The sequence below is a fragment of the Vulpes lagopus genome, chromosome 21 (genome assembly GCF_018345385.1).
Source record: "Vulpes lagopus strain Blue_001 chromosome 21, ASM1834538v1, whole genome shotgun sequence".
NCBI lineage: Eukaryota > Metazoa > Chordata > Mammalia > Carnivora > Canidae > Vulpes > Vulpes lagopus.
Genome location: NC_054844.1, coordinates 41,270,318 through 41,410,918, shown reverse-complemented (window position 1 = coordinate 41,410,918; position 140,601 = coordinate 41,270,318). Strand labels below are relative to the sequence as shown.

General features: G+C 38.2%; 2 protein-coding genes across 5 annotated transcripts; one reads left to right on the top strand and one right to left on the bottom strand.

Moving 5' to 3' along the window:
* Window positions 1–3,964: 3,964 nt before the first annotated feature.
* On the bottom strand, window positions 3,965–28,227 carry LOC121479631 (la-related protein 4-like). 4 transcript variants are annotated; one of them, XM_041735312.1, is made up of 3 exons: window positions 28,072–28,227; window positions 4,858–5,002; window positions 3,965–4,215 (listed from the first exon to the last, which is right to left on the bottom strand). In XM_041735312.1, exons 1-3 carry the CDS (start codon window positions 28,087–28,089, stop codon window positions 3,980–3,982), a joined length of 399 nt encoding a protein of 132 aa, XP_041591246.1. In that variant the 5' UTR covers window positions 28,090–28,227; the 3' UTR covers window positions 3,965–3,979. The 4 variants fall into 4 exon arrangements, 2 of the variants coding, with proteins under 2 accessions (XP_041591246.1, XP_041591245.1); XM_041735311.1 differs by having other exon boundaries at window positions 4,858–5,005; window positions 28,072–28,223; XR_005984785.1 differs by lacking the exon at window positions 28,072–28,227 and adding an exon at window positions 27,822–28,033 and having other exon boundaries at window positions 4,034–4,215.
* A 3,640-nt stretch (window positions 28,228–31,867) lies between these two features.
* On the top strand, window positions 31,868–140,363 carry FAM186A (family with sequence similarity 186 member A; the record flags this gene model as incomplete). Its single annotated transcript, XM_041735606.1, has 15 exons — window positions 31,868–32,044; window positions 91,097–91,313; window positions 92,247–92,417; window positions 103,173–105,907; window positions 106,304–106,453; window positions 106,634–107,275; window positions 107,852–108,571; window positions 108,644–108,730; window positions 109,184–109,416; window positions 109,630–109,965; window positions 110,065–110,844; window positions 127,416–127,608; window positions 130,711–130,865; window positions 132,079–132,258; window positions 140,342–140,363. Coding segments are annotated over 15 exons (6,798 nt in total), but the record flags the coding sequence as incomplete, so codon positions are not given.
* Window positions 140,364–140,601: the final 238 nt, after the last annotated feature.

The window sequence follows — 140,601 nt, the reverse complement described above, 5'->3', positions numbered from 1 at the left end:
ATTACTCAAGATCTTAAAAAAACAAAACAACAAAACAGCAATCTTTTTTTTTTTTTTTTAATTAAAGATTTCATTCATTCATTCATAGAGATGCAGAGAAAGAGAGAGGCAGAGACACAGGCAGAGGGAGAAGCAGGCTCCATGCGGAGAGCCCGACATGGGACTCAATCCAGGGTCTCCAGATCACGTCCTGGGCTGCAGGCGGCGCTAAACCGCTGCGCCACGGGGGCTGCCCCAAAACAGCAATCTTGATGCCATTGTTTTACTTGAGTTTTCAGTTTCCGCTACTGTGCAGTTAGCTGGACCAACATGACTTATATGTATGATGAATCAATGAAACATTGTTTCCTTGTTACAGCTTGTAATATATTTTTTGATTGCTTCCTTTTATCAACTGAATCACAATTTTGGAAAAAGGAGAAAGTTGAGATACAATGTCCTTTTCCATGTTAAGGTTTATTCACCTCTTGGGAACAAGAGCTGGGCCTTAAAATGGTGGTGGCAGTGGGCAGTATTTTATCGTTGACACTGTTCAGAACTGTCAGTTATAGGATAATAACAAGTATAGCCCTTTTAGTTAATTTCATTATTGTTATAAAATTCTCTACAGATGGGATCCCTGGGTGGCGCAGCGGTTTGGCGCCTGCCTTTGGCCCAGGGCGCGATCCTGGAGACCCGGGATCGAATCCCATATCAGGCTCCCGGTGCATGGAGCCTGCTTCTCCCTCCGCCTGTGTCTCTGCCTCTCTCTCTCTCTCTGTGACTATCATAAATAAATAAAAATTTAAAAAAAAAATTCTCTACAGATAATATAGCCCCCCTTTTGCCTTTACTAGGGCAATACCCTCCCAGAACCTTACCTAATAGTAATCTAAATTTGAAGAAACTAGCTAAACAAATTAGAATATATATCTATGTATGTCTACACATCTGTATTGGTACTAAATCTGATTCTTAGTCATATTTTTTAAACATTTATCTCTTAATATTTTTTTTAATTCATGAGAGAGACAGAGAGAGAGGGGCAGAGACACAGGCAGAGGGAGAAGCAAGCTCTATATAGGGAGACCGATGTGGGACTTGATCCCGGGTCTCCAGGATCACGCCCTGAGCCAAAGGCAGCGCTAAACCTCTGAGCCACCCAGGCCGCCCTATTCTTTTCATTTCTTTCTTTTTTTTTTTTCTTTTCATTTCTTGATTGTAGAGCACTATATCTTCCTAGGACTATTTATTATTTTAAGATTGTATTTATTTATTCATGAAAGACACAAAAAGAGAGGCAGAGATATAAGCAGAGGGAGAAGCAGGTTCCCTGTAGGGAACCCGATGCAGGACTTGATCCCGGACTGGGATCCCATCCTGAACCAAAGGCAGATGCTCAACCACTGAGCTATCCAAACGTCCCTTCCCAGGAATATTTATTTTTTTTAAATTTATTTTTATGATAGTCACACAGAGAGAGAGAGAGAGAGAGAGACAGAGACACAGGCAGAGGGAGAAGCAGGCTCCATGCACCGGGAGCCTGACGTGGGATTCGATCCCAGGTCTCCAGGATCACGCCCTGGGCCAAAGGCAGGCGCCAAACCGCTGCGCCACCCAGGGATCCCCCCAGGAATATTTAAAACAAACATCCAAAGGATCAAATCAACTCTCACAGCCCTTTATGCTTTCAGTTATTTAAACTCAGGTTATGAGACTTTTTCTTTCAGAACTCAAGCCTGAAGAACTTTTTTATTACAATCTTACACAAAACATTATAGACTCAAAGCATGTAATTTGTCATCTTCTTAAAAAGCATTAGGGACTAAGCACTAATTTCCTTTAAATACAGACAAAAGAATGCATATAAAAATATATACATTTTGCACCTGATTTTGCTACTACTTTGTCTTACTAATCAAGATTCAAAGCAGTATTAGGTATTAGATTAACTTCATTAAACATGAATATAAGAAAGGGCACCTGGGTGGCTGAGATGGTTAAGTGTCTGCCTTCAGCTCAGGTCATGATCTCAGGGTCCTGGGATTGGCCCTGCCTCAGGCTCCCTTCTCCCTCTATCTCTCCCTCTCCTTCTGCCTCTGCCCCTCCCCTCTGCTTTGGGTGCTCTCTCTCTGAAATGAATAATGAATAAATAAAATCTTTCTTTTAAAGATTTTATTTTTTTAAATTTATTTATTCATGAGAGGCACAGAGAAAGAAAGAGAGGCAGAGACACAGGCAGAGGGAGAAGCAGGCTCCGTGCAGGGAGCCCGACGTGGGACTCAATCCCAGGTCTCCAGGATCACACCCTGGGCCAAAGGCAGGCGCTAAACCGCTGGGCCACCGGGGCTGCCCTGAATAAATAAGATCTTAAAAAAAACAAACAAACAAAAAAAAAACACGTAAGAAGCATACTATTTCTATGTATATGCAATCCTTCTAACCGGGCTGCCCTTATTATTTTTTTTTTTTAAGATTTTATTCACTTATTCATGACAGAGAGAGAGAGACAGGCAGAGGGAGAAGCAGGCTCCATACAGGGAGCCCGACGTGGGACTCGATCCTGGGTCTCCAGGGTCAGGCCCTGGGCTGAAGGCGGTGCTAAACTGCTGAGCCATCCAATCCTTCTAATACAAAATCCAACCACCTCAATGTGCTAGCTAAATATGAATAATAATTTCACTTTTCAATGTCATTACAGGATACTTTTCAATGTCATTACAGGAAACTTATTAAAATATCAACTAGTTGCCGCATTACTAAAACCAACTCTATGTTTAATATACCCAGTGATCAGGTATATTATGACCACAAGTAGGGAGGAGAATGTACCACCTTAAATTATTATATGGAATATCACCTATGCCATTTCAGAAATCAATTTAGAAGCTGACAAAACTTAGAAATCCAGTCCAAATATTTATAATAAGTAAGGAAATTGGAGACAAAGGTTAATGTATCTTGACTGAAGTCACAGAACTAAGCAGCAATAGAAAGACTACTCGCTATTACATTTTTAAAAATTTATTATTTTTTTACATTTATTTTCCAAAGTGATCCCTTATTATTATTTTTTAAAGATGTTATTTATTTATTTATTCATCAGAGACAGAGACAGAGTGAGAGAGAGAGAGAGGCAGAGACACAGGCAGAGGGAGAAGCAGGCTCCATGCAAGGAGCCCGATGTGGGACTCGATCCCGGGTCTCTAGGATCACACCCTGGGCTGAAGGCGGCGCTAAACCACTGAGCCACCAGGGCTGCCCCAAAGAGATCCTTTAAATCAGAAAAATTAAGATAGGTAGTTGGGGTCTATGGTCCATTTTTAGTTTCTTTATATCTTATCCATTTTAAGTCCAAGCCAAGTACTTACCCTTGTTAATTAAATAAATGTGAAAAAAATTTCACAAGTTGAATTGTAGTAGAACAATGTTTTTATTTTTTTTTATTTTTTATTTTTTATTTATGATAGGCACACAGTGAGAGAGAGAGAGAGAGAGAGAGAGGCAGAGACACAGGCAGAGGGAGAAGCAGGATCCATGCACCGGGAGCCTGACGTGGGATTCGATCCCGGATCTCCAGGATCGCGCCCTGGGCCAAAGGCAGGCGCTAAACCGCTGCGCCACCCAGGGATCCCCAGAACAATGTTTTTAATACAGCCATTTTCTCAAAATTAATCCCTGCAATTTCACATTTATAAATGCATTTCATACTAACAAAAGTAACGGGAAAATTGACAACTTGCATCTATCCCAATTAATCAATGCCAAGAAACTTGGGCTCTCTGAAAAATTGTAACATAGGTCTCTTAACTATATTGACTATTTTTTCCTTTTATCTTTAATTTCATATTATCTTTTAATAGGATCTTTAAATATTCTTTTCAAATCACAATTTTCACATTTGTCCACTTGAAAGCAGATTTATAAAAATAACCTAGCATTTCAGTAACACACAGTTCTCTTCAAATAAGAAAACAGAGTGATCAATGCCAAAGGTTTATTAGAACAATAAATGATAAACTGTAAGGGGAAAAACACTAGTGTACTGTATGTTCATTTTACCAATAAAAGTATAAAGTTTACCAGAAACGTCATATATTTGGTAACTCAGATCTTCTGGCCCTAAAATCATCCCATCAGTTGATTCTTCAATGCCTATAGTATTTCTGGTGGTTTCGCAAGATGAATACATTACTTCATATTCTTTACACATATCATCTGAAAGCTCTGTATTACCTGTATTAAAGAAAACATACTGAAAGTAAATAGGAATTCTTTAAATCCTATCTTTAGGAACCCTGGGCACTAGATCTTCTATAATAATAATATTTTAAGGAATCTGATCAGTTGGGAAAATGTCCACATGGTTGTAGTAAGAGTTTTCTTCTTGAGGGAGATAAGTTTACCATTATGGTCAAGCTAAAATGATTAACAATAGTTTAAACTCATATAGCGCTATGGACTAACTCTGTGCAGCTTCATGTACTTTTGTTCACTCGATTCTCAGAAAATCCTATGCCAAAAGTAATTATTAATGTTTTTATAGAAGGAAAGGAAACAGGCACAGAGAAGTTAAGTTATACCCATAGTTAAACAGTGAGTAAATAGCATTGCCAATGATGGTATATCAAAACTAATTTATAACTACCATATCATGAATGGGTTAAATGCTAGACCGAAAGATAGAGCTACTATTTGAAATTAGTGATAATCCATTCATACTAAAAATAAGTAAGAACTGTGTACAAAATACATGTTAAGCATGTATAAATATATTTAATCAAATAATCAAAAGATATACCCCGAAGTTCTATAAACTGGTTTGGTTATATGTTAAACCAAATTATGATTTGTACTGATGAAATATTTAGGACTTACCCTCAGGATGAGACCCTGATGTGGCTGCTGTTTCATGCCAAGAGCTTTCAGTTCCATGAGTTACTTGAGTGGCATCGGTATTTCCAGGAGGAATTTCTTGCCATACTTTGGCATTAGGATTTAAACCAGTTCCTTTAGATGTTACCTGCTAAATAATCAAAGGATCTATTTTTAAATTTTAAAAGCACATTAAAATTATAAATTTAAATAATGACTTTTATTTTAAACGTGAAAAAAAACCCCAATAATACTAAGTAACTTAATAATAAGTATTAAATTATATTTTAAAATTTTGGGCTCATCTTGAAAATCAATTTTTTTAAAGGTTTTATTTATTTATTCACGAAAGACACACAGAGAGAAGCAGAGACACAGGTAGAGGGAGATGGGGAGCCTGATGTGGGACTTGATCCTAGGACCCTGGAATAACAACCTGAGCCAAAGGCAGATGCCCAACCACTGAGCCACCCAGGTGCCCCGAAAATAAATCTTTTTAAGGAGACAGACTTGAAATGTACATATATAAAACTTAGCTACCTATACAACAAAAAATATTATCCCTGTTAACAATTAACATAAAATGCTGCTTTATCCCAATCTACTTACAAAGGTCATAAAATTTATTCAGACTATTCAACTATCTTTGGCATTATTGTGTATTTACAGCAAATTGAGTTACCTAGAAATATTTTCCAGAGAACGTAATTTTTATTGCCATCTATGCTGTGACGAGAGACCTTTGAGTCTGAGTGATTCTATCACTGGAAATTTTTCCCAAGTCAAAAACAGTAATCTGGTTGACTCAGTAGAGTATACAACTCTTGGATATTGGGGTCACAAGTTCGAGTCTCGTGTTAGGTGTATAGATTACTCAAGATCTTAAAAAAACAAAACAACAAAACAGCAATCTTTTTTTTTTTTTTTTAATTAAAGATTTCATTCATTCATTCATAGAGATGCAGAGAAAGAGAGAGGCAGAGACACAGGCAGAGGGAGAAGCAGGCTCCATACGGAGAAGAGCCCGACATGGGACTCAATCCAGGGTCTCCAGATCACGTCCTGGGCTGCAGGCGGCGCTAAACCGCTGCGCCACGGGGGCTGCCCCAAAACAGCAATCTTGATGCCATTGTTTTACTTGAGTTTTCAGTTTCCGCTACTGTGCAGTTAGCTGGACCAACATGACTTATATGTATGATGAATCAATGAAACATTGTTTCCTTGTTACAGCTTGTAATATATTTTTTGATTGCTTCCTTTTATCAACTGAATCACAATTTTGGAAAAAGGAGAAAGTTGAGATACAATGTCCTTTTCCATGTTAAGGTTTATTCACCTCTTGGGAACAAGAGCTGGGCCTTAAAATGGTGGTGGCAGTGGGCAGTATTTTATCGTTGACACTGTTCAGAACTGTCAGTTATAGGATAATAACAAGTATAGCCCTTTTAGTTAATTTCATTATTGTTATAAAATTCTCTACAGATGGGATCCCTGGGTGGCGCAGCGGTTTGGCGCCTGCCTTTGGCCCAGGGCGCGATCCTGGAGACCCGGGATCGAATCCCATATCAGGCTCCCGGTGCATGGAGCCTGCTTCTCCCTCCGCCTGTGTCTCTGCCTCTCTCTCTCTCTCTGTGACTATCATAAATAAATAAAAATTAAAAAAAAAAATTCTCTACAGATAATATAGCCCCCCTTTTGCCTTTACTAGGGCAATACCCTCCCAGAACCTTACCTTTGCAGCTAAGCTGATTTTGATTTAATAATTTACGTATAGCTTAATTTCTGACTGATAGGAGAGAACTGTCAAGAGCTTGTGATAACCTAGATGTCCTGAGTGAACTGCGTTTAATTTTTTAAAAAATTTTTTAAAGATTTATTTGACACAGAGTGTGCACTAGCAAGGGGAGCAGGAGAGGAAGACGCAGACTCCCCACTGAGCAGGGAACCCCATGAAGGGCTCAATCCCAGAACCTTGGGATCCTGACTGAGCCAAAGGCAGATGCTTAATTGACTGAGCCAACCCAGTATTTAATTCTATAATAAGCACTTTAATAGAATAAAACCTATATATTTACAAACTTACCCCTTCATCACTTTCCTCAATTCTGAAAATACTACTTATGTCTCTACCCAAGGGAATGGCAATTAACAAAGACTACAATTCTCAGAAAGAGAAATCAATTTGAGTCTTGATAAATTCAATGAAAGAGTAAAAAGATTCATTTAATGAATAAGATTTGTAAGTGAAAAAGATACAGCAAACGGGCCACACAGCTACTAGAAATACCTTTAATTTATATAATTGTTATGCAGAGTAGTATGTGGCTTTAATAAAGCAAAACAGAATTATTCCAAGGTAGTTAATAATTATTATCTAAACATACAATGGTTGAAGCTCTAGATCATACCTGAATTCAAAACCCAGCTCTGATATTTTTTATTTTTTTTTTTAATTTTTTATTTATTTATGATAGTCAGAGAGAGAGAGAGAGGCAGAGACACAGGCAGAGGGAGAAGCAGGCTCCATGCACCGGGAGCCTGATGTGGGATTCGATCCCGGGTCTCCAGGATCGCGCCCTGGGCCAAAGGCAGGCGCTAAACCGCTGTGCCACCCAGGGATCCCCCCAGCTCTGATATTAACAAATGTATGGTCATGGGAAAACTTAACTCCTCTCTCTCGATTTTTCTCAACTATAAATTGTGGTAAGAAGTCTGTATTTTAAGAACCAAAAAAAATTTTTTTTAAAGATATTATTTATGAGAGAGAGGGCAAGAGCAAGAGAGCATGAGCAGAGCAAGAGGGAGAATTAGGCTCCCCGCTGAGCAGAAAACCCGATGCCAATGCTGCTGATGCCAGGGCTCGATTCCAGGACCCTGAGATCATGATCTGAGCCAAAGGCAGACACTTAACCGACTGACCCACCCAAGTACCCCCAAAAAATTCTATCAATAATGGAAAAGCAATTAACACTCAGTATAAAACTCCATGTCCTTTTTTATAAGGCACATTAGTTTTGAACAGAAGATGATAAACTCTCAAGGGTATACTACCAATCACTAATGCATATCAAAAAAATTGCAAGGTGAGGTTAAAAGTTAAATATAAACTATTATGTCACAGAAAACTCACTTTGAAGAAACAGGTACTAATCACAAAAGATAAACTGAGAACTACAGAATAACATACATAGAACTCCAACAAAAAAACCATCTAAAATAAATTAATACTAGGAAAATAAAATTCTAGAAAAAATACACATATATGCACACAATAGGAAAATAAAGTACCACTTAGCACTTATTAGATTAGTAAAGCACTTTAAAAATTCCCATATCAGCATAAAATTTACAAACTCATTCTTTAATGGAGACTGTATAAAATGGTGCACCTCATTCTTACATAATAGCATTATTTATAAGAGCCAACAAATGGAAATAACCCAGACGAGGACTAAAGGAAATTATGACACACTCACTAGGTAAAGCATTACACAACCATTCAAAATTATAAAAATACATCACCATATTTTATAAAATCTAAAGAGGTACTACTATATCAAAGAAAAAACTGTTATTTATTAAACTGTGACATCGAATATCATTAAGATGTATCCCAATTTCCAGAGAAATTATAATGTGCAACAATGTGCACATTAATCAGAGGATTAATGAAATATGAAGCCATCAAAAATGGAAAATGCTTTCACAAAATGAAGTGAAAAAAACCATAATCACCACAATAACAATAGCAAATATGTGAAGCAATTCTGTGGGCTAGGAATTAGTACTTTTGAAAAAATTTTATTTACTCATTCAACAGAGAGAGAGAGGGAGAGAGTATAAGCAGGGGGAGCTGCAGCAAGGGAAGGAGAAGCAGGTTCACCATTGAGCAGGGAGCCCCATGTGGTGGGGCTCAATCCCAGAACCTAACCTCAGCCGAAGGCAGCCACTTAATCAACTGAGCCACTCAAGCGCCCTGAAATTAGTACTCATATTAGTATCTCCCTTTTCCAGATTATCCCATATGAGAAATAATATATCCAATTAAATACACACAGAGATTAAGTGGAAGTATTAACCACAAATGATTATAGTTCACAGATTATTACAACTGCAAAAAAGTACATAAACATGGTTATGGGCTAGAGGGGGACATGATCTGCTTCAATAATCAGGGATTTTTTTTCCTTTTATAAAGCATTCCGTTAAAATGTTACCTTAAATCTGAGTCATAAAAAAATATAAAACTGAAAATAACCTTTTTTTCAAACAGCATAAATGTTACACTGTGTAGTACATTAACATCAAAAATTATTTTATGCATTTTGTGCCTGTATATATGTAATATATACATTTTAGTTTTAACCAGTCAATATTTATTAAGTTTACATAAATGCTGATGACTTTCTTTGGACATCATTCTTTCTCACATTTCACACCTTTCTTATGGAATCATGTTCCTTCTCCCTCAAGGACATAATTCACTTTTTTTTTTTTTTAAGATTTTATTTATTTATTCCAGAGAGAGAGAGAGAGAGAGAGAGAAAGAGAGAGAGAGAGAGAGAGAGGCAGAGACAACATAGGCAGAGGGAGAAGCAGGCTCCATGCAGGGAGCCTGAGGCGGGCGGGACTCGATCCTGGTCTCCAGGATCACGCCCTGGGCCAAAGGTGGCACTAAACCACTGAGCCACCCAGGGATCCCTCCTTTTTCCTCAAGTCAACTCTTAAAAGTTGTGGTACCTTGAAAATGCCTTTATTTTTACCATCTACCTCTGCTGTATAAAGAATTTTTTTTTTTTTTGTATAAAGAATTCTTACTTGGCAAATATTCCCTTTCAGCAATTTTTTTTTTTTATTTATTTATTCATGATAGAGAGAGAGAGAGAGGCAGAGACACAGGCAGAGGGAGAAGCAGGCTCCATGCCAGGAGCCCGACATGGGACTCGATCCCGGGACTCCAGGATTGAGCCCTGGGCCAAAGGCAGGCGCTAAACCGCTGAGCCACCCAGGGATCCCCCTCAGCAAATTTTTTTAAAAAATATTTTATTTATTTATTCATGAGAGAGAGAGAGAGAGAGACAGGCAGAGGGAGAAGCAGGTTCCATGCAGGAAGCCTGACGTGGGACTCGATCCCAGGTCTCCAGGATCATGTATGTCCTGGGCAGAAGGCGGCGCTAAACAGCTGAACCACCCAGCTGCCCTCTTCATCTGTTTCTAAGATGAAATTAACTTGTCCACTAAATTTCTAAGTAGTTGTTGTTGTTGTTGTTCTTCTTCTTTTTTTTTTTTAAGATTTTTATTTATTCATGAGAGACATAGAGAGGCAGAGACATCGGCAGAAGGAGAAGCCTGCAGGGAACTTGATGTGGGACTCCATCCCAGTACTCTGGTATCACAACCTGAGCTGAAGGCAGACATTCAACCACTCAGCCACCTAGGCGCCCTTCTAAGTTCTTTTCTTAAAATAATTTTCATTTCCAAAATGAAATCTATCTAATGCTTTTTGTCTTCTTTCCTTCCTTTTCTCTTCCTCCGTCCGTCCGTCCCTCCCTCTCTCTTTCTTTCATGGAGAGAGAGAATCTTAAGCAGGCTCTATGCCCAGTATGAAGACTGATGCGGGGCTGTATCTTATAATCCTGAGATCATGACCTGAGCTGAAATCAAAAGTTGAATGCATAACCTATTAAGCCCCCAAGCACTTCATTTCAGTATTTTCCTTCAAGCATATAAAATATTCTAATTTTATAGTCCATATTTGATAATTACAATTAATTATTGTAATTGTAATCCTTGAGGGGTTGCTTTTGTAGTATTATTTCTGCTAAACCATGCTCATTATGACTCTCACATGCTTTATGATTTTATATTGTAAGCCCATTTTCCTTGGAATTTTATTTATGGGAATATTTTATTTTATTATTTTATTTATTTTATTTTATTTATTCATGAGAGACCCAGAGAGCGGCAGAGACATAGGCAGAGGGAGAAGCAGGCTCCCTACAGGGAGCCCAATGCAGGACACAATCCCAGGACCCGGGGGTCACGCCCCAAGCCAAAGGCAGACGCTCAACTGCTGAGCCATCCAGGTATCCCTATTTGTGGTTAATTCTTAAGATTATGTTTAAAATGTGCTTTCTAGGAGAGGACTGTCTTCCCTCTGCTAGATGACTGCATACTAAAATTACAAATCTGGTATTAATTTTCAATGTGGGTTTTTGTGTTTTTTTGTAACAACACATAATGTGAATTTTTGCTCTACGTTGGGAAAAAAAGCATCTGTGGTTAAAATTATTAGGGAAGACCTCTGCCTTACCCATCCAGAGCCAAAGCTAAAGCTGACAAGTTTCCTTTTCCCTGGGAAAGTTTGCCTTTTCCCCCCCTAGTTTACCTTGTGTCCTATCTCTAAGCACTGCCAATTAAAACCAAAGCTCTGGGCCACTAAGAACCAACAGATGACCTGCTTACCTCTTTGGATGAGTATTACTTGATTAATTTTGGTCTGATGATTTCATTTGCTTTCTTGACAAGCTTAAAGTTCTGCTTAAAAAAAAAAAACTTTAAAAAAAGATATTTTAGGGCAGCCTTGGTGGCACAGCAGTTTAGCGCTGCCTGCGGCCTGGGGTGTGATCCTGAAGACCCGGGATCGAGTCCCACACCAGGCTCCCTGCATGGAGCCTGCTTCTCCCTCTGCCTGTGTCTCTGCCTGCCTCTCTCTCTCTCTCAATAAATAAATAAATAATTAAATCTTTTTAAAAAAAAGATATTTTAACCAATATTTTCAGTTGTTATCCAGAACATCTAATTTATAATACTCCTTAAAAAAATCAATATTGTCTCAAAGAAGCTAAATTTATAGTTAATTTCAACAACTGAGAGACAAGTACTATATAACAACAACAACTTTATTCTGCTACCCAGTAATCACACAATTACTGGCCCCAATTTCTTCATTTTTAAAAACATACTACCTACTCTACCAAAATACCTTATAGTTTTTACATACCTTGGGCACCTGATTTTATTTTGTCCATTACGTCCACTCTCCCTTCTATTATTTGTACATTCCACTATTTTGCTAACCACTATAATAGGTTATTTAAATGTGTTCTAAAGCTAGGTAGTGGCCTCAAGGAAGGCAGAAACTAGGTCTTCCTGTTCTATATCAGCTACCAACACAAACCAGGCTGAGTAGATCTTCAACTCTCTACTTGAATGAAACAGTAGAGGCATAAGGGCAAAAAGAATTTTTAGCAAGTTTCCTTACTCTTCAGAGGTGCTACAAGATCTGAGTTGATACAATCTCTCTTTTTTTCATGTGGACTGAGTTTAAAATGGAAGTCTAATGTTGAAGTGCCTTTCTTTTTTTTAAAAGATTTTATTTCGGGACACCTTGGGTGGCTCAGCGGTTGAGCATCTGCCTTTGGCCCAGGGTGTGATCCCAGAGTTTCAGGATCAAGTCCCACTTTGTGCTCCCTGTGAGGAGCCTGCTTCTCCCTCTATCTACATCTGCCTGTCTGTCTGTGTCTCTCATGAATAAATAAAATCTTAAAAAAAAAAAAGATTTTATTTATTCATGAGAGACACAGAGAGAGTGAGAGGCAGAGACACAGGCTGAGGGAGAAGCAGGCTCCATGCAGGGAGCCCGACGCGGGACTTGATCCCAGGTCTCCAGGACCAGGCCCCGGGCCGAAGGCGGCACTAAACCGCTGAGCCATCTGGGTTGCCCTCTTCTTGTTTTTTTGTTTCAGGGCTGCTAAAAGCTTTTATAGTAACATCAAAGTAAGTAACAAAATGCCAAACCATGCAGCAGAGCAAACACATCTCTCAAAGTAGTGCCATTTAAATAATCACAGCAACATCTTAGTTTAAAGATATTAATTCACAATACTACATCAACCATAATTAGCTCAGGGAGGAAACCAATTAGTTTTTTTACAGCACCAGGTGTAACCACCCTCTCACCCAGGTACCAAGATACTATTTAAAGGTAGCCACTTAACTGACCCCATGAATTTGCAATTTTAGAATGCGTATCATCTTTACATTTGCCACTAAGTAGACACCTGAACAATGTCTGCTATACCAAAAATATCTTACCAAGGATTTTTATTAGTCAATATTTAGGATCCACCTAGGTAAATTAACAGAAAGGTAATTTATTCAAGGACAGTGTCACTGCCATTATGTCACTGAAAAGGCTGAAAATAGGTACAAAGATAACATCACCCAAAATAATGCTGACGTGGCTTGATGAGGAAATCCCTATCCCTGCCACAGACCAGTGCTAAATGCCAAAATTCAAATCCATTACCATGCCAGGACCAAAGTCACTTTTTCATTAGGAACTTAACCTTGACACCTCCACTTAAAGGTGACCATCTCTACTTCCGCTCCTTCCTGCAAAATCGAAAGTTATGAATAGAACCCTCATTTCCTTACATTGTGTATTTTCAAGCAAAAGTGATCTATGGGTGTGTCTGACTAGTGGCTCTTAATGTTATTTAAGATGCATCCATCTAGATACAAGAGCATCTGGGAATTTGAATTCTGACTAGTACATACACTGCAGAGGCCTGACTCAATATGGGCATTTCTGCAAATATAGAAAGCTACTCAAAAATTGGGGGCTCCAAATATGACAAATACTCACTATTAAAGAGACTGAGGTTGATATTTAAGATACAAAATTATGTCACAGGGACTCCTGGGTGGCTCAGTGGTTGAGCGTCTGCCTTTGGCTCAGGGCATGATCCTGGGTCCAGGGATGGAGTCCCACACCGGGCTCCCTGTGGGGAGCCTGGTTCTCCCTCTGCCTATGTCTCTGCCTCTCTGTCTCTCTCATGAATAAATAAAATCTTAAAAAATATATGCCACATACACTTAATTTATAAATAAATACCCAAATATTGTGGGATTACAATGAAAAATTTACCTTTTACTGATGAGATGTACTATGCACGTGCAAGCAAAGAGTTGGAGGGGGGAAGAGAGAAGGACAGAGAATCTTAAGCACAACCCATGCTGAGTATGAGGCCAACACAGGGCTCAATCTCTTGACCCTGAGACTGTGACCTGAGCTGAAACCAAGAGTCAGACACTTAACCAACTGACCCACCCAGGCACCCTGAATTTTTTTAATTCCTGTATAGTTAACACAGTGTTTTATTAGTCAGGCATACAATATAGTGATTCAATAATCCTACATATTCTGAGTGCTCATCATAAGTATACTCTGTATTCCTCATCATCTATTTCACCCAACCTCCTCTACCCTCCACCTTTGGTAACTATCAATTTGTTCTCTATATTTAGATTAATGAGAACAGAATTTTTTACCACAAAGTTTTTCAATGTTTCATCATGATATTTTTATAAACAAGTGTTTAAAAGTATTCAAACTTGTCATTCCTAGATAATAGCAGAAATTGACAAAATCAAGGAACCAAAAATGACAGACAAGTGATTTTACAAGTGATTTTTACAAGTGATTTTAGATGTCGCTATATTTTATGTCAGAAGTCAATTACTTATTTAGAGATTACACAGATTTACTCAAAGCTCCACTTCTAGAAGGCTTCCCAATTTAGTCAAATAAGTTATTAAATTTGTCTTTAGCTATATGGAGATTATAAAGAGTGATGTCCTGCATATTTAATATAATTCAAAAAAATATGCCCCAAAGCAATCAGATTAGATTTTAAACAGAGTAGAGAAAATAAAAACCAAATGCATTTCAGTGCAGGTAGTGATGGGAAAGAGCCCACCTCACTTCAGAGACAAGAAGAGACTACAAAGATCAAGGGCCAAAGTCAGGAGCTGTTGCTCAGTGGCCCCCCCCCCAAAAAAAAATTCCTGGTAAGCTCCCACTCAGGTGGTATCCTACCACGCAGCAATTAACTTTTGATATTGAGAAAGAAAGCTTGTCCTTTTGTTACTGAGAACTCAGTGCCTGGCAGCATCATGTTGGTACAATGACTGTTATTCTGCTTTCTATCCACCTCCTGGAATGACTGAGCTTCCTACTTTCTGAGATATTAATGGTCTGCCCATGCAAAGTCCATACCCTAAGCATGTGAGGATAGAAAAAAATCTACTCAATAACTAAAGGACCAGAGCCCATTTCTGCAAACTTGGGGAATTAGCCAAGAGTCAGACAAGAGCCCTCAAATCACCACTACCTCTGCCACTGAAGAGATAAAAAATTAGTGATAGCCTGATGCCTTCTTATTCTGTCTCAAGTCAGGATGCAGGGGTTTGGCACACTGCGCTCCCAAGTATTGCTAATGGATGTTCCCTTTTGACCCAGCCCACTGATAATTCTTATTCCAAAAGGCACTAAGCTTGCCCAAGGAAAAGGGGATGAACTATTTCATTAAACATTTAATTAATCGGGCAGCCCCGGTGGCGCAGCGGTTTGGCGCCGCCTGCAGCCTGGGGTGTGATCCTGGAGACCCGGGATCGAGTCCCACATTGGGCTCCCTGCGTGGAGCCTGCTTCTCCCTCTGTCTGTGTCTCTGCCCCTCTCTCTCTGTGTCTATGAATAAATAAAATCTTAAAAAAGCATTTAATTAATCAAAATCATTAATTAGATGCCTTTCGGTAGCATGCTATCCATAAATCCTTGCTAATAGTATCACGATTAATCCAAGTGTGAAGTCGATGGCATACAGACAAGCAGTACTCCTGGGAATATTTTTATTTTTCACCAAACTAGTTAGTATATTAGCCATTAATGTACACAAAAACACACTTATAAGGATATATATTACAGCACTGATTAGTTAAGTGAAAGGCTAAAAACAAATATAAATCTCTAAGTAAATGGTTAAATGAAACGTAATATACTTGTAACAGGAATACTATGAAAGTTAAAAAAAAAAAAAAAAGGATAGGCCTGTATATACTAACAGGGAAAAAAATCAAGTTGCAAAACAAGTATTTTGTTTTCTCATTTATGTCAACAAACATAAAAAATCACAGTACAGATAAATACAAATGTAAAAACAAAAAAGGTCTAGGAGGTTACAATACCAATCTTATTAACAACAGAGTATAAATTAATAAGATTATCTGTCAAAGAGGGAAAATGTACAAAGAACAAGCAGAATAGTTATTTACAGAATATCATTTTTACCTACTGAACTACTTAATGTCATTTTCATAACTATAAAAGGAAACTATCAGTTTGCTGCTGTAATTCATACGATTTTCCTAAGAGTTAGTAATGCTTATCAAAAGCCTTAAAAATATGCATTCTTTGAAAAATAGAATTACCGGGGTGCCTGGGTGGCTCAGTCAGTGAAGCATCTACCTTCAGTTCAGGTCGTGATCCCAGGGTCCTGGGATACCTGGCAGTGGGTTCCCTGTTCAGTGGGGAGTCTGCTTCTCCCTCTGCCCTTCCCCACACAAGTGTGGGCATGTGTGAGTGCATGTACACTCTCTAATAAATAAATAAAATATTTAAAAATAAATAATAAAAAAAGAATCACCATATGCTTTTAGTAATTCCACTACTGGGTATCCACCCAAAGAAAAAGAAATCTAGTTTGAAAGATGTACTCCTATGTTTGTTGCAGCATTACTTGCAATAACCAAGATACGGAAGCAACCCAGGTGTCCATCCATAAACAAATATATGAAGAAGATATGATATATATAACTATGAAATATTACTTGGCCATAAAAGATTAAGATCTTGCCATGTGCGACAATATGGATAGACCGAGAAAACGTAACAGTAAGTGAAATAAGCCAGAGGAAGATGAATATCGTATCATTTCACTTATATGTGGAATTTAAGAAACAAACCAAAGAGACAAAAACTAGACTCCTAAATACAGGGAACAAACTAGTGGTCGCCAGAGGGGAGGTAGGTGGGAGGATAAGTGAAGCGGATAAAGGAGACTAAGAGTACATTTAATGTGATGAGCACTGAGTAATGTTAGAATTACTGAATCATACTGTACACCTGAAACTAACAGAACACTGTATATTAATAATACTTCAATTAAAAAACATTGAAAAAAAATAAACATTCTTCGATCTAAAAATCTACTTGTCATTCCTATTCAAAAGAAAGAGATATGCAAAACTACATAAGTACAAGGATGTTCACCATACTAATTTTATAATAGTGAAAAATTAGAAACATCCAACTGCTATGGTCTAAATGTTTGTGTACTCCTCAAATTCATGTGTTGAAATCCTAATGCCCAATTTGATGGGATTGGAAGGTGGGGCTTTTGGGAAGTGCAAAGTCAGAAGACTGGAGCCCTCATGAATGGATTAGCACTCTTCTAAAAGAGAGCACAGTCCCTAGCGCCTTCCAACATGTGAAGACATAGTGAAAAGGCACTACGAACCAGAAAGTTCTCACCAAGTACCAAATCTGCTGGCTCCATGATCTTGGACTTCCCAGAATTAAATTTCTGAGTTTATAAGCTACCCAGTTTGTGATGTTGTTATGGTAGTCTGAGTGGACTAAGACATCAGCCAGAGAGGATTTGTTCTATAACTGTGACTACCCATACATATAAAGAGAATATCCCAGAGCGTTAAAATCAGATTTAATATAAAATTGGTGATGACTGTACCAGTATCAATCTGTTGGTCTATTACATCATACTATAGTTATGGCAAGGTGTTACTGGAGGAAACTACACATAAAAGTACATGACACCACTCTGTACACTTTTTTGGCAATTTGTGAAATGTGTAATTATTTCAAAATAAAATTTCTCATAAGTGGAGGGAAATACTATAGAAAGCATTGAAAGTGTTCATGGAAACTTGGGGGAAAGCAAGTTGCTACCTTATAGAAATTCTGAATTTTATGAAAAGACTGGAAGACTGGAGAGACTAAAACTCAGTGTTATGGCTGGTTATCTGTGAGCAGTAGCATTTTTATTTCCATTTTTGTACTTTTCTGTATTTTCCTACAATTAACATCTACTGCTTTTACATTCAGGAAATATATAATGAAACATTTAAGATCCAAATTAAAAGACACATGAACTGGGAAAATCATTTGAAGCAACTGACATAAAAGGCTATTGTTTTCAAAGAAGGTAAGAAAAGCACAAAGCAAAAAGATAATTCAGTTAATAAACATGGAAAAATATTCAATCACATTAGTCACTGGAATGCAAACTAAATCAATTATTTCATTTTAACCTCTATGGTAAATTTTCATAAATTAGAATGCCAGATGCTGACAAAGATGCAATAAACTGGACAACAATAAAAACTGTCCTAACACTTCTGGAAAGCAATTTGCCAATATTGATATGAAATAACTTTTAAATGTTCACTCTTTAACCTACTGCAGTAAGTTTAAACCTAAAAGCTTTATACAAGAATGTCCTATACTGAATTACTACATAAAGAAAAACTGGAAACTGAAAATGTCCAACAAAAGTGTTTTTCTATGACAATCTTTAAAATGATACAATAACGAATCTAACAAGACAGTTTAACTACAATAAAGGCTTATTTTTCTCATTTAAATGTTCAAGAACCATGTTTGATTCATTTTGTCTAGGGTTTAATAAAAAAATTCCATCAAAATCCTTATCTCTTCCACAGAACTGGAAGTAAGCCCCTGAGGCTACAGTTACATAAAACATCTATTAAAGGATGTAAACTGTCCAAGTGCACTCTGAAACGATCTGCCAAGATCACCACAGAAATATCCAAATTGTCAGTCTATAAAAATGAGAGATCAATCATCACCTCTATACCTAAACAATATGTATCATCACCAGATATGCCAAAAGCAGTCTTCATTATTGGTCCATTTTATGCCAGTTCCTATGTGAGGAGTTATATAAATGAAAGGAAAAAAGAAAGACATCAAATTCTTGGCAAAACCCTCCAATCATAAAAGACAGCAGTTTTAAGGTAACAGAACCAAGTCAGGAAAAAGTCATCATGAATATGGTGAAACTCTCTTTGGTCGTGTATAACCATCTGTTTTACTTACCTATTTACTATCAGAAACAGAAAACCCATGCCACTTAAGCCTATAAATGCTGAAAAACAAAGTGTGTAAGTTGATTAAAGTCATATGCTTCATGGCAAATCAATCGTCCAGGTTTAATTTTTACATCTCCAATATTGAAAAGACCACCAAATTACAAGTACTTAAAAAAAAAAAAAGGACATAAAATAAACATCTGTCATTTCATCTAGCATAAAGCATCAGAGTCCTTCCTACTAGAATATGCTTAGGGGTAGTTCACAGGAAACAAAAATAAAAACTAAACTGAGGATTTTCCATCCATTCTGACAGAGAAGAATAACAACTAACATTTATGGAACGCTTGATTCATCTTCATAACAACTTCAGTTAAATGCCACTATCACTCACATTTTGTAGATAAGAAAAATGTTACTTTAGAGGAACTTGGCTGGCTCAGTTGGTGGAGTTTGTGACTCTTGATCTTGGGATTGTGAGTTCGAGCCCCACAATGGGTGTAAAGATTACTTAAAAATAAAATCTTAAAAAAAAAAAAAAGTTATTTTACCTGAAGGTAATGTGCCCAATGTTGCAAAGCTAGTAAGGCAGAGGCAGGATTTGAACCTAGGCAGTTGGGAGAGTCTGCCAATACATTTTTACAGTGGTTATTAACTATACTACAATTACCTTAGAGAAAACTTTTTTAAGGCAACCAGTTATTTAAAAAAAAAAAAAAAAAAGACACCAGTTACATACCACTTAAGGAATATTATAAATCTCCTCAACAAGCCAATGGTCTCTGGCTCAGGTCTGCCTACAATGGCTAATAATCCAGAAAAAATGGATATGCCACCGGATAACTAGGGTCCTCAGAGCAGAAGTCAATGCAGCTCTGGCCTGATTTCTATCTCGGGGCCAAGGTAATTTTCTATCCTAGGGTCATTTAATTTTCAGTTAAAAAAAAAGATAATATTCATGGCAGTTTATGCAATAAAACTTACCCTCTATCACAAAGCACTTATCTTTATCTGAATTATTTTGTCAGCAAGCTCCACAATGGCAGTGACCTTATGTACAATTTACTGTTCTCTAGTACCTTGAACAGTGACTAGCACACAGGAAGCTAACATTTGTTAAATGAATCAGTGGATAAATAAATGCTACATGAGTGTTTCTCAAATTTTAATGTGTATAAGAATCATCTAGGGCAGCCTCAGCGTTTTAGCGCTACCTTTGGCCTGGGGCGTGATCCTGGAGACCAGGGATCGAGTCCCACATCAGGCTTCCTGCATGGAGCCTGCTTCTCCCTCTGCCTGTGTGTCTCTCATGAATAAATAAATAAAATCTTAAAAAAAAAAAAAAAAGAATCTAGGGATCTTGCTAAGATGCACATTCTGATTCAGCAGTTCAGTAGCAGAGGCTGAGAGTTAGTATTCTGAGAATCCATCCCCTGGGTAACTAAGTCTGCTGCTAGTCTATGACTCACTTTGAATAGCAAAGTAACTAGACCACCTGAGCTCTGCAAGTAGTCAAAAATCAGAATTCACTTATTCTCCACTGTGGAAGAAAACCTGAGGTTTATTCCTCAGTAAAGCTATTACTATACTGTCAATCCTCTGGTATCAGAAGGAAAGACTTATATCCCCAAATTCCCACTACACCTCAGTCAGATGGCATCTGTTGCTGCTTCAAAACAAAACAAAACAAAACAAAACAAAACAAAACAAAACAAAACAGGCTTCCATGGATCAGTGGCTTAGCTTTTGGTGGAGGGGGAGGCCCAAAGATTAGTCTGAAAATATAAAACTACAGACTTCTCCCTAGAAAGTTCTATAGAAGATTCATGAACTAACCCCCTTATTAAGATTAAGAACCCTATTGCTATTTAGCATTTAAGTAATTTAAATAGTCCTCAATGGGGCACATGGGTGGCTTAGTTGGTTAAGTGTTTGCCTTTGGCTCAGGTCATGATCCCTATGTCCTGGGATCAAGCCCCAGTCAGGCTCCCTGCTTTCCATGTATATAAATGTATCTTAGCATTATTACTCAATCACTGCCCCACTTTTTCCTTCACCTAACTCAAAAAGCTAGAATAATCCTTTATTTCTCTTACCTTGCTTAATTGCAAGTATTTGTAAATCCTACAAATTTAATTCCTCATAGCTAATTCAACAACAAATATATTAGTACCAATTATGTGCACTATGTTAGTAATATAGGGAAAAACACTGCCAATAAGCAGACAGTGAATCCTTGGTCTCTTCTGAAAAATAAAAGGTATCATACAAATCAGGACATTTTTGAGAATTAAACAGGGTGGGATATCTATTCCAGAAAAACAGGTGTACACTATAACCATCTGGGACAAAATGAGGGGTAGGATCAGACTAACCTATTTTGTAGTTTGCAGTATCTAACGGTATGAAGTACTGGCCAACTAAGTACAACACAAACCCTGGATTATTCGTGACTTTTTGCTCTGACACAGAAAATGCTTTTTTCTCTTCCCTCAATAATATAGAAACCAAACAAAACTTAACTTCTCATCCTTGGAGTCTGGCTTTAAGTCTACTGTTCAAAGGCTACCCCTAGTAAGATTCATCTAAAGTACTTCTCTGGAAGTAAACAAAATACTTCTCTGTCTTTGGCTTAGAGCCAGTCATTTATAAATATAGAGATTAAAAAAAAAAGATTTATTTATTTATGAGAAACACACAGAGAGAGAGGCAGAGACACACAGGCAGAGAGAGAAGCAGGCTCCATGCAGGGAGCCTGATGTGGGACTTGATCCCGGGTCTCCAGGATCACACCCTGGGCTGCAGGCGGCGCTAAACCGCTGCGCCACCGGGGCTGCCCTAGAGATATTTTTCTAAACCCAAGTTTGGCTCTATCACAAGATAACAGACAAAAGAAGACACAGGAGTACATGATATTCAAAAGTTTCTTTTTCTTACGTTTACCTACACTTAACCATTAGAAAATTGTTTTCTAGGGATCCCTGGGTGGCTCAGCAGTTGAGCGCCTGCCTTCAGCCCAGCGCGTGATCCCCGAGCCCCGGGATTGAGTTCCACATCAAGTCCCACATCAGGCTTCCTGCATGGAGCCTGCTTCTCCCTCTGCCTCTCTCTCTGTATCTCTCATGAATAAATAAATAAAATCTTTAAAAAAAAATTTTTCTAAAAAAGGAAATATAAACCATCTATTTCCTTTTCATTATTTGTATTCCTTTAAATCTTACATGTAAATGAATCTATATTTTAACATACTGCAATCTTCATTCTTGTTTTAAAAGTTTTATTTGCCCAATTAAAAGTATACTCTTAAAAACTATAAAAAAGTTAAAGGTAATTACTCTGTTGGCTTACCCAGAATAAGGGTAAATTAGTAACAAGGCTCAGATTAGAACTCAAAAAGTATCTCTCTCTCACTTTTATTTTTTTAAAGATTTATTTATTCATGGTGGTGGTGGTGGTGGTAAAGACACAGGCAGAGAGAGAAGCAGGCTCCATGCAGGGAGCCAGATGCGGAACTTGATCCAAGGACTCCAGGATCGCGGCAGGCACTAAACTGCTGAGCCACCCAGGGATCCCTCCCTCTCTCTTTTAAAAAGGTATGTAGCTCTTAAATCAGTGCTACCTCACAGTGGTTTTTACAGTTACCAGTGCCACTATCATGTAGTTTTAATACATTTTCCAAAAATGTTCAACACATCAAACACAAATTTCAGTCATTTTGGAAGTGATTATTTATATACTGGACAATTTACATCACAACCGAGTTGCTTTGCCGATCAAACGATAATTGTTAGTTAAGCTCTTCTCTAGACTGTGTTACAAGGCTTATTAATACATAAACACCATAAAAATCATAAATATCATGAACACTAACTTTGTCAGAAGAAATCATTACTTCCAAATAACAGATAAGAACTTGAGGTTCCAAAAAGTTGTCACTTGTCTAAGGTCACAAACTAACATTTGAACCCAGGATTCCAAAATCCTTACACAAAAATCACAATGCATAATGAAAAAGTTTTTAATATTTTCAAGACTAGAAACCTTCCTCAAGAACTAAACTTTAAGGAAAATAAAAATTTAAGCAAAATACAAGGACAATAAAATAAGATGCAATAAACACCATTAGAGCTAAAGAGCCATTTTCCATTTTCATTTAAGGATCTTCAAAGAGGTTAAAAAATCTTAATGACTTCACAATTAGTTGGATTAGTTTCTCAACTTCCTCTACTCTCAGCTCCTCTGCAATAGAGCCTCAGACTCCATTTCAACTACAAGGTCAAAATCTTTTCTTAAGCTTCTAGGTAGAAAATCAAAATTACAGATTTGAAATGTTCACATCTACTATCAAAGATAATTTCCATTCGCTGGAAGTAATTTGGAAGCAATACGGAACTGATAGCCCAAACAAACCCAAATTGATATAAAATATGTGAATATGAATATTCCTAGCTTCTGGTTTTTCAAAAACTGTAAACCAGTTCACTGTAATTTGAAGCACATAAGATACTTTTACATCTTTATGTTCATTTCTGAGCATTTTATTCTACTTTTCACATTTCAAAAATAATTCCTACTGCATTTTCAGTCCATTGTATCTGAAAATATTTCTACGTGAAAATGTTTTTGTTCATTTTAAAATCTGCATCTACCTCCAACAAATATTCCAAAATCAAATTGTTCAAAAATCACTATTCACTTATTTATAATTTTTCTTGGCAGTCATTTCACGATTTGTTCAGGTACTTCTTTCTTCTAAGCCATTTTTTAAAAAAATCTTTTTCAGTCAGTGACTTTTAATAACTTTTTATAACTAAATTATTTAAATAAATGGGAAAAATAGTACTGCTTGGATTGAAAGGCACAACATTATGATTACTCTAATACAAAATAAATGAAATATTAGGTAAATTATCCCACTTATTTCAGATTCTAAGGTTAATCAAAAATTTAAAAATGTTATAACCTAGGGGATCCCTGGGTGGCGCAGTGGTTTGGCGCCTGCCTTTGGCCCAGGGCGCGATCCTGGAGACCCGGGATCGAGTCCCATGTCGGGCTCCCGGTGCATGGAGCCTGCTTGTGTCTCTGCCTCTCTCTCTCTGTGTGACTATCATAAATTTAAAAAAAAAAAATTAAAAATGTTATAACCTAAAAAAGCATTAAGCTTTAGAAGTTAGATAAATCATTTTAAAAATTGTGGAAGAGCTGGTGGAAGAATGGAATGGGCAGTTATTGTTTAATGCATACAATTTCAGTTTTGCAAGATGAAGAGTTCTGAATGTGGAGAGTGGCAAAGTTGCTTAACAATGTAAAAGTACTTAATAACCCTGAACTATACACTTAAAAATGTATGAAATTAAAATTATGAAATTAAAAATCATGAAATTCTATGTTATCTGTATTCTAAATAAGAATATTTAAAAACTTATCTAATAGTTATTAAAGTATCCTAAAGTGCATCAAAGTCACTGCTACTTAAGTAAGTGGTTATTGGTATTCATTCTCAGGGAAAAACTCAAATTGAGACAGAAACCCAATTAAAACATGGCCAAACAACTAAAGCAGATATAACTGCTAGAAATACTAGTAGAGGAAAATGATCTGAAGAACAAAAATGTCAGCAGTCATAAAAATCATTTAGAAAAAAAGTGCAAGCTGTCATTTACATAATTTGATAGAGGGGACCATGATGCTGTTTTGAACTTAACAGAATGCTTTTTTTTTTTTTTTTAACAGAATGCGTTTTAACCGAACTTATATTGGTACATGTCTGACAATTTTGTGAATTATTCAAACATTTTTGCCTCTTCTCAGGGAGCCAGACTCCTTCAAAACAGAGTAAGGAAAAAAACCAATCAACTATTGAAGTCAATACAGCCCTCTGTCTGCAAGACTAAGTTAAAAAAAGTTACATATAAGTATTACTCAAAAGAGGAATCCCAGTCAGCCTGTAGATTTCTATTGCAGTATAGTTAGGTAGCAGAGTTCTAATTCCAGATTTAATATTCGCTAGCTGTATAATCTTGGGCAAATTTCTCTGTGCCATAGTTTATCTCTAAAATAATTATTCTACCTACCTCAGAGGTAGGCTTGAGTACACGTGTATACACATATATATGCAAAAATACGTAACAGGCCTGATACACAGTAGGTACAATATATGTGTATATCACTATTATTATAGTGTTATCATCATTACTACTATTTATCCCACAGATTCCAGTTATAAAATAGTTAAGCTGGAGTCTTTACAGAGCAATGCACGCAAGTAAAAGATCTTGAACACAAGTGCGAAAAACTTAGGTTCCAGGTTAGAGAAGCCCTACCAAAGATGATCCACAAGCAACTTGGTTTACAGTAAAGTGGTTCCTAACCTGTCTTCTGCAGTGGACCTCTTCGGTAGCCCAATTAATCTGTGTATCTCTTCTCAAAATTATTTTTTAAGTCTTGAAATGCACAGGATCACAAAATAAACCAATTATATTATCGTTATCAAAATATTTTTATTTTTTTATTTTTTTTCTTTTTCTTTTTTTTTAAATTTTTATTTATTTATGATAGTCAAACACACAGATAGAGAGGCAGAGACACAGGCAGAGGGAGAAGCAGGTCCCATGCACCGGGAGCCTGACGTGGGATTCGATCCCGGGTCTCCAGGATCGCGCCCTGGACCAAAGGCAGGCGCCAAACCGCTGCGCCACCCAGGGATCCCTATCAAAATATTTTTAAACTCCTACTTTAGTAATAAATGTGCTTTACTAACGCATTAAATAATAAGACTTTTAAACATATAACAAGGAGAAATTAACATTAACAGTACTTCGAGATACCTGCAAATACTGTAATATGTGAAAATATTTCTCTTGTTGCATCCATTAAAATTTCAAGAATTTTCAATTCTCATCAATTCTAGAATTAGAAGCTAGTCAAAATAAACAGGCAAATTTTTTCCCTCAACGAAGTTCACAGACTTCCTCAATTCTAACCAGAGACCCAGATTAAGAATCCTTGGCTTAGGAGAAAGTGCAAAAATAAGTCCTGGAGCCAGAGACTTGTGTTCTAGACACCAGACTTCAGACTTTAGTCCCCACATTATTTGCACCCGAATGACCTCAGACATCAGACTGAGCTTTGGTTCACTCATTTAGAACCTAAATTCTAAAAGTTACTCCTATAGTTGTAAGGATCAAACATTAGCTAACAAAATGCCACATGACCAGTGTTATTTTTTTTTACTGATTTTAATACCATATATTCAGCCCCAAATGTTTAGTGTCCTTGTTAACTTTCAATAACTCATTATAGGAGAAAAGTTAAAAACCACATACCAATTCACAAATAATTAATGGAAATATTAATTTAACAGTTTAGTAAGAACCATGATTTGGCACCAGAATGACACGTATCTAAATCCCAATTACAGGACTTCACTTCTAAGTTACTTAACCTCTCCACTTCAGTTTTCTCATCTGTAAAACACTGCAATGTTGTTTTAGAAACAAGAGAGGATCTAGCTTAAACACTCAATAAATGGAGCGATTATTAAAGTTCACATTTTCACAAAGCCAAAGGAATCAATTTGGAACTCAAAAGTTTATTTTGGAATTCAGTTAATATAAATAAAACTTCACATTCTCTTGCCCAGCAAAACACATACACACTTAAAACCTGAAGCATTTGCATGGCATAACGTTTCTAATACAAATTTGCACGGTTTAAAATCTTATCTGATTTCTTATCCTGCCAAAAAAAAAAAAAGAAAAAAAGAAAAAAATACACAAAAAAAAACCCCTACGATGAGAATAAAAAAACGGTAAACAGAATGGGTTCAGCAATCTCAAATCTTCTCATGATTTACTTCGGAGTGTTCCAGGGAATGTTTATTATCAAGGTCGGACATATACTAAGGTAGTTGTGTCTCTTTAAAACGCAATTTAAAGATCTCAAATTTACTAGCTACACACTGTCGGTTAGATTAAAAAAAAATTAAAGCATGTTATTTACTTTATGCCGGAATATTAAGGAGTAAGATCCATGCCACCCTCGGGGGTGGGGGGAAGGAGGGGGTGGGGGAAGGGTGGACGGGGGGAACCTGCCACAGACTGGTCTCCAGCTTCCTGATCCATTATACAACCTGTAAATTCCTTCCCTCATTGAAAAGATTCTTTTTATGGGCATAGTTAACAAGTGCCAAGTTGCGAAGTTGCAGCTTTGCTGGTTTGACGTTTTCACAATGCAAGAACAATATGATCTGGAATCTACTCAAAAGCATTAGCCAGGCAGTCAGCTGATGCTCACCGCACACAAGAGAAAAGACAGAAATCAGAGAAATTAAACCTCGTATTTGTGTAGAGCAAGTAGCCACTACCTTTAAAACTAAAATAGGCCAGCAGCAGACGTCCCAGTTAAAAAAAAAAAAAAAGTATTTCTATTGTTGGAAAGATTAAAAAACAACAACAAACACAAAAAACAACAACAACAAAAAAACTCGGCCTTCCTCGGACTTGGTTTCTCTCATTCTTGGAATTTTCCTCGTACGAGGGCTTTTTATCCGTTCATAAAACCGAACCCTCATCACGCAGCCACGGCCCCGAATAACTTTTACGAAAGGTCAAAGCGGTGCCTTTCAAGGCTCCCAAAGCCTAGTGGCGTCTCCTCCGTTCGCAGTAATTCGCTTTCCACCCACAGAACGTTCCAGAGACTTAGGGACCGGGACCAAACAAAATTTGGTGGGGGTTGCTAAAGAGACGCTTTCAACTTTCTCCTCAACACTCGGAGACCGAATTTCACCTTCCTCCCTCCGCGGCCCCACATGTTGCTGCTTCCCTCCCAGAGGGCCCCGCGAGACCTCGCTCCCCCCACCCCCCCAGCCCAACGCGCCCACCTGATTACCCTTTTCTCCGTAGACTCCGCCCCTGCCCTCCCCCCACCCCCCCACCCCGCTGCCTCCCCTCGGAGGTCCATATGGGACACTTTCCCCTTCCTCTGATTCTCACCTCACACCAGACAAGCCTGGATTCGCCACCTCCAATCCTCCCCCGCCACGGCCCTCACTTCCCACAGCCTCCTGAAGAGCCGTGGGAGCGCGGCGTGGAGCCGCAGGCCTGCACGGCCCAGGTGCTGTGTCAGCCTATCTGCCGGTTCCGCGGCGTGTACGGCCTGGAAAGTCACATGGCGGTAGGACCGGCCGGCGCCTCCACACTCCGCCTCTCCTCACGGCAGGACGACGTTACCAAGTCCACTCACCTCCACGAAGAGCAACATGTCTTCCTCCGCTCGGCCCAATCGTTCTCGCCGCCGCGACTCCAACGGGCTTACAGGCCCGAGCCCCAATCGCTAGGATAAGGACACTCGCCTGGCCCCTCCACCCGGCAGTGGACCCGGCTCCTCCCCCGCCGTCAGCCGCTGCGGCCTGACCCGCCCAGTCCCACCTCCCTTGAAAGAGCAACTGTTTCCGGTTCTGCAGAACAATCGCTTCCGGGACAAGAGAAACCCCTCGGCGCGCTCAACTTTTGCGCTACCTTTTCCAGCGGCAGCCCGGGAGGTACTATCGTCAGTCCGCGGGGGGGGAGGGGGGCGGGGAAGGGAAGCGATCAGAGGAAAGCACCATTCTGTGCCAAGGGGGGGGGGAGTGAAAAAATCCTACGGACGCGTTTTATGTCTCGCCCAACGGACGGCTGCCGCTGCCGTTGCAATTACGCAGCTTTCCATCGTGCAAAATATAGATCTTGTAAAGATCTAGACCTCCAGTCCTTCGGAAAAGGTGGTGGCTCTCAGGAAAAAAAGTGGAGAAGGAAAAGAAACAAGCAGCGGCAACAGTAAATATATTAATATGGGCTGCTGTCTATTCAATGCTTACTGTGTGCCTGGCGTTAGTCTAAATATTTTATGTGGATTCATCGGTAAGAAACCTGATGCAATAGATTTTTATCCCCATTTTGCAATTCAAGGAGCCCTTTAGGAGAGCGAATTTCCTCCAGGCACGCCTTTAAAGAACTTTGCCCCCTGTTAACTTAAACCAGGTACCCACCTCTGTGCTACTCAGTACTTAGTATGGACACCCTCCTGGTTGATGTTCTGTCGCTGTCACTTCCAAAGAAGTACAATAAAAAAACAAAAATCTTAAAAAATGGTCTTTATGCTTTTCTGTTACCGTGATCCCAATTCCTCATTTTCTTCGGCAGTACCTAGTAAGCGGTCCCACTTCTACATCCTGTGTCAGACACTTACCCTTTGCAATAATGGTTTTGACCTTTTGCACTGATTTTTCCCATTCCATTATTTCGAAGATCTTTCCGAATTAAAGGGTTCATTTTCACCAGTTGCTGTTACTTGCTTTCAAGACCTTACGGTTCTGATCCCGTGTAATCTCCCTTTAGCTCGAATGAATCTACTCACTTTTTCACTTGAATACCAAAGTAATTGCTCCGTCAGATTCCTGATGTTTTGTGTGCCATCACTCCCCCCCCCCCCAATCTAGTCCACAGTAAACTCAACATTACTTCATCTCAGTTGAACCAATCTCATCACCTTTCCCCTGAAAGACAAACTCAACACTCACCTCTAAAGCCATGGCTCAAGGTGTCTTCACTATCTGGAATGCTTTCATTTGTCAATCAGCCTTCTCTCTCCATAAGGTTTTCCCAAAGACACTGCTCCCCACGAATTTCTTCTTCATGTCCCTCATTAGCCATTGAATATTCTATTTTAAATTCTTTTCTTTTTCTTTTTTTCGTGTTTTAGTTTCTTCACAGGTACCCTATCATATATTCTTCGCAGTCTAGGATAATGGTGGTCACATACTAGTATCTCTCATCAAATGCTTGCCAAGTTGAAAAGGAAGGAGGGAGCTTTAAAATTTTGCTTTAAAAAGCCTTCATTTCCAGTTGCTGACAAATTCCATGCTGCAATAAAAAATATGAGAGAGGGAGAGAGCACAATAATGCTAAATTAGTTTAGTTGACAAGCATGTAGGCTGCTTTGCGAATGCCTACTGGGGTAAGCAATGTAAAAAAAAAAAGAGAAAGTTATTTAAGTTATTTATTAGATCTCACAATCTAATATCAACAAAGTATTTAAACAGATTGATAAGTTAGAGAAATGCTGGATAATGTTGGATATTTTAATCAAACTTTTATCAAAATAATACTTAATTGCGGTCCTTTCAGAAAACATTTTTAACTTCCTTGACTGGACTTAATTGTGATTTATAGGAAAAGAGGGAGTAACTTTTATGACTGGGTTGGGTGGAGGCAATCTAACAATAACAAAGTGTTCTGTGGCTTAGGAAATTTCTGTAGGAATTGAGTCTGAAATAATAATGAATATCCAAATTTTAGAAAGTTTCTGTGGAGGAACTGAGGAAGAATATGTCAAATGTCTAAAACAAACAAAACCCCTAAAACATAAGCCTCTGTTTTTGAGAAGTTCACCAACTAATGGACAGAGACAGATAATAGTTACATTTCAATGAGATAAGTACTGTAATAGAAAGTTTACAGTGTTTTGGGAACAAAGCAGGGAGGTAACTTAGACAATGGCATATTAGAAGGGAGAATATTTAATTTGCTGTTTCTCTATTGAGTGATTTCTTAAAAGACAACTACTTTATTTTCCCCTATCTCCCATTCTCTGAAGGACTGAAATACATAAATTGTTTAACTTTACAAGTTTACAGCAAGGACTCAACATAAGACTAAGTTTACAGTAAGAACTCAACATAGGAAGTTCTTGTAGAGAAATTAAGTTATACATCCATAATTTATAAAATCTAAAACCTACAAAATATTTAGTTTATGAATACATACACCTACAGTAAAACTATATAAACAGAGACTAGACATAAATATATCAATACATTCATGACTGCCATTGTCTCTGAAAAGGGACAGAGGAGAAGGAAGGAGTCTAGGGAGAACACCAAAAGGGACTCCAGCTTCATCTCTAATGCTTTATTTTATTTAAAAATTTCTGAAGCAAATATGACAAAATCTTAATATTTGTTCATTCTATGTGATAGGCACATGGCTATTTGTTATATATATTACTTTCTGTAATGTTTCATATTTTTTTAGTTAAAAATTTTTTTAAAAGCTACATAAGCCAACAAAACCATCCTGTCTTTTCATTGCTCCAGTGTCCTAAATCCTTTCACGTCCTCTGCAATCAAAGGAGCTGCCCAGACTACTCCTCTGTCAGTTACAAAGCAGCGACCAGTGTTCCCTTCAATTTCTCCAGCCAACTATGGAATTTCAAAACTTTCTTCAGTCAGGTTCCTTGGAAAAATGAGTAACTAGGCTGTGCAAAGAGTGTGATCTTCATCCAAATAATAGCTTCCAGGGCAGCCCAGGTGGCTCAGCGGTTTAACGCTGCCTTCAGCCCAGGGCCTGATCCTGGAGGCCCAGGATCGAGTCCCATGTTGGGCTCCCTGCAGGGAACCTGCTTCTCCCTCTGCCTGTGTCTCTGCCTCTCTCTCTCTCTGTGTCTCAAATAAATAAATAAATAAATAAATAAATTCTTTAATATCACCTTTAAAAAAATAGCTTCCAAATTATTGCATATCTAGAACAAGTTGAGGGGCAGCTGAGGACATTGTAACATAACTAATCCATTACAGGCTTAAAAATTCTTAAGCAAAACCTCAGGAAGAGAGAAGAATCAGGAGTTACATTTGATATACTGGCCTTGAATTCTAACACCTAGATTTTAAGCTTATTTAAGCAGGGATCTATCTTCTATTTCTTTTAGCGTTCCTGTTGTCTATTCTTTCCTACCCACCCTCCCCCCTTCACCCTTCTACCATCACAGCATATAGAATGCCTAGTTCACTGCATTATAGTAAGCACTCTTGAAATGTTTAGGTCACTGATGTCACAATGGATCTATTATGACATCACCAGGACTGGAATACCATGGTTATTAACAGGGTAAACCACAACCTCTGGGAGCAGGAAAGACCTCTTCTAGCTTCCTTGTGGACATATTTGCCTATATTCTGTGAAAAAAGAAATAAAAGAAAATCATTCAACTTTTCAAAATATTTATCAAAATGCAACGTCAGATAGACAGCGAACCTGAATCAGAAAAAGAAGTTGCGGATTCCACCATCATGTACAGAAAAGCCTTTTATAAATCAGAAGTCCCTGAGCTGGAGATCCCATTTGCAGTACAGGATATCATCTCTAGGATTGAACAAGCACAGCTTCATCGAGCCAGAGAGGTAGGTCATAAATGAGAAGTTTACAGATTATAGCTGTTTTTTACCTTTCAATGAAGAGTTACATTTTTTGGAACTCATTTTATTTTCATGATCTTTGTGTTTGAGATAATTTTGATTTCAAATGACAATTTCACCCGACTGTGGGAACAAGCTCCAATTTTATGTTAGTCTCTTTTACTTTCCTATCAGAATTAATCAAGACTTTTAAGAAATAAATCACATGTGCTATTGAGTGATTGGGATGGAAAGAAAAGTTAAAATCTATAGCTATTAGTGATATCTAATTTCAGTCAATAGTTTTCATTTGTTCTTTTTTTCTTCTTTTTTTCTTTTTTCTTTTCATTTGTTCTTAACTAAACTTTTGTCAAATAGTTGTTAACGAGAAGAAACATAATTAGATTTGAATTCCAGCTCCCTTTATTTCCCTTGATCACCTCATGGAAGGGAGATTTATTGGACAACAGAAACCCAATAAACAAAAACCTTGACTAATACAACAATCCAATAAATCCCAAACAATTAAGGTATCTATTTTCCCAAACAGAATACAACAAAATCAGTCAGAATAAAAGAAATTAATTCAGGTAAGTTTTTTCGTTTAAGGAATGCTAAATATTTGTACTTTCCCATTCTCCTCGTAAACTTACTCCTGCTCCAACTCCTCACAGCTAACAACAATGACCTGGTGTTTGTTTTTAACATCTTTATTGAGGTATAATTGACACATAGTAAGCTGTATATATTTTTAAGTATACAAGTTTTGATATACATAAACACCTATGAAAACTTCATCACAATTGGGGTGCCTGGGTGGCTCAGTGGTTGAGCTTTTGCCTTTGGCTCAGGGTGTGATCCTGGCATCCTAGGATCGGGCCCCACATCAGGCTCCCCATGGGGAGCCTACCTCTTCCTCTGTCTATGTCTCTGCCTCTCTCTCTGTGTCTCTCATGAATAAATAAATACTTAAAAAAAACTGTATCACATTCATCAACATAATGAACTTACCCATCACCCCAAAAAGTTTCCTCACACTTAGTTCAATTTCTCCTAAACTCCCCACCCCAATCTCTAGGCAGCTGCTAATATGCCTTCTGTCACTATAGATTATTTTGCATTTTTAAAAGAATTTTTTATGTAAGTGGAATCATAGCATCTACTTTAAAAAAAATAGAGGATTATTCCTCTATTGGAATAATCATGTAGGGTTTTTTTTTTTGTCTGAGGCAGAGACACAGGCAGAGGAAAAAGCAGGCTCCATGCAGAGAGCTCGACGTGGGACTCAATCCCAGGACTCCAGGATCATGCCCTGGGCCAAAGGCGGGTGCTAAACCGCTGAGCCACCCAGGGATTCCCCTCTTTTCTGCTTTCCGAAGATAAATTGACAGTCTAGTTGTGGGTTCATTTCTGGGTTTTCTATTCTGTTCCACTAAACTATGTGTCTAGTTTTGTGCCAGTACCACCATCAGGGAAATACAGATCAAAACTACATGAGATTCACCTCACACCTGTCAGAACAGCTAGAATTAACAACTCAAGAAACAATAGACGTTGGCAAGGATGTGGATAAAGGGGAACCCTCTTGCACTGTTGGTGGGAATGCAAACTGTTACAGCCACTCTGGAAAACACTATGCAGACTACTCTAAAAGTTAAAAATTGAACTATCCTATGACCCAGCAATGGCACTACTAGGTATTTACCCAAAGGATACAAAAATACTGATTTGAAGGGATACATGTGCCCCTATACTCAAAGCAGCATTATCCACAATAGACACATTATGGAAAAAACCCAAATGTCCATCAGGTGGTAAATGAATAAATAAAATGTGATATACATATATAATGGAATATTACTCAGGTATAAAAAAGAGTGAAAATTTGAATTTGCAACCATGTACATGGAGCTAGAGACTAGTATGCTAAGTAAAATAAGTCAGAGAAAGATAAATACCATATTATTTTACTCATATGTGGAATTTAAGAAACAAAATGAACATGGTTGTGGGGGAGGGAAAGAGGCAAAGTAAGTGACAGATGCTTAACTATAGAGAACAAACTGATGGTTACCAGAAGGGAGGTGGGTGGGAGGATGGGTTAAATAGAGGATAGGGATTAAGGTGTGTACTTGTAAGGAGCACCAGGTATTTTGTGGAAGTGTGGAATGACAGTATTGTACACCTGAAAATAATATTACACTGCATGTTAACTAATTTAAATTAAAACTTTTAAAAAAGTGGTTATACTATTTTATATTACCACAAGCAGTATATGAGATTTGCAGTTGCTCTACATATTTAACAACACTTGATGTCAATCGTTTTAATTTTAACCATTCCAAAGGTATATAATAGTATCCCATTGTGGTTTTAATTTTCACTTTAATAATGACTAATGATTTTGAACAACTTTCCATAAGTTTATTTGCACTTGGTAGGTCTTCTTTGGTAGTTCAAATATTTTGACCATATTTTAAATGTTTATTGGTCTATGGGCTTATTACTGAGCTTTAGGTATTTTTATGTATTCTGATTACAACTTTTATCAGAGAACCAATTTGCAAATATTTTTTTCCCGTTCTGTGGCTTGTCTTTTTCTTCTACTAATTGTGTCTTTCAAAGAACAAAACTTGTCAAAAACAAACAAAAAGAACAAAACTCCTTAGTCCAATTTATCAGCGTTTCTTTCTTTCCAAGCAAACTTTGACTAACCCAACGTCACAAACATTTTCTCTTACGTATTCTAGGAGTCTTATAATTATACATTTTACATTTATTTTTTTATTTTTTTTTTACATTTTACATTTAGATCTATGGTTCATTTTGTCTAAATCTTTGTATATGATGTCAGATATTGATTGAGATATTGTTTTTTCTTAAACAATTATTCTAGATCCATTTATTGAAAATACTATCCCTTCTCATTGCATTGCATTGCACCTTTACTGAAAAATCAATTGACCATATATGTATGAGTTTATGGACTCTCTAGTCTGTCCTCTTGATCTATTTATCTATGTTTATGCTAACACTACACTGTCTTGACTACTGAGGTTTTATAATAATCCTTGACATCATGTACTTTTAGTTCTCCAACTTTGTTCTTTTTCAGTTATGCCCAACTTCTCTCACATCTTCTTTTATCCCCATTTCATCTACTTGGGCTTCTTTCTCTGGAGTGACACACTCAAACACTCATAACCTAAAAACTATATATACACTGCTTTCTCCCTTTGCATTTCCATGTAAAATTTAGAATAAGCCTGTCAAATTCTACTGGGGGAAAAAGCCTGCTGGTATAGATCAATTTGGGGAGAATTCAGAATTAACAATATTGAGTCTTCTGACCTATGAACATAGCATATCTCTCTTTTTATTTAGGTAGGTCTAATAAGCACTTCTTAGAAGTGCTAGATCTTGAATATCTTTTGTTAGATTTGCCCCCTAAGTATTTCATATTTTTTTACTATTGTGAATAGTATTGCTTTTTAATTTCCATTCTCAATTTTTCACACTAATATATAGAAATACAACAGGTTTTTGTATGTTCCTCTTGTATAATAGATTTTCTTCACACTTACCTTCAGATTTTCTGCAGAGACAACCCTGTTATATGCTAATAGAAGCAGTCTGATTCCCTCTTTCATTTCTGTGTGCTTTTCAACTTTGTTTTTTTGGGGAGGGAGGAAAATAAACAAACCTCCTTTTTAACTTACTGAGTAGGCAGGCAAGGAACTTCAGTATAAAGTTGAATAGTAGTGGTGAGACATCCTTGCTTTCTTCTTGGTGCTAGGGAAAAACATTCAGTCTTCCCCCATTCAGTATGATAGTAGCAGTATATTTTTTAATGATGTTCTTTATCAAGTTGGGGAAATTCTCATCTTTACCCAGCTTGCTGATATTTTTAATCAGGAATAGATACCTGGTTTTATCAAAAAGTTTTACTACCTCTATTGGAATAATCATGTGGGATTTTTTTTTTTTTTATCTTTTCAAATCTGTTAAAATAGTGAATTACATTGATTTATGACTGATTAAACAACCTTGCATTTTTTGGGTAAATTCCATTTACTCATAATGTAGCATTCTTTTTATTATCTTGTATTCAATTTGCTAAAATTTTGTTAATTTTTGTGTCTGTGTTTAAAAAACATATTGGTCTGTAGTTTTCTTTTAATACCTTGGTTTTGGCATCAGACTAATGCTAGCTTTATAAACTCAGGTAGAATATTCTTTTCAATTTTCTGTAAGACTTTTGAGAATTGTCATTTCTTTTTATGTTTGGTAGAAACCACTAAGTATTTGGGTTGGGTAGGGAGAAATAGCCAGTGGAACCATCTAGACTTGTGGCTTAATTCATGGGAAAGTTTTAAACTACAAATTAAATTAAAAAAAAACTCTATAGCTATTCAGGTTATCCAGCATCTTTTTTAAAAAAGATTTTATTTATTATTTATTTATTTGAGAGAGAGAGCACAAGCAGGGGATGGGGGCAGAGAGGGAGGGACAAGCAGACTCCTCACTGAGTGGGGAGCCTGTTGCAGGACTTGATCCTGGGACTCCAAGATTGGGACCTGAGCTGAAGTCCAACACTTCACCTTTTGAGCCACCCAGCCACCCCTCATATTATCTATCTTCTTCTTTTTTTTTTTTAATATTTTATTTATTTATTCATGAGAGATACAGAGAGAGAGAAAGAGACAGAGAGACAAGCAGAGGGAGAAGCAGGCTCCATGCAGGGAGCCCGATGTGGGACTTGATCCCGGGTCCCCAGGATCACACCCTGGGCTGAAGGCGGCACTAAACTGTTAAGCCACCGGGGCTGCCCCTATCTATCTTCTTGACTGAGCTTTCACAGTTTGTGTCTTGTAAGTAATTTGTCCATTTTATCTTAGATAATTTTATTGGCCCAAAATTGTTCATGCTAATACCTTATTATCCCTTTATTATCTGTAGAATCTATAATAATCATCACTTTTCATTTCTGATATTAGCAATTTGTCTTCTTTCTCTCTCCCCTTACAATCTGGCTAGAGGTTTAGCAATTTTCTTGCTATTTTCAAAGAACCAACTTTTTAAAAAAGTTTTTAAAAATATTTATTTACTTATTTTAGAGAGAAAGTGAAGAGGGGGAGGGGCAGATGGAGAGGAGAAAGAATCCTCAAGCAGACTCCCAGCTGAGCATGAAGTCTGATGCAGGGTTTGATCCCAGGACCCTGAGATCATGACCTGAGCCAAAATGAAGAGTCAGCTGCTCAACTGACTGAGGCACCCAGGTATCCCAAAAGATTTTATTTTATTTTATTTTTATTTTATTTTTTAAAGATTTTATTTTTAAGTAATCTCAACACCCAAGATGGGGCTCAACCTCACAACCCCAAAATCAAGAGTCACATGCTCGGGATGCCTGGATTGCTCAGTGGTTGAGCGTCTGCCTACAGCTCAGGGTTCAGGTTGTGATCCCAGAGTCCGGGGATGGAGTCCTGCATTGGGTTCCCTACAGGGAGCCTGTTTCTCTCTCTGCCTCTTTCTCTGTGTCTGTCATGAATAAATAAATAAAATAAAATAAAATAAAATACTCTACCAACTGAGCCAGCCAGGTGCCCCAAAGAACCAACTTTTGATTTCACATATTTCCCTTAACTCTGTTTTCTATTTTACTGATTTCCACACTGATCTTTATTATTTCATTTTCACTATTTACTTTGGATATACTTTGCTCTTTTTCTCAGTTTCTAAGGTGGAAACTGAGATCATTGATTTGAGAACTTTTCTCTTGTAAGAAGTGGGTTTTTTTCAATATATATCTCCCTTTGCAGATGAAAATTCTGTGTTTTCATTTTTATTCATTTTTATATACTTTCTAGTTTCCCTTTTGATTTTTTTCTTAGATCTATAGGTTATTTAGAGGAGTATTTATTTTCCAAATATTTGGATTTTTTTCTCTTATGTATCTCAAATATAATTTCATTGGCATGAGAGAATTTATTCCATATGATCTGAATCCTTGTAAATTTCTTGAAATTTGTTTTAAGGCTCAGAATATGGTCTGTGTTGATAAATGTCATATATGTGTTGAATATAATTTGTATTCTGTTGTTGAGCGATGTACTCGATAAATAATGATTATATCTGGGATCCCTGGGTGGCGCAGCGGTTTAGAGCCTGCCTTTGGCCCAGGGCACGATCCTGGAGACCTGGGATTGAATCCCAGGTCGGGCTCCCTGCATGGAGCCTGCTTCGCCCTCTACCTGTGTCTCTGCCTCTCTCTCTCTCTCTCTCTCTCTCTCTGTGACTATCATGAATAAATAAATAAAATCTTAAAAAAAAATAATGATTATGTCAAGTTGGTTGATAATATTGTGCAAGTCTTCCATCATTTTTCTCAACTTTATCAATTATCAGAAGAGGCGTATAGCAATATTTAACTATAATTTTGAATTTTTCTAGTTCTTCTGATAGTTTTCTCAAAGGTTTTCCTTTTTTAAAATGTTATTTATTTAGGGGCACCTGAGTGGCTCAGTGGTTGAGCATCTGCCTTCGGTTGAGGTCATGATCCCAGGGTCCTGGGATTGAGTCCTGCATTAGGCTCCCCACAGGGAGCCTGCTTCTCCTTCTGCCTGTGTCTCTGCCTCTCTGTGTCTCTCATAAATAAATAAATTTTATTTGACAGAGAGAGAGCAATAGAGCACAAGCAGGGAGCCTGGTAGAGGGAGAGGGAGCCCAACTCAGGGCTCAACCCTAGGTTTCTGGATCATAACCTGAGCCAAAGGCAGATGCTTAACTGACTGAGCCACCCAGGTGCCCCTCAGAGTTTTTCCATGTACTTTGTGGCTGTGTTTTAGATGCCACAACATATGCAATTGCTATGTCCTCTCGATGAATTGGCCATGTTACCATTATGAGATGATCTTATTTATCTCTAGTAATATACTTTTCCCTGTAATCTACTTTTGTTTGTTATTAATATAGCCACTCTAGCTTTCTTTTTATGAGTGTTACCATCTTTGTACTTTCTCCATTCTTTTACTTTAAATATATTGAGGTAATTATATTTAAAGTGGATTTCTTATAGGAAAGCATTTAATTGGGTTTCTTTTTTAATCCAAGCTGAATCTCTGCCTTTTATAGGATGGTTAGACCATTTATACTTAATGTAATTATTGATATGGTTAAGTTTAAGTTTACCACCTTGCTATTTGTTTTGTTTGTCCCATGTATATTTTGTTGCCTTTTTCTTTTTTTCTTTTTTTCTTTTTTTAGATTTAATATATTATTCTATTTTATTGGCTATAACACTGTTTCACCTTTTTAGTGAATGCTTTTGGGTTGTAACATATTTATCACCCAAGTGGTATCCTACCACTTTTTTTTTAATATTTTATTTATTTATGATAGACATAGAGAAAGAGAGAGAGGCAGAGACACAGGCAGAGGGAGAAGCAGGCTTCATGCCGGGAGCCCGACGTGGGACTCAATCCCGGGTCTCCAGGATCATGTCCTGGGCCTAAGGCAGGCGCCAAACCACTGAGCCACCCAGGGATCCCCTATCCTACCAGTTTTGAATAGTGTAGGAACCTTATGGCAATATTCTACCTTTTTCTCTATCCTGGCCTTTGTGATATTCATATCATACTTCTACATATGTTATAAATATTTGTTACATTTCAATTATTGTTTTATTTTTTTATTTTTTTTATTTTATTTTATTTTTTTAAATTTTATTTATTTATGATAGTCATACAGAGAGAGAGAGAGAGGCAGAGACACAGGCAGAGGGAGAAGCAGGCTCCATGCACCGGGAGCCTGATGTGGGACTCGATCCCGGGTCTCCAGGATCGCGCCCTGGGCCAAAGGCAGGCGCCAAACCGCTGCGCCACCCAGGGATCCCCTCAATTATTGTTTTAAACAGGCAATCACCTATTTTCAATTTTTATTGTGGTAAAATATACATAATATTTATTATTTTAACTATTTTGAATTGTACAATTCAGTAGCATTAAGTATATTTATAATACCTTGTAACCATCAACACTATATTTTCAGAAATTTTCATCCCAAACAGAAACTCTGACTCATTAAAAATAACCACTCATTTCCCACACACCTTGGAAACCACCATCCTAATTTCTGTCTCTTTGAATTTGCATACTCTACTTTAAGTGGAATCATAAAGTGTTTGTTTTTTTGTGCCTGTCGTATTTCACTTAACATGTCTTCAAAGTTCATTTATGTTGTAGTGTATATCAGAATTTCCTTTGTTTTGAAGGCTAAATAATATTACATTATATGTATATATCATATCTTATTTATCCATTCATTCATCAGTGGACATCTTGGCTACTTTCACCTCTGCTATTGTGAGTAATGCTGCTATAAACATAGGAGTACAATATATCTGTTCAAGTCCCTGCTTTAAATTCTTTGTATACTTAGGAGAAGAATTTCTGGCTCATTTGGTAATTCTATTTTTAGTTTTTTGAGAAACTGCCATACTTTTTTTTGTAGTGGTTGCAGTATATTACATTCCCATCAGCAGTGCACAAGGGTTCCAATTTCTCCACATCCTCACCAATACTTGTTATTTTCTTTCTTTTCTAATAATAGACATCTTAATGGGTGTGATGTATCTCTTTGTGGCTTTGATTTGCATTTCTGTAATGATTAGTGATGTTGAGCATCTTTTTCATGTGCTTATTGACCACATATATATACTCTTTGGAGAAATGTCTATTCAAATCCTTTGCCCATCTTGGAACTCGGTTTGTTGTTCTTGAGTTCTAGGAAGTCTTTATATATTCTAGATATTAAACTTATCAGATATATGATTTGCAAATATTTTACTCCATTCTGTGTACTGGCTTTTTACTGTGTTGATAGTTGTACTAAGTAATTTTGTCAACTTGACTGGGCTACAGTGTGCCCAGACATTTAGTCAAAATTCTGAGTAAGTCTATGAAGATTTCTCTGGATGACATTAACACTTAAATCAGACTGAGTAAAGCCGAATGTTTTCTCTAATGTGGATGGGTATCATCCAATCAATTTAAAACCTGAATAGAACAAAAAGGAAGCTCTACCTCCCTGCCTTCCTTGAGCTAGGACATCAGTCTTTTCCTGCCTTCAGATTTGAACTGAAATGTCAGCACTTTTTGAGTCTTGAGCCTGCTGGTTTTTGGACTAGACCTACATCATAGGCTCGCCTGGGTCTCGAACTTGGCAACTGAAAATTGTGAGACTTCTTAGCTCTATAATCATGTGCATCAATTCTTTATCTCTCTCTAAAATATATACACATATATTTGTATACATATATAAATTTATATTTATAGGGATCCCTGGGTGGCGCAGCGGTTTGGCGCCTGCCTTTGGCCCAGGGCGCGATCCTGGAGACCCAGGATCGAGTCCCACGTCGGGCTCCCGGTGCATGGAGCCTGCTTCTCCCTCTGCCTGTGTCTCTGCCTCTCTCTCTCTCTGTGACTATCATAAATAAATAAAAATTTAAAAAAAAAATAAATTTATATTTATAAATTTAAATTTATATTTAAAGATATATATGTATATGTTTAAAGATATATGTGGGGATCCCTGGGTGGCTCAGCGGTTAACTGCTTGCCTTCGGCCCAGGGCATGATTCTGGAGTCCTGGGATCAAATTCCTTTTTTTTTTTTTTTAATGATGGTCACACACAGAGAGAGAGAGGCAGAGACATAGGCAGAGGGAGAAGCAGGCTCCATGCACCGGGAGCCCGACGTGGGATTCGATCCCGGGTCTCCAGGATCAGGCCCTGGGCCAAAGGCAGGCGCTAAACCGCTGCGCCACCCAGGGATCCCCCTGGGATCAAATTCCACATCAGGCTCTCTGCGTGGAGTCTGCTTCTCCCTCTGCCTGTGTCTCTGCCTCTCTCTCTGTGTCTCTCACGAATAAATAAATAAAATCTTAAAAAAAAGATATATGTACACAAATATAAAGATATTTATTAATCTACTTGTGTCTATATATGTATATATTAATCTACCTGTTTTATATACATATATATATGTAAAATATCACTATTGGGCACTCCTAATCAACTGCTTGTAAGAAACAAGAATCTAGGTGACTTTGTGATACTTTCAAATACATTTGGCAAACTAACAAACATAATAAGACTGATTGGTTGCTCCTAATGTCACTGGATAAAGTAGGGAAAGAAAAGGATGAGTTCAAGGATTTGAATTTCTAGCTCAAGCACCACATGAATGACCTGAAAGCTTGTGAGTGTGTTTTTAAGGAGATCCTGATCTCCAATAGCTGCAATACTGAGATTGCTGAAAATTAAGCCAAGAATCTCATTCTCTGACTGGACGAATTACAATGTAAATGGAATTTCAAGCCTTGCAGAATGTCTACTGTTAAAGTGAGGGCACTGAGTTGGAAGGAACAGGACTCTGACAAAATTGGAATGAGGATGTATGGGAAGGCCCTGGTAAAGCCTGAGATATAGAGCCTCTAAATTCTGATGAGTATGCTTCATGAGGGGAGCCACCTCTTCACCACCCACTTCAGAATAGCCTCTTCATTCTGATGGGAGTGGCCACTTTATCCATAGTTGGAGTAGATAATCCATTCCTGTCTGAAGGGATTAACCTGCATTGTCTGAGAAAACTGTAATGACCTCTGTTGAGGCAGCTGCCATGCACCATAGTGTTGAGTTTCTCCAGGAATCACTCCTAAACACTTGTTTCTAGACTTATAACTACATTCAAATCCAGCAGGCACTAAAGGTGAGGTCCAAAATGTGATCCATGAAGATATGTACTACATTGCAAAAGAATGACTTGAGTTTTCTAACTTTTACAGACAGAAATCCAGGGAATGGATATTATTAAGAGTGTGGGATAATAATGGTGGAAGGAACATAAAGTTGAGTGAGGCTGAATTAATTGATATGATTCATTAAACAGAGATTTTGTATTTAACATTGCAGGTGGGGGAATTAGACAAGGTTCTAACAGTTTGGTTGGTTGGTTGAAACGTGGACCTAGGTTGCCCACAGTGAAAAGAAATGCCCTAGTTTAAGGTAGAGAAAAGAATTCAAAGGCTCAGGGAAACGGGAATGTTAGAGTGGATTTGTCACTTATTACGTACTCACTAACCCTGGGAAAGTCTAAAAGATATACCTTTCACCATGACTGTAAGAAATGAATTTATGAGAGAGGCCTGAGTATCCTTGGAGAGTTCTGTGATTGCCCTTCAGGCCAGACTTCACAGTGGGAAACACAGTCACTGAATTGGGAAACCTAAATGCAATGGGAGTAATTGAATCCTGAGGTGGCAAGGGCCAAGTCATGGCACTGAACCAACAAAGGCCAGGTGTGTGTGTATTTAATGTGATGGACAGCAGAGCCAAAGCATCGATCAAAATGGCCTGACTTATAAAGAACTATGGCATTAGCTAGTTGATTATGGTGTTCCTACAAGGGAAATAGATAGGAAGCTTATTAAATTCTTTTTTAAAGATTTTATTTATTAAAAAAAAAAGATTTTATTTATTTATTCGTGAGAGACACAGGGAGAGAGGCAGAGACACAGGCAGAGGGAGAAGCAGGCTCCCCGCAGGGAGCCTGACATGGGACTCAATCCCCGGATACCAGGATCATGCCCCAAGCCAAAGGCAGACGCTCAACCCCTGAGCCACCCAGGAGCCCCTAAGTTATTTTTTTAAAGATTTATTTATTTATTTATTTATTTATTTATTTATTTATTTATTTATGTGAGAGAGAGAGAGCATGAGCAGGAGGGAGGGGCAGAAGGAGAGGGAAAAGCAGACTCCCAACTGAGCAGGGGGCCCAATGTGGGACTCAGTCCCAGGACACTGGGATCATGACCTGAGCCAAAGGCAGATTCTTAATAGACTGAGCCACCCAGGTGTCTGCCTACCAAATTCTAATTTTATTTATATAAATAAGAGATTTCTAGGCCAAGTGAACAAAAGTCTAACCTAAATAATAAAAACAGAGTCATAGCCTTTCAATCAGTTCCCAGACTTGAGACAGTTTGCAGACCCAGAAGCCAAGACTGGGTCCCTTTGAGGAAGGACCATAGTTCATTGCCAAAAATTTATGCTGAACCCATCCTATGGTTGTCTCACCAGATCTGAAATGCACAAGTGGAACAGACATACTCAGCAGCTGACGGAATCCACACATTGTTTCCCTGACCTGTGGAGCAAAGGTTGTGATGGTGGGAAATGCCAAGTGGAAGCCACGAGAACTTCCTTTACTTAAGAAAATAGTAAACCGGAAATAATACTGCATCTTTAGAGGGATTGCAGAAATGAGTCCCAACATCAAGGAAGATGCAAGAGTGTAGATTCCCAGCACCTCTTCATTCAACTTGCCTATTTGGCCTGTGCAGAAGACACACGGATTTTGGAGACTAAAAGTGGATTATTGTAATTAATTAACCAGGGAGTGACTCCACTTGCAGCTGTGTGTGTGTCAGATTGGTTTCATTGCTTGAGTAAATGAATAGGTCCTCTGGTATCCGGTATGCAGCCACTGATTTGGCAAATGGGTTTTCTTCATACCTGTCAATAAAGACCACCAGAAGCAGTTTGCTTTTAGGTGGAAGGGCCAGCAATATACAATTTCACTGGCCTACCTCAGGGACATACCAACTCTCCGGTTTGGTGGAAGCCACCACTGAAGCCACCTGGCATAGGGTTTTTCTTTGTTGGGAGGTTTTTTTGTTACTGATTTGTTTTCCTTTATAGTTATAAGTCTTTTCAGATTGTATATTTCTTTGTAATTTAGTCTTCATATGTTTTGTGTTTCTAGGACTCTTTCCATTTCATCTACGCTGTCCAATTGGGTGACATACAACTGTTCATATCACCCTCTAATAATCCTGTTTATTTCTGTAGAATCAGTAGTAATGTGCTCATGTTGAATTCTAATTTTAGTAACTTAAGTCTTCTCTGGTGTTTGTGTTTTAGTCAATCTAAAGGTTTGTCAAAGTTGTTGATTTTTTTTTTAGAAGAAGCAACTTTTGTTTCATTGTTTTTCTCTCCTCTCATTATGTATGCTCTAATGATTATTAATTCCTTCCATCTGCTAGCTTTGGGTTTATTTTATTATTTTTTTCTAGTTTCTTAATGTGTAAAGTTAGGTTATTGACTTGAGATCTTTTTTTCCTGTAAACTTCCTATAAATTTTTTACCACAAATTTTCCTTTTAGCACTGATTTTGCTGCATCCCATAAGTTTTGGTATGTTGTGTTTTCATTTTCATCCATACATATTTTCTTTTTTTTTTAAGATTTTATTTATTTATTCATGAGAGACACAGAGAGAGAGAGCAAGACAGAGACACAGGCAGAGGGAGAAGCAGGCTCCATGCAAGGAGCCTGACGTGGGACTCGATCTCGGGTCTCCAGGATCGCGCCCTGGGCCAAAGACAGGCGCCAAACCGCTGCGCCACCCAGGGATCCCCTAATCATCACTTTTCATTTCTGATATTAGCAATTTGTCTTCTTTCTCTCTCCCCTTACAATCTGGCTAGAGGTTAGCAATTTTCTTGCTATTTTCAAAGAACCAACTTTTTAAAAAAGTTTTTGAAAATATTTATTTACTTATTTTAGAGAGAAAGTGAAGAGGGGGAGGGGCAGATGGAGAGGAGAAAGAATCCTCAAGCAGACTCCCAGCTGAGCATGAAGCCTGATGCAGGGTTTGATCCCAGGACCCTGAGATCATGACCTGAGCCAAAATGAAGAGTCAGCTGCTTAACTGACTGAGGCACCCAGGTATCCCAAAAGATTTTATTTTATTTTATTTTTATTTTATTTTTTAAAGATTTTATTTTTAAGTAATCTCAACACCCAAGATGGGGCTCAACCTCACAACCCCAAAATCAAGAGTCACATGCTCGGGATGCCTGGATTGCTCAGTGGTTGAGCGTCTGCCTACAGCTCAGGGTTCAGGTTGTGATCCCAGAGTCCGGGGATGGAGTCCTGCATTGGGTTCCCTACAGGGAGCCTGTTTCTCTCTCTGCCTCTTTCTCTGTGTCTGTCATGAATAAATAAATAAAATAAAATAAAATAAAATACTCTACCAACTGAGCCAGCCAGGTGCCCCAAAGAACCAACTTTTGATTTCACATATTTCCCTTAACTCTGTTTTCTATTTTACTGATTTCCACACTGATCTTTATTATTTCATTTTCACTATTTACTTTGGATATACTTTGCTCTTTTTCTCAGTTTCTAAGGTGGAAACTGAGATCATTGATTTGAGAACTTTTCTCTTGTAAGAAGTGGGTTTTTTTCAATATATATCTCCCTTTGCAGATGAAAATTCTGTGTTTTCATTTTTATTCAGTTTTATATACTTTCTAGTTTCCCTTTTGATTTTTTTCTTAGATCTATAGGTTATTTAGAGGAGTATTTATTTTCCAAATATTTGGATTTTTTTCTCTTATGTATCTCAAATATAATTTCATTGGCATGAGAGAATTTATTCCATATGATCTGAATCCTTGTAAATTTCTTGAAATTTGTTTTAAGGCTCAGAATATGGTCTGTGTTGATAAATGTCATATATGTGTTGAATATAATTTGTATTCTGTTGTTGAGTGATGTACTCGATAAATAATGATTATGTCTGGGATCCCTGGGTGGTGCAGCGGTTTAGCGCCTGCCTTTGGCCCAGGGCATGATCCTGGAGACCTGGGATTGAATCCCAGGTCGGGCTCCCTGCATGGAGCCTGCTTCTCCCTCTACCTGTGTCTCTGCCTCTCTCTCTCTCTCTCTCTCTCTCTCTCTCTGTCTCTCTGTGACTATCATGAATAAATAAATAAAATCTTAAAAAAAAATAATGATTATGTCAAGTTGGTTGATAATATTGTGCAAGTCTTCCATCATTTTTCTCAACTTTATCAATTATCAGAAGAGGCGTATAGCAATATTTAACTATAATTTTGAATTTTTCTAGTTCTTCTGATAGTTTTCTCAAAGGTTTTCCTTTTTTAAAATGTTATTTATTTAGGGGCACCTGAGTGGCTCAGTGGTTGAGCATCTGCCTTCGGTTGAGGTCATGATCCCAGGGTCCTGGGATTGAGTCCTGCATTAGGCTCCCCACAGGGAGCCTGCTTCTCCTTCTGCCTGTGTCTCTGCCTCTCTGTGTCTCTCATAAATAAATAAATTTTATTTGACAGAGAGAGAGCAATAGAGCACAAGCAGGGAGCCTGGTAGAGGGAGAGGGAGCCCAACTCAGGGCTCAACCCTAGGTTTCTGGATCATAACCTGAGCCAAAGGCAGATGCTTAACTGACTGAGCCACCCAGGTGCCCCTCAGAGTTTTTCCATGTACTTTGTGGCTGTGTTTTAGATGCCACAACATATGCAATTGCTATGTCCTCTCGATGAATTGGCCATGTTACCATTATGAGATGATCTTATTTATCTCTAGTAATATACTTTTCCCTGTAATCTACTTTTGTTTGTTATTAATATAGCCACTCTAGCTTTCTTTTTATGAGTGTTACCATCTTTGTACTTTCTCCATTCTTTTACTTTAAATATATTGAGGTAATTATATTTAAAGTGGATTTCTTATAGGAAAGCATTTAATTGGGTTTCTTTTTTAATCCAAGCTGAATCTCTGCCTTTTATAGGATGGTTAGACCATTTATACTTAATGTAATTATTGATATGGTTAAGTTTAAGTTTACCACCTTGCTATTTGTTTTGTTTGTCCCATGTATATTTTGTTGCCTTTTTCTTTTTTTCTTTTTTTCTTTTTTTAGATTTAATATATTATTCTATTTTATTGGCTATAACACTGTTTCACCTTTTTAGTGAATGCTTTTGGGTTGTAACATATTTATCACCCAAGTGGTATCCTACCACTTTTTTTTTTTAATATTTTATTTATTTATGATAGACATAGAGAAAGAGAGAGAGGCAGAGACACAGGCAGAGGGAGAAGCAGGCTTCATGCCGGGAGCCTGACGTGGGACTCAATCCCGGGTCTCCAGGATCATGTCCTGGGCCTAAGGCAGGCGCCAAACTGCTGAGCCACCCAGGGATCCCCTATCCTACCACTTTTGAATAGTGTAGGAACCTTAGGGCAATATTCTACCTTTTTCTCTATCTTGGCCTTTGTGATATTCATATCATACTTCTACATATGTTATAAATATTTGTTACATTTCAATTATTGTTTTAAACAGGCAATCACCTATTTTCAATTTTTATTGTGGTAAAATATACATAACATAACATTTATTATTTTAACTATTTTGAATTGTACAATTCAGTAGCATTAAGTATATTTATAATACCTTGTAACCATCAACAATATATTTTCAGAAATTTTCATCCCAAACAGAAACTCTGACTCATTAAAAATAACCACTCATTTCCCACACACCTTGGAAACCACCATCATAATTTCTGTCTCTTTGAATTTACATACTCTAGATACTTTAAGTGGAATCATAAAGTGTTTGTTTTTTTGTGCCTGTCGTATTTCACTTAACATGTCTTCAAAGTTCATTTATGTTGTAGTGTATATCAGAATTTCCTTTGTTTTGAAGGCTAAATAATATTACATTATATGTATATATCATATCTTATTTATCCATTCATTCATCAGTGGACATCTTGGCTACTTTCACCTCTGCTATTGTGAGTAATACTGCTATAAACATAGGAGTACAATATATCTGTTCAAGTCCCTGCTTTAAATTCTTTGTATATTTAGGAGAAGAATTTCTGGCTCATTTGGTAATTCTATTTTTAGTTTTTTGAGAAACTGCCATACTTTTTTTTGTAGTAGTTGCAGTATATTACATTCCCATCAGCAGTGCACAAGGGTTCCAATTTCTCCACATCCTCACCAATACTTGTTATTTTCTTTCCTTTCTAATAATAGACATCTTAGTGGGTGTGATGTATCTCTTTGTGGCTTTGATTTGCATTTCTGTAATGATTAGTGATGTTGAGCATCTTTTTCATGTGCTTATTGACCACATATATATACTCTTTGGAGAAATGTCTATTCAAATCCTTTGCCCATCTTGGAACTCGGTTTGTTGTTCTTGAGTTCTAGGAAGTCTTTATACATTCTAGATATTAAACTTATCAGATATATGATTTGCAAATATTTTACTCCATTCTGTGTACTGGCTTTTAACTGTGTTGATAGTTGTACTAAGTAATTTTGTCAACTTGACTGGGCTACAGTGTGCCCAGACATTTAGTCAAAATTCTGAGTAAGTCTATGAAGATTTCTCTGGATGACATTAACACTTGAATCAGACTGAGTAAAGCCGAATGTTTTCTCTAATGTGGATGAGTATCATCCAATCAATTTAAAACCTGAATAGAACAAAAAGGAAGCTCTACCTCCCTGCCTTCCTTGAGCTAGGACATCAGTCTTTTCCTGCCTTCAGATTTGAACTGAAACGTCAGCACTTTTTGAGTCTTGAGCCTGCTGGTTTTTGGACTAGACCTACATCATAGGCTCGCCTGGGTCTCCAACTTGGCAACTGAAAATTGTGAGACTTCTTAGCCTCTATAATCATGTGCATCAATTCTTTATCTCTCTCTAAAATATATACACATATATTTGTATACATATATAAATTTATATTTATAAATTTAAATTTATATTTAAAGATATATATGTATATGTTTAAAGATATATGTGGGGATCCCTGGGTGGCTCAGCGGTTAAGTGCTTGCCTTCGGCCCAGGGCATGATTCTGGAGTCCTGGGATCAAATTCCTTTTTTTTTTTTTTTTTTTTTTTAATGATAGTCACACAGAGAGAGAGAGAGGCAGAGACATAGGCAGAGGGAGAAGCAGGCTCCATGCACCGGGAGCCCGACGTGGGATTCGATCCCGGGTCTCCAGGATCAGGCCCTGGGCCAAAGGCAGGCGCTAAACCGCTGCGCCACCCAGGGATCCCCCTGGGATCAAATTCCACATTAGGCTCTCTGCGTGGAGCCTGCTTCTCCCTCTGCCTGTGTCTCTGCCTCTCTCTTCTGTGTCTCTCACGAATAAATAAATAAAATCTTAAAAAAAAGATATATGTACACAAATATAAAGATATATATTAATCTACTTGTGTCTATATATGTATATATTAATCTACCTGTTTTATATACATATATATATGTAAAATATCACTATTGGGCACTCCTAATCAACTGCTTGTAAGAAACAAGAATCTAGGTGACTTTGTGATACTTTCAAACACATTTGGCAAACTAACAAACATAATAAGACTGATTAATTGCTCCTAATGTCACTGGATAAAGTAGGGAAAGAAAAGGATGAGTTCAAGGATTTGAATTTCTAGCTCAAGCACCACATGAATGACCTGAAAGCTTGTGAGTGTGTTTTGAAGGAGATCCTGATCTCCAATAGCTGCAATACTGAGATTGCTGAAAATTAAGCCAAGAATCTCATTCTCTGACTGGACGAATTACAATGTAAATGGAATTTCAAGCCTTGCAGAATGTTTACTGTTAAAGTGAGGGCACTGAGTTGGAAGGAACAGGACTCTGACAAAATTGGAATGAGGATGTATGGGAAGGCCCTGGTAAAGCCTGAGATATAGAGCTTCTAAATTCTGATGAGTATGCTTCATGAGGGGAGCCACCTCTTCACCACCCACTTCAGAATAGCCTCTTCATTCTGATGGGAGTGGCCACTTTATCCATAGTTGGAGTAGATAATCCATTCCTGTCTGAAGGGATTAACCCGCATTGTCTGAGAAAACTGTAATGACCTCTGGTGAGGCAGCTGACATGCAAGATAGTGTTGAATTTCTCCAGGAATCACTCCTAAACACTTGTTTCTAGACTTATAACTACATTCAAATCCAGCAGGCACTAAAGGTGAGGTCCAAAATGTGATCCATGAAGATATGTACTACATTGCAAAAGGATGACTTGAGTTTTCTAACTTTTACAGACAGAAATCCAGGAAATGGATATTATTAAGAGTGTGGGATAATAATGGTGGAAGGAACATAAAGTTGAGTGAGGCTGAATTAATTGATATGATTCATTAAACAGAGATTTTGTATTTAACATTGCAGGTGGGGGAATTAGACAAGGTTCTAACAGTTTGGTTGGTTGAAACGTGGACCTAGGTTGCCCACAGTGAAAAGAAATGCCCTAGTTTAAGGTAGAGAAAAGAATTCAAAGGCTCAGGGAAACGGGAATGTTAGAGTGGATTTGTCACTTATTACGTACTCACTAACCCTGGGAAAGTCTAAAAGATATACCTTTCACCGTGACTGTAAGAAATGAATTTATGAGAGAGGCCTGAGTATCCTTGGAGAGCTCTGTGATTGCCCTTCAGGCCAGACTTCACAGTGGGAAACACAGTCACTGAATTGGGAAACCTAAATGCAATGGGAGTAATTGAATCCTGAGGTGGCAAGGGCCAAGTCATGGCACTGAACCAACAAAGGCCAGGTGTGTGTGTATTTAATGTGATGGACAGCAGAGCCAAAGCATCGATCCAAATGGCCTGACTTATAAAGAACTATGGCATTAGCTAGTTGATTATGGTGTTCCTACAAGGGAAATAGATAGGAAGCTTATTAAATTCTTTTTTTTAAGATTTTATTTATTAAAAAAAAAAGATTTTATTTATTTATTCGTGAGAGACACAGGGAGAGAGGCAGAGACACAGGCAGAGGGAGAAGCAGGCTCCCCGCAGGGAGCCTGACACGGGACTCAATCCCTAGATACCAAGATCATGCCCCAAGCCAAAGGCAGACGCTCAACCCCTGAGCCACCCAGGAGCCCCTAAGTTCTTTTTTTTAAAGATTTATTTATTTATTTATGTGAGAGAGAGAGAGCATGAGCAGGAGGGAGGGGCAGAAGGAGAGGGAAAAGCAGACTTCCAACTGAGCAGGGGGCCCAATGTGGGACTCAGTCCCAGGACACTGGGATCATGACCTGAGCCAAAGGCAGATTCTTAATAGACTGAGCCACCCAGGTGTCTGCCTACCAAATTCTAATTTTATTTATTTAATATTTTATTTATTTATGATAGACATAGAGAAAGAGAGAGAGGCAGAGACATAGGCAGAGGGAGAAGCAGGCTCCATGCACCGGGAGCCCGACGTGGGATTCGATCCCGGGTCTCCAGGATCAGGCCCTGGGCCAAAGGCAGGCGCTAAACCGCTGCGCCACCCAGGGATCCCCTATCCTACCACTTTTGAATAGTGTAGGAACCTTAGGGCAATATTCTACCTTTTTCTCTATCTTGGCCTTTGTGATATTCATATCATACTTCTACATATGTTATAAATATTTGTTACATTTCAATTATTGTTTTAAACAGGCAATCACCTATTTTCAATTTTTATTGTGGTAAAATATACATAACATAACATTATTTTTTATTTTTTTTTTTTTTTCCATACATATTTTCTTTTTTTTTTTAAGATTTTATTTATTAAAAAAAAAAGATTTTATTTATTATTTATTTATTTATTTATTTATGATAGACATAGAGAAAGAGAGAGTATGCAGCCACTGATTTGGCAAATGGGTTTTCTTCATACCTGTCAATAAAGACCACCAGAAGCAGTTTGCTTTTAGGTGGAAGGGCCAGCAATATACAATTTCACTGGCCTACCTCAGGGACATACCAACTCTCCGGTTTGGTGGAAGCCACCACTGAAGCCACCTGGCATAGGGTTTTTCTTTGTTGGGAGGTTTTTTTGTTACTGATTTGTTTTCCTTTATAGTTATAAGTCTTTTCAGATTGTATATTTCTTTGTAATTTAGTCTTCATATGTTTTGTGTTTCTAGGACTCTTTCCATTTCATCTACGCTGTCCAATTGGGTGACATACAACTGTTCATATCACCCTCTAATAATCCTGTTTATTTCTGTAGAATCAGTAGTAATGTGCTCATGTTGAATTCTAATTTTAGTAACTTAAGTCTTCTCTGGTGTTTGTGTTTTAGTCAATCTAAAGGTTTGTCAAAGTTGTTGATTTTTTTTTTAGAAGAAGCAACTTTTGTTTCATTGTTTTTCTCTCCTCTCATTATGTCTGCTGCTCTAATGATTATTAATTCCTTCCATCTGCTAGCTTTGGGTTTATTTTATTATTTTTTTCTAGTTTCTTAATGTGTAAAGTTAGGTTATTGACTTGAGATCTTTTTTTCCTGTAAACTTCCTATAAATTTTTTACCACAAATTTTCCTTTTAGCACTGATTTTGCTGCATCCCATAAGTTTTGGTATGTTGTGTTTTCATTTTCATCCATACATATTTTCTTTTTTTTTTAAGATTTTATTTATTTATTCATGAGAGACACAGAGAGAGAGAGCAAGACAGAGACACAGGCAGAGGGAGAAGCAGGCTCCATGCAAGGAGCCTGACGTGGGACTCGATTCTGGGTCTCCAGGATCACACCCTGGGCTGCAGGCGGCACTAAACCGCTGTACCACCGGGGCTGCTCCATACATATTTTCTTTTTTCTTTTTTTTTTTTTTTTCCATACATATTTTCTAATGTCCCTTGTGACTTCATTTCTGACCCACTTACTGTTTAAGAATGTGTCAGTTTCCATACATGTGAATTTTCTAGTTTTTTTTCCCCCGATTGGATTCTAATTTTAATCTCATTGTGGTTGGAAAAAAGTGCTTTGTATGACACATTTTTTAATATGTTGAGATTTGTTTTGTGGGCTAATTGTCTCTCCTGGAGAATATCCCACATACACTTGAGAAAATTGTGTATTCTGTGATTTAATGAAGTGTTCTGCATACATCTGTTATATCTAGATGGTTTACTGAGTTGTTTTAGTCCTTTATTTCCTAACTTATCTTCTGTCTACTTGTTCTGTTATTGAAAGTGAAGCACCGAAGTCCCCCACTATTGTAGAACTGCTTTTCCCTTCAATTCTGTCAGTTTTCACTTCTTAAATTTTGTTAGTCTGTTATTTAGATGCATAAATGTTTTTAACTGTTTCTTCTTCTTGTATTGAACCTTTTATTATTATCTCTTGTAATATGTTTTTAGAGGAAGGAGGGGCAGAGGGAGAGAGAATCTTTAACAGGCTCCATTTCCAACATGGAGCTCGATTTTATGACCCTGAGATCATGACCTTAGCCGAAGTCAAAAGTCTGACACTTAACTAACTGAGCCACCCAGATGCCCCTCTTGTGATCTCTTTTTATTTAAAGTCTATTTGGTCTGACATGCTTACTATAGCCACTCAGATCTCTCTTGGTTATATATTTTATTTTTTTTTTAATTTTTTTTATTTTTATTTATTTATGATAGTCACAGAGAGAGGGAGAGAGAGAGGCAGAGACATAGGCAGAGGGAGAAGCAGGCTCCATGCACTGGGAGCCCGACGTGGGATTCGATCCCGGGTCTCCAGGATCGCGCCCTGGGCCAAAGGCAGGCGCTAAACCACTGCGCCACCCAGGGATCCCCTTGGTTATATATTTTAGAATATCTTTTTCCATTCTTTTATTTTCAACCACTTTGGATCTTTGGTTTTAAAATGAGTCTCTTATAAACAGCATACAGTTAAATAGTAGTTTTAATTTTTTAAATTTTTTATTTATTTTATTTTTTAAAAGGTTTTATTTATTTATTTGAGACATACAGAGAGAGAGAAAGCACAACTGAGGGGAGGGGCAGAAGAAAAGGGAGAAGCAGACTCCCCACTGGGCAGGGGCCCAATGCAGGACTCGATCCCAGGACCCGGAGATCATGACCTGAAATGAAGGCAGATGTTTAATTGAGTGAGCCAGCCAGACACCCATGAATCATAGTTTAAAAATCTTTTCTGCCAATTGTTATATTTTGATAAGATAGCTTAATCCATAAAATTTAAAGTAATTACTAATAAGGAGGGATTGGATTTTTGCCAATTTATTTATTTTCTCTTTGCATTATAGCTTCCCCCCTCATTTTTTACATTATTGTCATCTTTTGTGCTTAGTTGATTTCTTTGAGTGAAATGTTTTATTTATTTATTTATTTATTTATTTATTTATTTATTTATTTATTTATTTATTTTAAGCAATCTATACACCCAACATGGGGCTTGAATTCACAACCCTGAGATCAAGAGTCATATACTCTTCCAACTGAGCCAGACAAATGTCCCTTTAGTAAGATGTTTTGATTCCTTTCTCATCTTTTTTTGTGTATATTCTATACTTATTTTCTTTGTGGTTACCAAGGGGATTACAAACAATATTGTGAATTTATACACTCTTAGTTTGAATTCATACCAGTTTAACTTTAATCTCATGTAACTACTTTGCCCCTATGCTGTTCTGTCCCCACTCTTTTCAGTTACTGATATCACAAATTACATCTGTACATTGTGTGCCCCCAAACAGACTAATAGTTGTTTTGTGCAGTTGTATTTTAAATAATGTAGAAAATAAAATATGGGGTTATAAACCAAAATTACAATACTACTAGCTTTTGTAATTGCCTATGTATTTACCTTTATCAGAGATCTTCATTTCTCCATAGAATTTTGAGTGCTTTTGTTTCAGCCTGAAGGACTCTTTTTAGCATACCTTATAGGATAGGCCTAGTGGTGACATACTTTCTCAGCTTTTGTTTGTCTTCTAATGTCTTAATTCCTTATTTTTGAAGGAATTAAGATATAGAATTCTTGATTGATATTTTTTTTTCTCTCAGCATTTTGAATACATCAAGCCACTGACTTCTGACCTTGAAGGTTTCTGATGAAAATTCTACTAATATTCTTAATAGAGATCCTTTGTATGTGATGAGTTGTGTCTCTATTGCTACTTTCAACATTCTCTCTTTGGCTTTAACAGTTTGATTATTTGTCTCAGCATGTCTCTTTGAGCCTAGCCTACTTAAATTCATTGACCGTCTTAGATTTGTAGATTCACATATTTCCTTAAGTTTGGGGAGTTTTCAGCCATTCATTCTTTAAAAAATCTGTCACCTTCTCTTGTCTCTTTTGTGGACTCCCACAATGTATGTATTGATATTTTTATGGTGTCCGCCAGATCCTTCAGGTTCCATTCACTTTTTTCTTTCTATTCCTCTGACTTGCTCATTTCAATTGTTTTATCTTCAAGTTTGCTAATTCTTTCTTCTGCATGCTTAAATCTGCTTTTGAATCCTTCTAGGGGGTCTTTCTTTCTAAGTTTCAGATATACTTTTCAGCTCCAGAATTTCCTTTTGTATCTTTTTTATGTTTTTTATCTCTTTAGTGATATTTCTGTTGTGTCCATATATAATTTTCCTGATCTTGTCAGATACTCTTTAAGTATCTTTAAGACAGTTGTTTTATTTTATTTAAAAATGTATTTAAAAATTTTATTTATTTTATATTATTTTATTAGAGTTTGTGTCTAGGAAAACTGCAATCTGGTCTTCCTTAGTGATGGTTTCTGTAATTGTTTTCCCTTTGAATAGAACATACTTTCCTTTTTCTCTGTATCTCTTGTGATTTTTTATTGTTGCTAGAAATTGAACATTTGATCTTATAATATGGTAAGTCTGAAAATCAGATTCTCCTCCTCCTCCACCCAAGGATTGTTTTTGTTTGGTTGGTTTCTGGCTTTTCCTTTACCCCCTTTCTTTTTTTATCTCTATGTGCCAGGAATCAGCCTGCATCTTTTTCTGGGCATGCATAATGACTTTCTAAATTCCTCTGAATATACAATTGCTTTTGCATGTCCTAATCTTTAAATGTCTGGCTCCCAAAGGGGAGAAAAAGGAAAACTATCTCCTTAAATCCCCTGAAAAGCTGCTTTACCCAGTGGAGATTGCATTAATGATAACCTGCACCTCTGTAATCTGAAACAGTAATTCACAATCAGGACACAGATCTCTTACTTGGAAGACAAGATTCTTTTTATTTTAAGATTTTATTTATTTATTCATGAGAGACAGAGAGAGGCAGAGACATAAGCAGAGGGAGAAGCAGGGTCCTCATGGGGAGCTGGATGTGGGACTTGATCCCAGAACCCTGGGATCACACCCTGAGCCAAAGACAGACAATCACTGAGCCACGCAGGCGTCCCAGGAAGACAAGATTCATATTGGCCACACTGGGTCTTGTAGGCTGTCCTAGGAATGTTTCCTGTCACAGAGGTGGAGAGTGGGGAATGGATACCTGCTATTGTAAAGGCTAAAATTACAATTTACTGGTCAAGCCTTCCCTTAAAAGTCATAAACCACTGAATAAACCCCAGAATCTCAAATTAGTTAAATCAGATAGACTCTGCCATTATGGTTGTTATTTAGTTGGAGAGGTGGATTCCTTGTGCTTCCTACACAGCCATCTTCCCTAATATCCATCCCTTTCCCTTATATTTTTTTATTGGATGTCAGATATTGTGAACTTTATGTTATTAGATGCTGGATATTTTCCTAATCCTATAAATATTTTCAAACTTTTAGGACACGGCTATGTAGTAGTAGTTTGACCCTTTTGAGTTTTCCTTTTGTGTATTGTTGAGTGAGACTATAGAAGCATTTACTCTATGGCTAATATTGCCCCCACTATAAAGCAAAAACCTTTCTGAGTATTCTATCAGATGTCACATGAACAAAGCTTTTTACTCCATTTGGGAACAGAAAATACTTCTCCTTGCTGTCTGAACTCTGGCATTTGTTTCTATTAATCATTTTTAGGCAGTCCCTTTTTAGTTGCTTTAGATAAAAGGATGACTCTTGTCCCTGTAACTTCATCTAAGATGGAAGCATAGGTTGAATTCTTCTTTTAAAAACTTTAAAAAATGATAATAAACATAAGTGAAGGCACACAATTGGAAAAATTCCATGAATTATCACAAAATATACAAACCCAGACTTAGATTATATATATATATATATAATCTGCACTACAAAAACCTCCCTATTTTCCCCAAAGACAATTATTACCCTCATCTTTAAACGTAGGTTGATTTTGCCTGATAAATGGAATCATGCAGTATATATTCTTTAACATCTGGCTTCTTTTGCTTAATACTATGTTCATGAGATTCTTTGTATGAAGCTATATTGATTAATTTTCATTACTATCATTCCATTTTATGACTTTATCCATTCTGCTGTTGTCTACTAGAAATAATGTCACTGTAAACATTCTTGTGAATATCTTTTGATGCACATATGAATGCATTTCATCTATGATTGGAATTGCTGGTCAATCAGGTATGCATAAATTCAATTAAGGCAGAATAGGTTTTTTTCTTTAAGCTTTTTATTTCATATTAATTTTAGACATAAAGAAAAGCCACAAAAAGAGCAGTTTCCATATATTTTTAATCCAGTTTCCCCTGGTGTTAATATAGTACATAGCCATAGTACTCTGTCAGAACTAGGAAATTATAATTGATACAATACTATTAACTAAAGATCTCATTTGATTTTACCAGTTTTCCCACTAATATGTTTTTCTGTTCCAGGATCCTATCCAAGGTCTCATATTGCACATACTTGTTTCTTTCTTTCTTTCTTTTTTTTTTTTTTTTCACCTACTTGTTTCTTAGTCTTCTGCAGTCTATATCATTTCCTTAGTCATTCATTGTTTTCATGATCTTGGTATTTTCAAAGAATGTTAATTTTTTAAATGTCTCTTAATTTTGGTTTCTTTAATATTTTTCATGATTGGATTGGGGCTATGTGTTTTGGGGGCAAAAATACTTGTAAATGATCTGGATCCTATTACATCCTATTACAGGGATTTATGTTATGACTTAATGCTAACCTTGATCACTTGGTCAAATGGTTTGTTCACTGTAAAGTTACTGTTTTTCCCTCTGTAATTAATAAATATATTGGGGAAGATACTTTGAGACCATGCACATTCTATCTTCTCTGACTTCTTTTTTTTTTTTTTTTTATCTTTTTTTTTTATCTTTTTTTTTAATCTTCTCTGACTTCTATTCCCTAATTTTGGAATTCATTGATAGCTACTGCCTGTAAGAACTATTACTATAATGTTACCTAGTAGTAATTTTCTATTCCCTTCTTCTTCATTTTTATCTTCTCTGACTTCTATTCCCTAATTTTGGAATTCATTGATAGCTACTGCCTGTAAGAACTATTACTATAATGTTACCTAGTAGTAATTTTCTATTCCCTTCTTCTTCATTTATTAATTGGAACTCTACTGCAAGGAAGAGCTACTTCTTCCATTTATTTATTAACTTATTTTGATAAAGATTCATAGATATTTATTCTATCCTGTGGGTTATTATTATTATTATCATTATTATTATTATTAATTAATTATTGACTTCAGTTCCAGATCTGGCCATTAGGAGCTCCTTCAGGTTGACTCCTATGTTCTTTCAATAAGTGGCTATCTATCTATAAGATAGATAAGATGTTCCAGGCTCATCTTATACATTCCCTGCCCAACCCTGAAATCAATGACTTTTTCCAAAAGCCCTGTTTCCTTTTTCCTGGAGATTGAGGTTTAGAAACCAAGACCTGGAGATCCCTGGGTGGCGCAGCGGTTTGGCGCCTGTCTTTGGCCCAGGGCGCGATCCTGGAGACCCGGGATCGAATCCCACGTCAGGCTCCCAGTGCATGGAGCCTGCTTCTCCCTCTGCCTGTGTCTCTGCCCCTCTCTCTCTCTCTGTGACTATCATAAAAAAAAGAAAAGAAAAGAAAAGAAACCAAGACCTGGGGCTAAGTGTATTCATTACTACTGCAATGTCATTTCTTCTAGGCCCTCTTAACAGAGAGCTAAGAAGTATATGTATATGTATTAGCCTATATATATATACACACACACACATCTATATTTATTTACCTATCTGTGCATATATTTATTTTATTTTTTTTTTTTTTATTTTTTATTTTTGATAGCCATACAGAGAGAGAGAGAGAGAGAGGCAGAGACACAGGCAGAGGGAGAAGCAGGCTCCATGCACCGGGAGCCCGACGTGGGATTCGATCCCGGGTCTCCAGGATCGCGCCCTGGGCCAAAGGCAGGCGCCAAACCGCTGCGCCACCCAGGGATCCCTCTGTGCATATATTTAAAACATGACTTAGTACTGATAGTTCAGATTCTAATTTTATACCATAGGGCTCATTTTAGTCTTTTCCTGTTCATTATTTGTAACTTCTTTCACAGGAGTGAGAAATTCAGTTATTATCTATAATATATTTATTCATTCATTTCTAGTGTACACATAAAGTAGTTTCACAGTTGTTAGCTTATTTCCCTGCAGGAAATACATTTAGTTACTAATACAGTATTTATGTAGCCTTCTTTTGTATTTAACCTTATATTATTCAGTCAGGATATTGTTTTCCAAAGTTACTAGCTAGTTCTTTTCTTCTCAGTGTGGTTATATTATTCATTTCTATACAATTAGCTTCAGTTGTAGTGTTTGTATCCAATTCTTGTCACTCTACATACTGTTTTTTTAAATATTTATTTATTTGTTTGTTTATTTATTTATTTATGATAGACATAGAGAGAAAGAGAGGCAGAGATACAGGAGGAGGGAGAAGCAGGCTCCATGCCGGGAGCCTGACGCGGGACTCGATCCCCGGGACTCCAGGATCGCGCCCTGGGCCAAAGGCAGGCGCCAAACCACTGAGCCACCCAGGGATCCCCCATACTGGTTGGTTTTAACAGTTTATTTAATGAGTATGTGAAGGATATAAAAGATTTTATAGTGGTAAGTCAGATTATATAAAAACATATACTGAGGGAGAATTTGCTGGGAAGATAGCAGAGTAGGAGGACAAGCTCACTTTGTCCCATGGATACAACTAGGTAACACTCACATCAGAACCCAGAAAATGACCTGAACTGACAGAACAAACTCCACAGCTAAATGTAGAGAAGTCACATTGAAAAGGGTAGGAAGGGTGCCGACACAGTAGGGAGCTAAATGGATTCACAGGACTGTCCCCTGGTGGAAGGGACCCGTGGGCATGGAGAAGGGAGAGAAACAGACTATTACACCAGGGAGCCTGCATGAGGAGGATGATTCACCATAACATTTGGCTTTGGAAACCAAGGGCCAAATTTATTGAGTTCTTCTAAGTAGACTTACAGCCTAGAATCTATTCTCTTTTCTTTTCTTTTTTTTTCTTTTCTCTTTGCCATTCTGCAGGGACACAGCCAAAGCCTGGAATTTAAAAAATCAGTGGGTTCACTCTGGGAGAGCCAAGAGGGCTAGAGGAAACTGAAAATAGAACAACAAATAGCCCATAGAGATACAGCATAGAAGCAGCAGATTGAAAGATGCCTAGGGTATATGTGAGAGATTTGCTTACTAAACTCAGAGCATGTGCTGGAGGGGCAGGGTGCATTGAGAGACTTCTTTAGGAACAAAGGAACTGGCAGGCACTACCCCCCACACACACCCCAATAAACATATGGCCACCTGTGGGAACCAGCACTGCCTTGACATTCACCGCCTAACTTGATTACACCAAGCTCCACACTCCCAGGCTTTGGGGACTTGCCCCCTTTAGCTGGGCTTGCCTCAGTACTGGTGCTGCAGGGCCCCTCCCCCAGAAGACCAGCACAAACCTTGCCAACACTGTGTCTCCTAAAAATGTGTGCTTTGTAGAGCCTTAGTCCTGGTAGCAGCCACAGACAATCCCCTCTCTGGGACCACTGGTGTGCAAATCTTGTTAAAACTGTGCACTCTGCCTGTGAGCTTTGTGGATCCACCTCCTCTAATACTTCTCAACTGAAGCACATTCAAATTGGGGTCACAAGCTTGGCAGTGTGCAAGTAGCCCCAACAGGGGCCAGCACCACTCTGAAGTGACTCCTGCCCTGAGGAGAGGGAAAAACAATACACAGAGTAGTCAGACTTTGGCCCCACCAGCAGGATGGGGGCAGACAGCTGGTGAGTGCATGCCCCACCCACAAATGAAAGCTTCTTAGGGGACAACACAGGAAAAGCACCCTGAAGTTTGGTACTACTTTGTCTATGACCAACACCTGGTATGATTAAACTCAAGCCCAAGGCAGCCCTAGACTGGTCCACTAGCACCAGAAATACCAAACACTGCCCACAACAAGCAAAAAGAGCCACTGTAGGCTACTGGACTAAAAGAAAAAGTGGCTCAGCCACAACAGCAGGCTGCATGCAACACACAGAGGAGACACTCCCTGAAGTACCAAGTTCTGGTAAAGAGGGGATACTGCATTACAGGGCAATATAGGACCTTGTCTTCATACACTACTTTCAAGAGCTGGAGATGTGGCTGACTTTTCTAACACAGAGAAACAGATGTGGAGAGTTAGATAAAATGGGGAGGCAGAGGAATATGTCCTAAGTGAAAGAATAGGGTAAAATCACAGCAAGAGACCTAGACAAAACAGTGGTAAATATGCCTGATAGAAAATTTAAAGTAATGATCATTAAGTACTCAATGGACTTAAGAGTGTAGGACATCAGTGAGACCTCTAACAAGGAGTTAAAAAAAAAAAAAAAAGAACCAATCAGAGATGAAGAACATGACAAATGAAATTTAAAATACAGTAAATGGAAAAAATAGCAGACTAGAGGAAGTGAAAGAGTGAATTAGCAACTGAGAGGACAAAGTAATGGAAGATAGTCCAGCTGAAAAGGTTAGAGGGGAAAAAATTAAGCAAAATGAGAATAGACTTAGGGGATTCAGTGACTGCACCAAGGGTAATAACATCCATATTAAAAAGATCCCAGAAGGAGAAGAGAAAAAAAAAGAGGAATAAAATTTATTTTCTATGAAAATTTTCTAAGAACTCAAAACTGAAAACTTCCCAAATCTGGGGAAGGAAAAAGCAATTAAGATCCAAGAGGCACAGAAATCCAACAAAATCAACCCAAGGAGATCCAGATAAAGACACATGGTAATTAAAATGGAAAAAAAGTGTGATAAAGAGAGAATTTTAAAAGCAGCAAGAAAGTTACATATAAGGGAAACCCCCATAAGGCTATCAGCCTTGTTTTTCAGCAGAAACTTTGAAGACCAGAAGAAAGTACCATGATACATTCAAAGTGCTGAAAGGGAAAAATTTGCAGCCAAGGATACTCTATCCAGGAAAGCTATCATTTAGAATTCAAGTCAGTCACATCTCCTGCTCTTGAAAGTAGTGTATGAAGACAAGGTCCTGTATTGCCCTGTAATGCAGTGTCCCCTCCTTACCAGAACCTGGTGCTTCAGGAAGTGTCTCCTCTGTGTGTTGCATGCAGCCTGCTGTTGTGGCTGAGCCACTTTTTCTTTCATTCCAATAAAGAGTTCCCCAAACAAAAGTTAAAAAATTATGACCACTAAACCAGCCCTATAAGAAATGTTAAAGGAGACTCTTTGCATGGGAAGACCATATAAGAATAAGAAAAATAGGATGTGTAAAAGCATTTAAAAAATATATCTGTAAAAATCAGTTAAAAGACGCTGAAAATTAAAGGATGTAAAGTATGACACCATATACCTAAAGCATTGGGGGGAAAGGAGTAAAGAATGGATTCAAACTTGAATAGCTATCAACTTAATATAGACTGTTATATGCAGATGTTGTATCAAAACCTAATCGTAATCACATGCAAAAAATAAAGAGAAAGGAATCCAAGTGTATCACTAAAGAAAGCCAACTATCATGAGACAAGAGCAAGGGAAGAAAGGGACAGAGAAGTACAAATACAACCATAAAACAAGTAAGAAAATTGCAATAAGTACATAGCTATCAATAATTACTTTGAATGTGAATAAACGAAATGCTCCAATCAGAAGACATAGAGTAAAGGAATGGGAAAAAAAAAAAAAACCCACAGACCCATTTATGCTTACAAGAGACTCATTTCAGACCTAAAGACATCTGCAAATTGAAAGTGAGGGGATGGAGAAACATTTATCATGGAAATAGATGTCAAAAGAAAGCCTGAGTAGCAATACTTATATTGGACAAAATAAACTTTATTTTTTTAAAAAGATTTTATTTAGGGGCAGCCCAGGTGGCTCAGCGGTTTGGCACCACCTTCGGTCTGGAGCCTGATCCTGGAGACCCAGGATCGAGTCCCCACATTGGGCTCCCTGCATGGAGCCTACTTCTCCCTCTGCCTGTGTCTCTGCCTCTCTCTCTGTGTTGCTCATGAATATAAAGATAAAATTAAAAAAAAAATTAAATTAAATTAAAAGATTTTATTTATTCATGAGTGACACACACAGAGAGAAGCAGAGGCATAGGCAGAGGGAGAAGCAGGCTCCCTGTGGGAAGCCTGATGTGCGGCTCAATCCTAGGACCCAGGGATCACAACCTGAACCAAAGGCAGACTGCTCAACCACTGAGCCACCCAGGCGTCCCTAGACTTTTTTTTTTTTTTTTAAGATTTATTTATTAATGAGAGACACACAGAGAGGGGCAGAGGCCTATACAGAGGGAGAAATAGGCTCCTTGCAGACAGCCTGATGTGGGACTCTATCCCTGGACCCGGGATTATGCCCTGAGCCAAAGGGAGGTGCTCAACCACTGAGCCACCCAGGCATCCCTAGATTTATTTTTAAAGATTTTTTATTTATGTATTTGAGAGAGAGAGTCAGAGAGAGAGCATGACTAGAGGGGTAGGGGAGAGAGGGTAGCTGACTCTCCACTAAGCAGGGAGCCAGACTGGGGCTTGATCCCAGGACTCCAGGATCATGACCTGGGCCAAGGGCAGATGTTTAACTGACTGAGCCACCCGGGCATCCCTGGACAAGACAGACTAAAACAAAGATTGTGGGGATCCCTGGGTGGCTCAGCAGTTTAGCACCTGCCTTTGGCCCAGGGCACGATCCTGGAGTCCCGAGATCGAGTCCCACGGCCGTCTCCCAGCATGGAGCCTGCTTCTCCCTCCTCCTGTGTCTCTGCCTCTCTCTCTCTTTCTCTCTGTGTCTATCATAAATCAATCAATCAATCAATCAATCAATCAAACAAAGACTGTAACAAGAGGCAAAGAAGGACACTATATAATCATAAGGGGACAATCCAACAAGAAGATATAACCATTGTAAGTATATATGTATCCAAAATTGGAGCACCCAAACACACACACACACACACACACACACACACACACACAGTTTTGTTTTGTTTTGTTTTCACACACTGTTAATAACAAACATAAAGGAACTAATCTAGTAATACAATAATAATAGGGGACTTTAATGGACACTTACATCAATAGACAGATTATCCAAGTAGAAAATCAGTAAGGAAACAATAGCTTTGAATGACACACTGCACCACATGTACTTAACAGATATATTCCTAACATTCCATCCTAAAACAGAATACACATTGTTTTCAAACGCCCACAGAACATTCTCCAGAAGAGATCACACATTAGGCCCCAAAACAAACCTCAATAAATTAAAAAAGGCTGAAGTAATTCTATGTATCTTTTCTGACCACAATGCTATAAAACTAGAAATCAACACAAGAAAAAAATCTGGAAAAAGCACAAATACATGGAGATTAAATAACAATCTACTAAATAATTAATGGATCAACCTAGGAACCAAAGAGGATATAAAAACATACATAGAGACAATGAAAATGAAAACACAATGGTCCAAAACCTTTGGGATGCAGCAAAAGCAGTTCTAAGAGGAAAGTTTATAGCAGTACAGGACTACCTCAAGAAGCAAGAACAATCTCAAAAAAAAAAAAAAAAAAGAAGAAGAAGCAAGAACAATCTCAAACAAGCTAATCTTACACCTAAAGAAGCTAGAAAAAGAACAACAAACAAAACCCAAAACCAGCAGAAGGAAAGAAATAATAAGGTTTGGAGCAGAAATAAATAAAATAGAAACTAAAAAAATAGTATAACAGATTAATGAAACCAAGAACTGATTCTTTGAAAGGATCAACAAAATTGATAAACTTCTAGCCAGAATCATAGAAAAAAAAAAAAAAAAAGACAGGACTCCTGGGGCTCAGTGGTTTAGCACCTGCCTTCAGCCCAGGGCATGATCCTGGAGTCCCAGGATTGAGTCTCACATCAGGCTCCTGCAATGGAGCCTGCTTCTATCTCTGCCTGTGTCTCTGCCTCTCTCTCTGTGTGTCTCTCATAAATAAATAAATAAATAAATAAATAAATAAATAAATAAATAAATAAATAAAATCTTTTAAAAAAGAAAATGAAAAAAATACCAGAAATAAAATCAGTTATAAAGGAGAAATAACGAACACCACAGAAATACAAAGGAGTGTAAAAGAATATTATGAAATACTATATGCCAAAAATTTGGACAACACATAAATATAGATGCAAAAGCTCCAAGTAAAATATTAGCAAACAAACTGTGATAGACAAAATTGTGTGTCCTGTACCTGACCAATAAAGAAAAAAAAAAAAGAAAGAAAGAAAGATATCAGGGCCTAAAACTTGGGAACCTTGTAAATGGTACCTTATGTAGAAAAGAGGTTTTTGCCAATGTGATTAAATGAATGATTGTAAGGTAGACACATTATCCTGGATTTTCCAGATGAGGCTTAAATGCAATCACAATTGCCCTTATAAGAAACAGGCAGAAAGAAATTTGATACATACAGAGGAGAAGACAATATGAAGACAGAGCAGAGAGAGATTCGATGATATTCAATTTGAAAACTGGAGTGATGTGACCACAATCAACTAATGCCAGCAGCCACCAGAAACTGCAAGAGATAAGGAGTTGTTTGTTCCCAAGGGCATCCACAGGGAGTGTGGCCTTGTTGATACCTTGATCATAGCCCAGTGACATAGATTTCAGATGACTGACCTGCAGAAATGTGAGACAATAAATTTCAGTTTCTTTATATCACCACGTTTGTGGAAATTTGTTACAGTAGCCACAGGAAACTAACAAAGTGAAGCCAAGTATAAGGAGGATAATATATTATGTTGAAGTAAAGTCTGCTTCAGGAAATCTATTAATGTGTTATTGACCATGTTAACAAATTAAATGAGAAAATCATAAAAGGTAAACTCAATAGTTGTAGTATTTATTTATTTATTTATTTATTTATTTATTTATTTATTTATTTGCTAAACTCAATTCATGCATGATATCTGTTAGCAAACTAGGAATAAAAAGAAATGTCCTTAATCTGATAAGCTAACTATAAAGTACTTATAAGAAACATCATACTTGGGGCACCTGGGTGGCTCATTTGGCTAAGCATTTGACTCTTGATGTCAGATGTCATGAGTTCAAGCATCATGTTGTGAATTCAAGCCTGGTGTGGAGACTACAAGAAAGAAAATAAAGAAGAGAGAAAGAGAAAGAGAGAAAGAAAGAAAAGAAAGAGAGGGGGTTGGGGGAAGGAAGGAAGGGAAAGGAGGAAAAACTACTTAATGGTATAGTATTAATATTATACCCTGTAAAATATGGATAAAGCCAAAGACTCCCACCATTGTGACTTATAGTCTCATAGTTCTGGAAATTCTAGCCAACACATTGAGATAAAAAGACACAAAAAAAGAAGGGCACCTGGGCAGCTCAGTTGGGTAAGCACTCAACTCTTGATTTCAGGGGATCCCTGGGTGGCTCAGCGGTTTGGCGCCTGCCTTCGGCCCAGGGCGTGATCCTGGAGACCCGGGATCGAATCCCACATCGGGCTCCTGGTGCATGGAGCCTGCTTCTCCCTCTGCCTGTGTCTTTGCCTCTGTCTCTCTCTGTGTGTCTCTCATGAAAGAATAAATAAAATCTTAAAAAAAAAAAAAAAAACCTCTTGATTTCAGTTCAGGTCATGATCTCAGGGTGGTGGGACTGAGCCCTGCATCATGCCCCATTCTCAGTGCAGAGTCTGCTTGTCCCTCTCCCTCCCCCTCTGCTCCTTCCCTCATTCGCATACAATCTCTCTCTAAAATAAATGATTTTTTTTTAAAAAAAGACACAAAAAGAATGAGGGTTGGGAAGATCTGACATATAATTATTTGTCAAAGAAATAATTATTATACATATACATACACCAGAAGAATGTACAAAATATTACAATTACCAAGAAGCCCAAAAGGTTCCTGAATATAAGATTAATATCATAGATCAATTGCATTTCTATATACTGCCAAGAAACAGCAAATTTAAGAAAATACACCATTTATAATAATAGAAATACAAGTACTATCTTAGTCAGTTTGAGCTGCTATCACAAAGTACCATATACAAGGTGGCTTATAAATGACATAAATTTATTTCTCACAGTTCTGGAGCCATGAAGTCGAAGATCAGGGCACCAGAATTGTCAAGTTCTTGTAGCAGCCCTCTCCCAGGTTGCAGACTTGACTTATTACTGTGTCCTCACACGATGGAAAGGAGTTCTCCATAATCTCTTATAATCCCATTCATTAAGGCTCCGCTCTCAAGACCTAATCACCCATCAACGACCCCACCTCCTAGTAGGGGGGTTCATATTGGGAGTTAGGATTTTAAGAGATGAATTTTTAGGTTATACAAACATTCAGCAAACTAGAAATAATAAAAAATAATGTGTAAGACATTGATGTAAAAATTATAAGACTTTATTGACAAAAAATTACATAACCTTATTGAAAAACTATATAATGCTGTACACATGAAGCTCACAGCACATTGTGTGTCATCTATACTTAAAAAAAAAAGAAACAAACAAACAAAAAAGAAACAGAAAAAAGAATGAAAGACTATAAATTATGAGACAAAACAAACCATGTTCATGGATAGGAAGACTCAAATATGTCAATGATCCCAAAACCAAACTTTTTTTTAAAGATTTTTTTTTAATGTATTCATGAAAGACACACAGAGAGAGGCAGAGACACAGGCAGAGGGAGAAGCAGGCTCCATGCAGGGAGGCCAATATGGGACTCGATCCCAGGATCGCAGGATCACACCCTGAGCCAAAGGCATACGCTCAACTGCTGAGCCACCCAGGCATCCCCAAAGTAGAGATTTTTAAAGCAAATCCTATCAAAATCCCAAAAAGGTAACTCATGATGCATGACCAGGTGATTCTAAAATTTAATAGAGGAGCTAAATTCCAAGAATAGCCAAAACAATATTGAAGAAGTACAAAGTATGTTACTATTCCTAACAGAGATAAAGATTTATGATAAAGCTATTCTAGTTAAAACAAGAAATCATTGGCACAGGGATAGATAAATAAGACCATGAAACAGCTCAGAAATAGACTGTCATGCAATGTAATAAATGACCATAGCTGGCACTGAGTATCTGAGAGGGAAGTGGATAAAATTTAAAAAATGATGTTGGGGGGAATGCCTGGGTGGCTCAGCGGTTGCGCATCTGCCTTTGGTCCAGGGCTTGATCCTGGGGTCCCAGGATCGAGTCCCACATCGGGCTCCCTGCATGGAGCCTGCTTCTCCCTCTGCCTATGTCTGCCTCTCTCTCTCCTTGTGTCTCTCATGAATAAATAAATAAAATCTTAAAAAAAATTATGTTGTGATAACTGGTCAAGTTTATTGAAAATGATTTTAGTTTCCCATCTCACACTTAAATGTGAGGAAGAGTATTTTTATGACCGTCGGGTAGAGAAAGATTGATGACTTTCTCTGTATTAAAAAGATCTTATGTTGATCAAAAAACACTATAGACAGAAAGAAACAAATCACAAACTGAGAGAAGATTTTTAACACCATATAACAAATTAAAAATAGTATTCAGAATATATAAAGAATTCCTATGAATCAATAAGAAAAATTGGGATGGCTGGGTGGCTCAGCAGTTTAGAGCCTGCCTTCTGCCCAGGATGAGATCCTGGAGTCCTGGGATCAAGTCTCACAACGGGCTCCCTGCATGGAGCCTGCTTCTCCCTCTGCCTGTGTCTCTGCCTTTCTCTCTCTCTCTCTCTGTCTCTCATGAATAAAATAAAATAAAAAAAAGAAAAATAACCTAACAAAAAAGTTAACAAAAGACAAAGTCATTTCATAGAATAGGAAATCATAATTTAATAAATGCTTAAAAAGATGATCAAGTTCATTAATTATCATGGAATACAAGTTAAACCTGTAACTGATACAATTTCACACCCATTGGATTGCAAAAAAATTTTAAGTTTAATAATGCTACACGTTGGCAGGAATGTGAAGCAATAGATATACCTTTGTTATAGAAGTATAAATTGGTATGATTATTTTTTAAAACACTCTGGCATCATCTAGTAAAGTTGGAGATGCACATATTTATAATCCCACCTTTTCTAATATTAATTATATATCCTAACAGCACTATTCAGTTGAAATTTATTTTAGTTTTATTGATTTATTTTTTAAAATAAGCTCTACACCCAATGTAGGGCTTGAACTCACAAACCCGAGATCAAGAGTCACATGCTTTACCAACTGAGCCAGCCAGGCACGCCTCAAGGTGAACTACATGTGTAACTTTAAATTTCCTAAAAACCAGGCAAGTGAAAGATGTCAGTGTAGGAGGATCCTAAGCTCACCTGTCATATGTTTACAACTAGATATCGCTCACAACTAAGTTATTAAATTGGAGAGTGATATGAAGATGGGTAGAACAAACTCCACAACTAAATGTAGAGAAGAAGCTGCATGGGAGAGTTTAGGGAGAGTAAATATGGTGGTTGGGAGCTGCCTGCAACAGGAGGGAGCTGGGGTCATGGAGAGGGGAAAGCACCAGAAAGTCCACACAGAACAAATGAATCCCCATAATGTCTGGCCTTGAAAATCAGAGAGGCTGAATTCTAAGAGTTTGTATAGCCAGGGGTACTTGGAGCCTGGAGCTTTAAAAGTCAGCTGAGTCAGCATTGAGTGAGCCAAGAGGGCCAGTGATGGCTGGGGTCCCCACCCTTAAAGAAACAACAGCCTGAAGAGAGACAACATAGAAGCTACAGCCTGCACAACAGGAGGGAGATCTGCTTATGCTGATTCTGGAGCTTGCTGGGGGTACTTCTCGAGGAGCTGGCAGGTATCATTTCCCTCCCACCCCATCCCCACCCCCAGAAAAATACAGAGCCACTTGCAGGAGGTGGCACAGCACAGATGCTTGCGACCTAGCCTGCTAGCAGTGCATTCTACCCATGTCTTCTCCTGAGGAACCAATCACTAGGAGTCTGCTGGTCTGGGCAGTGGCTTAGTGCACTTTTTGTTAACGCTGCATGTACCTTGCTCAGCTTTCTCCTGCACAGACATCACCCACCCCCCACACAGATGCTGCTGCACTTTGGGGAAGCCAGCTGTGGGTCAGTAAAACTTTCATAAGTTTTACTTATGAAAGTGCTGTGCACATGCCCTGCCCAGCCACTGTCCTCACAGATGCCTGGCACCCCAGGTTGCCACAACTATGCCTGTGCACTGTATCCCAGGTAATCACCCAGCTGTGGGGGATTCAGCCTAGAACTCGGACAATTGAAAATTTTGCTAACACCACTGCCCCATCCCCAAGACTTTTTGCTGTCACATCCCCTCAGAGCCAGCTTGCCTGGATCTCACTAACATCACAGAAGAGCAAGCAAAACCCATAATAGAGTCAGTGCAGTCATCTGGACTGAAAGGAAAGGTGACTCAGACACAATAACAAGACACTAACAACACACATAGGAGACTCCATTGAGATGCCAGATTCTGGTGGGACTACACTGCAGGGCACTACCGGACCACCTCTTCATAAAATCACTACTTTCAAGAGCAGAAGACATAGCTGACTTTCTTAACTCAGAGAAACAAACAGAGGAAACAGAGAAATATGTCCCAAATGAATGAACAAGACAAAAATCACAGCAAGAGATCTAAGTGAAAGAGAAATATGTAGTACACCTGATACAGAATTTAAGGTAATGATCATGAAGATACTCATTGGACTTAAGGAAAGGGTGGGGAACATCAGTAAGACTCTTGACAAAGTGATAAAAAATAATATCTCAGACATGAAAAACTCAGTAAATGAAATTAAAAATACAATAGATGGAATAAATAGTTGGCTACAGGAAGTAGAGGAACAAATTAGTGACCCGGAGGATAGACTAATGGAAAGCAATTGAACCAAACAGGTGGATGACAAACTAATATTGGATAGAGATAGACTCAGAGAACCCAGTGACTCCATCAAGGATAACAACATTCACATTGTAGGGACTCCAGAAGGAAGAGAGAGAGTTAGGAAGGCAGAAAATGTATTTGAAGAAAAAAAACAGTTGAAAATTTGAATCTGAGGAAAGACACAGAGATCCAAATTCAGGGGGCACAGAGATCCCTCCAAAAATTCAACTCAAGGAGGTCCACACCAAGACACAGTATTACGATGGCAAAAAAAAAAAAAAAAAAAAAAAAAAAAATATATATATATATATATATATATATATATGTAGTGATAAAGAATTTTGAAGGTTGCAAGAGGAAAGAAGACATACATACAAAGGGAAACCTCAGAGATATAACAGCTGATTTTTCCCCCCGAATCTTTGTAGACCAAAAGGGAGCGGCATGATGTGTTCAAATTGCTGAAAGGGAAAAATCTGCAGTAAGAATACTATACCCAGCAAGGCTATCATTCAGAATAGGAGAGAGAAAGAGTTTTCCAGACAAACAAAAGAATTCATGACCACTAAACCAGCTCTACAAGAAATGTTAAGGGAGACATTGTGAATGGAAAACAAAAACAATAAGAGTAATAAAAACAGGAAGTACAAAATAAAAGGATGTAATTATGATACCAAATATCTGAAATGTAGAGGGGAGAGGAGTAAAGAATTAGTTCAAAAATAAGTGATCAGTTTAGTATAGACTGTAGAAGATGTTATATACAAAACAAATGGTAAACACAATCAGAAATAGTAATAGCTGTACAAAAAATTGAGTAGAGAACCAAAGTATATCACTAAAGAAACCCAGCAAACCATGAAAGGTAAAGAGAAGAAGGGATAGGGAAAAATCACAAAAACAACCACAACCACAAAACATGTAAAATGACAATAAACACATACCTATCAATAATTACTTGAATGTAAATGGACTAAATACTCCAATCAAAAGACATAGGGTGACAGAATGGATTAAAAAACAAGACCCATTTATTTATATGCTGTGTACAAGAGACTCATTTCAGACCTAAAGACACCTGCAGATTGAAAGTGAGAGGATGGAGAAACATTTATCGTGCAAATGGATGTCAAAAGAAAACCTGAGTAGCAATACTTATTTTTTCTTTTAAAAAAATAAATTTAATTTTTAAATTTAAAGTCAGTTAATTAACATATGTATTATTGGTTTCATAGGTAGAGGTCAGTATTTCATCCATCTTATATAATACCCAGTACTCATTACATCAGATGCTGTCCTTAATGTCCATCACTCAGTTACCCCATCCCCCACCTGCCTCTAGTGACCCTTGGTTTGTTTTTTATGATTAAGAGTCTCTTCTGGTATGTCTGCCTCCCTGATTTCATCTTGTTTTGTTTTTTCCTCTCTTCCCCTATGTTCCTGTTTTGTTTCTTAAGTTCCACATATAAGTGAGATCATTTAATTCTTTCTCTGATTGACTTACTTTGCTTAGCATAATACCCACTAGCTCCATCCATGTCAATGTAAATGGTAGATATTCATCCTTTCAGATGGCTGAGTAATATTCCATTGTGTATATATACCACATCTTTATCCATTCATCTGTCAAAGGGCATCATGGCTCCTTCCACAGTTTGGCCATTGTGGACATTGCTGCTATGAACACTGGGGTGCAGGTGCCCCTTCAGATCACTACATTTGCATCTTTGCGGTAAATACCTAGTAGTGCAATTGCTGGGTCATGGGGTAGCTCTATTTTCAACTTCTTGAGGAACCTCTACACTGTTTCCCAGAGTGGCTGCACCAGCTTGCATTCCCACCAACAGTGCAAGAGGGTTCCCCTTTCTCCAAATCCTCACCAACATCTATCATTTTGTCAACTGTTTTCTTTGTGGTGCAAAAGCTTTTTATCTTGATGAAGTTTCAATTGTTCGTTTTTGCCTTTGTTTCCCTTGCCTTTGGACACTTGTCTAGTACGAGATTGCTGTGGCCAAGGTCACAAAGGTGACCTTGTGTGCTTGTGTTCTCCTCTAGGATTTTAATGGATTCCTGTCTCACATTTAGGTCTTTCATCCATTTTTGAATCTATTTTTGTGTGAGGATGTGGGCCAGTTTTATTCTTCTGCATGTGGCTGTCCAATTTTCCCAACACCACTGGTTGAAGAGATTGTCTTTATTCCATTGGATCTTCTTTCCTGTTTTGTTGAGGGTTATTTGACTATAGAGTTGAAGGTCCATTTCTGGGTTCTCTATTGTTCCAATGACCTCTGTGTCTGTTTTTGTGCCAGTACCATACTGTCTTCATGGTTACAGCTTTGTAATACAGTTTGAAGACTGGGATTGTGATGCTATCAGTTTTGGTTTTCTTTTTCAAAATTTCTTTGGCTATCTGGGGTCTTTTCTTGTTCCAATCACAATTTAGGATTACTTGTTCCAATTCTGTGAAATAAATTGATGGTATTTTGATAGACTGCATTGAATGGATAGATTACTCTAGGCAGCATACACATTTTAACAGTATTTGTTCTTCCAATCCATGAGCATGGAATCTTTTTCCATTTTTTTGTGTCTTCCTGAATTTTTTTCATTAGTGTTTCATAGTTTCCTGAGTAGGAATAGGAGAGAGATCTTTTGCCTCTTTGGTTAAGTTTATTCCTAGGTATTTTATGGTTTTGGGTGCAATTGTAAATAGGATCCATTTCTTAATCTCTCTTCTCTCTCATTGTTAGTGTATAGAAATGCAACTGATTTCTGTGCATTGATTTTATATCCTCCCACTTTGCTGAATTCCTATATGAGATCTAGCAATTTTGGGGTGGAGTCTTTTGGGTTTTCTATATAGAGTATCATGTCATCTGCAAAAAGTGTGAGTGTGACTTCTCTGCCAATTCAGGTGCCTTTTGTTTCTTTTTGTTGTCTGACTGCTGAGGCCAGGACTTCTAGTACTATGTTGAACAGTAGTGGTGATAGTGGACATTCCTGTCCTGTTCCTGACCTTAGGGGGAAAGCTCTGTTTTCCCCCATTGAGAATAATATTTGCTGTGGGCTTTTCCTATATGGCTTTTGTGACATTGAGGGGTATAATCCCTCTATCCCTCCAATGTGAAGAGTTTTAATCAAGAAAGGATGCTGTACTTTCCAAATGCTTTGTCAAATGCTTTTTCTCCATCTATTGAGAGGATCATATGGTTCTTGTCCTTTTATTAATGAAGTGTATCACACTAATTGTTTGATGTGCAGATCCTGAACCACCGTTGCAGCTCAGGAACGAACCGCACTTTGTTGTTGTGAATAATCTTTTTAATGTACTATTGGATCCTATTGGCTAGTATCTTGGTGAGAATTTTTGCATCTATGTTCATCGAGGATATTGGCCTGTAATTTTCCTTTTTGGTGGGGTCTTTGTCTATTTTGGGGACCAAGATAATGCTGGGCTCATAGAACGAGTTGGGAAGTTTTCCTTCTATTTCTATTTTTTTGAAGCAGCTTCAGAAGAATTCTGATGTTATCAATTCTTCTTTAAATGTTTGGTAGAGGGACTTCATCAAAATGAAAAGCTGCACAGTGAAGGAAACAATCAACAAAACTAAAAGACAATCTACAGAATGGGAGAAGATATTCACAAATGATGTATCAGATAAAGGGGAAGTATCCAAAATCTATAAAGAATTTATCAAATTCACACCCAAGAAACAAAGAATCTGGTCATGAAATGGGCAGAAGACAATAACAGACATTTCTCCAAAGAAGACCTACACATGGCCAACAAGCACATGAAAAAATACTCCACATCACTTGCCATCAGGGAAAAATACAAATCAAAATCACAATGAGATACCATTTTACACCAGTGAGAATGGCTGAAATAGACAAGACAGGAAGCAACAAATGTTGGAGAGGATGTGGAGAAAGGGGAACCCTCTTGCACTGCTGGTGGGAATGCAAGCTGGTACAGCTGCTCTGAAAAACAGTGTGGAGGTTCCCCAATAAATTGAAAATAGAGCTACCCTACAACCCAGCAATTGCACTACTGGGTATTTACCCCAAAGATACTGATGTAATGAAACGCTGGGACACTTGCACCCCAATGTTCATAGCAGCAATATCCACAATAGCCAAACTGTAGAAAGAACCACAATGTCCTTTGAAAGATGAATGGAAAAGAAGATGTGTATGTATATATATCTCAATCACATAATGGAATATTAGAACATTAGTCAACCATCGGAAAGGATGAATACCTACCATTTGCTTTGATGTGGAGGGAACTGGATGGTATTATGCTGAGTGAAATAAGTCAATCAGAGAAGGAGAATCATCATATGGTTTCACTCATATGTGGAATATAAGAAATAGTGAAAAGGACTATAAGGTAAAGGAGAGAAACTGAGTGGGGAAAAAATTAGAGAGGAAGACAAACCATGAGAGACTCCTAACTCTGGGAAGCAGATGGTTGCAGAAGGGGAGGTGGGTGGAGGGATGGGTTGATTGGGCACTGAGGAGGACACTTGATGTGATGAGCACTGGGTGTTATACTATATGTTGGCAAATTGAATTTATTTTTATTTTATTTTATTTTATTTTTTTTATGATAGTCACAGAGAGAGATAGAGAGAGAGAGGCAGAGACATAGGCATAAGGAGAAGCAGGCTCCATGCACTGGGAGCCCGATGTGGGATTTGATCCCGCGTCTCCAGGATCGCGCCCTGGGCCAAAGGCAGGCGCTAAACCGCTGCGCCACCCAGGAATCCCGGCAAATTGAATTTAAATAAAACATTTTTTAAAAATGTTTGGTAGAATTCCCCTGAGAAGCCATCTGACCCTAGATGTATTGTATTGTTGGGAGTTTTTTGATTATTGCTTCAATTTCCTTGCTGATATGGGTCTGTTCAAGTTTTCTATTTCTTCTTGTTTTAGTTTTGGTAGTTTATACGTCTCTTCCAGATTGCCTAATTTGCTGGTGTATAATTGCTCATAATATGTTCTTATAATTGTATTTCTTTGGTGTTGGTTGTGATCTCTCCTCTTTCATTCATGATTTTATTTTGGTCCTTTTTCTTTTCTTTTTGATAAGTCTGGCTAGGGGATTATTATACTCATTAATTCTTTCAAAGAACTAACTCTTAGTTTCATTGATCTGTTCTACTGTTCTTTTGGTTTCTATTTAATTGATTTCTGCTCTAATTTTTATTATTCTCTTGTCCTGCTGGATTTAGGCTTTATTTGCTGTTCTTTCTCCAGCTCCTTTAGGTATAAGGTTAGGTTGTATACTTGAGACCTTTCTTATTTCTTGAGAAAGACTTGTATTGCTATATACTTCCCTCTTAGGACTGCCTTTGCTGCATCCCAAGGGTTTTGCACCATTGTGTTTTTATTTTCATTTGTTTCCATGATTTTTTAAAGTTCTTCTCTAATTTCCTGGTCAACCCATTCATTCTTTGTAGGATGCTTTTTAGCCTCCACGTATTTGAGTTCTTTTCAAATTTCTTCTTCCAGTTTCAAAGCATTGTGGTCTGAAAATATGCAGGGAATGATCCCAGTCTTTTGGTACCAGTTGAGACCTGATTTGTGAGCCAGTGCATGATCTATTCTGGGGAATGTTCCATGGGCACTCGAGAAGAACGTGTATTCTGTTAGGATGGAATATTATGAATATATCTGTGAAGTCCATCTGGTCCAGCTACCTGGGTGGCTCAGTGATTGAGCATCTGCCTTCAGCTCAAGGCGTGATCCCATGGTCCCAGGATCAAGTCCCACATCAGGCTCCCTGCATGAAGCTTGCTTCTCCCTCTGCCTCTGCCTCTGTCTCTGCCTCTGTGTGTGTGTGTGTGTCTCTCATGAATAAAGAAAAAACAAAAACAAAAACGAAGCTTGTTTCCTTGCTGATCTTCTGCTTAGCTGATCTGTCCATTGCAGTGAGAGGGGTGTTAAAGTCCCCACAATACAATACTATTATTGTATTATTATTGATGTATTTCTTTAATTTTGTTATTAATTGACTTATATAATTGGCTGCTCCCATGTTAGGGGCATAAATATTTACAAATGTTAGATCTTCCTGTTGCATAGGCCTTTTAACTATGATACAGTGTCCTTCCTCATCTCTTATTACAGTTTTTGGTTTAGAATCTAAACCAAAATCTATATCCTTGTCTGATATAAGGATTGCCACCCCAGCTTACTTTTGAAGTCCATTAGTATGATAAATTGCTTTCCATCTGCTCACTTTCAATATGGAGGTGTCTTTGGGTCTAAAATGTGTCTCTTACAGACAGCATATCAATGGTTCTTGCGTTTTTATCCAATCTGATACACTGTGTTTTTTTATTGGGGCATTTTTTTGGCATTTTTTTTATTGGAGTTCAATTTGCCAACAATGATTGGGGCATTTAGCCCATTTACATTCAGAGTAACTATTGAAAGATATGAATTTAGTGCCATTGTATTACCTGTAAAGTCATTGTTTCTGTATATTGTCTCTGTTCATTTCTGATCTATGTTACTCTTGAGCTCTCTTTTCGCTTATAGGATCCTCTTTAATATTTCTTGCAGGGCTGGGTTAGTGATAACAAATTCTTTTAGTTTCTCTTTGTTCTGGAAGGTTTTTATTTTTCCTTCTATTCTGAATGACATCCTAGCTGAGTAAAGTATTCTTGACTGCATATTTTTCTCATTTAGCACCCTGAATATATCAAACCAGTCCATTCTGGCCTGCCAAGCCTCTGTGGACAGATCTGCTGCCAGTTTAATGTTTCTACCCTTGTAGCTTATGGATCTTTTGTCCCAAGCTGCTTTCAGGATTTTCTCTTTCTTTCTGAGATTTGCAAGCAACACTTATATATCAGGGTGTTGACCTATTTTTTATTGATTTTGAGAGGGTTCTCTGTGCCTTCTGGACTTGAATGCCTATTTCCTTCCCCAGATTAGGGAAGTTCTCTGCTATAATTTGCTCTAATATACCTTCTGCTCCCCATTCCCTCTCTCCTCTTCTTCTGGGATCCCAAATATTCTAATATTGTTTTACTTTATTTCTCAAATTCTCCCCTGTGATTCACTAGTTGTTTATCTCTTTTTTTTCTCAGCTTCTTTATTCTCCATCATTTTGTCTTCTATATCAATAATTCTCTTTTCTGCCTCATTTATCCTAGCAGTAAGAGCCTCCATTTTTTATTGCATCTCATTAATAACCTTTTTTAAAAATAGCCTTTTTGATTATAACTTGATTAGATTTTAGCTTGTATTTGTCCAGAAGGGGATTCGTTAGTTCTTCTAAACTTTTTTCAAGCCCAGCTAGTATCTTTATAATCACTATTCTGAACTCTAGTTCCAACATCTTACTTATATCCATACTATTAGGTCCCTAGCAGTCAGTTCTTTTTTTTTTTTTTTTTTTTTGAGGTGAGTTTTTCCATCTTGTCATTCTTGCAGAAAGTGGTCACTTTTCTATTTGTATAATTGCAGCAATTCTTTGCTTATTCAGTTGAGTTCACAGGTGTTCAGAATGATTAGCTATCTAGCTGAATCCCTGGGATGAGACAAAACTAAGGTCTCCTACTCCTCCACCATCTTGGACTCTATCCAAAGGGTAGGCATTATTCTTCATCCTATTTCACAGATGACAAAAAATTAGATTTTTCCTTAAAGTCATAATTGATGTGTGGTGGATACTGGAATCAAATCCAGATAGTCTGATTTTACTGCCTGTACTTTTTATATTGGACAATTTTTTAAAATAAATTAAGATAAAGTTCATGTACAATAAAAATCACCCTTTTGGTGTCTTGTTCTGGGAGTTTTAGCGAAGGTATACAGGTGTCTAACCACTACCAAAATCCAGATTTAAAATAGTTCCGTCTCCTAAAAAAATTCTGTGTTCTTTTGTAGCCAACCCCTCCCCCACCCCCTAGCAGCCATTAGTTTTCTTTCCCTATATTTTTCCCTTTCTTGAATGCCTTATAAATCATATCACCCTAAGTAGTCATTTGACTTTGTTTTAGCATAAAATATCTATTCAGCAGTTGGAGGATATTTGGGTTGTTTCAGTTTGGAACAGTAATATGAATAAAGTCACTATAAACATTCATGTATTAGTTCTTGTATAAACATAAGTTTTCATTTCTCTTGAGCAAATACCTAGGAATGGTATTGCTAGATCATATGGAATCATACATTTATAAAAAATTGCCAAACTCTTATATTTTTTAAACTGCTTTATTTTTTAAAAAGATTTTATTTATTTATTCATGAGAGACACACAGAGAGAGGCAGAGACACAGGCAGAGGGAGGAGCAAGCTCCATGCAGGGAACCTGACATGGGACTCGATCCCAGGATTCCAGGGTCACACCCTAGGCTGAAGGTGGCACTAAACCACTGAGCCACCCAGGCTGCCCTGTTTTGTATTTTTCAGTGTACAGATCTTTGCTTTTATTTTGTTAGAGTTATACCTACATATTTCATGTTTTTATTGTAATTGCAAATGGTAGTTTTATTAAATCTCAATTTCCAATTTACTGCTAGCTTATAAAAATAAAGTTTTGATTTTTTTTCCCCTAAGATTTACTTACTTTAGATAGAGAGTGCGCCAGCAGGAGAGGCAGAGAGAGAATCTCAAGCAGACTCCCCACTGAGTGCAGAGCCCAGTGTGGGCCTTGATCCCAAAATTCATTAGATCATGACCTGAGCCAAAACTGACAATCAGACTTTCAACCAACTGCACCACCCAGGCACCACTACAGTTTTGATTTTTGCATACTAGTGTTCTATTCTGTGAACATGTTAATAGCTTTTTTGTAGATTATTTGGGAGTTTTCACATAGACAATATTTTTGTCTGTAAATAAAAAACATTTTATTTCTTCCTTTCCAAGCTTTATTCTTTCATTTCCTTCTTACCTTATTCCAATAGGTAGAACCTTCATACAATGTTGAATAAAAGTAATTAGAGCAGAATTCTTAGAGCACTTTAGACTTTCACCAGTAAGTGTGATGCTAGCTATACATTTTTTGTAAATTCTCTTTATCATTATGTGTATATAACACATTTTGTTTATCCATTCATTAATCACTGGACCGTTGGGTTGCTTCCACTTCTCTGCTATTTTGAGTAATGCTGCTATGAACATAAGAATACAAACATTTGTTCAAGTCCCTGCTTTAAATTCTTTATATACCTAGAGTGGAATTGCTGGATCATACAGTAATTTAATTTTTAATTTTTTGAGGAACCATTATACTGTTTCCTATAGCAGCTGCACCATTTTATATCCCCATCAACAGTGCACAGGAGTTCCAATTTTCTACATCCTCACCAACCTTTGTTATTTATTTTTTTTATAGTAGCCATCCTGATGAGTGTGAAGTGATATCTCATTGTAGTTTTGATTTGCATTTCCTTAAAGATTATGATGTTAAGCTTCTTTTCATATGCTTGTCAGCCATTTGTATATCAGTTTTGACTGTTTATTTACAGCCTTTGCCCATTTTCAGGGTGCTTGGGTGGCACAGTTGGTTAGGTGTCCAACTCTTGGTGTCAACTCAGGTTGTGATCTCAGGTTGTAATATCAAATCCCATGTCGGGCTCTGGGATCAGTGTGGGGTCTGCTTGAGACTCTGCCCCTTTCCCTTGCTCTAAAATAAATTAATCTTTAAATCCTAAGCCTATTTTCAAATTGGGTCATTATTTTTTTTTAATTTTTTTTAATTTTTATTTATTTATGATAGTCACACACAGAGAGAGAGAAAGGCAGAGACACAGGCAGAGGGAGAAGCAGGCTCCATGCACCGGGAGCCCGACGTGGGATTCGATCCAGGGTCTCCCGGATTGCGCCCTGGGCCAAAGGCAGGCGCCAAACCGCTCCGCCACCCAGGGATCCCCGGGTCATTATTTTTTTTAAATGTTGAGTTGTAGATGTTCCTTATGTATTATGGATATTAACTCCTTATCAGAGATTTGCAAATATTTTCTTCCATTCCATTGGTTGCCTTTTCAATCTGTTAATTGTGTCCTTTGATACACAAAAGTTTTACATTTGATTTAGTCCAATTTATCTATTTTTACTTTTGTTGCCTGTGGTTTCAGGGTCAGATCCAAGAAGTCATTGCCAAATCCAATATCATGAAGATTTTCTCTCTATGCTCTCTTCTGTTTACAACTTTAGGTATTATGGTGAGGTTTTGTTTGTTTTTTGTTTGTTTTTTTGTTTTTGTTTTTGTTTTACCCACTTTGTTAGTTTTTGTGTATGCTGTAAAGTAATGGTCAAAATTCATTCTTCTGTGTGGATCCCCAGTTTTCCCAACACCATTTGTTGAAAGACTGCTTTTTCTCCATTGAATGGTCATGGTACCCTTATTAAAAATCACTTGAGGGGCACCTGGTGGCTCAGTCAGTTGAACATCCAACTCTTGATTTCAGCTCAGGTTATGACCTCAGGGTTGTGGGATCAAGCCCCACATCAGGCTCCATGCTCAGTAGGGAATCTCCTTGTGATTCTCTCTCTCTCCATCTCCCTCCACCCCTCCCCCTGCTCACTTGCTTTCTCTATCTCATGGATAAATAAATCTTTTTAGAAAGATCACTTGACCATATATGCAAAAGTTTATTTCTATGCTCTCTATTCTATTCCTTTCATCTATATATCTGTCTTTATGTCAGTATACTGTTTTAATTACCATTGGTTTTGTACTAGGATTTAAAAACGAGAAGTGTGTGCTCTCCAATTTTATTATTCTTTCTCAAGACTACTTTGGGTATTCAGGGCACCTTGAGACTCCATATGAATTTTAGAATGGATTTTTCTATTTTTGCAAAAAATACTATTGGTATTTTGATATGGATTGCATTAAATCTGTAGGTATGTTTTGGTAGTATTGGTGTCTGAATAATATAAATCTTCCAATCCATGAACATGGAATGTCTTTCTATTTATTTTTTGTTTTCTTTAATTTCTTTTTGTTACATTCTTTTTTTAAAAAAAGATTTTATTTATCCAAGAGAGACACACAGAGAGAGGCAGAGATATTATAAGGCAGAGGGAGAGGCAGTTTACCTGCAGGGAGCCCCATGCAAGACTTGATCCCAGGACTCCAGGATAACACCCTGAGCCAAAGGCAGATGCTCAACCACTGACCCACCCGGGTGTCCCCTTTTGGTAACATTCTGTAGTGAAAATTACAAGTGTACAAGTCTTCCACCTCCTTGGCTAAGTTTATTCCTAGTATTTTATTCTTTCAATACTATTGTAAATGGATTTGTTTTCTTAATTTTCTTTTCAGATTATTCATTATTGGTGTACAATAACACAATTGATTTTTGTGTACTCATATCCCACAGCTTTGGCTGAATTCATTCACTAGTTTAACAGTTTTTTTTTCCTCTGGATAATTTGCATTTTATTTTTAAATTTTTATTTTATTTAAATTCAATTAATTAACATAAAATGTATTATTAGTTTCAGAGGTTGAGTTCAGTGATTCATCAGTTGCATACAACACCCAGTGCTCATTATATCACGTGCCCACCTTAATGCCCATCACCTGGTTACCCCATCCCCCCACCCAATCCCCTCTAGCAACCCTGTTTCCCATAGTTAACAGTTTCATGGTTTGTCTCCCTCTCTGATTTTGTCTTATTTTTCCTCCCTTCCCCTATGATTCTGTTTTGTTTCTTAAATTCCATATATGAGTGAAATCATATGATGTTTGTCTTTCTCTGACTGACTTATTTCATTTAGTATAATACCCTCTAGTTCCATCCATGTTGTTGTAAATGGCAAGATTTGATATTTTTGATGACTGAGTAATATTCCATTGTGTGTGTGTGTGTGTGTGTGTGTGTGTATCCATCTTCTTTACCCATTTATCTGTTGATGGACATTTGACAAAATATAGCATCCTTTTTTATTATTTTATTATTTTATTTTTTATATAGCATCCTTTCTTGAATAAAACTCTCTCCAGTGTAAGGGATAGAGGGTACATACCTCAATGTCATAAAAGCCATATACCAAAAGCCCACAGTAAATATCATTCTCAATGGGAGAAAACTGAGAGCTTTTCCCCTAAGGTCAGGAACATAATAGGGATGGCCACTCTCACCACTGTTGTTCAACATAGTACTAGAAGTTCTAGCGTCAGCAATAAGACAACAAAAGGAAATAAAAGGCACTCGCGGGACGCCTGGGTGGCTCAGCGGTTGAGCGTTTGCCTTCCGCCTAGGGCGTGATCCTGGAGTCCCAGGATTGAGTCCCACATCGGGCTCCCTGCATGGAGCCTGCTTCTTCTGCCTCTGCCTGTGTCTCTGCCTCTCTCTGTGTCTCTCATAAATAAATAAACAAAAAGCTTTTTTTAAAAAAAGGCACTCGAATTAACAAAGAAGTAAAACTCTCACTCTTTACAGATGACATGATACTTTACATGGAAAACTCAAAAGATTCTACCCCAAAATTAGTAGATCTCATGCAGGAATAGCAGTGGCAGGATATAAAATCAATGCACAAAAATCAGTTGCATTTTTCTATATACTGAGACAGAAGAAAGAGAAATTCAGTAATGCATCCCATTTACAATTGCACCCAAAACCATAAGATACCTAGGAATAAGCCTAACCAAAGAGGTAAAGGATTTGTACTCTCAAAACTATAGAACACTTTCGAAAGAAGTTGCAGAAGACCCAAAGAAATGAAAAAAATTCCCATAGAAGAAATGGAAGATATCTTCTTCCATAGGTCGGAAAAACAGATGCTGTTAAATGTCTATGCTATCCAGAGCAGTCTACACATTTAATGCAATCCCTAATTTCTTGCCTAATTACTCTGGTTACAGAGTAATATGTTGCTTTGTTTCTGACTTTAGAAGAAAACCTTTCAGACTTTCACTATTGAGAATATTACCTCTGGATTTTTTTTTAAGATTTATTTATTTATTTATTAAATTATTTTTTTAATTTATGAGAGAGAGTGTGTGAGCATGGCAGGGGCAGAGAGAGAGGGGGAAATAAGCAGTCTCCCTTATGGGGAGGCTAACATGGGGCTCGATCCCAGGAACCTGAGATCATGACCTGAGCAGAAACCAAGAGTCAGGCACTTAAGCCACTGAACCATCCAGGCTCTGGATTCTTCATATATGTGTCTTTATTGTGTTCAGGAAGTTTCTTTCTATTCCTAGCTTTTTTGTATGTTTTTATCATGAAAATGTGTTGAATTTTGTTAAATGCTTTTACTGCATCAATTGAAATGATGTGTGGTTTTACCTGGTTAATTTGGTATATTTCATTGATTGGCTTCATATGTTAAGCCATTCTTGCACTCCAGGAATAAATCCCACTTACTCATAATGTATAATCCTTTTAATGTGCTGTTGAATTCTGTTTGTAGCTATAAAGATAAATGCATTAAAAAGCAAACTGTGAAAAAATTCTAGTTAGATACACTTCTCTTTTTACTGAATAGATTAATATGTACTTATTAGAGAGACACTTAAGACAGACTTGTACCAAACTAACTTTCTCTTGGCCTAATCAAAAAGACTGAAGCAGAATTGAAAGGTCCAACATCTGCAGCAGGGAATCGGTGATTTAATATCTGGCCCTGGCCCATCTGATAGCAGCAAGGGGCATCAGAATGAGTACACTCCTAGAGTTTGAACAGGGGTGTTGGAGTCATATAAACCCTGCCTCACACTGACTGTTGGGGATTTTTGCATCAATATTCATCAGGGATGTTGGTCTATAGTTTTCTTCCTCCTTCCTTCCCCCCTCTTTCTTTCTTTCCTTATCTCACTTTCTTTTCTTTATCTGGCCTTGGTATCAGGGCCTCAAAAAATGAGTTAGAAAGTGCTATTGCCTCTTTAGTTTTCTGTAAGAATTTATAAAGACTTGGTATTTTTTCTTCATCACTATGCTATGGGTTATCTTGTAGTGTTATTTTACATCACTTGGCTTATTCAACTTTGTCTCCACTCTCCTGTGTTCCTGACAAATTATTTGCTGCATCTTATCCTTCCTTCTTCCTCCCTTTCTCTCTCCACCCCCCTCCCTCCATCTCTCCCTCCTTCCCTTCCTTTCTTTCTTTTGCATCATCTCTGTTTCTAATTGTAATATTTCCAGCACCTAATATCTGGTTACTTCTTTTCCATGATGATTTGGTGTGCAAAATCCAAATCTGACTTTTATTGTAAGGAGTGTGGAAAGAGTTCAGTTTCTCTGTAACCAAATTTAAAGAGTAATTAATAATGTTGGAAAAGGTGGAGTGGTGGTTCATCATCTCTCAGATTCATTGTGCCCTTTTAAAATATTTTAATATCCTTTCATTCCTGAGGTGAAATTAACAGATAAAATACCTATACTTATACTTTAAATAATATAAGTGTGAAGGTAAATAAAGGAAAGTAATTGTGTAAATTCTAGGTCAAATTTCACTAGAAGACATAATAAAGAGGTAGACAGAGGCTTGCACCTATATGTAGAATTAAAATAAAGTGAAAGCTACAAATAATAGGTTGATACAAATGCAGGTTTATTGTGTTGACACTACATACCATTAATGTTAGTGAATTACTCTGGTACTATGGTGTTTCAGAATGGTAAATTTTGTTGGAGAAATTCTAAATAATATTTTTCTTTGTTATTTTCTAAATCTTTTTTTTAAAGATTTTATTTATTCATGAGAGACACAGAGACACAGGCAGAGGGAGAAGCAGGCTCCTCAAGGGGAGCCCAATGTGGGACTCCATCCTGGGACTCCAGGACCACACCCTGAGCTGAAGGCAGGTGCTCAACTGCTGAGCCACCAAGGCATCCCTAAAGAATATTTTTCTTTTGATTTACATATATTTGCATTCCTGGAAATTTCAGTATATAATTAAACTAGGCAAAAAATACTTTGTGTTTATATTTTTAGATATAAAAGAGTAAATTTTTTCCTTTTAAAAGAGTAAATTTCTAGGCTCAGATAAGTATAAACATTAAAAAAAACCTACATGAATGTCTCACGGGATAATCAAATTTATGCAAGATTGGGCCAGTTCTTCATTGTGTGGACTGTTTATTGCTCTGTAAAATGAGCTAGCATTCTTTTTTAAAAAGATTTTTATTTATTCATTTGAGATAGAGAGAGAGCTCAAACCAAGGAGCAGGATGAGAGGAAGTAGCAGGCTCCCCACTGAGCAGAGTCTGATGTGGGGCTCCATCCCAGGACCCCGTGATCATGATCTGAGGCAAAGGCAGATGCTTAACAGACCAAGCCACCCAGGTGCCCACCTTTCACTGAATACCAATAAATCCCTCCTCCCAATTATTGTTACAACCAAAAATGAATCTACAAATTTCCAAATGCCATATATGAGGCAGTAATTTACTCCTATTGAGAATAGTGGTATAAAGTGATAAGCAAAAGAAATTTGCTGATAGATTCTTGAAAAGGTGAGTTAATGAAATAAAAGTTATGTTGAGGAATATCTGATACGTGCTTTCCAAGTGTGAGGTCTGGGTAAAGAAAAAAAAAGCAACTTCCTTTTGCTTATTTGTTTGTTAACAGCAGTTATTGTTTATAAAGCCATTTTCAGGGGGCCCTGTGGGGGCTCAGTGGTTGAGCATCTGCCTTTGGCTCAGGTTATGATCCCTGCCTTTGACTCAGGTTGTGATACAGATTGAGTACTGTATCAGGCTCCCCACAGGGAGTCTGCTTCTCCCTCTGTCTTTGTCTCTGCATCTCTCTGTGTGTCCCTCATGAATAATTTAATAAAATATTTTTAAAAATAATAAAGCCATTTTCACATGTTATACATCTCACATCAACTGTGAATTTAGTAGTATCTCCACCATTTTTTAAAAGTTTTTTATTTTAGTTCTGGTATAGTTAATTACGGTGTTATATTAGTTTCAGGTATACAATATAGTAATTCAACAACGCTATACATTACTCAGTGCTCATCATGACAAGTGTACTCTTTAATCCCCAACCCAATTTCACCCATCCTTCACCCACTTCCCCCTGGTAACCACCAGTTTGTTCTCTATAGCTAATAATGTTTCTTGATTTCTCTTTTTCCTTTGTTTCTTATTTTCCACATGAGTGAAATCATATGATATTGTCTTTGACTGATTTTGATTAGTATTATGCTCTCTAGCTCCATCCATGTCATTCCAAATGGCAAGTTTTCATTCTTTCTTATGGTTGAATAATATTCATACACACACACGGTGTTATTATATACATGCATATATGTGTACACATACTTATGTACATCATCTTTATCCATTCATCTATTGGTGGACTGGGCTGCTTCCATAATTTAACTATTGTAAATAATGTTGTAATAAACATAGGGGTGCATATATTTTTTGAATTAGTGTTTTCATTTTCTTTGGGTCAATACCTAATAGTGCAATTACTGAATCATAGGTTAGTTCTGTTTTTAATTTTTTGAGGAACCTCCATACTGTTTTCCACAATGGCTTCATAAGTTTGCATTCCCACCAACAGTGCAGGAGGATTCCCTTTTCTCCACATTCTTGCCAACACTTCTTTCTTTTCTTTCTTTCTTTCTTTTTTTTTTTTTTAATTTATGATAGTCACAGAGAGAGAGAGAGAGAGAGGCAGAGATACAGGCAGAGGGAGAAGCAGGCTCCATGCACCGGGAGCCCGACGTGGGATTCGATCCGGGTCTCCAGGATCACGTCCTGGGCCAAAGGCAGGCGCTAAACCACTGCACCACCCAGGGATCCCCACTTGTTTCTTGTTTTTTTTTTTTTTTTTTTTTTAGCCATTCTGACAGGTGTGAGATGATATCTTATTATAATTTTGATTTACATATCCATGATGATGAATGATGTTGAGCATCTTTTCATATGGCTGTTGGCCATCCGGATTTCTTCTTTGGAGAAATGTCTGTTCATGTCTTCTGCCCATATGTTAATTGGATTATTTAGGTTTTGGGTGTTGAGTTTTAGAAATTCTTTATATATCTGGATACTAACCTTTTATTGGATAGGTCATTTGCAAAGCAAATACCTACTCCCATTTAATAGGTTGTCTTTTAGGTTTTTTTTTTTTTTTTTTATTGTTTCCTTCACAGAGTACAAGTTCTTTATTTTGATGTAGTCCCAGTAGTTCAGTTTTTGCATTTCTTTTCTTTGCTTCAGGAGATATATCTAGAAAAAATGTTGCTACAGCTAATGTCAGCTTGTTCTCTCTTCTAAAATATTTATGGTTTCAGGCCTCACATTTAGGTCTTTAATCCACTTTGAGTTTATTTTTGTGTATGGTGTAAGAAAGTAGTCTAGGATCATTCTTTTGTATGTAGCTGTCCAGTTTTCCTAACACCATTTTTTGTAGAGACTGTCTTTTTCGTTGCCTATTCTTTTCCACTTTGTCAAAGATAACTGACCATATATTTGTGGGTTTATTTCTGGGCTCTCTGTACTGTTCCATTGACCCATGTGTATATTTTTGTTCCAGCACCATGCCATTTTGATTACTCCAGCTTTATAGCATAACTTACAATCTAAAATTTACCCCCTGAAAATTAACAAGGCAGGAAACAACAAATGTTGGAGAGGATGTGGCCAAAGGGAACCCTCTTGCACTGTTGGTGGGAATGTGAACTGGTGCAGCCACTCTGGAAAACTGTGTGGAGGTTCCTCAAAGAGTTAAAAATAGATCTGCCCTACGACCCAGCAATCGCACTGCTGGGGATTTACCCCAAAGATACAGACGCCGTGAAACGCCGGGACACCTGCACCCCGATGTTTCTAGCAGCAATGTCCAAAATAGCCACACTGTGGAAGGAGCTTCGGTGTCCATGGAAAGATGAATGGATAAAGGAGATGTGGTATATGTATACAATGGAATATTAATCAGCCATTAGAAACGACAAATACCCACCATTTGCTTCGACGTGGATGAACTGGAGGGTATTATGCTGAGTGAAGTAAGTCAATCGGAGAAGGACAAACATTATATGGTCTCATTCATTTGGGGAATATAAAAAATAGTGAGAGGGGAATAAAGGGGAAAGGAGAAAAAATGAGTGGGAAATATCAGAAAGGGAGACAGAACATGAGAGACTCCTAACTGGGAAACGAACAAGGGGTGGTGAAAAGGGAGGTGGGTGGGTGGGGGGGGTAGGGGTGACTGGGTGACAGGCAGTGAGGGGGGCACTTGGTGGGATGAGCACTGGGTGTTATGCTATATGTGGGCAAATTGAACTCCAATAAAAAAATAAAAAATAAAATAAAATAAAATAAAATAAAATAAAATAAAATAAAATAAAATAAAATAAAATTTACCCCCTGCTTTGTTTCTTTCTTAAGATTTTTTGGGGTATGTAGGGTCTTTTGTGGTTGCATATAAAATTTAGTGTTTGCTCTGGTCCTGTGAAAAATGCCATTCATATTTTGATGTGGATTAAATTGAATCTATAGATTGCTTGTGTAGTATGAACATTTTAATAATATTAATTCTTCCAATACATGAATACATGAATATAGAATGTCTTTCCATTTGTGCCATCAGTTTATTTCATGGATGTTTTAAAGCTTTTAGAGTACAGGTCTTTCACCTCTTTGGTTAAGTTTATTCATAGGTTTTTTTTTTTTTTTTTTTTTGGTGCAATTGTGAGACTGTTTTCTTAATCTCTCTGCTTTATTATTATTATTCTATAGAAATGCTACTATTTTCTGGGTATTAATTTTGTATCCTGCAACTTTACTCAATTCATTTATTGCTTCTAATAGTTTTTTTTGGTGGAGTCTTTAAGGTTTTCTATATATACTATCTGTAAATAGTGACAGTCTAATTTCTTCCTTACCTCATTTCTTTTTCTTATCTGATTGTTATGGCTAGCACTGCCAGTACTATGTTGAATAAAAGTGGTTAGAGTGGACATCTTTGTCTTATTTCTGATCTCAGAGGAAAAGCTCTCAGTTTTTCACTATTGAGTATAATTTGGCTGCGGATTTTTCATTATATAGCCTTTACTATGTTCCCTCCAAACCCACTTTGTTGAGAGTTTTTATTAACAGATGTTCAATTATATCAAAAAACTGAGTATTAATATATCCTCGTTCTTACTTTTATAGGACATTAATATGCAGCTGAATGACATACTGCTCAATGTGCAGCGGATAATAAATCGCTATACTCTTGATGAGAATGTGCACTCTGGAAAAAAAATCTCCCTTACAGAACATAAGAAACGGAGAATATATTTCCTGGAGAAAATAGTTACTTATGCTAAGAATGCTGAAATTAGAGAAAAGATTCTTGTGTATATCCTGGCCTGGTTGGAAGAATGGAGTAAGTTTTCAAAGGTGGTTCAAAGGAAAACCACTAAGTAATGAAAAAGCTAAAGAACAGGATCTATAAGTAAATTTTAAAGGGTAAATCAAACTAAAGACGACTAAGGAGGTTATTGAGAGAATAGTTATCCACCGTTTCAGTAAGAATAAAGTAAGAAAAACATAGCCTTTGCTCATTTAGTGCCAGCTATTCTGAGCTCCTTGCTTTTCTTGAAGCATGCCAGCATACCCTTGCCCAGTGTCTTTATGCTTACTATTCCTTTGCCTGGAACATTGTCCACAAGTAGCCACGTGGCTCATTCTCTGTTCATATCTTGCTTTGAAATGATGTGTTCTCTGACTGTCTGCGTTCCCTACTCCTTGGCACTGTCCATTACTCTTTTATTCTTTATTTTTTTCTGTAGCATTTGTTACATCTGACATACTATATAACTAATGTTTTTATTTTGACTTTTTTGTCTGTCTCCTTTCACTAGAATGCAAGCAGTATGAAGTCAGGAAATTTGCTTTATTCAGTGTTATATCCTCAGCATCTAGAATAGAATAATATATGACTAAGGAGACATTGGTTGAATGAAAGAATGAATAAGCTCAGAATACAAAAAGAGGAATGTCATTAAGTTGCAAGAAATCTCATGTAATGAGGGTTTAAAAATACTAAATAGCTTATGAAAGGAGTTAATTGGGGTTTAGTTTCTCAATATTAAAATACATGCTCACATTTTAGATACCAAAGTATTTCAATGATTTACTGTTCAGCTTTCTATTCCAAATCTCTTCCCTTTTCATTTTTTCATAAAGAAAAGCCTCAGAATAGCACTAAATGTGATACCTACATTTACTACAATATAGAGTAATTAGCCAATATTATAAGCCTACATGGTTACAGTTATTTTTCTGCACAAAAGTATTTTTTTTTACTCTCTTCAAGATCTCATTTTGTCTGAGATAACTGCAATGGATATTGAGGAACACCACCACTGGATTGCACAAATGGAGTTTTTACCAGAAACGTTCAAAGCTATTGAGAGCAATGTCAAGATACTGAGTAGAATTAGTGTATCTTTGTTTGAAGAAAGGAAGAGACAAAAGAAAAGAACAAGTAAGGGTGCTTTAAGACATTGGAAACAGATTTGACTTTTTCTAGAAACATCTTTATTAACTTACAATTTACATACCATAAAACTCATATATGCTAAGTGTACAATTCAGTGACTTTTAGTAAATTTAGAGCTGTGTAACCGTCACCACATTCAATTTTTTTTTTTGCCACAATTCAATTTTAAAACATTTCCTTCATCTCAAAAAGATCTCTCAAGCCCATTTGCAGTCAATCCTCATTCCCACCCCAGGCCCAGACATGCACTAATCTATTTTCTCTTTCAATAGGTTTGCCTTTTCTGCATGTTCCATAAGATCAAATCATATTATATGCAATTTTTTATATCTGACTTCTTTTATTTAACATAATGTTTTTGAGATTTGGCCATATTATAGGATGTATTAGCAGTTTCTTCCTTTCTATTACCAGTTGTATATCACTGTTTGTGTATACCACATTTTGTTTACCTACTCATCAGTTCATGGACATTTGGAATGTTTCTACATTTGACTTTTATGAATAATGCTGCCATGAACACAAGTGTATATTTTTTTTTAAAGATTTTATTTGTTTATGATAGACACAGAGGCAGAGAAACAGGCAGAGGGAGAAGCAGGCTCCAGGCTCTATTCAGGGAGCCCGATGTGGGACTCAATCCCGGGACTTCAGGATCTGCCCTGGGTGGAAGGCAGGCGCTAAACCACTGAGCCATCAGGGATTCTGTAGTCTGTAGGACATATGTTTTCATTTCTTTTGGGTAGAGTAGAATTTCTACCCAAGGAGTAGAATTTCTGGGTCATTTATCAATTGCTGGTAAATTTATGCTTAACTTTTAAAGAAATTGTTAACTTATTGCCCAAGTGACAGCGCCATTTTACATTCCCTTCAACAATGTATTAAGGTTCCAGTTTCTCCACATCCTCAATGACACTTGTTATAATCTTTTTCAAAAAGTAACCTTTCTAAGAGGTGTGAAGTGCTATCCCACTGTGGTTTTAAATGGTATTTTCCTGAAGATTAATGATGTGCATTTTTTCACAGGTGCTTATTAGCCATTCTTATATTTATTTTGATAAAATGATTATTCAAATATTCATTTTAATTATTGAATTTTAAGAATCCTTTATGTATTCTAGATACAAATCCTTTATCAGAAACGTGATTTTTCACGTTTCACTGAGCCTGGGTGGCTCAGTCTGTTAAGCATCTAACTTTGGCTTGGGTCATGATCCTAGGATCCTGAGATTGTGCCCTGTAATGGGCTCCCTGCTCAGCAGAGAACCTGCTTCTCCCTCTTCCTCTGCCTGCTGATCCCCCTGCTTGTGTTTGTGTGTGCACTATTGCTCATTCTCTCTCTCTCAAGCTGTCAAATAAATAAAATCTTAAAAAAAAACACAACAGCCAAATATAGATTCTTTTCAAGCACACATGGAACATTATATAGTTATAAATTATATATAAATTATATAAATATGTAGTTGATTTATATTCTCATTTTAGTCTTCCATATATATCCTTACTGATTTTCTATCTAGTTGTTCTATCTATTACTGACAGTGGGATGTTGAACTTTCCAACTATTGAGTTTATCTCTCCCTTTAATTCTGTATTTTAAGGCTCTGTTATTAGGTGCATATATGTTTATAATTGTGATAGCTTCCTGATGAACTGAGCTTCTTATTATAAAATGTCCCTCATTGTCTCTAGAACCATTTTTTAAACATTTTATTTAAATTCAGTTTGCCAACTTATAGTATAACACCCAGTGTTCATCTAATCATGTGCCTTCCTTCATGCCTGTCACCCAGTTACCCTATCCCCCCATTCACCTCCCCTTCTGCAACCCTTTGTTTGTTTCCCAAAGTTAGGAATCTTTCATGGTTTGTCTTCCTCTCTCATTTTTCCCCACTCAGTTTCCCCCACTTCCCTATGGTCCCTTTCATTATTTCTTATATTCCACATGAGTGAAACAATATGATAATTGTCTTTCTCCAACTGACTTATTTCACTCAGCATAATAACTTCTAGTTCCATCCATGTCAATGTAAATGGTAGGTAGTCATGCTTTCTGATGGCTGAGTAATATTCCATTGTGTATATACACCACATCTTCTTTATCCATTCATCTGTCGAAAGACATCATGGTTCCTTCCACAGTTTGCTACTGTGGACATTGCTGCTATGAACATTGGGGAGCAGGTACCCCTTCAGATCACTACATTTGTTATCTTTGGGGTAAATAGCCAGTAGTGCAATTGCTGGGTTGAAGGGTAGTTCTATTTTCAACTTGATGAACTCCCACACTGTTTTCCAGAGTGGCTGCACCAGCTTGCATTCCCACCAATAGTGTAAGAGGGTTCCTCCTCCGCATCCTCTCCAACATTTGTTGTTTCCTGTCTTGTTAATTTTGGCCATTCTCACTGGTGTAAATGATATCTCATTGTGGTTCCTGCTTTGTTGAAGACGAGTTGGCCATAGAGTTGAGGGTTCATTTCTGTGCCTAGAACCATTTTTTACCCTGAAGTCTATTTTGCTTGGTGTTAGTATATTAGCATATTCTCTCCAGCTCCCCTGTGGTTACTGTTTACTAGGTTGAATCCAAAATGTGTTGCTTATAGTTGGATCTTGTCAGCTTTTATATCTATCTATCTATCTATCTATCTATCTATCTATCTATCTATCATCTATCTATCTATCATCTATCTATCTATCTATCTATCTATCTATCTATCTATCATCTATCTATCTATCTATCTATCATCTATCTATCTATCATCTATCTATACATACATACATACAGAAAACACATAAATTTGGTAATCTTTGATTTATGATTGGAATGTTTAATTCATTCATATTTAATGTAATTATTGATATGTTGGATTTATACATGCCATGTTACTATTTTTCATGTTTCATCTTTTTTGTTCCCTTGTTCTTCTTTTACTACCTTCTGTGTTAAACAACTTTTTAAAAAACATTTTAACATCTTTTTTTTAAAGATTTTTATTTATTTTTCAAGATTTTATTTATTTATTCATGAGAGGCACAGAGAGAGAGAGGCAGAGACACAGGCAGAGGGAGAAGCAGGCTCCATGTAGGGAGCCTGATGTGGGCCTTGATCTCCAGGATCACGCCCTGGGCTGAAGGTGGCGCTAAACCGCTGAGCCACCTTGGCTGCCCAAGATTTTTAAAATTTATTTATGAGAGTCACACAGAGAGAGGCAGATAGATACATAGGCAGAGGGAGAAGCCTGATGCAGGATTCGATCCCAGGACCCTGAGATCACAACCTAAGCCAAAGGTGGGTACTCAACCACTGAGCCACCAGGTGGCTAAACAAATATTTTCTAGTGTACCATTTCAATTCCATTTTTTCCCTGTATTTTTGGAGTGATTTCCTTAGTAGCTGCTCTAAGGGATCACAGTATACATAAAAAATTATCACAATCTGCTTAAGATTAGTACTAATTAACCAGCAAAATATAGAATTTTTGCTTTAATAGCTCCATTCTCTTTCCTTCTTTTGTCATATATATTACATTTTTTTGGTACCATAAGCTCAACAATATAGTTTCATAATTATTATTTTATGTGACTTTTTAATCAGTTAAGAGAGGAAAAATATTTTTACTTCCTTTTATATTTACCTACATATATTGTTGTTCTATATTTTTTGTGAGAATTTGAGCTATCCTCTAGTATCATTTCCTCTCAGCCTGAAGGACTTCTTTATATTTCTTGTAAGACAGGTCTATAAGAAGCAAATTATTTCCATCTTTGCTTTTCTGGGAATGTTTTCATCGCATTTTGATTTATTAAGGCAGTCTTAGATTAGAAGAAAATTGAGAAAAATAATACAGAGAATTCTATATATTTTTCCAGTTTTCCCCTGTTATTAATATATTACATTTGTTACAATTAACAAACCAGTATTGACCCATTATTAAGTAAAGTCCATAATTTATAGATTGAATTCATAATTCCTTAGGGTTTTTTGTGGGGTTTTTGCTGTTGTTGCCTTTTAAAGATTTTATTTACTTATTTGACAGAGAGAGAGGAAGAGAGCATAGCCAGGGGGAGAGGGCTGAGAGAGAAGCAGACTCCCTGCTGAGCAAGGAGCCCAGTGCAGGGCTCTATCTAAGAAGCCTGTGATCATGACCTGAGCCAAAGGCAGATGCTTAACCAACTGAGACACTCAGGCAACCCTATCATTCTTTATTTTTACCTAAATATCCTTTTTTTCATTTCAGGATCCCATCCAGGGTACCTGATTACATTGTTGTCATGTCTCCTTAGGCTTTCTTGACTGTGACAGTTTCTCAGACTTTTCCTTCCACTTGATGTTCCTGACAGGCTTGAGGAGTACCAGTCAGATATATTATAAAATGCTCCCCTATTGGAATTTGTCTGATGTTTTTTCTCATGTTTACCCTGGGGTTATGGGTTCTGGGGAGAAAAATGACAGAGGTAAAGTACCATTATCATCATATAATTTCAAGAGCATATATTATCAAATGATTTATGATTTAATGTTGATCTTTATCACCTGGCTAAAGTAGTGCTTGTCAGGTTTCTCCACTGTAAAGTTACTCTTTTACCTCATGTTCCATGCTGCGCTTTTTAAAAGCAAGTCTATATGTGCAACCCACACTTAAGGAATGGGGAGTTATGCTCCCTTTCTTTTAGGATGAATAGCTACATAAATTATTTGAAGTTCTTAGGTACTAGAGTTTATCTCTTCTTCCTCATTTATTAATTTACTTCATTATTTATATCAGGGATCCCTGGGTGGCTCAGCGGTTTGGCACCTGCCTTTGGCCCAGGGCGTGATCCTGGAGTCCCAGGATCAAGTCCCACATCAGGCTCCCTGCATGGGGCCTGGTTCTCCCTCTGCCTGTGTCTCTGCCTCTCTCTCTGTGTCTCTCATGAATAAATAAATAAAATCTTTAAAAAATATTTATATCAAAGTGAACTCACAGATATTTATTTTATACTCTGAGTTATAATCTAATACTCCTTTATTTTGTTGCTCAAGTTCTACCTTTGGCCATTGGGACCTCTTTCATTTGGTTCCTGTGCTCCTTTAACATAACGTCATCAATGTGGTTTTTTCTTTTTAATTTTTTTAGCCCTTCTCTACTTTCTGGCACTACAAGATGCTTCAGGTTCTCTCAAATATGTCCTGCCCCAGTCCTAGAATCTTCCATTTCTCCAAGGATTTCTGGTCTCTTTTATTGGAGAATAGTATTGAAAAGCAAAGTCTCATTGTTAGGAGTGCTCATTGCTGCTGGGGTGTCATTTCTATTCAATCCTTTCATATGACAGAGGAAAAAAAATGTGTGTGTGTGTAGAACCAATGTGCACGCACACATCTATAAATATAAATCTAACTACTTTATACAAGGTCATGCTGATTTCTCTAATTCATTATCACACATGGATCATTCTATCTTCTTCCTCTTGCTTATCTATAAATTACAACTCAATGAGAAACTTGCTCCTACCATCTGCTTTACTTAATTGTTCAATTCCAGTATACACACATAGCAGTATCAGAATTATTAACCCATATCCTAGTGAAGAATAACATCAACTAGAGTACAGTATCTATGTGCAGTTCCCTTTGCCTTCAGTCTTACAGACTCCATTTCCAATTACTTAGGTCAACACCACCTACATTCCTTTAAGTGGGATTGTACCATACATCTTTTTATACAGTTAGACTGTTAATCACAGTCTTCATTCCTTCCTAGGATCCCCTGACCTCCTAAATAGGTATTTTTAAAAATTTTGCATACATTAGGTTTCACTCTTGTGCTATAGAGTTCTATGGGGTTTGACAAATATATATTGTCATATATCCACCATTACAATATCAAATGGAATAATTTCTCCACCCTAAGAATCCTCTGTTTCACCTATTTATCCTTCCTCTCTCTCCCCAAGCCCCAAATAACCATTGATTTTTAAAAGTCTCCATAGTTTTGACATTTCAAGAATGTCATATAGTTGGAATCATGCAGTATGTAGTTTTTTCACAAAGGCCTCTATCACTTAGCAATACATATTTATGTTTCCTCCCTATCTTTTATTGTGGTTTAGTAGCTTTTTTCCTGCTGAATAATATTCCATTATATAGATTCACCAGTTTATCTACCTACTGAAGGACACTTGATTGATTCCAGATTTTGGTGATTAAGAATAAAGCTGCTATATATAGGGATGCTGGGGTGGCTCAGTGGTTTAGTATCTGCCTTTGGCTCAGGGCATGATCCCTGGTCCGGGGATTGAGTCCCACAATGGGCTTCCTGTGAGGAGCCTGTTTCTCCCTCTGTCTATGTCTCTGCCCCTCTCTATGTGTCTCTCATGAACAAATAAAATAAAAATCTTTAAAAAAAAAGCTGCTATATATAAACAGTCTCATGGACATAAGTTTTCAAAATAATTAGATAAATACCTAGGAGCATGATTGCTAGATCATTTGATAAGACTATATTACTTCATAAGTAACTTTGTAAGAAATTGCCAAACTGTATTCCCAAGTGGCTGTACCATTTTTCATTGCTCCATGTCCTTGTTAGTATCTGGCATTGTCAGTTTTTTTTTTTTTTTATTCTAGCCATTTTCATAGATGTGTAACAGTATCTCATTGTTGTGATTGGCAATTCTCTTTTTTTTCAAGTTTTAAATTAAATTCTACTTGGTTAACATACAGTGTAATATATTGGTTTCAGAAGTAGAATTTAATAATTCATCACTTACATCGCTTACAGTGCTCATCACAAGTTCTCTCCTTAATCCCCATTACCCAGTTAGCCCATCCCCTGCCCACCTCCCTCCAGCAATTCTTTTGTTCTCTATAGTTTGCCTCTATTTATTTTCTTCTTTCCCTTATGTTCATCTCTTTTGTTTCCTAAATTCCACATATGGGTGAAATCATATGGTGTTTGTCTTTCTCTGACTTACTGTGCTTAGCATAATATACTCTAGAGACATCTATGTTGTTGCAAATGACAAAATTTCATTCTTTTTGATGGCTAAGTAATATTATTTCATTGTATGTATTTGTGTATGTGTATATATACATATATACATATGTATATATGTATATGTGGTGCGTGTGTGTGTGTGTGTATACCACGTCTTCTTTGTCCATTTATCAGTTGATGGATATTTGGGCTCTTTTCATAATTTGGCAATTGTTGATAATACTGTGATAAACATTATGGTACATGTGCCCCTTTGAATCACTATTTTTGTATCCCTTAGGTATTTTGTAAATACCTAATAGTGCAATTGCTGGGTCATAGGGTAGTTCTATTTTGACTTTTTGAGGAACCTCTCTACAGCTTCCCAGGGTAGCTTCACTGTTTACAATTCTCTAATGGCAGATGACACTGAGCATCTTTTCATATCCTTAAGTTGTCATCAGTATGTCTTATACTTTCATTTAAAAAATAATTGTAGGGATCCCTGGGTGGCGCAGCGGTTTGGCGCCTGCCTTTGGCCCAGGGCACGATCCTGGAGACCCGGGATCGAATCCCACATCGGGCTCCCGGTGCATGGAGCCTGCTTCTCCCTCTGACTGTGTCTCTGCCTCTCTCTCTCTCTCTGTGTGACTATCATAAATAAATAAAAAATTTAAAAAAAAATAAAAATAAAAAATAATTGTACATACATGGTACTTTGAAAAGAGTTATTTCAGGGAATGGATGTGATAGACATTCTGTAATGCACTTAAGAGAAGTGTTGAAAACACATTTACTATGGATATATGAGTGTTCACTGCAAGCTACTTTGAGAGGAGTGTTATTTCAGTGAATACTCTAACTGTAGAGAACTGGTTAAAAACACCAGTATAATAAGGATGGTTATATGAGCTGTATGTGCATACTACTTTGAGAAGAATTATTTCAGGGAATGGATGTAACAGAAATTCTGTAATGCAATTACAGAGAAGTGTTTAAAGATACATGTAATGAGGATAGTTATGAGAGTCTCATATGCATGCTACTTTGGGAAGAGTGTTATTTCAGGGAATGGATGTCTTGCCTTTGTTTTTTGAAGAGTAGTTTTCCTGGATAAAGAATTCTTGGTTAGCAATATTATTCTTTGAGCACCTTGAATTTGTCATTTCACTGTCTTCTGGCCTCTATTATTTCTACTAAGTAGTAAGCTGTTAGATTAGCTATGGCTCCCCTGTACTTTGATTTGAGTTTCCTTTGATTGTGATCAGTCATCTTTCTCTCTTTGTTTTAAAGATTCTTTGTGTGGCTTTCAATAATTTGACCAAATATATCTAGGTATGGATCTTTTTGTTTATCTTAGAGTTTGATGAGCTTCTTGAATGTGCAGATTAATGTTTTTCATCAAATTTGAGATGATTTGGCCATTATTATTTCCTCAATACTTTTTAAAAAAGATTTTATTTATTTATTCATGACGGGGGGGGGGGGGTGTGCAGCGGGAGAAGCAGGCTCCGTGTAGGGAGCCTGACATGGGACTTGATCCCAGGTCTCCAGGATCACACCCTGGGCTGAGGGTGGTGCTAAACCACTGGGCACCGGGGTTGCCCCCCTCAATACTTTTATTTTATTTTATTTATTTTATTTTATTTATTTTTAAAAGATTGTATTTATTTATTCATGAGAGATACAGAGAGAGGCAGAGACACAGGCAGAGGGAGAAGCAGGTTCCCTTTGGGGAGCCCAATGTGGGACTCGATCCCAGGACTCCAGGATCATGCCCTGAGCTGAAAGCAGATGCTCAACCTCTAGCCACCTAGGTGCTCCACTAAGCCACCCAGGTGCCCCTCAATACTTTTAATGTCCCCCTCTTTCTCCTCTTCTTCTGGGAGCTCTATCACTTGTACAATGGTATGTTTGATAGTGTCCCTCAAGTCTCTGAGGGACAGTTTCTACTAATCTAGTGCCAAATTTGCTGGTTATTTTCTTCTGTCACTTCAAATCTGTTGGGCTCTTTTGGTAAATTTTTTATTTCAGTTATTGTACTTTGCAAGTCTAAATTTTCCACTTGGTTTTTCTAATTTGCATCTCTTTAGTGATATGCTCTATTTGATGATAAATGCTATAATATTTTTCCTTTATTTTAAAATATGACTTCCCTTAATTCTTTGAACATAGTTATAATTCTTCTTTCAAAGTCTTTTTTCTGGTAAGTCCAACATTTGCTCCCCTCCCAATCCCTGAGGCAATTTCTATTGACTGCTTTAATGCCCTGTGTATAGGTCATACTTGTCTGTTTCTCTGCATGCTACTTTTATGTTAAAAACTGGACATTTTAGGGGCACCTGGGTGGCTCAGTCAATTAAGCATCTGACTCTTGATTTCAGATCTGGTCATGATCTCAGGGTTGTGAGATCAAGCCCCATGTCAGGCTCTGCACTGGGTAGGGAACCTGCTTGAGATTCTCTCTTCCTCTCCTTTTGCCCCTCCCCTAAAAAAAGGAAAAAAACCTGGACATTTTCCCTATAACCTCCAGGGTTTCTTTTTGTTCCTTTTTTGGTTTGCTTTTTAGTGACTTGCCTGGACTAATTCAGTGGAGTCTGTCTCCCCAGCTGTGCAGCCACTGATATCTCTGCTCAGTTATTCTTTTTTCTTTTTTCATTTTTAAAATTTTAATGTCTGAATTCCTAAGGTCAACTTTGGGTCAGCACAGCTTAGTGATCAATAATTGATCCAGATTGATTCAGTAAGGCTTCTATTCTTTGCTAATGGATTTGTGTATGGGTTAAGGAAGTAATGTTTTAGACAATGCCCCTAAGCACGGGTTTTTTCCTTGCTTTGTTCCAGATCAAATCAGCTCCCTTAGGCAGTAAAGCTGTCAATCTCCACAGCCTGCCTCACTTTAGAACTACCAGGCCTCTGGTGCGGGAGTTAGAGACAGAAGAAACTCCAGGCTAAAACATCACAGACTTCCACTATTCTTACTGAAATTTAATCATTTTTCTTGAATAAATGCTTACCAAAATGTTATATGCCTTTGGTCAATTTCCAAAGTCCTAAAATGGTTGGTTTTGGTAACTTTGTCAAGTTTTATCATTGCTTTTGATGGGGGGTTGGGGGGGGGTGAATTTGCTGAGTTTCTCACTCAGGCTTTCTGGAAATCCTTTCAAATGTTTGACTTTTGTCTGGGTTTTGTTTTTGTTTTGTTTTGTTTTTTGACTCTTTTAAAGAACTAAGATTAAGTGTGATTGAAAAAATGAGAAAAGAAAGACAGAAACCCAAGGAAGAAAATAGAAAGCACCAAGCATAATCAGAGCCAAAGGAAAGTTTCATTATATCTAACCTCAAATTAGTAACTGAAGGTAAATTGAGATTATAAATAAAGACTAATAAAAAAAAAAAACAAAGACTAAGGACTAAACTTTGGAAGCATGAGTTCTAGGTGATTATGGGAAACGTGTTCTTTTAAAAATAGTGCTATTTTTTAAAAAAGATGAACCATTTTGAAGACAAAATTTTTGTTTTTTCTTTTTAAAGATTTTATTTTTAAGTAATTTCTACACCCAATTTGGGGCTTGAACTCACAATCCCAAGGCCAAGAGTCACATGCTCTATAGACTGAACCAGTCAGATGCCCCATTGGAGCCAAAGCTTTCTGATGAATCTTTATCCTATAGCTATCTATAGATTTAGACTAAATTCCTTAGGCAATAGCATAGATAGAGCACAACACAGAAGAAGAAATGCAATCTCATTATTTTATGTTTTCTTGGGTTTTTTCCTTTAGCATCTAGAGGTACTCTATGGAAATCTTGGAAAGAAAGAGTTATAAAGCGACCTGCAACAGCTCATGCTTTAAGACCAGATCAGATGATTAGTGATGAATTTGCAACAAACACAAAGGTTTCAGAAATCCAAGATATGCTACAGGAACTCATAAACACTACAATGTTCAATAAATTGGAAAACAATGCTATTAAATATATATCATCAACAATAGTAAACCTATCTAAAGCTTTGAGTACACTAACTGATGAACTAAAAGTTTTTAACCTCCAAAGTGCCAGTATGTACATAAACGAGACAAATGAAAAAGAAAAAGAGCTCTCCCTGCAGATAATGCTAGAGCTCAGTGAAAACAACGAGATGCTTCAGCAGAAATTGCGAGATGCAGAAGAAAAATATGAATACCTTATTCGGTCCAAAGGTGTTGTACAACCCCGAGGAGGTACAGCATTGCCCGCATCACCCTTGAATGTGTTACCTGAGCTTTCTTCACAATCATCCATTGCTATTAGCAAAGCTGACAGAGAAGACAGTACAGATGATATTTTGGTTAAAGAATTTGAAAGTATTCTAGATGAGGCCCAAACAAAAGGGACCAGGGGCTTGGGAATCAAGTGGGACTCAACTATTTCATATACAGCCCCAGTTGAAATAATTCCAGATTTAACTGACGAGCAATATTCTTTACCTGAAAAAAAACAAAAAGAGGCTTCTGAAGATAAGATATCACTGAAGAAAGGTGATATCCATCAGAAAGATGGGACTGACCAGCATCAATCACAGAAGAAAAAGCAAACTAAAGGCCCATATACACATGAGACCTCTGGGTCAAATCTGAGTGATGATAAAAGTAAAAAGAAAGCCTCAGAGACCAAATTTGATCATCATTTAGAACTACAGGCACTTGAAAAGAAGAGAAAAGAAATAAAATCCTTTTCTGAAGCCAAATCAAAGCTATCCACTGAATCAAAAAGTCAACATGTCCTTGCTGATTATCCTACTGACACAAAAAGCCAACATGGCAAAGGGGGAACAAGTAGTTTATGGGAACAACTCAGGAAGGTCAAACCTGAGTATTCACATGACAGGAGCCAGATTTCTTCAGAGAATAAAGAGGAACCCACCACTGAGTCAGGGGACAAAGAGGGCATGAGTGAGATGAGCAGCCAAGAAGAGCAATTCAGGTTGACCCAACTTGGTTATTCCCCTCAGAAAGTGAAAACAAAAGGAAAGAAGCACCAAGACCCTCCAGCAACCATCACAAGCAAACAGGGAAAACTTGAAGAGGACATGTTGGTATTCACGAAGAAAGTCAAGACTCATAGACTTGCTAAGTCACAATCTAGGGTAACAGAAGAGACTTCAGAATCTACCAGAGTTCTTGGAAGTGCAGACGGCAAAAGTGAAGAGAGTAACCTGGAAGAATTTCAAGATGCCATAATAGCTTTCCTAAAAGAGAAAATTGATAACATAGGAAAGCCTTTGGACAAAAAGATTGTGCCAAAAGAGGAGTTATTATTAAAAGGAGCAGAGGTTGAAAAATTAGGAATCATAAAGGCAAAAATAGAGGAATATTTCCAAAATGTGGCTGAAACTGTGACAAAAACCTTGAGAAAATACAAAGATATAAAAAATGTAGGACAAGTTGGAGAGAAACGTATGAAACAAAAAAAGGAAGTCTCATTTATGCCAGGATTGCATTTTCAGAAGCCAATTAGTGCAAAGCCTGAAATTAGCACCTTATTCTCATCTAAGAGCATGGACCCACTAACTGACAATTTAATACAAACAATCTTGACTGAAATAGAAGGGGAAAGAGATGCTCCAGTAACCTCAACAGTAGGGAGAGACCACAGGGTAAAGGAAAAACAAAGGCAGGAGGAATATATGCAAGAAGGTCAAGAAAAAATACTTGGTAAACGTCTCAAACACCAGTTGAAAGAAGAAGGGAGTTTCTGGAAGAAGAGCTATGAGGTAATAAATAAAAAACCCCAGGAGGAAGAGTCATGGCTCCAGATGAAGGAAGGAAAGCAAGGACAACGGAAGCACAAACAGTGGCAGGAAGAGGAAATATGGAAGGAGCAGCAGAAACAGAGGATGCAAAAGCGGACTGAGCAAGGAGAGGAGCAAATGCAAAGAAAAGAGGAAGAAGAGTATCAGCAGCCAAAACAGCAGAAGCTGGAAGCATGGAATGAAAAAATGGAAAAACCAGGGGTGCCCTTGGAGAAGGAGAGAGGACAGCAGAAGGAAGGGAGATATCAAGAGCTGGAAATTAATTGGAAGGAAGAGAAGCAGAAGCCAAGGAGAAATGCACAGGACCATGAAGGGCAGTGGCAGAAAAAACCAAAGGATCAGATGAAGATTAATGAGAAAAACTATGAAGAACTAGAAAAGATGTTCAGCCAAACTTCAATGACATTGTTTCCCAGGTGGAAGAGCATACTGAGAGTAACATCCCAGTCACACCAAAGAAAAGAGTTCCTTGGGCGTTTTAAGACATTAGACATTCCTGCTGCTGGAAAGCATCCCATCCCAACCACTCCTCTCTCTACACAATTGCCTTCCCCAGAGGCCTTTCCCATTTCTGGACACTCTCCCACGGGGTTCCCCACTCTCACCCCTCAACAGGCCCAGGCACCAGGGATCACTCTCACCCCTCAGCAGGCACAGGAACAGGGGATCACTCTCACCCCTCAGCAGGCCCAAGTACTGGGGATCACTCTCACCCCTCAGCAGGCACAGGAACGGGGGATCACTCTCACCCCTCACCAGGCCCAGGCACTGGGGATCACTCTCACCCCTGAACAGGCACAGGAACGGGGGATCACTCTCACCCCTCAGCAGGCCCAAACACTGGGGATCACTCTCACCCCTGAGCAGGCACAGGAACGGGGGATCACTCTCACCCCTCAGCAGGCCCAGGCAGGGAGGATCCCTCTCACCCCTCAGCAGGCCCAAGTACTGGGGATCACTCTCACTCCTCAGCAGGCACAGGCACTGGGGATCACTCTCACTCCTGAGCAGGCCCAGGCACAGGGGATCACTCTCACCCGTGAGCAGGCACAGGAACGGGGGATCACTCTCACCCCTGAGCAGGCCCAGGCAGGGAGGATCCCTCTCACCCCTCAGCAGGCCCAAGCACTGGGGATCACTCTCACTCCTCAGCAGGCACAGGCACTGGGGATCACTCTCACCCCTCAGCAGGCCCAAGTACTGGGGATCACTCTCACCCCTCAGCAGGCACAGGAACGGGGGATCACTCTCACCCCTCAGCAGGCCCAAGTACTGGGGATCACTCTCACCCCTCAGCAGGCACAGGAACGGGGGATCACTCTCACCCCTCAGCAGGCACAGGAACGGGGGATCACTCTCACCCCTCAGCAGGCCCAAACACTGGGGATCACTCTCACCCCTGAGCAGGCACAGGAACGGGGGATCACTCTCACTCCTGAGCAGGCCCAGGCAAGGAGGATCCCTCTCACCCCTCAGCAGGCCCAAGTACTGGGGATCACTCTCACCCCTCAGCAGGCACAGGCACTGGGGATCACTCTCACTCCTGAGCAGGCCCAGGCAGGGAGGATCACTCTCACCCCTCAGCAGGCCCAGGCACAGGGGATCACTCTCACCCCTCAGCAGGCCCAAGCACTGGGGATCACTCTCACCCCTGAGCAGGCACAGCAACGGGGGATCACTCTCACTCCTGAGCAGGCCCAGGCGCAGGGGATCACTCTCACCCCTGAGCAGGCACAGGAACGGGGGATCACTCTTACCCCTCAGCAGGCCCAGGCACTGGGGGTCACTCTCACTCCTCAACAGGCCCAGGCAGGGGGGATCACTCTCACCCCTCAGCAGGCCCAAGCACTGGGGATCACTCTCACCCCTCAGCAGGCACAGGAACAGGGGATCACTCTTACCCCTCAGCAGGCCCAGGCACTGGGGGTCACTCTCACTCCTCAACAGGCCCAGGCAGGGGGGATCACTCTCACCCCTCAGCAGGCCCAAGCACTGGGGATCACTCTCACCCCTCAGCAGGCACAGGAACAGGGGATCACTCTTACCCCTCAGCAGGCCCAGGCACTGGGGGTCACTCTCACTCCTCAACAGGTCCGGGCAGGGGGGACCACTCTCACCCCTGAGCAGGTCCAGGCAAGGAGGATCACTCTCACCCCTCAGCAGGTCCAAGCACGGGGGATCACTCTCACCCCTCAGCAGGCCCAAACACTGGGGGTCACTCACACTCCTGAGCAGGCCCAGGCGCAGGGGATCACTCTCACCCCTGAGCAGGCACAGGAACAGGGGATCACTCTCACCCTTCAGCAGGCCCAGGCAGGGAGGATCACTCTCACCCCTCAGCAGGCCCAAGCACTGGGGATCATTCTCACCCCTCAGCAGGCCCAGGAACAGGGGATCACTCTCACCCCTCAGCAGGCCCAGGCACTGGGGATCACTCTCACCCCTGAGCAGGCACAGGCAGGGAGGATCACACTCACCCCTCAGCAGGCCCAGGCACTGGGGGTCACTCTCACTCCTCAACGGGCCCAGGCAGGGGGGATAACTCTTACCCCTCAGCAGGCCCAAACACTGGGGGTCACTCTCACTCCTGAGCAGGCCCAGGCCCAAGGGATCACTCTCACCCCTGAGCAGGCCCAGGCAGGGAGGATCCCTCTCAGCCCTCAGCAGGCCCAGGAACAGGGGATCACTCTCACTCCTCAGCAGGCCCAGGCACTGGGGGTCACTCTCACCCCTCAGCAGGCCCAAGCACTGGGGGTCACTCTCACCCCTCAGCAGGCCCAAGCACTGGGGATCACTCTCACCCCTCAGCAGGCCCAAGCACTGGGGATCACTCTCACCCCTCAGCAGGCCCAAGCACTGGGGGTCACTCTCACCCCTCAGCAGGCCCAAGCACTGGGGGTCACTCTCACCCCTCAGCAGGCCCAAGCACTGGGGATCACTCTCACCCCTCAGCAGGCCCAAGCACTGGGGATCACTCTCACCCCTCAGCAGGCCCAAGCACTGGGGGTCACTCTCACTCCTGAGCAGGCCCAGGCACAAGGGATCACTCTCACCCCTGAGCAGGCACAGGAACGGGGGATCACTCTCACCCCTCAGCAGGCCCAAACACTGGGGATCACTCTCACCCCTCAGCAGGCCCAAGCACTGGGGGTCACTCTCACTCCTGAGCAGGCCCAGGCACAAGGGATCACTCTCACCCCTGAGCAGGCCCAGGCAGGGAGGATCCCTCTCACCCCTCAGCAGGCCCAAGCACTGGGGATCACTCTCACTCCTCAGCAGGCACAGGAACAGGGGATCACTCTTTCTCCTCAGCAGGCCCAGGCACTGGGGATCACTCTCACTCCTCAACAGGCCCAGGCAGGGAGGATCACTCTCACCCCTGAGCAGGTCCAGGCAAGGAGGATCACTCTCACCCCTCAGCAGGCCCAGGAACAGGGGATCACTCTCACTCTTCAGCAGGCCCAGGCACTGGGGATCACTCTGACTCCTCAACAGGCCCAGGCAGGGGGGATAACTCTCACCCCTCAGCAGGCCCAAACACTGGGGGTCACTCTCACTCCTGAGCAGGCCCAAGCACAGGGGATCACTCTCACCCCTGAGCAGGCACAGGAACGGGGGATCACTCTCACTCCTGAGCAGGCCCAGGCAGGGAGGATCACTCTCACCCCTCAGCAGGCCCAGGCACAGGGGATCACTCTCACCCCTGAGCAAGCAGAGGCATGGGGGATCACTGTCACTCCTGAGCAGGCCCAGGCACAGGGGATCACTCTCACCCCTGAACAGGATCAGGCACTGGGCATCATTCTCAGCCCTCAGCAGGCTCAGGCACTGGGCATCACTCTTACCCCTCAGCAGGTCCAGGCACAGGGCATCACTCTTACCCCTCAGCAGTTCAAAGCATTGGTGGTTACTCTCACCCCTGAGAAATGCCACAGCTTAGGTATCACAGTCACCCCTGGGAACGTTCAGACATGGGGGCCACCTCTCACTGTAGCACAGGGTTGGAATTTTGGAGTCCCTCTTACTCCTGAAAATGTGTTGGTGTCAGCTGTCACTTTTACACCTGAACAGATCCAGGCTTTACATGCCCCTCTCTCTTTGGAACAGGCTGAAGCATTAGGGATTTCCGTCTCTCCAGAATACTTCTGGAAATTTGGGGTCCCTCTCACCTCAGATAAATTCCATGCCTTAGAATCTCCCCTTGAACAAGTCCAACCTTTGGGAGCCCCCTTCATCCCAGGACAATCCCATCCCATGGGTATTACTCTCATGTCTGAGGAAGACCAACAATCAAGTGAACAGCCCTCACCACTTGGGGCCCATCCTCCTTTAGAACATACCTTGAAAGCTGGGATCATTCCTGTTACTGATAAATCCATTATACCAGGTGCTTCTCACATTTCCAAGCAGTTCCCCACATTGGCTCCTTCCAGTCCTAGATCATCTCAGAGATTAAAGGCTTCTGTCCTCCCTGGGAAATCCATTATATCAAGCCCCAGGCAATCCCCAGCATCTGCTCCTATTTCTGAGAAGTCCTCTGTATTTGAAGTCTTTTCTACTCCTTTGCAGATATCAAGGTCTCCTCTTTCCCAAGCCCCTGGGAAATTGCTAGGAATGAGAATTCCTCCTGACCCTGGGAAGCTTCTGGCACCACAGACTTTTCCTTCCTCTAAACAGACCCTGGTTTCTGAAGGTCAATCCACCTCTGTTCAATCTGTACCACCAAAAGTCCCTCTGCCTCCTGGGAAGCTTCCCACAGGTGAGGACCTTCCGACTTCAGGGCAGCCCCTTACACTAGAGACCCTTCTTAGTCCTAGGAAGTTCTTTACCTCTTGGAGTCCTCAGCTACCTATGATATCAGAGGCCCCTTTTGCCCTCAGGGAGCCCCTTCTATCTGGAACCCCACTGTCCTCTGCACAGATGCCCAGTCTCTTGGCTCCTCTTTCTCCTAGGAAGCCCTTTGTTCCTGGGCCCTCTTCCACCCTTGAGGAGTTTCTGGAACCTAGACCCTTAACACACTTTGAGGAGCCCCAGGCATTCCAGCCCCCTGCCACCTGTGAACAATCTCCCTATCTACGAGTCCCTTCCACCCTTGAGCAGCATCAAGCTTCCCCACTGCGGATCCCTCCCATCCCTGGGCATCCTCCAGCACTATGGACCTCCCTAACTCCTGGAAAGCCCCAGAAAGATATGTCCTCTTCTGTCTCAAAGGAAACGTTTCAGTCCTATCTTACCGATTACAGGACACCAGTATCACAAATCCCCTACATTGGTGGGAGAGCCCTTCCCAGTCTCATAAAGCCTCTTACAACTAAACTACCTAAAACATCACAGATATCTTCTAAATGGGACAAGAAAACCCAGTTCCCCCCTATAGATAAGTCCTGGATATTGACTTCAGATTCAGTTACCAAGAAACACAAGATGATGGTGCCCCCTTCCTCTCCCCAAGAATTCAAAGAGCAGAGATATTTTGTTGATGTGGAGGCTCAGAGAAAGAACCTGACACTCTTAAATCAGGCCACAAAATCTTTTGGACTCCCTTCACAGCTACACACAACAGCTGCGAATCTCATAATTGAGACATTGCATACGGACAGAGTTCGGCTGGGATACCTATTCCGCAAGTACATTGCTTACAGGCTGATCCAGCGTGCAAGGTAGTTGTAAATATTGAATGTCCGGTTTTCTGGTTTAGTCCTGATTTCAAATATCCTCCCATTTTACATATTTGCCAGATGAGATGTTCTAAAATATTCTCTTATAGGAGGTCTGTGGGATGAAGCCTATTTAAGATCCCAAAAGGAGATAAACTTTATTGGAAATTAAAAAAAATTTTTTTAAGATTTTTATTTATTTATTCATAGAGACACACACACACACAGAGGCAGAGACACAGGCAGAGAGAGAAGCAGGCCCCATGCAGAGAGCCTGACGTGGGACTCGATCCACGGTCTCCAGGATCACACCCTGGGCTGCAGGCGGTGCTAAACCGCTGGGCCACCGGGGCTGCCCGGATATAAAAAATTATATAAGAATCTATTTCATCCATTTATATATCTAGCAGAGATGCTAAGGTATATTTTGTGGATTATGGTTGATCTCCAAAATACCAACTTCAAAAGCTTGCTTGCAGTTATTCTAAACTTCTAAATATTCTAAATTTCTTTCATCTTCTTGAGTTCACCAGAAGATGTATGATTCTTAAAATGGGAGATGCAGGTTATATACAAAGTGTTGCCATGGCAACTTTGCTGCTGAAGTGACATGGAGAAAATAGGTCCTGGTCTTGATTTTTTAAAAATGCAAATAACAGAAATAGATCAGGGAAAGTGACAATTCTCCTGCTCTCCTTAGCATTTTTATGTGTGAGGTTACCAACCTCTTATTTGGTACTTTATTACCTAAAATTATAAGATGCCAAACTAAACCTATATTAGAAAAGGTTATCATTAATTATAGGAACAACTTATGCTATTTTTTCAACAAATATTTATTGAATGCCTATTATGTGGCAAATATTGTATTAGAGGCCAGGGATACAGCAGTGAATTAAACAGGCAAAGTAATCTGTTCTCAAGAAATTTACATTTTTGAGGACTGAATTAATTTAGGAACTAAGGATTGGAACAAGGTACAAAAGACAAACTTATTCAAGATAGCATCAGAACATAGATTTCTTTATTTTCCATTCTTTCAAAGTTTTATTTAAATTCAAGTTAGTTCACATACAGTGTAGTATTAATTTCAGGGATAGAATTTAGTGATTCATCAGTTGCATACAACACCTAGTGCTCATTACATCAAGTGCCCTCCTTAATGCCTGCCACCTAATTACCCCATTCCCCCCATCCTCCCCTCTAGCGACCCTCAGTTTGTTCCCTATATTTAAGAATCTCTTATGGTTTGCCTCCCTCTTATTTTTCTTTCCCTTCCCCTATTTTCACCTGTTTTATTTCTTAAATTCCACATATGAGTGAAATTATATGGTGTCTTCTCTGACTTATTTTGCTTAGCATAATACACTCTAGTTCCATCCACATTGTTGCAAATGGCAAGGTTTCATTCTTTTTGATGGCTGTGTAATATTCCACTATAGATATATATACCACATCTTTATCCGTTCATCAGTTGATGGACATTTGGACTCTGCATAATTTGCTGTTGTGGATAGTGCTGCTTAAACAATGGGGTGCATATGCCCCTTCGAATCACTACTTTTGTGTCCTTTGGATAAATACCTAGTAGTGCAACTGCTGGGTCATAGGGCAGCTCTATGTTTAAGTTTTTGAGGAACCTCCATAGTGTTTTCCAGAGTGGCTGCACCAGTTTGCATTCCCACCAACAGTATAAGAGGGTTCCCCTTTTTTTCACATCCTTGCCAACATCTATTGTTTCCCGAGTTGTTAATTCTAGCCATTCTGACAGGTGCGAGGTGGTTTTGATTCATATTTCCCTGATGATGAGTAATGTTGAGCATTTTTTCATATGTCTGTTTAGCTGTTTGTATATCTTCTTTGGAGAAATATCTGTTCATGTCTTCTGCCCATTTCTTGACTGGATTTGTTGTTTTGGGGGGGGGTTTTAAAAAGAATTTTAGTAACTTCTTTATAGACTTTGGATACTAGCCCTTTATCTAGTAAGACATTTGTAAATATCTTCTCCCAAAAGTTGCCTTTTACTTTTGTCTACTGTTACTGTTGCTGTGCAGAAGGTTTTTGTCTTGATGAAGTTCCAATAGTTCATTTTTGCCTTTGTTTCCCTTGCCTCTGGAGATGTGTCTGGTAAAAGATGTTGCTGTGACCAAGGTCAGAGAGGTTGCTGCCTGTGTTCTCTAGGATTTTGATAGATTTCTATTTCACATTTGTGTCTTTCATCCATTTTGAATTTATTTTTGTGTACGGTGTAAGAAAGTGGTACCATTTCATTCTTCTGCATGTGGCTGTCCAAATTTCCCAACATCATTTTTTGAAGACTTTCTTCTCCATTGGAAGATTGGTTAACCCTCTAGTTGAGGGTCCATTTCTGGCTTCTCTATTCTGTTCCATTGATCTATATAGCTGTTTTTGTGCTAGTACCATACTGCCTTGAGGATTACAGCTTTGTAATAGAGCTTGAAGTCCCAAATTGTGATGCCTCCAGCTTTGGTTCTCTTTTTCAATATTGGCTATCTGGGGTCTATTCTGGTTCTATACAAACTTGATAATTGGTTATTCCAGCTCTGTGAAAAATGATGGTGTTTTTGATAGTGAGATTGCATTGAATGTGTAGATTGTTTTGGGTAGTAAACATTTTAAAAATATTTGTTCTTCCAATCCATGAGCATGGAACGTTTTTACATTTCTTTGTGTCTTCCTCAACTTCTTTCATTAGTGTTCCATAGTTTTCAGAGTATAAATCTTTTACCAAGTCTTTGGTTAGGTTTATTCCTAGGAATCTTACAGTTTTTGGTATAATTGTAAATGGGGTCAATTCCTTGATTTCTCTTTCTGCTACTTCATTATTGGTGTATAGAAATGCAATAGACTTCTGTGTACTGATTTTATATTTTGCCACTTTGCTGAATTTCTCTATCAGTTCAAGCAATTTTTTGGTAGAGATTTTTGGGTTTTCTACATAGAGTATCATGTCGTCTGTGAAGAGTGAAAGTTTTACTTCTTCCTTGCCAATTTAGATGCCTTTTATTTCTTTTTGTTGTCTGATTGCTGAGGCTAGGACTTCTAGTAATATGTTGAATAACAGTGGTGAGAGTGGACATACCTGTTATGTTCCTGACCTTAAGGAAAAGCTTTCAGTTTTTCCCCATTGAGGATGATGCAATCAGAATTTTTAAAATTAAATTTAAATTTTTTTTGTAATCAGAACTTTTAATTTCAAAGTGTAAGTATCTGAGATTTGTTGAAAAATATTTTACTCTAGATCTGTCTTTGGCTTTCTCTTTCCAGACTGAATATTCCTAGAATTTTTTTTTCTTTTTGCAAAATGAAAAATATTTAATACACCAAAAAGTACAACAGAATCAACAGGTATTAGAAGCATTACATAGTGCAAAACCCAAAAAGATACAGAGCTACTAACTTTCTGGTGCTTAAAATGACCAGGCAATGGTGGCACTTGGATGGTTGTCAGTTAAGCATCCAACTCTTTTTTTTTTTTTTTTAAAGATTTTATTTATCTAAAAAAAAAAAAAAAAGAAAAAAGATTTTATTTATCCATTCATAGAGATGCAGAGAGAGAGAGAGAGAGAGAGAGAGAGAGAGGCAGAGACACAGGCAGAGGGAGAAGCAGGCTCCATGCAGAGAGCCCGATGTGGGACTCAATCCAGGGTCTCCAGATCACGCCCTGGGCTGCAGGCGGTGCTAAACTGCTGTGCCACCGGGCTGCCCCAACTCTTTTTTTTTTTTTTTTTTTTTTAGTATTTTATTTATTTATCCATGACAGACACAGAGAGATGCAGAGAGAGGCAGAGACATAGGCAGAGGGAGAAGTAGGCTCCATGCAGGGAGCCCGGCGCGGAACCCGATCCCGGGTCTCCAGGATCAGGCCCCGGGCGGAAGGCGGCGCCAAATCGCTGAGCCCCGGGCTGCCCAAGCATCCAACTCTTGATCTCAGCTCAGGTCTTGACCTTAGGGTTGTGAGTTCAAGGTCTGTGATGGGCTCCATGCTGGGTGTGGAGCCTACTTAGAAAAAAAGAAAAAAACTAGGCAAGAACACATGAAAATATCTCCTTTCCAGGGAGATCACTGGGTGGCTCAGCGGTTCAGCACCTGCCTTTGGCTCCGGGAGTGATCCTGGAGTCCCGGGATGGAGTCTTGCGTGGGGCTCCCGGCATGGAGCCTGCTTCTCCCTCTACCTGTGTCTCTGCCTCTCTCTCTATGTCTATCGTGAATGAATAAATAAATAATCTTAAAAAAAAAAAAAAAAGAAAGAAAATATCTCCTTTCCTCACTTAATGATCTGGCTACTATTAGAAAAGTTATTTTAAATTGCTTTTTTGGTTTATGAAAACACATTTGCTACCCCTGTTGATTATGCCTACCTGATCACATGTGTTATTTGGAAAACTGCATATAATGACAGTGCATTTTGTGCCACCTCCTCAAGTGTATATAGAAAATTTTGGTACATGAAGACCATAGTGACTAGTAAATGTTTTGCTTCTTCCTTACCAATTTGGATTCCTTTTATTTCTTGCTGTCAACTAATTGCTGTGGCTAGGACTTTCCAGTACTATGTCGAGTAAAAATGGTCAGAGCAGATATCCTTGCCTTATTCTTGACCTTAGGGGGAATGCTCTGTTTTTCATCATTGAGTATGACATTAGCTACGGGTTTTTCATATATGGCCTTTATTATCTTGAGGTACGTTCCCTTTAAACCTACTTTGTTGAGTGTTTTTATCATGAATGGATATTGTACTTTGTCAAATGCTTTTTCTCCATCTATTGAAATGATCATATGATTTTTATCCTTTCTTTTATTGATGTGATGTATCACATTGATTGATTTCTGAGTACTGAATCACTCTTGTATCCTGGAAATAAATTCCACTTGATTGTAGTGAATTTTTTTAAATGTATTCTTAGATTTGGTTTGCTAATACTTCATTGAGGATTTCTTTTTTTTTTTTTTTTCATTGAGGATTTCTTTTTTTTTTTTTTTTAAGATTTTTATTTATTTATTCATGAGAGACACACACACAGAGAGAGGCAGAGACACAGGCAGAGGGAGAAGCAGGCTCCATGCAGGGAGCCTGACGTGGGACTCAATCCCGGGTCTCCAGGAACAGGCCCCGGGCTGAAGGCGGCCTTAAACCGCTGAGGCACCCGGGCTGCCCTCATCGAGGATTTCTGCACCTATGTTCATCTATAGTTCATCTATACTATAGTGGCCTGTAGTTGTCTTTTCCATAGAGTCTTCAACTGGTTTTGGTATCAGGTCCTGCTGGCATCACAGAATGAATTTGGAAGCTTTTCTCCCTCTTCTCTTTTTTGGAATAGTTTGAGAAGAGTGGATATTAACTCTTCTTTAACTGTTTGGTAGAATTTGTCTGTGAAGCTTTCTGGTCCTAGACTTTTGTTGGGAATTTTGTGATTACTGATTCAATTTAATTGCTGGTAATTGGTCTGTTCAAATTTTCTATTTCTTCCTGCTTCAGATTTGGGAGATTATATGTTTCTAGGAATTTATCCATTTCTTCTAGGTTGTCCAATTTGTTGGCATGTAATTTTTCATAATACCCTCATAATCCTTTGTATTTCTGTGTGTTTGGTTACTATTTCTCCTCTTTCGTTTGTGATTTTGTTTATTTGAGTCCTCTTTTTTCTTTTGCAAATGAGTCTGGAAGGTTTGTCAATTTTGTTGATCTTTTCAAAGAACCAGCTCCTGGATTCACTGATCTGTTCTATTGTTTTTTTAGTTTCTATCATTTATTTCTGCTCTAATCTTTATTGTTTCCTTCTTTTTACTGGTTCTGGGTTTTACTTGTTGTTCTTTTTCTAGCTCCTTTGGGTGTAAGGTTAGGTTGTTTGTGATTTTTCTTGCTTCTTGAGTTAGGCTTAATATTCCTAGACTTTTAAAGTTTTTACATGTAAAAACTTTACATGTAAAAAAAGTTTTTACATCTGTTTTTACATGTAAACATTTTGAGCCACTTGAGAATTTTAAATAACATGTTTATGGTCATTCTCCAACTCCCTATGTCTTTTTTCCTTCGTCATATTTAAAATAAAAAATAAGTACATTCATCTGGTAAAATATTTTATTTATTTATTTTAATTTTTATTTATTTATGATAGTCATAGAGAGAGAGAGAGAGGCAGAGACACAGGCGGAGGGAGAAGCAGGCTCCATGCACCGGGAGCCTGATGTGGGATTCGATCCCGGGTCTCCAGGATCGCGCCCTGGGCCAAAGGCAGGCGCCAAACCGCTGCGCCACCCAGGGATCCCTGGTAAAATATTTTAAAAATACACATGGTATGTGTGAGAAGTCTCCCTAATAGTTCTATTCCAGCACATTTTTTTTAATTTTTTTTATTTATTTATGATAGTCACACACACAGAGAGAGAGAGAGAGGCAGAGACACAGGCAGAGGGAGAAGCAGGCTCCATGCACTGGGAGCCCGACGTGGGATTTGATCCCCGGTCTCCAGGATCGCGCCCTGGGCCAAAGGCAGGCGCCAAACCGCTGTGCCACCCAGGGATCCCTTCCAGCACATTTAGACTCCTCCCGCAGGGCTACTAATGTATGTCCATCTAGAAATATTTTCTGTATATGTAGAAAAGCACATATGCTCTTTTATCCCATTTTACATATTTTAGTTACGACCTTTGATCTTTTCCCATAATTTAGAAATTAGGGATTAGATAACTTAGGTATCAATATATAAAGCTAGTCATTTTATAGCTTCATACTATTGCAAAGTCTGGGTTTATCAGAATTTATCTAACCTCTGATGGAATTTATGTTATCTGCAACATTTTGCATATAAAAATATACTTTAATTAAAAATCTTAGGGGCAGCCCGGTGGCTCAGAGGTTTAGTGCCGCCTTCAGCCCAGGGCCTGATCCTGGAGACCTGGGATCAAGTCCCACATCAGGCTCCCTGCATGGAGCCTGCTTCTCCCTCTGCCTGTGTCTCTGCCTCCTTCTCTCTCTCTCTCTCTCTGTGTCTCTCATGGATAAATAGAATCTTAAAAAAAAATCTTATATATACACATGTATATATGTATATATATTCCTAAAGAATTTCTGGATCAAAGGGTAAATGTTTTGTAATTGCAATAGATTTCTGTCAAACTGTTCTTCAATGAGGTTGTGACAATTTACATATGGTCAGCATTATAAAGGACTATTTCCCCACATCAAGATCATTATTCAAATATCATTATTTTTGTTTCAAGTTTTCATTTAAATTCTAGTTAACATACAGTGTAGTATTAGTTTCAGGAGTAAAATCTAATGATTTATCACTTATAAAAACACCCAGTACTCATCATGGGTGCCCTCCTTAATACCCATAACCCATTTAGTGCATCCCCACCCACCCACTTCCCCTCCAGCAACCCTATGTTTGTTCTCTGTAGTTAAGTCTGTTTCATGGTTTGCCTCTCTCTCTCTTTTTCCTCCTGTGTTCATCGGTTATGTTTCTTAAATTCCACATACAGGTAAAGTCATACGGTATTTGTCTTTCTCTGATTAACTTATTTTGCTTAGCATAATACACTCTAGCTCCTTCAGGTCATGGCAAATGGCAAGATTTCGTTCTTTTCAATGGCTGAGTAATATTCCATTGTGTGTGTGTGTGTGTATGTATATATGTATATGCAAACACACACACACACACACACACACACACATATACCACATCTTCTTTATCCATTCATCAGTTGATGGACATTTGGGCTCTTTGCATAATTTGGCCATTGTTGATAATCCTGCTATAAACATCAGAGTGCATGTATCCCTTTGAATTTGTATTTTTGTACATTTTGGGTAAATGCCTAGTAGTGCAATTCCTGGATTGTAGGGTAGTTCTATTTTTAACCTTTTGAGGAATCTTCATACTGTTTCCCAGAGAGGCTGCAGCAGTTTGCATTTCCACCAACAGTGCCAGAGGGTTCCCCTTTCTCTGCATTCTCACCAACATCTGTTGTTTCTTGAATTGTTAATTCTAGCCATTCTGACAGGTGTGAGGTGGTCTCTCATTATAGTTTTGATTTGTATTTCCCTGATGATGAGTGACATTGGGCATCTTTTCATGTGTCTGTTAGCTATTAGGATGACTTCTTTGGAAAAATGTCTATTTCTGTATTCTGCCCACTTTTTAATGAGATTATTTGTTTGGGGGGTTTATATTTTTTAATTGGGCTTCATGCCCAATGTGGGGCTTGAACTCACAATCCTGAGATTTAGAGTCACATGCTCTACTGATGAGCAAGATAGGCACCCCAGGGTTAATATTTTTATTTTTTTAAAGATTTTATTTATTTATGAGAGAGAGAAAATGAGCACAAGTTGGGGGGCGGAGTGGGGGAGGGAAGGGCAGAAGGAGAGGAAGAAGCAGACTTTGTGATGAGCAGGGAGCTGGATGCAGGGTTTGATTCCAGGACGCTGAGATCATGACCTGAGCCAAAGGTAGACGCTTAACTGACTAAGCCACCCTGGTGCCCCCAGGTTTGTTATTTTTAACAATATTTTGTACCTTATTTAGAGAGGCCTTCTCCACAGTAAGAAGTACAAAAAATTCTTTCTAGGTTTCTTTTGGTACTTTTATGGTTGGTTATTAGTTTTTTTGTTTTACATTTAAGTCCTGATTCACAACTTTCTGTTGAGAGACTTTATCATGGCTACCCAGTTGCCCCATCACTACTTACAAAATAATCTAACTTTCCCCTACAGATTCATAGATTCTTGTATCATTTAGGTCCATATATAGACTTTCCATTATTTTTTGTTGATTGCATATAGATGAGTCACTTCTATTCTGTATTATTCTTGTGGTTTTATTATGATGATGCTGAATCTTTGTGATGGTCATTAGTTCTGTTTGTCAGAACTTGTCAATGAAATGTAAACAGGATTGACATATGTCATTTCTGTGCTGAGCTTGTCATTGCTAGTTTGAGACCCTCTACAGTCCCCTTTTCCTCTGTCATCACCTACAGTGCTCAAGGTAATGGCTGTTCAGTTAGCCTGTGTCCTTGAAAGTATATAGTGAAGCTCACTCCCTGATGAACCATAATAGATTTGTAATATGAGCAACAAGTAAAGTTTTATTTTTAGCCACTGAGATTTGGGTGTTATTTGTTAAAAACAGCTAATCCTACCATATCTTCCCTAATACAGTCTCCCTATCCAAGAATAAAATATACCTTTCCTTTTGTTCGGGCTGTGGATGTGTGTGGCGCAGGGAGGAGAGTAAGGTGGCTGTTCTTCAGAAGCATTTTAAAGTTTTCATCTAACTCTTGCATATTCTTTCATAAGTGTGTATATCCTGGTAGCTTTTGTTTTGTTTTGTTGGTGTTGTTGTTACTATTGTAAGTGGACTCTCTTCTATGATATCTTCTAACTTGTTATTTGTATAAATGAAGGCTAGATTTCTCTATATCCATTTTGTATGCAGCCATCTTATTGTATTTGAGCATGTAAAAAAAATTTCAGTTAATATTCTTGAGTTTTCCAGGTATCTAACTTTATCACATCTCATTTCTGTCTCTTAACTACTTGAATTGGTTAGCAATTCCAGAATCATGTTTAAAAATAGTGATTTGGCTTCACTTGACTTGCTTTTGAATCACAGCTAAGAGTGCCTCTCCTTGGCCTCATGTTATTTTTTTCTAGGAAAAGTTCTTCAAGAGTGTTTAAAAGGATCACTTCTATTTATAGTTACCTTTCTGAGATAGTTGCAAAACATCCTTAACTTCAGTCAATTTCTTTTGTTATTATTTTCTCCATTCCTTTGTAACTCAGATTGCCAAAATGTAAGTTCTTTCATTGCTAATTATTAAAACACATATATAGGTTAAAAGTATAGTGGTGATAGTAGACATCTTTCTAGTATTTGTCATTAAGAAAAATGCTGATTTTGGGGTGAAATACTATTTTATTATATTAATGTGGTATCATCCATAATGTTCTGTTTCACTATTTTTTTTTTAAATCAAGAATGGATGTCAAATTCTGTTCAATTTGTTACATCATATTTTGTTAAAGTGTGATTTCAGGACTTTATTTTCATATGTATTAAAATAAATATGATTTTTTCTTTAGACCTATTAGTACAGTCAATCATATTAAACCATTATTGAACTCCTGGAATAAGTCTTATTTGTCCTTGGTGCATCCTTTGAATGTGTTATGAAATTTGTTTGTTAATATTTAGGATTTTTTTCTTTTGCATTGCTATTCATTAGTAAGTTTAGCTGGTGGTTTACTTCTCTTGGTGCTGTCACATTTTTGGTGTCATTTTCAGCTTATATCACTAAAAAATATGAAGCTTAACCTTTTTTTATGCTCTGGAACACCTTAATAGTAAAATTAGCTGTTTTTTTTAAGGTTTGGCAGATTTCACCTATGATATTATGTGGGCCTGGTGCATTTGACAAGGGGGGTGTTCACTGACTACTTTCTCAATTTTTATATGGCAATTGGTTTATTTAGATTTAGTGGATATTTGAAGACCTAAGTAACATAAACTGACCTGTTTCTATAAGTTCATTTAAAATTTGAAACATAAAAATCAATATTTTGAAACAATATTTAACTTACACAATTATAACTTTAATCCCATCAAGAATCAATCCATTTTTTGCAGAAAGTTCTTCTTTATGCTTAATGTTATAATAATCAAACCACCAACAGTGTGACAAGGAATGAAATATTGACAGATTAAAGATTCCATAACAAGGATGGCTGAATCAAGGAGACTCTAACATTATATGGGAGGGAAAACTAAAACTAAAAAACATAAGCTATTTTTTAATAAAAAAGTTTTATAAAATCTCTGTAAGTGAAGATTCCATATTTAAATGCTAAAATATGGGAAGCCCGGGTGGCTTAGCAGTTTAGCGCCGCCTTCAGCCCAGGGCCTGATCCTGGAGACCTGGGACCAAGTCCCACGTCGGGCTTCCTGCATGGGGCTTGCTTCTCCCTCTGCCTGTGTCTCCGCTTCTCTATGTGTGTGTATATCTCTCATGAATAAATAAAATCTTAAAAAAATAAATGCTAAAATATAGTTTTAGAGTCATATTAGCACAAGAGAAAAGCAATATACCTGAGAAGCAATAATGTAAAATTAGACCAGATGATGATAACATTTCATTTCCATACATATTGAAGAAAGTCCTCAAAGGTACTAAATATTATGGTGACTTAACTGGATTTATCATTTAATTCATCAACATTTTTGAATATCCACTATTTGCCAGCAACTGTGGCAGACCTAGGGGATTGAGGGTGGAAGGATACAAAGATGGATAAGCCATATACCTGCCTTGAGGTCACTCAAAGACAGCCATACAAACAGATGGTTATACAGTATGATGTGGAAAGAAGAATGATGGTACATGTACAACATGTATAGAAGAGGACTGAAGACAGAAAGTCCAGCAGAGCAAGGAAAGGGAGAAAAAAAGGGGAAAAATGCAGTGTGTGTGTGTGTGTGTGTGTGTGTGTGTGTAAACTACTCTGCTGCTGGTAGAACACAAAGAATAAGCAACATGTGATAAGAGATGAGACTGCAAAGGTAGGCCAGATCAAAGGGAATCCTAAATGGCATGCTAAAGAACTTGTATTTTACTTTGTACATGATAGAGAATAATTGAAAAATTCTTAACAAGGAAAGTAAAATGCCAATTATATGAAAGATGGATTTAAGGACAGTAAAACTTCATGCAGAGGCATAAGTTAGGGCCAGATGGCATCCACTTAAAATTTTTGAAGCAATATAAGGGTATATAATAAAATAACCAACAAGTGTAAAGTATTTCCTGTTGTCTGGAAGGGATTCTATGCTAGGGTGATATTTTAACACTAACTCCTATTAAGGAAGGGCATCCATGCCAGGCAATCTGGTAGAATCTATAATAAAAGGAATCATTGCACTCTTGAAAAAGTAAAAACTGATAGACTAAAGGAAATACAAATTTTGTAAGGAAATCAAACTTGTTTAATTTCCTCTAGAATTCTTTGAGGAAACATTGCATAGACAATGAGAAACTAAATAGAAATAAATTATTTAAAGCTGGCTATATACATATACAAAGAGGTTATAAAGCATCTATAAAGAACAGAAACTTTAAATACATTATTGCATTTAACTTGTAGATGGGGAATTGGGTTCAGGAAGTTCATCCTATTTGCCCAAGTTACACAGCTAATAAGTAGTAGAGCTGAATTCAATAAGCCCATTTCCAAAGTCCATGCTGCCTTGAAGCAGGAAACTATAATGTTTTTTTTTTAAGATTTTATTTATTTATTTGAGAGAGAGCGAGCAAAAGCATGAGTGGGGCAGAGGTGCAGAGGGAGAGGGAGAAGCAGACTCCCTGCTGAGCAGGGACACCCTACCCGCATCCCAGGATCACAACCTGAGCCAAAGACAGACACTTAGCTGATCTAGCCATCCAGGGACCTCGGGAACTATAATAGTTTCAAATCCAAATCTTAATCATGTTTTCCTCCTAAACAAAGACTTTGAAGCAAAGAAGACCTTGGCTCAAATTTCCAGTTCTGAACCTCTCCAAGACTCAATTGTGCTGTTTGTAAAATGGATGTGATAATATTTACTGCAAAGAATGGTTGCAAAGATTAAACGAAATAATGTATTTTAAAATCTTGAAAATAAGGGCACCTGGCTGGCTCAGTTGACTAAGCATCAAACTCTGTTTTGGCTTAGGTCCTGATCTCATGGGTTGTGAGATCAAGCGCCATCTGGAGCCTGTGTCCAGCTCCATGCTTAGAGGGAGTCTGCTTGGATATTCTTTCCCTCTCCCCCCTTCTCCCACTCATGCTTTCTCTCTCTCTCAAATAAAAAATAAATCTTTTTAAAAAATAAAATACTGAAGATACTTAATATAAATTTAAAAATATAAATAAAATTTCTAGTACAATGATTGACACATAATAATAGATGCTCAGTAAATGGAAAGCACCTTCCCTTGGACTGTGATCCTATATCAAATACTGTAAAAAATATATATATTTCTTAGGATGGGGGCAATATTTTATCAGTGTAAGTGAAATTTTCTAACAGAGTGGGCAAAACAGTAAGAAGAGATGAATGGCCATGATTTTATTTTTTTTTTCTTTCTTTTTTTTTTTTTTTAATTATTTATTTTTGATAGTCATACAGAGAGAGAGAGAGAGGCAGAGACACAGGCAGAGGGAGAAGCAGGCTCCATGCACCGGGAGCCCGACGTGGGATTCGATCCCGGGTCTCCAGGACCGCGCCCTGGGCCAAAGGCAGGCGCCAAACCGCTGCGCCACCCAGGGATCCCTGGCCATGATTTTAGACGGGGCATTACAAATAATGAGATACTTCAGCAGTTACTACTAGACTGGGTGCTTACATTAACAAAATGAATTATCTTTAAAAATCCATGAACAATAATTTCCCTAAGCTTGAAATGAAACTATGAATTTTTGAAGTTTCTAATAATTCATTATTGAATTGTGATTTCAATTTGAAAATTTTTTTTAAGATTTCTTTATTTCTTTATTCAGAGAGAGGAGAGAGAGAGAGAGAGAGAGAGAGAGAGGCAGAGACACAGGCAGAGGGAGAAGCAGGCTCCATGCAGGAAACCCGATGTGGGACTTGATCTCGGGTCTCCAGGACCACACCCCGGGCTGCAGGCGGCACTAAACCGCTGCACCACCGGGGCTTCCCATCAATTTGAAATTTAAATAGAATTTCAATAAGAAAGAATTATGGAGAAAGTCTAAAAGACTGTGTGAATAGACAGAAAAGTAGTAGGAAAGATTTGATGTGAAAACCAAGGCTTGTTGGAGATATAATGCACAGCATAGTGATTACAGTCAACAACATGGTATTATAAATTTCAAAAGTGCTCAGAAATTAGATCTTAATTATTCTCATCACAGAAAAGAAATTATAATTATGTGACATGATAGACGTGCTACCTAAGGCTATGGAGGCAATCATATTGCAATATATAAATGTATCAAATCAACACACTGTATACCTTAAATTTATACAATGTTGTATCATTCTATCTCTTATATATATAACCATCAAGGGCACCTGGGTGGCTCAGCAGTTGAGCATCTGCCTTCAGTTCAGGTCGTGATCCTGGAGTCCTGGGATTGAGTCCCACATTGGGCTCCCTGCAGGGAGCCTGCTTCTCCCTCTGCCTGTGTCTCTGCCTCTCTTTGTGCTGCTCATGAGTAAATAAATAAATAAATAATATATATATATATGTATATATATAAAAGTATCATATATACATGATTAAATAAATGTTATCTACTTGCTTCATTGAGAACAATGTTATTTGTGGGAATGGATGTGATAAACATGTAATTCATGCAGAGAAATGATCTAAAACACATGTAACAAAGATGGTTATAAGAGCAAAATAAATCACCTACAGGATGTGAAAAAAAACAAGGCTATTGGAAAATTAATTAAATTAACTCAGATTTAATACATTTAAGTATTAAATAATCCATATATATGGTAGGTTCTAAGTTACTAATTATACAAGAGACCTAAGAGTTATTCTATGTATTTATATGTGTGTGTACATAAAATACATATATTCAGAAAAATATCTGCAATGAATTACCATTGCCGACCCCTCTCCCCAAAATCCAAACTCCTTAATATGTTTTTTATGGTCTTTCAGAAGCCAGCCATTCCAATCTCATCCCTCACTATTTCCTTTCACATATCTATGGTCTAAAAGTCTCAGACTACTCACCTCCCAAAATATAACTTATTTTCCAGTTTATAGTATTCCCTCAACCGTGGAATTACTTTTCCTCTTTTCCTGAAGTTTAGTGACAGTAAGATTTACCTGAGTAAGTAGTTTGATACGTATTTTGTTTAAAATACTTACCCTGTGATGCCTGGGTGGCTCAGCGGTTGGGCACCTGCCTTCAGCTCAGGTCATGATCCCAGGATCTGGGATCGAGTCCCACATCGGTCTCCCTACAAGGAGCCTGTTTCTCTCTCTGCCTATGTCTCTGCCTCTCTCTCAGTCTGTGTCTCTCATGAATAAATAAATCTTTTTAAATAAATAAATAAATACATACATACATACATACATACTTATCCTGAAGCCTACAAGATTTTGATTCAAAAGGTCTAGGAGGCTGTGGACTGTGGGCCGCTGGGGTCGGTGAAGGATCTCAAGATGGCTGGGCGAAAACTTGCTCTAAAAACCATTGACAGGGTAGCTTTTGGGGAGATCATACTCCAAAACCAGAAGGCCATTGCCAACTCCCTGAAATCCTGGAATGAGATGCTTACCTCCGGGTTGGCTACTCTTCCTGAGAAACCACCTGCTATCGATTGGGCTTACTACAAGGCCAATGTGGCAAAGGCTGGCTTGGTAGATGACTTTGAGAAGTTTAATGCCCCAAAGTTTCCTGTGTCAGAGGATAAATACACTGTCCAGGTGGATGCTGAGGAAAAAGAAGATGTGAAAAGCTGTGCTGAGTTTTTGTCCCTCTCAAAGGCCAGGATTGAAGAATATGAAAAAGAGCCGGAGAAGATGAAGAACATAATTTTGTTTGATCAGATGACCATTGAGGACCTGAATGAAGTCTTCCCAGAAACCAAATTAGACAAGAAGTATCCCTATTGGCCTCACAAGCCAATCGAAAATTTATAAACTTGAGTTGAGGAGAAAGCCCTGGCCCTCATATTATAAACGTTGGACATTAAAAATAATGATATGGGAAAAAAAAAGGGTCTAGGAAAGTACCCTGGAATCTGCATTTTTAATAAGCACCACCATCATTCCGTCATCCCTGCCCAGATGATTCAATCCAGGTGATTAGGGTCCATATTTTGAGAAATATTGATATTATGGAGAGAGAGAAGATTTGGGTTTGCTTCCCAAATCTGATACTTATTAATTATGTAACTTCAGAAAATTACTTAACTTTGCTCAGATGCCCTTTTCTTTTCTGTAGAACAGAGATGGCAAAACACTATCCGTTCAGAAGGCTCAAACATAGTGATATCCGTTAGAGTAGAGAAAATATATTTTTATGACTGTTTCTCAAGATCCTATGCAACATCTTCCTATGAGGCTGTTTTATTCCTCTTGTTAGTATGAATTATGTTCTCCTTTTTGCTCCAACAGCATGTTTATATTTCTATTTAGCATTTATTTCATTCTCTTTGGCACAGGCAATTGATTAGTCTCCTATTCTGGCTTGTAAGTGCTTTGAAGGCAAGGACAATGTCTTTTTCACAATTGTATTAAGTATCTTTTATATGTCTTATACATAGTAATACTAAAATTTTAATATAGTAAAATAATGATATAACACTAAAAAACTCTAAAGTTAATGAAAACTTGATTGTCACAGATTTTTGAAAATTATCACATAAGGAACCAAATTAAGGTCTCATCAAGCAAGCCTCCTACCCTTATCACATCCCTCTCTACTTACTAAGGATGAGAACTAAAAGTAACTAGGCCCAGGTTTGCTGAATTAGGGTCAGTTGTTATATTAACCTCATTCTTATTTTTTTTTCAAGAAACAACATAATAAGACGATTACAAGCTGTCCAAAACACTGGGAAAGGTTATGAGACCCAGAATCTCTACATAATGCTGAGCAGAATTGATGACTACCAGAAAAAGGTGATGCAGGTCTGGACTGACAAGCAGAAATCTTTAGAGCAGAAACGGAATCAGTGCCTGAGGAACATGATGTCCTTATTTAGCCAGGTAACTTGTTTTCCCTCTGACCAGCGTATTGTGTGAAAAACGAAAGTGGTAAACTTGGAAAATAACATTTACCTAGAGATAATATGTATATTAGTCTCCTAGGGTTGCTGTAATAAATTACCACAAACCCGATGGCTTAAGACAACACAACTACATTCTCTTGCAGTTCTGGAAGCCAGTTAATGAAATTAAGGGATTGGCAGGGTTGGTTCCTTTTGGAATCTCTGAAGGAGAAATTTTTCTATGCCTCTCTCCTGGACTCTGGTAGCTGCTGACAGGCCTTGACATTCCTTGGCTGATAGCTGCATAACTCTAATCTTTGCCTCTGTCCACCCCCTGGCCTTCTTCCCAGCATGTCTTAGGTCTTCTCTTCTGTCTCTTATAAAGCCATGTGTCATTGGATGTAAGATCCACCTGGCTAATCCAGGATGCTCTCATCTTGAGATCCTTTTTTTAAAAAACGTTTAAAAAAATATTTTATTTATGTATTCAAGTGAGACACACACAGAGAAAGAGGCAGAGACATAGGCAGAGGGAGAAGCAGGCTCCCCGCAAGGAACCCAATGAGGTACTCCAACCCAGATCCTGGAATCATGCTCTGAGCTGGAGGCAGATGCTCAATCACTGAGCCACTCAGGCGTCCTGATCTTGAGATCCTTAATTACATCTGTAAAGACACTTTTTCCAAATAAGGTCACACTCTTATCTTTTGAGGAGTCACCATTCAAGCCAGTACACCATGACCTCTGTGAAAACTCTTAAATTGACAACAGGGATCCTGGCTGGACTCTCTAGCTGGGAAAAGATTAGAAGAGAGAAGACTTCCAGAAATGCTCAACTCTTTCCTAGTCAACCCACATCTACCAGCCTCTAGACATGAAACCTCTTAAACCTCTTAAAGTCTTATTCATTCATTCATTCATTCATTCATTCATTCATGGTTATTTCTCTCCTCTAAACTATCAGAAAGTGGGGTGCCCAGCTGGCTCAGTCAGTGGAAGATACAACTCTTGATTTCGGGGTTATGGGTTTGAGTCCCACATTGGATGTCAAGATTACTAGAGATAAAATCTTTTAAAAAACTATCTGAAAGCAAAATTTAATAGCATGAGTTTATAACAATAGAGATAAGAGTTTATTTAACTTGCTTACATAGCACCAGGCACAGAAGATCCTATTAAACTCTGACATCCACTCATTATGTCCTAGAGCTCATCTGAGATAACCATTTGTATGCTTTGGGGAGTGATAGTGACCTTCCAAAAAGTTGTAAACTGAGATTACAGTTCTTTTCTCTGAGATTATATATTCCCATTACATGCTCCAGCATGGAGTTCTGGAACATTCTTGGCATGCTAGGAATATTTTATATCTATATATCCTTTTCTTTCACTAAATTAATTTATAAAATTACTTGATGTTTTAGAAGATATAAAGAGATTTCTCATCATAGCCTGATCCAAATAAGACATATTCTGAATTTTCCAGAACAGTTATATTTTAAATATTAAAGCTCTTTAACAGAAAAAAAAAAAAGAGGATATTTTTGAGGTTTTGGTTTGGAAAATATGGCCAATGTAGGTGGAATAAAATGAGCTGAGTTGGCAGTGTCATGAACTATCTAATAGGAATCACAATATTGAGGACATTTCAGAGGATGAATAAGGGTGTGGGGTCAGGGGATCCACAGTCTAGATGATGAAGTGGTTATCAAGGTATAAGAAGGGAGAGGAAAAAGCAAAAGGGAGAAGAGGGTAGAAATTAATAAATACCTTACATTGGTCAAGAGGTTGGTTCTCCTACCAGATTGTGTGGGTTCAAATCAGTTTCAACATATGAGACCTTGGGCAAGATCTAAATTTTCTGAGCTTCAGATGTCCATATGTAAGACAAGGATAACAACAGTACTCACCTTGTGAGATTGTTGTAAATGCCAAATGAATTAATACATAAAAAGCATGTTATATTAAGCATATATTCAGTAAGTTTTACCTGTATCATTAGACTTGCATAGTGCTTCACAATTCATGAGGTACTTCCATACAATCTTATATAGCACTCACGAGCACCTTGTGTTATTATCCTTGTTTTAGAAATGAGGAGAAAAGGGCAGATAAAATTAGCAACTAACCCAAAGTCACACAGCTAGGAAATGAAAGGACTAGGACTACAGCTTATGTAAGATCAAGGAGTTTTTTTGTTTTTTGTATTTTTTAAGATTTATTTATTTGGGAGAGACAGCAAGTGAGCACGTGGGAGAGGGGCAGAGGGACAGGGAGTCTTAGACTCCATGCTGAGTGCAGGGCCCCAGGCAAGAGTCAATCCCAGGGCCCTGAGATCATGACCTGAGCCAAAACCTATGCCACTCTTGCTGTGAAATTGAAGTGCATGTAGAAAAAACCTTTTACTATATGAAACTTTACAACACTTGTGAAAACAATTCAATTTGGTTTATGCACAGTGTAATATTTCTCCAGGTATCATCCAAAATTCCCCACAGACAAGGCTTTCGTCCTCATTAGGTGTTGGCCTCAGCCTAATCATCTGGGACTGTTCTATTAAATTGCTGCCAGGATTTTACATCCAGTTACCTCCACTTTCTAGAACATATTCTCTACTAATATTACTGAAACCAGTTTCTACTTCATACAGATGTTTTTTGCAACAGCAATTAAAGTTTATCTTCCACAAGTCAAGTCCTCTTAAGAAAATGATTGCAGTTATCCATTTTGTGTATTACTATTTTAACATTATTGCTTCCTGTACTTGTACTTCCTTTATTTGATTTTGTTCCTCACCATGGTGTCTTGCCTCCCAACCCCCCCTCAATAAAGCAATACACTGTTAAAAAAAAAAAAAAAAAAAATACTTAACCAACCGCGCCACCATGGCACCCGGGGACCAAGCTTTTTATATAACATAGCTGAAATGGTGTGTTGGAGGTGGAGGTGTGATTGGAGGAGAGGAGAAAGAGGATGGAGGAAATGGATTTGCAAGTCCATAGGAAAGGAAAACTCAGTTTAGTTAGGGCTAACTTGGATCTTCCTAGAGACTCTGATCCTTATATCCCCATGGTTTCCTTTTCTGATTATTTCTTTTTAGCTTCAAACGATGTATAAATTGAATCTTAGACAACCAATCCCTTTGATCATCGACAAAAAGCAGGTACCTGCCTCTACCGAATTTGTTCAACAGCCATTCCTAGAGCTGCTAATAGAAGACAGGAAGTCTGACACATTCAAGAAATTTCGGTATGTGCTAGAAAAAGACTGACATTGAACCTTCTTTGGATGCTATGCGGGACCTAATGCTCTTTTTTTTTACCTGCCCAAGAGCTTCCCCTTCCCCACAATTATGATATGTTACAGTGGAGAGTCTAAGGCAGTATTAATTTTCTTAGCTATTTTAACAAGAGGCTTATTTACATATATTCTTACTTAAATACTTAACATCTAATTTTCAGTCCCTTTTAAAAAAAATGATGCTGGTCTGCTCCTTATCTGCTCTTTTCCAGGAATGATGTAAGTCCAGTTTTCCCTTTAGTGGCTCTCCTTTGTAACAATCCCTAGACAGGGGCTCTCTTGTTCCTACAGGTGACATGACAAGTATGGTCCTGGAGGGAGACAGGTTGATGATATCCCTTCTTTATTATGTGTCTTGGGTGCCTCATTTCACATGCATGGGCTTACTCCAAAGATTCAGCTAGGTGTTATTTTTTTCATGTCATTAATTATGAATGCTAAAGACTTTAAATAAATGGTTGAATGAGGCAGAACTTTTTGAATAAAGTATTAGAATTCTTTCCCCATACTTTCAAACTTATATCTAAGTGAATCATAACTAATGTCAATAGTTTTTTCCAGATGAAAGATTAAGTTCATTAATCACATGAGGATTTACATTTATAGATTTGTGGAATAATTGTTAATATGCGATGTTCTATTTGAATTTGAATTGTTTTACTTTTGCCCACTTATTAGTTCAATTTCAAAAAAATAAATTTAAAACAAAGCTGGTCTTGTAAAAAAAAAAAATGAAGCTGATTTTTCCTTACTATGAAACAAATTATTTTGACAGAATTAAGGAACTTAAAAACATTAGTTTTTTCCTTTTCTTAAAAAAGAAGGTAGAAGCTTTGGGAAGGAAGGGGGAAGGAACATTGCTGGGAAAAAACCAGTCTGGATATGGTTTATATACTCCACAAAATTAAGAAGATAGTTTTAAAATAGATTACTAGGTAAAGTCATGGAAATGCAGTTTTCAGGGAAGAAAAAGCTATTTCAGCAAATTCTCTATTTTAATCCATCTCACAGTGAAAGTGGGCATAGCTAATGTTCTTCAGTGCCAGAGAGGGCATTATAGGACAAGATGGTGGTGAAGAGAAAAGGAGAAAATAAAAACCATACATTTTGATTAGATATGGAGTTCAGGAGAGTTTGGCAGTTTCAATTAGTGTCTCTGATTCTCTAGACAAGATCAAATGGGAGCTATCTGGAATGCTGATCTGTCCACTTCAAGCTACCCAATAACAGAGAAGACATCAATACATTCGCTCTGGGCCCAGCTGGGTGGGTACCCAGATATTCCTATGCTACTCCAATTAGATGTTCAATCTACCTTCAGAAAATCTCTTGCATCCATTAAATCACGGTAAGTTAAGAAATGGGAGCACTTTGGAAATTGGGCCTTTGGTCATATACCTTCTGTTTCCCTAACTTGACCTCATCTTATAGCACTAGCGAGTTACCAAAAGCAGGTGCCTGGTGTGAGGTTAGACATTACCTTTACCAGAATGCCCTATAAATAGAAGTATACAGTATGTAACCTTTTGAATCTGGCTTTTTCACTTAGCATAACTCCTGTGAGATTCATCCATATATTATATTTATTTCTAATTCATTCCTTTTTGTTTACTGACTAGTATTATTCCATTGTATGGCTGTACCACAGTTTTTTTGTTTTGTTTTGTTTTGTTTTTGTTTTTTTTTTTGTACCAGTTTTTTTATCCATTCACTAGGTGAAAGACATTTGAGTTATTTCCAGGCTTGGGCAATTACAAATGAAACTGCATTGGGGCACCTGGGTGGCTCAGTGGTTGAGCGTCTGCCTTTAGCTCAGGCCGTGATTCTGAGGTCCTAGGATCCAGTCCTGCATCAGGGTCCTCATGGGGAGCTTGCTTCTCTCTCTGCCTATGTCTCTGCCTCTCTCTCTGTGTCTCTCATGAATTAATAAATAAAACCTTAAAAAAAAAATAAAACTGCTATAAAAATTCACAAACAGGCTTTGGGGTGAATGTAAGTTTTCACTTTTCTTAGATAAACACCCAGGGGTGGAATTGATGGGTTAGGTGTTATGTTTAACTTTTATAAGAAATTGCCAAGCTATTTTCCAAAATGAAATTTCATCTTTACATTTATTCAGCAGGACTAGTTCTTGCCCTGCCTCTGGTAACTTCTCAGTAAGATGTTTATATGGCTAGCAAAATGTCCAAAACCAGGTATAAGTATAACTTTGCTTTTGTTTTAAAGTTGAGGCTTCTCCTCTCTTCTAGCTAAGACTATTACAACTTATAGTCAGAGAAGGGGGATATGAACAGCTTTTTTTTCCTGGCCTACTGTCTCTGTTCTTATTTTTCTAGCTTGCTAACTTTAGGGATTAGAGCTCCAGAGAAAAGAGAGGGGAAATGATAAGTTCTTATTGACTATTACTGTTGTGTTTTCTAACATCAGCACTTCTTGGATATGGCAGATTTCTAAAGCTGATTCTTTCATGAGGTACTTTCATCAGTTCCTTGGAGATCGCCATCACTGGAGATCTCTTATCTGCAGATCTCTTGATCTTGTCAAATATATTTCTGTTCTGGGGCTCTTGGGTGGCTCAGTCGGTTAACCATCCAATCCTTAATTTCAGTTCAGGTCATGATCTCAGAGTTGTGAGATTGAGCCCTGAGTTAGACTCTGTGCTAAGCAAAGCTGTGCTCTATCTCTGTCTCTCTAAAATAAAATAAAATAAAATAATAATAAAATAAATAAATTAATTAAATACACACACACACACACACACACACTTCAAGATACCTCTGGTTGCTGACATTCGTGATACCCCTAGCTTCTCTCTGCTGAGATGTGTTTGCATATTTATGCAGTTCTCTTGGACAGAATCCAAGACAATCCTACGCCATTTTTCTCAAGTAGATGTGTCTATGTGGCCCATATCTAGTCTACAGGAAACAGTGGAGCTTACTTTGTCTAGGTAAACTCTGAGGTCGAAAGCTTATCCCAATGCAGCAGCAGCCTCTTCTTTGCTTCTGCTATTTGTGCAGCTAGCCAATCAATCAATGCCTTAGCCTTTTTTCAAGGACTGAATCAGCCCCCATTCTATGGGCCTCCAAAGTGCAGGGTAAGTTCTTGGAGTGGAGAAATGGTAGGAGTGCTCTCAAAGTCCTCTTCTCCCTGACCATTTCATACTCTGAGAGTGAGTTAAAAGATTAAGAGTCAATTACTTTGTAAATCCTAGTTTAGCACTCCTCTTTGAAATCTGGTATCTATTGTTAGTATTTCCAGATTTAGCAAATAAAAATATGTCACCCAGGTAAATCTGAATTACAGATACACAAAAATGATTTAGGGGCACCTAGGTGGCTCAGTTGGTTGTGTCTAACTTTAATTCAGGTCATGATCTCAGGGTCCTGGAATCAAGCCCTGCATCAGGGTCCCGACTGGGCAAGAAATCTGCTTGTCCCTCTGCCCTTCCCCCCACTCATGCATGCATGCACACACTCTCTCCCTCTCTCTCTCTCAAATAAATATATATATTTTAAAAACACAAATGAGGGATCCCTGGGTGGCGCAGCGGTTTGGCGCCTGCCTTTGGCCCAGGGCGCGATCCTGGAGACCCGGGATCGAGTCCCATGTCGGGCTCCCGGTGCATGGAGCCTGCTTCTCCCTCTGCCTGTGTCTCTGCCTCTCTCTCTCTCTGTGTGTGACTATCATAAATAAAAACTTAAAAAAAACAAAAAAACACAAATGATTTAGTATAAGTACGGTCCATGCAATTTTATATTTACATTTAAAAAATTATTTGTTGTTTATCTAACATTCAAATTTAACCTGGCATCCTGTATTTAATCTGGCAATCTTTCCATTGTGCTTTGTCAAAATTTCTGTTTTGACATGCTACTACATATAAAATATGTATTAGAGGAGTTTCTATCTTGTATAGTTAGATGCCTGAAAACTTGCAGAGTAGGAGAGGGTGAAAACTGAAACAAATTAAGTTTTGATAGGGAATAGGAGAACTGAAGCCTTGGATTTTTGCTGTTTTTTCACTAAAAATAGAAACAGAAAATATACAGTTTTAAGACTTTTTTTTTTTTTTTTTTTTTTTTTATGATAGGCACACAGTGAGAGAGAGAGGCAGAGACACAGGCAGAGGGAGAAGCAGGCTCCATGCACCGGGAGCCCGATGTGGGATTTGATCCCGGATCTCCAGGATCGCGCCCTGGGCCAAAGGCAGGCGCCAAACCGCTGCGCCACCCAGGGATCCCAGTTTTAAGACATTTTAAATTAGTAATAATGGACACTATATGATCAATTACTATTTGCCATCCACTTTTTTTTTTTTCTCACTAGAATCTCTTCAAGGTCTTCCTCCCTCAAAAAGGAGAGATTTGTTTTTTGTATTTGTTTTATTCTGTGGAAATTAAAGTACAAACAAAGAAACTTTCTTTCCCTCTGGGTTTAGTTATTTCTACCATCCTTTAGATCTCAGTTTAAACAATCATTCTTTCTGAGCCATCTTCTCTAACTCTTCCCATGTGTTTCCATAGTATCTTGTAACTAACAGTATCCTAGCATTTACCATTCTATATTGTGATTTGCTTCATTACTTAACTCCCCTGATTTTAGACAACATGTTTTGGAGAGATTAGCTGCCTGTTGTGTAGCACTGCCTCTACTGCTCTGCCTGTTTTCCTTTCAAAAATATTCACTACTTACTATGTACCAGATACTATAACTAGGCACAGAGATACAAGATGTAGGAAGTGTTCCAGAGATCACAGATGCCAGGCAGAAGGGAAAAAGTATGTGTAAAGATCTAGACCAATAGCATATTGTTTTGTTTGCTTTATCTCCTAAAACAAAAACAAAACTAAAATAAACAATACCTCCCCCTACTGCTCAATTCCTTTTCTTACTATTTCCAACAGAGGTGACTACAACTAAAATTTCTCTTCTTGCCTGGATGTGACGCTTGGAGCTACTGCAATCTTTGGCAATCCTGAGGTGATAACCACAGGATGATAAGACGATATACCAGGAATACAGAGAAGGAAAATAAAACCCTGTCCTTGATGACATCTAGTTGCTAGAACAACCCTGAGTATACTTGCCTCTGGGCTTTTGTTAGGTGAGCAATAAATGGCCTTAGTTGCAGCCTTTCTTAGTCAGGGATTCTGTTACTTATAGTCATGTGAGCTTGAAAAGAATGTATAACCTGCTATTGTTAGATAAAGTAGTCTAGAGATGTCAATTATATTCAGTTGATTGATGGTGCTGCTGAGTTCAACTACATCCTTAATAATTTTCTGCCTGCTGTATCTGTCCACTTCTTTTTTTTTTTTAAGATTTATTTATTTATTCATGAGAGACACACAGAGAGAGAGGCAGACACACAGTCAGAGGGGAGAAGCAGGCTCCATGCAGGGAGCCCGACGCGGGACTCAATCTGGGGTCCCCAGGATCACAACCTGGGTCAAAGGCAGCACTAAACGGCTGAGCCACCTGGGCTGCCCCTGTCCATTTCTGATAGACTATTAAAGTCTCCAGCTACAACAGAGGATTCACCTGTTTCTCCATGCAGTTCTATCAGTTCTTGCATTCTTATAGTTCGATGCTCTGTTGTTAGACAAAACATTAAAGATTACTATGTCATCTTAGAGTATGATCCCTTTATCTTTATTAAATACCCCTCTTTACCCCTGATAACTTGCCTGTTCTGGTCTACTCTGTCTGAAAGTAATATAACCGCTCCTTTCTTTTGATTAGTGTTATCATGGTATTTTTTTCCTATCCATTTATTTGTGTCTTTATGTATTTTTAGGATTTTATTTATTTATTTGAGAGAGAACATGTGAGTGAAGGGAGGGATAGAGAGAAAATCTTTAAGCGGACTCCCTGCTGAGGGTGGAGGCTGCTTTGGGGCTTGATCCCATGACCCATGAGACCATGGGTCAACCAACTGAGCCATCCAAGTGCCTTTCTTTATTTTAAAGTCAATTTCTTGTAGACAACATATATTTGGGTCCTGTTTTTGGATCCACTCTGATAATCACCATCTTTTAATTGGTGTATTTAGATCATTAACATTTAAGGTGATTATTGATATATTTGGATTAATATCTACCATATTTGTTACTGTTTTCTATTTATTGCCCTTGTTCTTTTATCTTTCACACTTTTCCTGAACTTTGTAGTTTTAAGATTTATGATTCCACTTTCTCTTTTCTTCATTTATACTTTTTCTTTACTTTTTAAATGAATCCATGTCTACTTTCAAATGACTCTATTGCTTCACAGGTAGTGCAAGTACCTCATAATAACAAAATATTCCTAATTCTTCCCCCATTCCATCCCTTGTGTATCATTTCTTTATCCATTTAACCTGTATGCAAGCATGCATACATCATTGAATACATTATTGCTATTATTTTTAATAAACTATTGTTAGACCAGTTATTTTTTTTTTAAGATTTTATTTATTTATTCATGATAGACATAGAGAGAGAGAAGCAGAGACACAGGCAGAGGGAGAAGCAGGCTCCATGCACTGGGAGCCTGATGTGGGATTCGATCCCAGGTCTCCAGGATCGCGCCCTGGGCCAAAGGCAGGCGCCAAACCACTGCGCCACCCAGGGATCCCTAGACCAGTTATTAATAAGAAAAATAAAACTATTTATTCCTTCCAGTGCTCTTCCTATATTTATGTAGAGCCACATTTCTGATTTATATCATGTCCTTTCTCTCTGAAGAACATCTTTTAACACTTCTTGCAAGGCAGATCTACTAGCTACAAATTCCCTCAATTTTTATTTGTCTGAGAAAGTCTGTATTTCTCCTTCACTTCAAATTTTTTTCAGGGTACAGAATTCTGAGTTGGTAGTTTTTCCCTCAACACTTTAAATATTATACTCTTCTCCCTTATTTATATGGCTTCTAAGGAGAAGTTGGATGTAATTCCTATCTTTGCTCCTTTATTGGTAAGGTGTTTTTTCTTCTGATTTCTTTCAAGACTTTTTTACCTTGAATATGATATGCTTAAGTGTGGTTTTTGGGGCATTTATCCCACTTGGTGTTATCTGGGTGTCCTAGTTCTGTAGTTTGGTGCCAGACATTAATTTGAAGAAATTTTCCATCATTATTACTTCAAATACGTTCCTTTCTTCTTCTGGTATTCCCATTACACACATGTTATGCTTTTTTTTTTGTTGTTGTTGTTGTTTTTGTTTTGTTTTTCATGTTATGCTTTTTGCAGTTATCCTGCCATTCTTGGATATTCCATTTTCTTCAGTCTTTTTTTTTTTTTCTTTGCTTTTTAGTTTTGGAAGTTTCTATTGCATATCCTCATGCTCAGAAATTCTTTTCTCAGCCATATCCAATCTACAAGGAGGCCATCAAAGGCATTCATCATTAGTTAGTGTTTTTAATCTCTAGTATTTATTTTTGTTTGGGTCTTAGAATATCCATCTCTCTGCTTACATTATCTATCTGTTGCTGTATGTTGTCCACTTTTCTTTTTAGGATTTTATTTATTTATTCATGAAAGACACAGAGAGAAAGGCAGACACAGGCAGAGGAAGAAGCAGGTTCCTCGCAGGGAGCTTGACACAGGACTTGACCCTGGACCTCAGGATCATGCACTGAGCCAAAGGCAGACGCTCAACTGCTGAGTCACCCAGGCATCCCAGTCCATTTTTCCATGAAAGTCCTTAGCCTATTAATCACAGTCATTTTAAAATTCTCATTATGGTAATTCCAGCATTCCTACCACATCTGACTCTGGTTCTGATGCTTGTTCAATCTCTTCAAAGTGTATTTTTTGCCTTTTAGTATGCTTGTAATTTTTGTTAAAATCCAGACATGATGTACCAGGTGAAAGGAACTCTGGCAAATAAGCTTTTAACAGTGTGGTATAAGGTATAGGAGAAGGGGAAACATTGTATCGTCCTATAATTAGGTCTTGATCTTTTGAAAAAAATATGCCTCTGGTCCGTGAACTTCACCAGTACTTTTCAGTATCTCCCACTCCCACCTCTGGTGGCACAGGATACTAGAGGGAGCCGTGATTGGTATTTCTCTTCTCTCACACAGAAGAGTAGACTTGACTAGACTTGGGTATTTTCCTTCTTTGAAATAAGTTAGGCTCTAATGAAACACCCATTTTACTTTGGTAAAATAGTTTCTCTTGAGGGCAAAACTTGGTAAGAAGAATAGGATGCTCTGGTATTTTTCAGAATGGTTACTTTCCCCTTTCTTCTGAGAGAAACATGAGGGAATTTTTCTCCAATCTTCACTGTGAGGACCTGGTAGTTTCTAGAGATCCCTTTGACTGGGTCTCCTAGAGTTTTTAACTCTCAGACTTGTCCATACTGAGCCTCCCACAATTCATCAGCTAAAGTGTAAGTTTTCTACCAGTCTGGTTCCTGCAGAAGTGTCTGCTCATGAGTTTCTGCTCAAGTTGTGATTCTCTGTATTCCCTGTCTGTCTCTCCAATTTGGGGGCAATGGTATGCTCTATGATCTCATGTCTTTGAAGGATCTAAGAATTGTTAGTTTTCCATTTGTTCAACTTCTTACATGTTGTTAGGATGGAGCAGCAACTTCCTGCATATATCTTTCCAGAGATCTCTGTGTCTTTTTGGTTGCAAAAAATGGGCTCCTACTGAACATGTTCTTTATTTTTTTTAAAGATTTTATTCATTTATTTGACAGAGAGAGAGCATAGGCAGAGAGAACAACAGAGGGAGAGGAAGAAGCTGACTCCCTGCTGAGCAGGGAGCCCAATATAGAGCTTGATCCCAGGACTCTGGGATCATGACCTGAGCCGAAGGCAGACGCCTAACCAACTGAACCAGCCAGGCACCCTTGAACATGTTTTTTAATGCACTTCAGTGTTTCACTTGACAGCACATTTAAAAAAAAATTTATGGTAATACAGACTTACATCATCATTTTATTACTATTGCATGATGTTCATTGTATAATTCTATCAAAATTTCTTAAACTGCCCTATTGATAGAAGTTTGGATATTTTTCAACATTACAAACAATGCTGCAGCAAATATCCTTGCATAAGCATCTATACTTAATGATGATTTCTCCATGAAAATTCCATTAAAATAATAGTATTTTTTCCCCATTTGCAAAAGAAAAGCATGTTCATCATAGAAAATTTGAAAAATACAGAGAAGTCCAGGCCCAGAAATAACCACTGTCAATATTTAGGTCATGTTCTAACTTTAGATATAAGAAGACAGTCTAATAAATAATAAGCTATTGCCAAGACTTGCTCTTCCTAGGAGACATTCTGCCTTATTAAGGTGACTTTTATAGATTACATATCAAATTTACTAGTTGAACTTTGTGAGTCCTAGAGGCATCTTATTTTCCCTATATTCCTACAAATGTATTTAAGAGCAATTTGTAATAAGATTAATTTTCTTGTCTTGTTTCCAGGTTTACGAAGATTCCCAAGTGACTGTAAAATTAAACACAAGTATATTGAAAGCAAATTGCAGTGTTGCAGTAAAATTCCTATCTTGCTCTTTCATGTATATGCATTGCTCTGCCTATTCTTTTTTTTATTTGAGAGAGAGATAGAGAGAGACAGCGCAAGCGCACACATTACACATAAGTTGGAGGAGGGGCAGAGGGACAGGGAGAGAGATAAGTAGACTTCCTGCTGAGCAGGGAGCACAACCAGGGCTCTATCCCAG

Bases quoted from the DNA above. Each gene is read 5' to 3' on its own strand.
- LOC121479631 (XM_041735311.1), bottom strand. The intron at 4,216-4,857 runs GTAAGTCCTAAA...TCTTTAATACAG, and splicing joins ATCAGGGTCTCATCCTGAGG to GTAATACAGAGCTTTCAGAT.